The 144179-nt window shown below is 38.9% G+C and overlaps 3 protein-coding genes across 5 annotated transcripts in view; all 3 read left to right on the top strand.

Annotated features, from left to right (window-relative positions):
* Nucleotides 1–1750, top strand: part of smyd5 (SMYD family member 5) — a 10988-nt gene extending 9238 nt beyond the window's left edge. Inside the window, exon 13 of the mRNA XM_087851786.1 lies at nucleotides 1–1750. This exon is cut by the window's left edge and continues 166 nt beyond it. The gene's annotated coding sequence lies outside the window, so the exon portion shown is untranslated.
* A 24749-nt stretch (nucleotides 1751–26499) lies between these two features.
* gfra4b (GDNF family receptor alpha 4b) lies at nucleotides 26500–86588 on the top strand. Of its 3 annotated transcripts, XM_035913123.2 has the most exons (9): nucleotides 26500–26722; nucleotides 26803–26889; nucleotides 71217–71492; nucleotides 73504–73584; nucleotides 76559–76904; nucleotides 78111–78220; nucleotides 78989–79123; nucleotides 83157–83317; nucleotides 85276–86588. In XM_035913123.2, the coding sequence occupies exons 2-9, from the start codon at nucleotides 26847–26849 to the stop codon at nucleotides 85417–85419; spliced, it is 1296 nt and encodes a 431-aa protein (XP_035769016.2). In that variant the 5' UTR covers nucleotides 26500–26722; nucleotides 26803–26846; the 3' UTR covers nucleotides 85420–86588. The 3 variants fall into 3 exon arrangements, with proteins under 3 accessions (XP_035769016.2, XP_006803295.2, XP_087686059.1); XM_006803232.3 differs by having other exon boundaries at nucleotides 26500–26889; XM_087829933.1 differs by lacking the exons at nucleotides 26500–26722; nucleotides 26803–26889 and adding an exon at nucleotides 69220–69309 and having other exon boundaries at nucleotides 85276–86587.
* A 22051-nt stretch (nucleotides 86589–108639) lies between these two features.
* slc4a11 (solute carrier family 4 member 11) lies at nucleotides 108640–124941 on the top strand. The gene is made up of 16 exons (XM_087829919.1): nucleotides 108640–108847; nucleotides 108960–109041; nucleotides 109131–109254; nucleotides 114700–114909; nucleotides 116345–116429; nucleotides 116509–116634; nucleotides 116717–116830; nucleotides 117433–117565; nucleotides 117821–117894; nucleotides 119205–119478; nucleotides 121452–121558; nucleotides 121858–122023; nucleotides 122176–122349; nucleotides 122635–122830; nucleotides 124116–124285; nucleotides 124729–124941. The coding sequence occupies exons 1-16, from the start codon at nucleotides 108640–108642 to the stop codon at nucleotides 124793–124795; spliced, it is 2310 nt and encodes a 769-aa protein (XP_087686045.1). The 3' UTR covers nucleotides 124796–124941.
* The last annotated feature ends 19238 nt before the right edge of the window (nucleotides 124942–144179 follow it).

Here is a 144179-nt window from a genome sequence, read left to right as displayed (position 1 = left end):
TATTGTTCTCAGCCGCCTCCCATTCCTGCCACCACGCTCAGCACCCATAAAGCCCGGAAGAATTAAGAACCAGTCCAGACTAAGATCTGCATTTCACTGGTGTCTCGATGTGTGTCGAAAACGGCCTGTTGGCAACACATTTCACCCAGTGCTTATTTTAGAGACCAGTCACAGAAATTGTGTGCTGTACATGCCTGTGTGTGTTTCTTTGTGGCTCCACTTCAGCACATGGGTGGTTTACAGAACAAAGAAAACGCCATTTAAACCCACGGGGACTTAAAACTGTCAAATTGATGTTTCGGAGCTCCTTTTAAAATTATTTGAACTGCACGGTCTTGAGTGAATAATGCTTGGCTAATTGTGCAAGCAGCAGTCGTGTAGCATGAATATTACTTGGATTTCTGGTTGTCCACGGGTAGGCAGAGAGACAAGCCAGCGAGCTCTCTCAAGCTCTGCACTTTGTATGCTAACTATTTTATATGGACAACTTGTAAAAAATACTACTCAAGGATAACTAGACCCAAACCCAAATATTCGTTCTACTTTAAGAAAAACGGGTAAAGATTCAAACCTTTTAGTTTTCTGGCTTCACTCCAAATCAATGCAAAGTTTTTCTCGTCACCTTTGTCCTTGGATTGCAATCCTGAAGTAGGTGATCTATTCCAAGGTGAAAATTTACCATCCTCAGGATGCAAGAGGCACATATTGCTGCCCTCACAATCACCAGGTCTTCACACACACACACACACACACACACACACACACACACACACACACACACACACACACACACACACACACACACACACACACACACACACACACACACACAGGAGAGTTAGAGAGCACTTGTAAAACCATCATCAAAGCACCAAATGATGGGATGCCGTTTGGAAGAATGGCTGATTTTCCTCCAGCAGATTTCCAGGAAACTGGAGAATTGAACTGTTCTGGCAAACATTCATTATGATCTATTGTTGTCAGCAGCGCTGTCACAACAGAAGTTTCATTCGATGTATACAGTAAGAGGATAAGAGCAGCTTTAGCACAAGGTCAGGTCTATATCCTGTAGTGTAGTTCTGTCTGTAATCTGTTGTGTTGGGAGTAAAGAGCCAAAGAAAAACTGTTAAAATTGGCGTTTGCGACGTGTTTGACCTGTAAGTTCACTTAATGTAACTCATAACAATGTTTCCATTTTCTAAAGACTTAAAGAAAACAAAGCAGTTCAGCAGAAGTCGGTTGGTTCATAGGAGCTTCTGTTTTTCCTAATATATGTTTCTTACATGACTATGCATACAGTGTTGTTCAGGCTCTTTATTTATAGGCCTAATTACAGCCTTGTCATATGGGAGACATCCAGCCGGTGAATATATAGTTTGGTTTCCAGCTCGTGATCTATTGGGTTGAGTTAAACCTTACTTAATGCATTATGGAGACCTTGAGTGGAAAATTGCTTTGTCAGTAACTGTTTGCCCTTTGTTGAGAACTGTATTTCAGACCGCGGTTCCATAGGAGTGAAACTGCTGCTGCTGCTGCACGTGAATCAATATTACAACAATGACTGTAATCACAAATCGCAGTGTTTTCAGCTGCTCAAAAAGATTGGAAATATTGAACGACAATTTTCTCAGTTAGCAATCAGCGCAGCTGCACAGGAGAACATGGCTTTGTAAGTCGCATGTAAAATTTAAATATAACAGGAGCCCAGCAGTTGTCATTTTTACTGCTCTGGCATAAAGCATTGAAATTGGATGTCTGTTGAGTCATTTATTTGTTTTACACACCTCCTGCTGAAAATTGTACTGGTAAAATATTTGTTCTTTTGCATTAACTTAGTCAAATTGTCTTTCTCAAAGAGGTTAGGTCTTTTTTTATTTTTATTTTGGGCCCTTTTATCCTCCACAAATTCCATTAAAGGTCCAAAAGCGATGAATCGATCCTTCTGCAAAGTATCGGCGCTGTGTCTAACGCCACATTTATGTCATTTCACTGTGGTTAGAGTTCTATTCTTGTCTAAAAACTATTGAAAGCACATCAGTGAGCCACAGCAGCTCCTTAGACTAATAACAGCAATCACTTTTACTGCCACTTGGAGATTGTTTTAAAGGATTTTTTGACAGTGAGAGAAATATAGCAAATTATGTTCTCAAATTATCCTTCAATTAGTAGTAAAAACAAACCCCAGCAGTCAAGTTATGGTAATCTGCTGCTGACTGCCTGTCACTCCATCACTATGAATATGGCACTAAGAATCTAAGATCTAAATAACAATGAATTTATTTGAAGTGTGTAAAGTTGGCTATATTCCTGTGCTTTCCTCTGTTGATTGTACATGGTTGACATTTCTCCATCAACAGCCTGTTTACTCCAGTATCTGCTCTTTGCTACACTTACATCAAGCGCTTATTCACTACGGATGCACGTAAGAGAAATGGAAAATAATAGAAGGCATTATGTCTGTGAAACGATGCACACCTGGGACAAAGCACCGTATGAAGTCGGACCTCTGGTTGCATCCTCCAGTTGAAGCTCCCACACCATCAGCTGTCGCCCTGTGAAGCGATTCCAGAAACGCTGCAGGCGCTTTGTAGCTGTGAAACGTCGTCTTTGCTGTGGCCGCCCGCTGCAAGGGTCAGTCCCGCGCAGCCAGGCGTATAGTTGTAGGCCTCCACGCCACAGAGGCTGGCTGTTTCAAGTAAAGAAAGCAGAGAGGTCACAGAGTGTGCTGTGACAGAAGTTGGGCAGATAGAGGCTCATTTCAGGACTGAAGGAGTGGGAAGTGACAAAAGTGTTTGAGGAAAGGAAAAAAGGAAAAGCTTTATGAAAGGCAATTGTTACTATTCAGAGAATGAGTCTCTTATTCTGACAAGTACAAAAAACCCTTCAAACTAAAGACTACAAAGATATAAAAGCACATTTCTTTATGCTGCCTTTGCCATATTATGCAGATACAAGAGGGAGAGTACTTGACTTTATTTAAAGAGATAATAGATGGTGCATTTTACTGTTAATGTTAGGTGTCGGGAACATTCAGTGTTACTTGAAATGGCTCCACATTTGTACTGCAGAGGTTTCTTTTCTCTCAGCCTGAGAGGCCATGCAGCTTTAAAGTCTTACACAGAGGTGCATAAAATACAAATCTGGACAAAAGAATCCAGAATAACTCAAATGATTTTAACAGGTTTTGGAGATAAAGGTATACACCAATGGCACTTACTGTGATTTCCAGTTTGACCAAAGTTTAGATGTAACGTGTTGACTGTGACTGAGTTATTTGCTTTTCTATTAGCTGCAGTTTAAGTATCTTAATTCTTATTTAGCTCAGTCTGTTTCTGTAAAAACATCTGATTAAGTTTTATAATTTAATTTCTCTGCTTGCCTTATTTTGCTACTTGTGTTCCTTAAATCAATATTTTTATATTATGGCTGTCATAGTTTTATATTATTTTTCTTAATGTTTCTTAAAGCTTTGAAAGTAACGGGTTAGGTAGTTAAAACCTTAACATTGTGAAAGTTTTTAGCTACCTGCCCATGATTTATACGCTGAGGTCAAAGGTCGACTGTTTTGTTTATGACTGGTAGTGCGAAAGTTGTTTCACATCGCCTGCTTGAAGTGGTCGAACTATGAAACGAAGCTGGTTTTTAGACCCAGTCAAAGTGACTCTGTTTGAACTCATATGGAAACAATCTCCCACCCACATTAGCACTGTCCAGATTGGTTAACCCAATGGATCCCATTGCTGCCTTGGAGGGCTGCACCACAACCTGGCTGATGAATGACTGCTCCATGTGAAATCACCCGACCTGAAGTAAGGTTATAGCACTTTAGCTCACCCTCCATTAAAATAAACACGAGAGAAACACAGTTTAGCAACACAAACATGGCTGCTGAGTGAACTGTTGGATTTGATCAGTGTTTGAGATTTATGTGGTTGAGTTCAGCTGAAACCATTTCCTTGGTTAAAGTCAAAATAGTACAAATTGTCAGCAGTACCTCTGCCATGTAGTCATCTGGGAAACTTTTGAAACAGTGTGGGGGAGCCAGTAACCTCACATTCATCTTCAGGGAGAAACGTTAAAGACTCCACGGCATCGTATAAATCTTGCTGTGCAGCCTGAGCCTGTGGACTGGAACATGAAGAATTGAGTTATGAATCATCCAAACGGAGGTTTTATGAATCGCAAATGTTACAGTACGGCAAGACATACAGTGGAAATAAGACAGTGTTGTGACAGAAGAGTGAAGAGAAAGTCCACTTTATCAGCAGACTCTCTCTTTAGTATGAAACGAGCTTTACTGTGAGGTCATACGACTGCAGTAACACAAGTGAAGCACCAGCCATGGCTAATGTTTCTGAAACTCATTCATTTAAGCGTTCTTTGTGAATCCACTGTAAAGATCTGCAGTGGATTCAGCATTATGACGTCCCATATTGTCTATTTTATTTTTTACTGTTTGAGTGAAAAGGCCAATCGCACTGTTTGGGTTAAACATTTACTGCATATTTACTGCATGGTTAAGATATGCAGAAACACAACCATAAAAACTGAACAGTTTAAACATTGCACAGTTTTGTTTTGTTAACCTGTCCAGTCCAGCAGGAGCACGGAGACTTTTGGTCTGAATGCTTTGTTGTGCCAAACGAGGAGCACCGTAGACAATCTGCAGGCTCGTCTTGTTAATGTTTCTGTTTTATTTATTTACTTAATTTTATTATTTATATTATTGTCCTGTGGATGTTATCCTGATGGAGACAGGGGTTAAAGGTCAGAATGGTGAAAGATAAGAGAAGAAAGCAGGGGAGAAAAGAAGGGGGGGGGGGGGGGCTAACCAGAGGAAGGTGAACCAACAAATATGCAGTTTTGCTGTGTTTGTTTCTCTCTCTCACTCTCTCTGTGTGTTAGTGTTTAGCATAGACTGTACTTGAAAAATGAGGGTGAGAGTTTGCAATAATGCCATCCCCCCCCCAAGAGCTAGCGGCAGACATTGACAGACCCAGGAGACCCCGGCCATCTACGGCAGCCGAGAGAGCTAAAGATCTGAGGCCACGTATCCTGATGACAACCAAGTGTCCACCCGAGCCGTGGGAAGAGGGAGGCCCCGGACGGAGCTCTGACAGCCAAGGGAAGGGGTGTCAGGAGAGCAGAGGCAGCGGGCAGCTGACCCTGCTAGAGGCCAGCCACCCCCGATCTCTGAGAACCGCCCGAAACCCGGCAGAGTCCCCGCCACATGATGAAGAAGCCTAAGCCACCCCACCCCCAAGAGAGCAGGCCAGAGCACAGACTTAAACAGATATTTCAAAGAAACTGTAATAAGTCATTTTATTTATTTGTTAATATATTGTGTGGTAATTTTAGTTCTGTTTACTGTGCCCAAACTTGATGGTGTCAAGTACAGACACTAGCAGCAGTACGTGTCTGCCACTACAGTCTTATAAGCAGTGTTGGGAAGGTTACTTTTAAAATGTATTCCATTACAGATTACAGATTACATGCCCCAAAATGTATTCTGTAACGTATTACGTTACGTTACTCGATGAGAGTAACGTATTCTGAATACTTTGGATTACTTAATATATTATCATGCTGTTTACAACTACATGAATGTACTATTGCTGTGATTTATTACTGTTACTGAAGGTCCGCGGCTCAGAACCGTAGTAAAGGGACCTCTGGCTAATACGGTGGGTTCTGTGTCGGCTCGTAGCTGAAAACTAGCTTTACTTTGTTGTCTGGGTCAACTTTGCTAGCAGAGACAGAGAGAGGCGTTGAAAGGCTGCTCCAACAGAACTTATTGTTTCAGAGGAAAACACGAACACGGTGTACAGTCGAGTCTTAATAGCTTACTTACAGCTGGGCTCGTCAGGCTCTCTTCTTGGCTGCAGTGGTTATTATTATATTTACATGCTTCCAGCTCCCGTTTCTGCTCGATGACAGCTCGTACTTTTCCTTTTTCTCCCTCCCTCGCTCACAGACACATAACGGGTATGGCAGTCCATTCTCCCTGCAGCACGGACTACACTGCCCATGATGCTACATTCTTTAGAGCTATACCTGTAGCATTCTGCCTGTTAGCTTAGCACAACAACAACAAAAAGGCCTCTCTCACCCAGGAAACACGCAGAGAGAGAGCGTCACCCTGTAACCATGGCAACCGTAACGCTGCCTGGAACAACAGAACGTAGCTGTCAAACAAAACCCAAACAGTCCTGACCCGCCACAATATGAAACAGGGAAGTACCGCCGTGTAATCCATTTATTTCAACAAAGTAACTGTATTCTAAATACCACCTTTTTAAACGGTAACTGTAACGGAATACAGTTACTCATATTTTGTATTTTAAATACGTAACGGCGGTACATGTATTCTGTTACTCCCCAACACTGTTTATAGGGTTGCTAATGTGGGTGTCAGATTTTTGTATTTCTTCCTAACAGAAAACTACACCGCACATAGTTTGAGGTTGAATGACTGTTTCCTGGAGGTGTTTTATGGACGTCTAGTTGTGGTTGAGAAATAGCTCAAAAAAGGTTTGTGCTGAGGAATTAGACGTTTATTGATAAGAATCAAATGAAATCAGTAAAAACATCAAAAGACTCTGCGCTCCACGGGCGATCAAACCCCAGACCTCCCACTCTGGATCAGAAACTTTATACATGGAAACAATATCCATCCATTTACAGTTCAGTTCCTAACATCATGCAGAGATAACGTTGCTGTTTCAGCCGTGTTTGCAGGGTTGATGAAGTGGTGCGAAGACTTCATGTAATATTTTGTTCTGGATAATTTTCCAAGCACAGCAAACCATTGTTGTTTTGTTCTTTTTACTCTCCGGGTTTGAGGCTAATAGGAGGTGAATTTTATATTTATAGTTCCTGCAAGATTAAGACTTGGACAATTAAAAAAAGAAAGATCATTGTGCTATATGTGAAAGAGGTCAACTGTGAACGCCTGGGTGCATTCTTTCTCTAAGGTCAAGCCAGACGTTCCCACTGAGCCCAAACATGGTCTGACTCATGTAGTGCAAATGAGGCATTTGAAACACACTGGCTATTCAGCTTTATCTCATCTTATCTTATTTTCATATCTCTTGTAGGACATTCAACACATCGTTGCAGGATGAGGCTAATACTTTCTTTTGGCTGTGGCATTTCAAAGTCTGCGATGCAAAAGCAGCAACAAAATTCAATTATGTGCAGCTTATTCTCGCAAGTCAGAACCATAAGCATGGTAGTAAGATGGCTTGTCTAGATAAGACACTTCCCAATATCAAGGGCTTCTCTCACATCCTGTGGGCAGCTGGTTGATGGACTGTTCATCATGAAAAAGGTCACATTTGTGAACCAATTACAAGGGAAACTTTCATAGAAAATTGGACGTGAATGAGATCAGACAATTCTGTTATTCAGCCAGTTTCACTGAGTTTTACCAAAGATGATGGAGATAAACAGCAGCATTCACAACAAGCAGATACACCAGAATATCAAATTGTTATATAGGCTGAGATCTGTGTGAAAACCATTGATGTAAATATGTAACGGACACACAGTATACAGTATAGGTGAAATTATAATTTTTAAGAGCCTAAATTCTTTTGACCATCTGTACTTTTGTCTTTCCAAACATCTCAGATGAAAACGTCTGCAGAACCCTGTCAAAGTGAGTCTGTTAAGGTGCTTGATCTCCATGTTTCCACTTAAAGAAAATAGTACGTTAGTTATAAATTTAATGACTCTCTCCCAAATGAAATGGCCTGAAAAAGTGAAAGTGAGCCCACCCATCCTCCCTCCTTCATTACCATTGAGCCCGGGGACATGCTGTGACCAGCATATGGGTCAGGGGTGGGGGTCGTTATTTGAAGTCCTCACAATTTCCATTGATTACACATAAAAGAGCCCATAAGAGGCTTGGTCTTGTGAAGCCCCTTCATTATGATTTCAGGGTGAAATAATCCAGCAACTATTTTCTTCATACACGTGCTATATTCACAAATAATTGCATTTGTAATTTTAGAACGTACACAGACCGCATTTTGTATGCAAAACTACACTTTTGGATTTGTTTTTCAGGTGGATTTGACATTAAATATTCTTGATATCTTTCAAATTTATTTCACATCATAAGCCTTGTGCAAGACGGGGGAGACTTTTATTGGAGGAGTTATTCTTAGGCATCAATATCACCTCAGGACATAATCTAATTACTAAGCAACGCCACGTCTGGAACAAACAATAAGTTTTTATCTAGCACCAGTTTTCCATTACATCTAATGTTTGTTAATGAAATGAACGGATAAAAAAGAAAAACGACTAAGAGCATGTTCAAAGCTCAAAACGTGCACCGGTGTCCCCAAACCAGTCAGAGTTTCCCAGATGACTCAGTGTTCACATCACAATCTTGCACAAACAAGTCAAGCACAGATCAGTTGCTGCATCAGGTGTTTCTGTTTATACTAAGATGCCGTAAATGTCTTATTCTCCAGATGGAAATGCCTCTGAAAGCCTGTGTTTACTGGAAGCAGACTATTCCAAAAAGTTTCATGATTGAGCTTAAGGGTGCAAAATCCACCAGGATGGAAAGTTGGATCAGAGCGCAAGCTGGAAATGTGATTAAGGCCTGAAACTCCGTGGTAGGTGATCCACCCAACAAACCCCACACCCTACACTGTAATTCTGCTGTGGTTCCTCAGGAGGCATTTAGCATTTTGTTAACATAAACCTCTTTAGTGTGACATGGAAGGAAGGCCCCTGAAGTGACAGATGTTTCTCTTAAATGTGATGGGGAATCAATTTTAGGGGAGGATGTGGGGGTGGTGCCAGTGGGGCACACTGTGTGGTTGAGTAAGAGAAACTCAGATTGCTTCAGGCTTTCTGAACTCCAGCGTGGATCCACTCTTTCCTTTTTTCTTGGTGAAAGGTCTGCATGTTGATATGGACCTCTAGCCCAGGGCTAATAAAGTGCACCCTTTCTTTTTCTCTCTCCTCTAGTCCACAGGTTACAAAAACGGCTTGGTGTTATTTCAGATACTGGGGAGTTAAGGGCCATCGTAGATCCAGCCGAGGTGCTCTCAAACTCAAATTGTTTGACATATTCAGTAAGTTAAAGTAAGGGCTGCTTTCTGTCTTTTGAAAAAGGACACTAATATGCACCCTGAAATTGGTTTTAGGTTCATATAGGCAATTTCTGTTGAAACTTAATTGCTTGTGGGATTTGTGAAGACACTTTTTAGCCATTAAAATACCTCGGATGAAAATAGCCCTGCTCCATGTTTCAGATGATGGACCATCTTCATCTTCTAACTGAAGGAATTGTATCACAGATTTTTCAAACACTGCAGTGTTTGTTCAAATCTAATAGGACGGCTCGAGCATTGTAGAGGAAAAGAACAAAAACAAAGGCCTTTCTCATGAAGCTGGCGCTCTGTTTGTGTGGCTAGTAGAAGAGTCTTGAGACACCAGAGGGAAATCCACCAGACCTTCAAAGAGACAGCGCAGTGGGGAGTGTTGGCAGACTGCTGACTTGGACAGCTTGCACACCATGCAACACAACTTCAGTTAACAGACCAGCTCCCACAAACAAAACATCCCCCACTATTGTTGATGAGCAGGGTTAATGCATTTAAACTTCGAAAGCGAATATTAACAACAGGCCATGTTAGCAATCCATCTGCTCTGCAATGATGCACATGATCGCTGCAGAACAATACACCACTAGTAGTGGTTATTGTTAATACATGGCAAGTTCAGTTATCTATCTATCTATCTATCTATCTAGCTAACTATCTAGCTATCTATCTAGCTATCTATCTAGCTATCTATCTAGCTATCTATCTAGCCGTCTATCTATCTATCTATCTATCTATCTATCTAGCTATCTATCTAGCTATCTATCTAAATTAAAATTCTTGTAATTTTCCTATATGTAAGGTTTATTTCATCATCCGCCTGCAAATGTGATGTTACATTCTCTGTTTCTTTCATGTCACTTTAAACGTATGTCACCTGCATGTAACTCAACAGATAACATTTGTGTACTCTACAGAAGTCGCCACTAAATACATATATAAGAAATTCAAAAGGTATTGCAGGACGAACAAAAACTGCCTCTGGGGCAGCTTGTGGATAGTATCTAATGATAAAATATTTGGTACATGATGGCCGAAGGTGAAGGTGACAGGGCTGCAGGTAATCTCAGATTTACAGCATCAGAAATGCTGATATATATATCTCCAAAAGTTGATTCTGTTCATCTGGACGTAGCGTTTTCTGGGACGTCCAGATGAACAGAATCAACTTTTGGAGATTTATTTTCCTGGATGATTGAGAATGCATAAAGAGGCTGATATATATATACTTCTAATTCAGTTAAAGGTGGACACTGTGTCTCTATCTATAGATATATATGAAGCATATGTGAATTACTAAATGTGTTTTCATACAATAGCACTCTCTCTGACATACACAGGAAGCCACTGAATTATAGATGCAGAAACAGGAAATTCCTCCCTTTGCCCTCCGTCACTCAGGCTGCGACCTTGCACTAAATCAATTAGTAGTGCTGCAGGCAATCAGAAGACCTCCCTGGAGATGTTATGAATGTTCCCTTAATTCATGAGGGCCTCTTGGACCTCTCTCCACAGTGACTACCTGATGGGTGGCCGCGGCTCCTGTTCATACAAACAGGGCTGTGATTTCACGCTGCGCAAATCAAAGAGCAGCAGGGTGAGATTGTTTTGTTTCCTCTACAGTGCAGCATCCTGTCTTGTCCACAGAGGGTCCTCTCATGTGTGGTTACTGTTTCCACTGGATGACCACTGTGAAGGTTCCTCATTTTGTCCATAGCAATTTGCGGTATCTGCCTTCCGGTGGCTTTTGTCCTTTATAGCGATGGCTGAAGGTAAGTGCTGATATAAAAACAATTTATGGTGTGATTATCTTGGCTAAAAATGCCACGATACATAATGGTGATTACTTTTAGAGCCCAAGTAGAATTAAATACAAGATCTCAATCGTCTTTAGTGCTGAGACAATTAATCAATTAACTGATTGATATCAACAAGCAGTTAATTAATAGTTATTTATTTACACTGAAATTCAATTACGTATAAAATATCAAATTCTAACAGCTAGAATGGATCTTCTTGTTTTTGTTCTGTTAAATAATAGTGAAAAATCGAAAAATGTTACCCAACATTTTTCAAAAAAAGAAAAAAAAATTGCCTGCTTGTTATTATTGCTATTGCACAAAACCCTCAGGACACAGGACCACATGGTAAAAAAAAGAAAGAAAAATATGTAAAATATTGGCAAATAGCACACATTAGTTCTGCTAATTTCACATGCTCCAGGCTAATCTGCAAATTTTACATTCATAGCTCTGATCTTCCTCCCAGCCTAGCTTGGTGTTTCCGTTTGGGAAACCTGACACTTACTCAAGCTTCCAGCCATTCAGTGCTTTTCAGCAGGATCAATGCTGCATCTGTGTCTTTCTCCCCACGGGACCCTGTGGGATGTAGTCCTTCTCCAGCCCAGTGGATCCTGAATCTTCCCATTCACTCTGGCTCCCCTGAGGACACAAGGGCACATTTCCTATGGACTTGAATAACTCTGCATTTGTGCAGTGTATTGGAGAATGGTTGTATCATAAGAAATGCCTTAACACATATGGTTTTAATCACTATGTTTTATCATGAACAGGGCATGTATTTCTTTAGATAGTAGAGCAGTGTGGGGTGGGGGTAGCCTACACCCTGTAACTCATACTCGTATAGCACACAGTTAGGAAACAGATCCAGTCTCAGATCAAACAAAACGCTGGGGTTTTCTGTGATTAACTGGGACTTTGCATTGATTTCCCTCGGTGATCTATCTGTAACATCACTATGAATTTAAGATGAGAAAATCCTCAGGGGCTCACAAGCTGCACAGGAAAATAAAAACTTAAAGGGCTTTGCCTACACTCATACTCACTCAGGAGTTAAGAGTATGTAACTAACGAGGCTTGGAGAAATTGAACACGAAATTTAATAAAGCAAATGATTCAGATTTAGTTAAGCCTTTTTATTCATCACACAAGCTAATGAGCAACACTGTGGAAAAAGGAAGTTATTAATTTTTACAAGTGGAAAAAAGTGTGGTATGGATTTTTCCCCTTTCATTTTAAACTTTGCTGGGTTTTATATATAAAAAGTAAAATGCAGTAATTTCCTCATTTGGTTTGACCCATTGCAGTCACCAGCCTTCTTTCAGTTCTCAACAGCATAATGAGACCAGTTATTACTTCAGCTAATGGTTATTGCATAATTATCTCAATCAGCTTTGATTGTGCTGCTATTTTTCAGCACTTGTAACGAGCATCTCTGTGCTTCACTCTGTGAAGGTGAAAAGAAATTAATGAATGAATGAATGAATTTTTACAAGTTCTTAGCTTTTACGGGTGGCTGTAGCTCAGGTGGCAGAGCAGGTCAGCCACTAATCAGAAGGTCGGTGGTTCGATCCCCGGCTGCCTCCTGCCTCCAAATATCCTTGGGCAAGATACTAACCCCATGTTTGCCTACTGGTGGTGGTCAGAGGGCCCGGTGGCGCCAGTGTCCGGCAGTCTCGCCTCTGTCAGTGCGCCCCAGGGCAGCTGTGGCTACAATGTAGCTGCCATCACCAGTGTGTGAATGCGTGGATGACTGAATGTAGTGTGAAGCGCTTTGGGGTCCTTAGGGACTAGAAAAGCGCTATACAAATGCAGGCCATTTACCATTTTACTTACCAATTTTTCTAAAGTTGGAGATAATCATGGACAGAAAGTGTTTTCCCACCTAACTCACTCACCTTGGCTGCAATGTGCGAGTCCTTTAAGTCATACAGCCAGGGTTTAAAACATGCTTTTACCAAGTGTAACCACTGACTCATTAAAGGTTTCACATCTAAAATCTTCATGAAATTTGAAGTGTTTAAATAAATAAATGCCAGATCATAATTACTCTACCTTCATGGGAATCGATTTAAGAGCATGATGATGATGGTAAATGGTTAGAATCTGCTTATAGAGCGACAGCTGGAACCTGACTTCCTCAAACCTCAGATGTTGGTCGGTTGTTTTCTCTGTGGAAGCTTTTGGTATCATCAGGCCAACGCTGAAAGAGCTCTCTAAGACCAGGATCATATTTGGTTGCATACACTATAGATTAGCTGTCGTTCGAGCCCATTCTCACTTCCAGGGCATCCATTAGTGCAGTTCTGTCAAAATAGCTGGCGTCACTCATTTATGCACACGGTGTCTTTTGGTGTCTGTGTCTTGATGCACCGATGAGAAGGATCAGGCCCTCTCAGCCCTTCATTTGTCAACACGAGTGTGTTTTAAGTGAAACAACGTTTTGCTGTAGCTAATAATTTTTCAGTCCCTATACCTTACCAATGAAAGCATGAATAAAAGCATAAAATATAAAAGATTCCCAGAAAACAATAATTCCCTCCCTGAGCCTGGTTCTGCTGCAGGTTTCTTCCTGTTTAAAGGGAGTTTTTTCTTTCCATTGTCGCCTAAATGCTTGCTCATAGGAGGTCATATGATTGCAGGGTTTTCTCTGTTTTCTTTATGTTATTGTAGGGTCTTAACCTTAGAATATCAAACACCTTCAGGCAACTGTTGTTTCAATTTGGTGGCTATATAAACAATATTGAATTTAATGTTTCATTCAGGCTATTTTTTCTTCCATTTGACAGATAAGCAAATATGTGTGAAATGTAATAATCGCAAATGTAAAAAAGTTCTGTGACTCTTCTTATTAAAAAAATAATCTAAATCATACCTGATCTAACTTTAGCCGTTCTTGTACTTCAAGCATAGCTGCTCTTTTTAAATGTACAGTGAGTTCAGTTCAGTTTAATTCAATTTATTTACATAATCACAGCTGATGTCCCCGTGGACCTCAACCTTACACAGCTAGGAAACATGAACTGACCTGTCGAGTGTCTTTACTGTAGTGAGGGATATTCTGCTCAGAAGAGTCCACGGCGTACTCAAAACACGTTTCAGCTCAACAAGTATTCTGTATCAACTAGGCTGTATTAGACTGAAGTTCTCCAAGTAGATGACTAAACCCCACAACACTGCAAACTCTCTCTTGCTTCTTGTGCAGAAATAAACTTGAAAGCCACCAGAAGTTTGCTTTGTGTACACACTGTGCAATTTCTGATGAAAAGGTCAGAAGAGAAGGAAAAAGAATAGTTTTAGGGAGCCTATATAGCCTAGATAAGGAAGTGGAGGTGAGTGAACTTTGTAATACAAAAGTACTCTGAGGTTTGAGCTGTTCATTAATTGGTATGTCTGCCTCGGATGACAAAAGTGACGTCAGCAGCGGCAAATGTCAGCTGCAGTTATACACCTTTTTAAACAGGCTTTCTGATAATGAATAGTAGGAACTTGGTCTGGAAAAAATCCAAACTATATGAAGAAAAGAGTCAGTGAAAAGTATCAAGTGGTAACAGCTTGCATAGTTTGCCTGTTTGAACGGTTACAGATTTAGGTTAAACAGCTTTGACGTATGTTTTTGACACATCAGTTAATCTTTCTGCTCTTTCAGTGAAGAAACATTCATAACTTTCTGATCTTTGTCTGTATGCATAAATTGCAAAAATACCCGAATAAGCAGCTGTTTATTCTTTGCAGTATATCATACTGATGTGATGAACCACCAGAGAAAAATGTCTTAAGGGATACTGGAAGACAAAGAAGAGCTCAACAGTTCCTAATTTCTCATCTTTGCAAAAAATGAAACGTGTAAAGCATGTTATATTGCAGTGATTTCCAGTATAACTATGAAGTGAGATCTGGGGACCCATAGTTGCAACAGTTATTTATTAAAGCGGGAGGGGATGACACCTACAGCAGATTGCCTTATTATTTATAATGCTTGCTGCACATTATGTGAGCAGTTTTACAACGACAGCTTATGAGAGCACTGCTGTGAAGAGAGTTAAGCTAAAATCATGACATAACTTCTCTCGTGGTAGTCACTGACAGCTCGTTTATTTAAAGTTTCTAAACGATTTATGTAAGTTTTGCTGTGTATGCGGTAAATGTACTGAATTTTACATTGGAGCTTAATAACAAGCTTCACCACTTATAGCGTTCAGAGAATTTTATAATGAAAACGATAGCAAAAACAATAACTTACCTTCATAATAAAGATGTATATTAGACCGATATCATTGCTGTGCTGATTGCATCGAAGTAATTCTGAAAGCTTCACCACTTATAGTGTTGAGAAAATAATAACCCAAGATAATTGAATTATGAGTAACTTACTTACTTTTCATAAAAATGCTGCATATACTGAATAACCTTCAGTTGTCTTTTTTGTAGTTTTGCCTGCTGTTCTGATTAGACGGATCTGATGTAAATCTTTTCAAAGTTTAATAACCATAGTTAGGTCCACAATTTGTGGACAAAGACACACATTTTGCAGCTTTGCCACTCTGTCGCGTCAAAAATAAAACGTGACTGAAGTGGTGTAGACGTTTAGTTATAATTCAAGAGGTTAGAAGTAGTTTAGGAACACGAGCAGGTTTAAAGGGAGGCAGCCTGACTGGATCTGATTGTTACCTGTTGTAGTTCAGGGTCTGGCTGCTGGGGTCGGCACTCACTCAGCTTTCACTCTGGTTTCTTGGCTAGCTTAGCGTTAGCATGCTGTCTTGGCAGATGCTAGCAAAGAGCCGAACTTGTGTTAGCAGTATAATGATGTTTTTTCCTATCCTTTTCTCTTTACTATTTATCTTGTCCTTCTTAGCAGTAAAAATAAATGTACATGCTCTGGACTGCCTTGCTGTTTTCCTCTTTTGACACGCAAACTGAAATCAGATGATTGTAGTGTGAGTGCAAGAGCTAATCCTGGAGTACACGTCAGAAGTGGCTGCCAGACAGTGGTGAGGTGAGCGGTAAGAGTGGGTTGACATCAGGGATGGAGTCTGAGCCCTCTCTTGTTTTTGTTTTGGTGGTGATGGACACGTTGACAGATGTGGTCTGGCCAGACACTAGATGACATGAAGTTGACATTGTGATGGTTGCAGATAACATTGCAATTCATAATGAGGTGGAAGCGAGTCCCTCAAAGGAGGTTCATGCATGTTGTTAAGGAGGTTATGCAGAGGGTTAGTGTGACAGAGGAGCATGCTTTTAGAGGAAGTTGCTGCAAGAAGAACATGAAGAAGATGCTCTGCTTTACTGGAGTCGCCTTTAGCTTGTTTGTGAGCCTCTCTGCCTTCACTTTTGTCTTCAGTAAGTGTGGTGATTCACATGGTCATTCAGTGGTCAGCCCCTTGACACTTAGCCTCCTTGCAGTTTGCTTTGGGTCATTATCCAACTGGTTTTGCAGCATTTGCCTGAATCTGATCTGAAACGACAGCCCTGTACACTCCAGAAATCCTGCTGTTATCAATAGTCACATCATCAATAAACACTTCCTATTCAGCTCCACTAGCAGCCATACATGTCCATGTCATAACATTGTCTCCACCGTGTTTGAAAGACAATGTGATATGTTTTAGATCACAAGCTGCTTCACTTCTTTTCCAGACTTTTCTCTTCCAATCATTCTGGTAAAAGTTCTTCTTGGTTTCTGGTCCAAAGATTTTTTTCAGAACTGTGAATACTCTTTTGAATGTTTTACCAACTTTACACCAACAAGATTCCAAATTAAAAAATGGTAATAATAATAATGATAAATTTGAGCATGACATTTAAAGAACCTTTGCCTACCTGGTATTGCCTACCAACCAACATAGCCCTACTCTGTCTAAAGAATTCTGAGATCTTTGCCCATTATTGTCAACAGTACACTGTATACATAGTGCTAGATTTGAAGGCTGAACAAAAAACAATAAAGATGGAACAAGTTTTACTTAAGCAGTAAAAAAGTTTAAAATAAAAAAGAACAACTTAAAAACCAAACACAATTAAAAAGGCTCTTTATATGCGACTGTTGTTTTTGGAAAATATCTTTGTTTGACCTAAAATCAGCAATGGAGATCACACTAAATGTGAGGTATCCCTCTTCCATAACCCATATCTATAATTCATTAAGTAATGGGATACATGGCACACAACATGGACTTTACCATAGAGCATAGTACTATGCAATATTCATGTAAACCTCAGGCCAGTATGAGGAATGCAAGGTACTGAAAGTCATACAGAGCTGAATACTGCATGACTTGAAGGATAACATCGAGTTACCTTGGGGCCAAAAGATTGAATCACTGCTTGACGTAAGAGCTGTCATACTCCTTACATACACCACAGATGGTGAAAAAAATAAAAATTATTATCGCATATGTTGCCACAGCTTCCCAACAAACCCTCTCACAAGCAGCTGCTACATTCCTTGTTAATACAAATCAAGCAGCAGTATAACAACCACACAAAAACAGCTTGCAAACTGCTGTCTGGATTTTTAAAGTTGTACCCCCCTCTGCACAGCCAAACAGATAATTTCACGAATAACTACTTGCATAGATGCAGGGCTCATCAAAAATTGTAAATTCATTTTTTCCTGCTTGAAGACAGATACGTGGCTTCACTCCACAGCCTGTTAAATAAAGACACAGGTAAACTGTTACTTCAGCTTGTTTGAGGGGAATGAAAGCAGCGAGGACTTCAAAGGGTTTCTGAATACATTATGGAAATCATGTAAAATGTTCTATGAAGACAATTATAAACCGTGAGTTTGAAAGAGAGATTTGGGCACGTGAACATCCTGGTATGTGTTGATGTATATAGGTGTTTAGCGAGTGACGAATAAACAGAAAATAACAACCGATGTTTATATGTGAGGTTACTGTGCGATAACTGCAAAGGTAATTGAGCTAAGTTTGGCTAAGAACCACTATGGACAACAGCTTTGCCTCCCATTTTGACCTTTGCCCTCACCAGACGCTGCCTTCTAATTTGGCTAATTGTGTTTTTCCCAGAGGATCCATATACACGGCTGTCAAAGACTGGGTGTCAGGTCAGTGTTAAAACATAGGTCACAACACAGACATGTGGAAAAGAGTCTTTTACTGTCAGAGTAGCATTAAATGATTAAATCTGCATATTGATTACGATCTCCACTTTATGTTTTTTATGTAATTACTAAAACCCTTAAAAGGATTAGTAACTGTATGCATATCCTGTATGTTTCGATGGCTGTCCCCCACCAAGTATAGAAACCATTTAATTTTAACCAATGAGCTGCAAGAATTCATTCCAGTTTATTTGTATTCTCACAAACTGAAATCCATCCATCCACACGTTCATCTGTCTACTTTACAACTTATTCAATGGGGAATTGAGCATATCCAGCAGAAAGCCACGCAAGCATGAGGTGAGCATACAAACGCCAACTGACTTGGTGGTTAAACCTCTCACTATGAGGCCAAAGTGCTAACCGTTACACCACCACAAAGGGAAATGCCCAATGCTTTAATGTAGCATTAGTCATGTACCGTATATGCAGCTCATGTGATGTAGTCATTGTAAATAAACAATAATAATAATGATAAGGTCAGTTCCTTACAACCTAGTGAGCTCAAATAGTTTTGTGGGCTGTGAGAAGCATACAGCTGTTTCTCAGGTATTCAACGATCAGATGAACACGTCCATTGTTAAACTATATTCTCACTCTTGATTTGTTATGTTCTGGTAGTTGCTGAGGAATCCCTCTTCATCGTATTTTAATGAAACCCGTATTTTCTGACACACAGGGATACCATCTCTGTGCAGATGTTCAAACACGAGGAAGAATAAAAACCCATTAAAGCTCACATTATGAGGGCTGACAAATGGCACAATGAAACAAGCATTGTGGGGAGTTTTTCTTTTGCACACTTGTTGTTTTTTACTTTATCTTTTCTGTTAACACTTGGTCAGGTTTAGTTCGGGTTTAGGCACTAAATGTTAAATCTTGCGTGTGTTTACCTGCGTACCCCTGTGTGTTTGCGGGGGTTAAATACGCAAAAGCAACTGCTCTATGCAGATGTTCCAAACTAATGATCTGTTTTCAATCTAAACAAATTCCAAGAATCTACTAACGCACACTCACAAACTCTAACACGAACACAAGCTTGATCACTCTCGTCTCAGACTGACATGTAACTTCTTCTTTGTTTAAACTAAAGATCTATTGTGTGTAATTGCATTGCATCACATATAATGTTTGGTAGATTTTCTTCTCATTTGTGAAGAACTTTTTCTTCTATTCTCAGACTTTTAAAAATAGCATTTAAAGAAGTGCTAACTTGTGATTTGAATGATCAGCATGAAGCTATAGGTGATCCTTTAGTTTATAATTTAAGATGCACACATCGTTTAACTGTGATAGACATTAAGTGCAGGCTGAGCATAGATATTATAGATATTATCCCACAATAACACCTCTTTTTTGAAGAGTGTCATCATTATATTAACCAACTCCAACAAGGTGGAGATCTAAAAGTTTCTTGTGGGACTAAACTTTTGTAGCTCATTAACTTTTTAACTAAATTTGGGAAACTACTATATACTCTATAGAGAGACTGGGTGGAGCAGTTAACGCTTAACTGCTTACACAGTTACACAGGCTGTTGGTAGTCTACCTTAAACCACCAACCAGACTAAAACACACACACCTGTATACCAAGTTTTCAGGATAGATCCAAGTACAGACTGGGGTCAATTCAGGGAATTCAGAATGACACACTCACATTTTGTTGTCCTTGCCTGACTGGATGCTCGGTTTCTGTCGGTCCCGCGGGTGTTTATCCCAGCATGGGTAGATTATAGTTCAAAATAAATGAACTTTGACTGCAGTGTATGTGCGCTTTGCTCGGTGAAGCGGCAAAGTTTTGTAGCGGAAGCCACTGGAAATAATGGGCTTCATAGTGCAGTAGCACCATTGTTGCATCATGACTGAAAACCCTTTAACACAGCAAACGCAGCAGCTGAAAAACAGTGGAACAACACGTCATCCAGATGTGGTAGCATAAAGGAGTCAGTTAGAATAGAGGGTCCATGTACTACTAAACTGTAGCATCCTGCATGACTTTACCAGGTCAGAGCGTAGTTTTAACAAGAACGATGAACACGTGGATTAATAATGATATGTCAAATGAATCTGTTGATTCTAAAGCATCACAAATACACAAGTTATTCAAAATCTTACTGTTATTAGTACGCAGTGATTAGCTGTAGAAGATTATAATCACCTGAAACCTGTGAAGCTGGATGGAAAGAGGAAGTCTTTTACAATTCAGCATCCCAACAGTGAAATAAAACATCATGACTAACCTCTTTGTTCAACAGCAGCATCTCTTCCTACAAACATCTCAGAGATATCTGTGATAAAGACCAAAGAGACACATCTATGTACAAGCAGAAAACTTGGACTGGCCCACTTATTTTGGTGTGAATACTCACACATTTACAAAATCCTGGGAGACGAGTTGTGGAACTTAAAACACAGAGCTGTTGATCCAGGTGCCATCTGATTATTTTTGGCCACCGGGAGTGTCAGGAAATCAGTGATAGATGTTCTCGGATAACCTTATCACCCCTTTAAACCTACCCCACAGATAGATAGCCTGTACTGAGAAGCAAGAACTCATGAATCTGTCACTGCCAGTGTAACTTGATCTTTTTGCTCTACTAATCTTTGATTACATGAGTGATAATGGCTGAACTCCGAGGTGAAAAAGAGGGTTTAAAGTATGAGAAAAGACTCAGTAAGCATGCTGTATATTCTAAATAAAGTTGTCAGGGTAAATACTTCAGTCTTCACTGATGCATTAGAGAACCTTTGTATCACTTACTGATTAATGAATTCAATAGTGCCCTCTCTCTTCTGTCTCTGCAAGTGTGTGTGTTTGTGTCTGCACCTGTGTGGTCCACATGAAGTTTAAGACACAACTAGAGAGGAGTAACCTTCCACACACCATGCACGAGACACACCATCTGTTCTAGTGAGAGGTAACAAAGTCACCGTCTGTGCAAATGTTCGCCATGCAGTCTGGCACCAATTGAGCATCACTCTATTTGGCATGGTATTGGTGACACGCTTGCCAGATCGTTGTGAATACATACTCCTAAATTTCCTTGCATGTTTAACAGTACGATACAATTGTATGGTGCAAAGTTTAAGCTTTAATAAATCACATTACACTTCTTTAACAGAGAAACACAATTCTGTTATTTAACAGAAGACGGTCTCAGCTGTTTCAAATCTGTCCTTAGTTCATTAAGATGCAAAAAAAGAGTGAGAGAAAGCAAATGTCTCAAGCGTTCACAGAAAACAGCTACTGTTCTGTTTGCACTCAAGTACAGACATGATGTCACTATCCTGGGAGCTGCATGTATGGGATCCTTTTAAGTCAACGCTGTGAATGTTTGAAGGTGCAGAGAGTTGAAATACACGCCACCCCCATTATTGAACACTAAACATGAGCTTTTGCTTGCAGTTCTAACCCACCGTCCTCCTTAGAACAAGTGTTGTTATTTATTGTGTTTGTATGTTGTGGTTAACAGTTTGTTCGTCATGAACATAAATACCATGCTAACTGTTCTTTCTCCAGGGTGGAACGATTGCACAGTCTGCATCTTTACTGACTTTTAGAAAAGAAGACTTGGGTGCTGAAGTTTGAACTTATGTTTATGTGACAGGTGAGACCTGAGTCTGGGAACCGCCCCTGGTAGGCGGGGCTAGGTTGTTCCCTTTTATAAGCACAGGTGCAGGTAGTTAGTCCATCTGTTGTGTGAACCTGGAGCTGTGTGAATACCTGGTCTGAGCTATTTGGCCTTTTTAACTTTTCCATGATAGCTTGGTGTGGATTGCATAGCCATCTGTTCTGTAGGTCACAGAAACCGTTCTGCTTGAGTTCTGGTAGAGTTTGGTGGAGGTTTAAAGTTATTTGCACCCCTGTGGAAACTTGTAGTGGGCTCCCACCTCTTGGATGTTGATTACTGATACTTATTTTAGTTACCTGGACAGAGGTAACTATGATGTCCTGTTTTCATTTACAGCTTGCCAAGCTGCTGCTTTGCCGGGGTGGATCTCTGGCTGTGCCGAGGTCCTTGTACACTGCTGGCTATTGTAATTTGTTTTAAAACTGGTTTAACTTGGCAGCAAATAGCTGATGATAATTTTAATGGGTGTGGCTGTTTATTTGTTTATTGTTATTTCATTGTATCAGCAGGCACCAGTTAATGTATTGATTGTGGCTTAATCCTTTCCTATCATTGCAGACAGTGAAGGTGCTGCGTGGAAGCTGTAATGAGTAAGTAAACTTCTGATCACAACTGTAAATAACCCAAATATGTTAGAGATGAATACAAGAGAAAAGTAATGCTTAAGTTCTTGCTGAGCACATTTTGCTGCTGGGAAAAGTCAGACGATCGGCAGCAGAGGAGAACAAAAATCTTCAACTTGGGCAACAAAGTAACAAAATTAAATTGAAAGCATTGTTTGCTGTGGTGGACGATCCACCCTGGTACAGGTTCAAGTGAGTGTCATTTGTTTACAACAGCAGAGAACAAATGGCAGTTAAAGCTTCTTCTCAAGGACAGAAAGGTCTGATCTCATATTATGGTAAGAGGTATACAAGAGAAGTGATGAGTACAATATCAACATAACTGAAAACAAACTGGCAGTAATTAATAGCAAAGTCACTATTTAAACATTATTGCATTTTATATAATGTTTCAATTCAGTCGTTGTCTTGTGGCTATTCACTTAGCTGGCCTGGGGGGGGGGAGGGGTTAAAGGTTGCTGTTGTGGTGACTGCTTAGAGCGCACATGTGTAACTACTGTAAATGGCGTGCTAAGCTAATAAAGCTTGTGTGTAAGTTCAAGAAGGTAGATGTGTAATCGCTGATCTGCTTCCTGAGTGTTTGTCTGCTGCTCTTGTTTCAAAAAACACTTTCACATGTTGTCAATCTCAATACTGACATCTTTACTCTGTTCCCATCATCGTCTTGTCAGCCTTTTTCCTGGGTCATCCTCCACGATGCGTGCTCTGTCAGACTCTTGTGCAACGCTATCCACCCCCCACTCACCCCCTTTACCACATTCATGTGACTCAGATCTCCATCTTCACCTCCACCAGCATCTACACTCTGGTGGGTCCCGTTCTTAATCCAGTCACTGCTGGGATTCTGTTGTCACTGGAGTCTAAACACCAAATACAATGATTAATTCTTTATCTCAATAAATCACGTTAAGTCATTTCAAACGCTCTTTCCTTATTGGAGTATAGTGTTTGGGGAACTAACATTAATTAAGATAACAATATCCAACCAGCTGTATATGTTACAGAGACAGAGTACATACCCTCACATGAGAACAAATTCATGGCTCACCATTGACTTGTATAATATGATTGGGTATAATTGTCTGCTTGAAAAACTGATCCATCAATCATCCATCCTAATCCCCGGCAACCTCCTCCAACTCATCCAGGACAGACACCCAGACGTTCACGTGTCTGAGGTGCCCAGGAGACATCCTGATCAGATGCCTGAAGCAGATTAACTTGCACCCCGAATGATCAAGCTCTCCACCCCGCTCCAACACAGAAGTCAGACATCTCCAGAGGAAGTCTATGGCTGCTCTATGATTTACCCAAAAATCATTTTGTCAGGAGTCTTCCTCACCTGTTGTCTGCATCAATATACCACTAGACAAATCCATGCACCAATCTCTTGGTCTTCTATCCAAATTTTAGTTTTCGGCTACTAGAAAGCCCTGCGACAGACTGGTGATCTGTCCAGGATGTACTTCTTGCTCCATTGCACCTGGGATGGGCTCCAGCTACATCCCATCACCCTGAAATGAATAAGTGGAAGAGAATGGATGAATATGACATTTCTCTAAGCTAAACGAAAGCATTTTAATGTAGCTTTCTAAATTCTGAGTAGTGAAATAATTCTTTCACACTATAAAGTCTTTTTTTGTTTTGTTTTTTTGTGTATCAGCTGTAGGCCTTTCTTTACTTTTTGAACTCCTGGTTTCGCATTATGACAGTTTGGTGTATTCTTCCTTTGTTGTACATGCTGCCTCACTGTTGGACTGTCATCAGCAATAAAACCAAACTACAAACAGTGTCACAGAAAAACAATTAACTAAACAAATAAAAGTATCCATCAAACAGGACACTCTAGACTAAAGTGAAAGACGATGAGGATATAATGCTTTGATTTTTCAAGCAGAAATCAGCCTACAGTGACTATCGCTGCTAAATGGTTTCAAGAAATCTTTACAAAGCCTCTTTTCATCACCCAGTTTGGTGATTTTGACACCAGCGATTATGGGTACAATAACTAATCCCTCATTAATGTTGTCCTCACTGCTCTGTGTCACAAGGATAGGAAATCAATAAACCTTTGCCTGAAGCAAAAACTGAGAGCTGTCCGTCTCCCACCTTTAAATGGCACCTCCTCTCCAAACTGAAAGATCGTTATAGAAGTAAGAAATGCTGGATCTACTGGCAGTAACTTAGTCTCTAAAGGGCAACATAATCATGTTTACCAGGCAGGTCCATCTACGAGAGAACTCCTAGTGGAGGCGATTAGGATCACATTTGGTCAACATTCCCTAATTTGAGCATAAAACAGACCTTTCTGAATCCACGATGGACTTGGAAGGAGCCGGAGAATAATGGGTTATGAGAAAACAGACATTTTCTCTCTAATTCTTCCAAAAACATTTACTTGGCTTTTTCATTCTTCCAAATTTAATGTTAATTTGAATTACAAATGCCGATGCACATCGCAAATATGTATGAAGAAATCCCCATGGCACTGAGCTGCTCTTTAAAGAGTCAGAAATTAGTTTCAGAGCCCATCTTCCCATGTTTAAGGACTCCCAATGGGAAAGTTAATGTATTGTTCCAGATATCCTCACTGCAAACTTGTTAGGGAACTACAATCGTTGAGGCATAAAGACTTTTTACAGTTACAGTTTTTCCAATGTGAGACTTCAGCAAAAAATAAAAAGTTGAAACAACGAAGGCTCTGAAAATGTTTAAATTAATGTTGCTGGCTCATGTAAGTCCATTGAAGCACAGCAGCCACAGGCAGTAAAGAGAATACTAACAGGCAGAAATGGCCCTGCCGAGGTCTTCATCCTGTCTTTCATACACAGCTGGATCATCCTTTTGGACCCTTGGTTGCTTTACAGACACAAACACGTGCACAAGTATACAGTATAAGCATCCACACTGAGTCTGGCTGATCCAATACTGCGACTCTTTTGTTATCTGCTCCTCACCAGCTTTGTTTGCATGGATCATCTGGAAACTCTTTGTTGCTGCCGTTTTGGAGATGCACTAAAGTGGTCAGTCAACAAACTCTAAATGCACATCCTGGTCTACTGATGTTCTCCTCGAACAAAACGGGCCTCTGAACCATAAAATGAACAGATGGTGCCAAAGTTGAATTCTTAACACTGAAGAATCAATAACTGTCTGTTTCAAAACAGTGAACAGCTCTGAAAATTGAGCATTGTAGGTCTGGCTGTCAGTACTGACCGGGAGCTGCCTCCACCTCTCTGTAGGGGGCAAGCATGAAAGGTTCTTATCAAACTATAAAGAGAAAACTTTAGTTTGATAAGACTGCCGTGTATTAATATTGTTTGAAACATGTGACTTTCACGCTGGTATCCAGGTTTGTCCTGTGATTAGAAAAACGATTTTCTGTCTTCAGCCATCAGATGGTGTCTCGTATTTATCTTATGTGTCTATATTAGCTATCTCATCCATATCTTCTAATAATGACGTTAGGTTAGCATATTTCAACTGTTAGAGCTCGTACAAAGACGCCTAATCAAACAGACTTCTGGTTGAGAATGTCCCAAATGTGCCTTTTTTGAGAGTCGGTTTTGTTATTAACCTTTTGTTTGGCTTCTTTAACACCCCCCCCCCCCCACCCCCCCCCCCCCCCCCCCACCTCCAAGAAAATACATGCATTCAACATTTGGGGAGCTCAAACACTCTCTATTTCAGTTCAAAGTACCAATTTACTTTTTAAGTTTCTTTTTGTTAACTCTGGCTGCAAAATCTCATATTTTTCATTATATAAGCAATTTGAATGGCAGGTGTTAGACACTGAGGTGATGAGAAAGGACAGGGAGGTGAATAGTAGGATTTATAAAAAAGGCAGCTCTTTATCTCTTAATGTTTCATGGAATTCAGGTAGCGATTAAAGTTAAAAGTATAGAGTCAACTGCTTGAAATATTCTGCATTTTTTGGGTTAGAAAATCAGAAACTAAGGAAACACGAGATGCTCAATAGTATCACACAGTTAACTACTTTCGCCACACTGTAGCTCCTCTGAGTCATAACATTATAGTGTTTCTGTGAATTAACGTCTCGTTTTCACCGCTATGCACTGACCACGTAAGCATGCGGTTTAAAATGTCCCTTCCTACACAAACAGCCCCCCCTCCTCCCCACCCCCCCGTCTTTGGCAGTGGTTCTCCCCAGCACTCTGCATCTCTCCAGCAGCGGACTCGAGGACCTGTGTGACCACCTCGACGTGCAACAGAAGGCTCCCTGACAATACCGGACCGTACAACGCACAGGACAACTTCCCCTCACAATATTACGCATGGCTCTGCCTTTGCGCAAAAGCGCGACTCTAACAGCGACTTGGAAGTAACTGATGGGATTGTAAGACAAAAAAGACAGGGACAACTAGAAAAAGACGATTTGAGGATTTTTCAAGAGGTTGTTCTCTTTGCGCAAATAATGATCTCCAGATGCGTAAAGGGGCACTTCATTCTTACCGTGTAATTATCCTGCTGTAGGTGTAGCTCCGACGCATAACCAGAAATTCACATTTCAAACGGAGATGGATCTGTGGGGACTTTATCTCTTTCATCTTATAACTTTGGGTGAGTAAAAACTTGTCTTTTCTATTAGAGCACCGATTAACCAATGTCACCTGTCCTCGCCGGGAAACAAAGTAAAACAATCACGGTTCGGGGTTTGATCGCAAAAAGCTGATGAAATTAAGTTGGAAGGAGTTTATCGGTCGCCCCCTCCTCGAGCCTTTAGCTTGACTGTATGATCACAGCTGTATTTCAAATCTTCCCGTAAAATGGCATTTAATTAATCAACAATAACTCAAGGACGACAATGATAAATTAGCGGTGTTCCTCAGTCTGCGTGGTCGGCTGTGCAAAGCGGATATGCCTACGTGCACGTGCTTATTTGTGAGCGTCCGTGCATGGATGCTTTTAGTGTAGGTGCATTTTCCCACTACAGGTATCGATGTGTCTTAACTTCTGCATTTATACAAATACACCATGATGCATATCCACGTGACATGTGTTCATATACTGAAAAAACGTTAAATGGCTTCATCAGTCAAAATAAATATAATTTTCAAACTTTAAATAGCAGAATTTCTTCTTTCTCTTCTCAAGTAAAGCCTCTAAAAGTGACCATCAGCAGCAGTACATCAGTCATTGCTGTGAGTGTCACTGAGGTACCTGCTCTCTGTGTAATTGAATGGAGCTGGAATATTGATTTTTATTTATTTATTTATTTTTGTGGTAACAGTCCACTGTCTGCAAAGAGAAGAGCAGCTTGTTGTTGGGTCTAGTGTCTCTTTGTCATTATACACAAACGTCCTGCTGCCACAGTGTTAACTGTTATGATTATACCCACTGATGGCTGCAACACAAGGCAGCATCATGCCCATTTTAATTGGCACCAGGTTTCCTGCTTAACAAAGACAGTAAAAAGCACTGTATCCAACTCCTTTATTCATTATTAATATCCACATTGGATGTCTTCATTAGAGAGATGAAAGAAGATGCCAGTAAGAAATGCTGAATGGGAAAGCAGTTTGCTTTTTGAGTCAGCTTTTCTCTCCATATTGATGAAAGCACTTTACCAGCCAGATCATGCCAAAATAATGGATAACTGGATAAAGACAGATATGACCATATGCCTTGTAGCAACTCCCCATTTATATTTCATTTCACAAACCTGCATATTCATGTTAAGATTTGAATATTTTTCACAAAAAAGTCTTTATTCAAAAGAAAGTCTGTCTAAGTCTGCTTAGCCATCTGCTTAAATTAATCAGCCAAGATCCAAAAGGTCAGAAAATACAGCCTGGTTGGATGACTCAACTCATGTAGTCAGCCTTGTGGGCAGAAAAATAAAATCCAAGCTCTCCTAACTATTCCAGATACCTGCAAGTCAACACAGAGTGATCTCAAAATGACCACAATTTTGCAAGAAAGTGCTCTTAAACCGAACACCAGGAGACGCAGTTCTCAGCTGGGAATTGGGCCATTAGAGGTTGGCATTGTCAGATTATTCCTCTGGTTTTGTTGCCTCACTTTGCTGTGAAATCAAGTTAGAACGGTGAAAGACTTTCGTCCCAGCAAAGAACCACACAGATTTACACCATATTAGGATGTAGTAGGGCACTCTGAGGCGTATGTACTGGAGTGTGTGTGTGTGTGTGTGTGTGTGTGTGTGTGTGTCACTTTACTTTTATTGTTCCCTTGATAAGAACCAGATGTGTTTCCTTAGGGGCTGAACTAATGAGTCAATTAATTGGATAGACTTATTGACAGCTTTAAACTCTTAAGTCTCTTTTCCCTGGGAACATGCATGCTTTCAGGTTATCACAATCTAAGCGTTTCTCTCCTTTGTTTTTTTCCCCCCTTTTCCTTTCAAACACTTGGCAAAACAAATCTGACAAGCTGTTTGTTTTTTAGTACAAATAAGTGACATATTTTTCAACAATAATAACAAATTAGTTGCAGCTTTATAATGCTTGTTGGCTTGGTTAAAAGAGCTCTGGAAATGACTTAAAATAGTTCCATTGGTGCTTTTTCATTAATTAGCTGCACCTGGCGAAATCTGGTTGATTGGTCTGTGATGAGACACAAACAGTGACGATGTTCAGTCCAGACCTGCAGGTACTGAGGAAGACGTTCATCTAGGAGAGGGTCAGTTTATGCATTCAGAGGACTTGTGGAGTTCAGAGTCTTGCCTGCACCGTTATGGAAAGCTAAAATGAATCTGAGGCTAGTAGTTGACTGTCCGAGCTTTGATTTTATCGTGCGTGATGAATGTGCGCTGGTGTTCGCTGTGACGGGTCCACACCGAAGCTCAAAATTATATAGAATTAAGCACAATTGTGCTGTGCAAGTCTTTTTAAAGGTTAGATAAGCTTTTCTTTTACTATTAACTTGAAATGGAAAATTGTATGCCACAGTTACATCACAGTGATTTCATATCAAGGTGCAACTCCCAATTGCAGGACAAAGTGATTGCATTTAATATTAGGTCTAACTGAGTGAAAGCATCAGAAGTGATCTCTAGTGGCACTCAGACTAGCAATAGTTGCAGTGAAAACTCAATATCAGGTGACAAGAATGCAAATGTGTTTCTCTTCTAACATTTTTCCTGATTAAAGCCTGTTACAGCGTTTGAGTTCATCTTAAGAAGAAAGTGCACAGAATCTATCATTTAAAAGCACCTTCTTCAATCACAGCTGCTTCAGCTCCCAGTTTCCTACCATCATGCTATATTCTGTGATTTAATGGTTTTGACATTGTGGGATATGACCTGTGTCTTTAATGGAGATAGATAAGTACTGCCACGCATGCTATTACCTAGCATACTGGCCGGCCTCTCGTAGGGGGATTTGTCATGAATCTCATTTGAAGCAGGTAGCACCCACGGCGAAGACACAGCCCATCACAAGCTTTCTTCTATCCTACGTGATGAAAGCCCATGCTTCTTCTTAAAGCCACTTTAACAAAGAAATCCCATGTAGGACACAGGATGCATGTGAAGCCTAACATCAATGACACGTGAGGGCTAAAAAGCCTGTCTCCATTCCCATTCTGGCTAAAACACAGATTATATAACACTCTATGCAATTTAAAGGGACGTTGTTTCACTGCCGCTAGAAATTCAACAAATTTTATGTTATGTTTAGCAATTGTTTTATCACTCTATAAAGAATTAGCTCATTAACAGCTGAGCTTCCACAGACATTTATATGGACGTCTTTGAGACAAGAATAGTTTGTGTCAGAGAGCCTGAAATCTTCATAGCACGTCTCTTAGTGGCTCCTTGGTATCCAAATAACATCCAAGAGAGGAACAATTTCACCTTCTGTATTTCTTGGAACACAGAGTCTGTTTCACTGTGTAATTTAGGGCTGATTGTAGGGAAACTCCTGCCTGGTTCCAGAGCTCATCACCACCCACACCTCTGATTTGTTCAGTGAGTCAAATGAAGTGAAATAAAATGGCCGGGCAAGGGAAAATCAACTATTCAGATGGTATTAAGCTAAACACACATTATAAAGCCAAGTATCCATTCTAAACTCTATTTAAAGGGAATCAACAGAAACGAGTTTACATTTTCAGACTTTTCCACATTTCCAGCTCATAACAATAAAATAATAATAATAATAATGGATTGGATTTATATAGCGCTTTTCCTAACATCAATGACACGTAAAAATAGTAGTTAGTTTACGTAAAAATAAACTAATACGAAAAAATTACTTGCCAGCGTAATGTAATACAGCAACACTGTAAACTGCACTACGGATTTCAAGCTGACTATGAATCTTGAATCTTAAACTTTAGTTTTAGTTGGCGGTAATGTACTTAATGTTATATGTTTTGTATATTGTGTCTATGCCATAAAAACAATATTCAGTTTTTCTCTGTGAGTTTTGAGCATCCATCCATCTAGCCATACATATTCTTCCACTTTTCTTTCATGTCAGTGTCACAGTGGGGCTGGATCCCAGCTGTTCTAGGGTGAAAGCCAGGTCACAGGTACCAGTTTCTGACACAAGAGAGCCATTCACACTCAGTCAGGTTACTATTCCCAATTAACCTAGTGTGCATGTCGTTGGGCTATGGGAGGAAGCCAGAGCACCCTGGGAGAACCCACGCAAGCTTCTCCCTCCCAGCTAGCAGATTCAAGTCCAGGACAGTGAGGCAACAGTGCTGACTGCACTGTAAAGACCATTTAGGAAACTTAGTGGCAGCTGTTAGCTTTAAAATTATGTCCTCTTTTATTTCACTTTCTTCACTGCCTGACCGTTTAACCAAAACCACAAGACAGTTATAATTTCACTGTTACTGTTTATTTTTAAATGTTAATATTAAGCACTTGTCAGTGTTCTTTGGAGTAGTGAGGTGTACCAAAGCGATCATCATTTGGTTATCCAGTAGAAAAAGGACGTAAAATAAAGTAAAAGAGGAAATAAAGGAGAATAAAATTATGGAATTCGGCACAAGTGAAAGTTGCATTAATAACTTAATGCATCTGTCCTAAATGCACCTTTGCTGAGCTCTTGTTTATTAGACATCAAGAGCTAGTGGTGCATCTAGTGAACATCATAGTCTAGAGAATATAAAATGATAAAAGATACGAGTTTTCCATCTATCGATACATTTGAGCAGCGGTCACTTGCCGGCAGAGCAGGAAGCTAAAAGCTTCAGAGACAGAAAGGCTGTTACACGTTTCCTGTGGGCTGCTTCTCTTCTCCTGCTATTCTAGGAGCCCTTTAAATGCCTTTGTATTTAATTATTGAGGTTTTAGAATCTGCTGTTAAGCTGGCACATTGCCATTCATCTGATGTCAGTCAGCCTGATCGCTCCGACCTTTAACGGGGACATTATTTAATTTCTCACATCATCGTCTTCCTATAATATTAAACTATGATAACTTTAAACAGTACATAAAGTTTGAGAGTAAAAGAGCCACTCACCGCTGGAACGTCTAAAGTCTGAGACAAGCTGGGGGAGGGTTACTGCGAAAGACACGCCATTGATTAGGAGTGATGTATGTGGGGGAAAAATAAATGAGTCTGAGTTTAAAGCCCTAATCCATTATTATAGTCGGGTGCCCCGAGTTATATCACTGGTGCCTCATTACCGACTGTGTTTACACTTTAAGATTTATGTGATTGAAGACGCTCTATTAGAGGAAAATGACCAACAACAGGTAATTTGGAGACTCAGTATACGATGCCTGTCTAACATTAGCGCTCTCATTTTCCTGTTTTCACAAATCAGTCATGTCTCATTTGGTTATGTTTTCCCTGGTGCATTGAGATTTTATTAGGTGTTTCAAGCTGCTGCAAGCAGGATTTTTATATTAAGGTCAGAAACAAATCACTTTTGTATATGAAATGTTTTTCTTACTTTGTGATGAACACTCCGACAGCTCTACAGTCTCCTCCTGCAGTCCTACAGAGCATTTCAGCAAAGCATCATTAAATAGTTTAACAGTGCATTTAAAATACACATAAACAACACCCAGCTTTAACTCTTCATGTGTTATTTAAACTTATAAAAAGCTAAAAATGTAAGAACATGACACACCAAACATGCCTGAAGTAGCAGGATTTTACACGTAACACAACGATATTGCATTTGGGTTTCCAGCCAGCAACTAAACAACAAACAACATTAAGCTACGTGCTGCTGATCACAGAGGATTGCTAGTATTAGATATTTATTCTTTTGTGATGCTGGAGACCAGCGCACAGGAAAGAGGAGAACGAGCACTGGAATTAATTATGTTGGGGTTTGCAAATACATAAATCTGAATTTTGTAGGTGTAGTAAATTTAGTGAATGAGTAAATATCCTGACATTATATCCAAATAGAGGAAAAAAAAGTTTCAAGCTTTTAACGATGCTGTAAAACTCTTTAAGAGTTCTCTCCATAATGGGATGAAAGCCTTTTATACACCTCGGGGTAAATTCTGTGGTGCCACCTTCGTTTTTCTGCATTCTATGAAATAAATCTCGGACAAAATGTATTTTTCCAAAAGAGAATAAAAGAATATTCATCCAGGTGAACTGGTTTATAAATTAGCTGTAGAGGTGAATGTGAGCATGAATAACTCTCTCTTGTTTTTGTGAGCCCTGCGATAGACTGACAGCCTGTCATGGTTGCATCCTTCACCTCACCCAGTGCTAGAATCGGCTCAGACCCTGCCCCCCCGACCCTCGGTTCAACAGAGCTATGAAAACAGACATAATTAAAACATACTTGAATACAAGTCAAAGGTAAAAGAAAACTTCTCAAAGTCATGATTTTCCTTCTTTACAGTTGTGATATGAAACAGACGGGTACTTTTTCTAAATGATAAAACCTGATGAAACAGACCCCACACAGCGCTGGATTCAGCTGACAGGTTCAAAGTTCACACAGCCAGGTCTTTGTCTCTTTTCTTATGTAAGATTTAACACTTATTGGGAGGCTTTTATTGCACTTACAGTTGATTTAATTCATCTTCACTTTAACTGTCACTTATATGCTCCATTATATTTGTATGAAGAGAGACAAAGAGAGAGGGAGAGAAATACACACATATAAGCGTGTTTTTCTCTTTGTGTTACTTACAAATGAATACCAATTCTGTAAATTGTAAGTATATATACTAAATGCAGAGTGTCATGTTGCCTAATGAATGGTAAAAGTAAGAATGTAAGGATAAGAATAGAATAATCTTTTAATTGTCCCATAAGGGGAAATTTGGTTGTAACAGCAGCCAGAAAGACAAATATACAAACAAACAGTACACAGGACACAGAGCAGAAACATACACAATTTTTCTTACATATTTACATTAAGGACAATGGTTACTATAAACAGAGAGTACTGTACAGTTATTAAATTAAATAAAAATAACTAATAATAAGAAGAAATAAGAAGCTTTACGATCATAATCATATTAAAACTGTGAACATTTGCCCCCAAACGTGGATTTTGTTCATCTGGATGTTTTCAGTTCAGTTTGCTTATTAAAAAGATAACGTAGCATTAGCTTGTTTAGGCGAACTAGCCAGGAAGCTACTAGTCAAAACTAACCAGTGCTTTCTTCATGGCTTTGCTGTCTTACTGACTCAAGTTTAAAAAAACAAACAATCTAAACGTAAAATAGATGTTAATATTTTTATATCCTAGCCTATACCTAGTATAGGTAACTACCAATCAAGCAACACAGCACAAATGCTAGCTATTTGTTTTTCTTTGTTTCTGTCAGCATCGGCACCACAGCTTTCTGTGATTACAAACTGATTGGTTGAGGTAACTGTTGGGTTTGATACAAATGTTGATCACATAACAGCATCAAGTTGGGAGAATCAGGATCTGCATCAGTATCAGGTCTGAAAAATGAGGATAGATGGATGCCTATTTCTAACACTACATATACAGAGTTTATTTTAATTTTTAAACTGTTAATCTACCATCTGAGTCAGTCGGAGCTCTGCATGGAATCTTTATATATTTAAAGAAATCTGGTTGCAAAATGTTTTTAAAGTACAAATAAAATGTAGAAAAACAGAGCTATGCTCCTAGGTGCCAGAATAAGACTGGCTTTCCCTCCATACATAATTACAAACTGAGATGCAGCAGCTGCTTTATAACTGACTTTGTTATATCAGTCCAGCATCATGCATCGGCAGCCACTAACAAAGGTCTGGGCAGGAAAATCACTGCGGTTTAAGTTGGAAGAACATTCTAGCTCATGGATGAATGCTTTTGAAAATCAGTCTTACATTTTGTTTTGAGATATATATATATATATATATATATATATATATATATGATTTGTGAAGAACCAGTGAGGATTTAGTAAAATAACACTGTTTAAAACAGCTATAGAAGACTTTCCATCCATCTTTGGTTGTTTACCCGAGTCTGTGGATAGACCTCGCCCTCTCCAGCTCTGAAACCAGGATTTATGTCGATGGAGGCCATGTGTTCCTGGTAGGATTTCTTAAGAAAAACTGGCGCTGGGTGAAGAACTGACGTGCTTCACAAGAGCTCTGTGGCAAAAAACAACAGACCATGTTACCTCACTCAGATTGGGATTACTAAACCAACCCCCAGCATCACTCCTGGGGGGAGGGGCTCATAGGTGAGCCTCTGTGGTCAGATCTTAGCCCACGGGGTGCAGTCACGCACAGCCCACATGAGCCAACGCTCCTGCCGAACCAACACCTGCAACGGCTGTAGGGGTCCAGTCCAGTGTGGATCAGGTGGCAGCCAAAGGTGGAAGCCTTGGTGGTCTGGTTGCTGTAACCATGTGGAATTATATTTGTGGAAAAACTGGTGTGTGTTAAAACGTAATCACAAGCAAATAATTCCATCTTAGGGATGTAAGGATGTGTTGCCACTTTAGTTAAATTCCTCATGTGTAACTTAAAAAACCAACAAACTCGGAGCCAAGCCCACAAACTAGCCATCATGCATGTAAGAATATCTGCTTGGCAAGCACTGCAGCAGAGGCAGCTCTGCTCCTGAAGCTAAACTCTATGAAATCTGACTTTTGATAGTTTGAAGGGTGGAGCAAAGAAAGAAGGGCCCTAATCTGATTGGTCAGTTTCAAAGAAGTGGGACCACAAACTCTACGACTGGGAATGATTGACAGTGTGAGTGACGCTGTGGCAGCAGTATACGTGCTGTTTTACACCATTTTTGTTAACAATTTGAAAATAAAGGTCAGTGCAGCCTAGGCGGAGTAGTCGAACGCAGATTCAATGAGCGCAGGGCAAGCTAGCAAGACAGAAGCTAAGCTCTCTTGCAACAGGCCCAGACTAATCCTTGCAGTATCCCTCACTGCCAGCTACGAAGGAAAAAGAAACGAACACCAGACAATTGGTAGCTTGTTGCACCAAAACTGAAAAATAAGCCACTAGGCCAAGGCTCTTCCAGCAGCCACCAGGCCCAGGATCCTCCAGCAGCCACCAGGCCCAGGCTCTTCCAGCAGCCACCAGGCCCAGGCTCTTCCAGCAGCCACCAGGCCCAGGATCCTCCAGCAGCCACCAGGCCCAGGACCCTCCAGCAGCCACCAGGCCCAGGCTCTTCCAGCAGCCACCAGGCCCAGGACCCTCCAGCAGCCACCAGGCCCAGGACCCTCCTGCTCCACCAGGCCCAGGACCCTCCAGCAGCCACCAGGCCCAGGATCCTCCAGCAGCCACCAGGCCCAGGCTCTTCCAGCAGCCACCAGGCCCAGGACCCTCCAGCAGCCACCAGGCCCAGGACCCTCCTGCTCCACCAGGCCCAGGACCCTCCAGCAGCCACCAGGCCCAGGATCCTCCAGCAGCCACCAGGCCCAGGCTCTTCCAGCAGCCACCAGGCCCAGGACCCTCCTGCTCCACCAGGCCCAGGATCCTCCAGCAGCCACCAGGCCCAGGATCCTCCAGCAGCCACCAGGCCCAGGCTCTTCCAGCAGCCACCAGGCCCAGGACCCTCCAGCAGCCACCAGGCCCAGGACCCTCCAGCAGCCACCAGGCCCAGGACCCTCCAGCAGCCACCAGGCCCAGGACCCTCCTGCTCCACCAGGCCCAGGACCCTCCAGCAGCCACCAGGCCCAGGACCCTCCAGCAGCCACCAGGCCCAGGACCCTCCTGCTCCACCAGGCCCAGGACCCTCCAGCAGCCACCAGGCCCAGGACCCCCCTGCTCCACCAGGCCCAGGACCCTCCAGCAGCCACCAGGCCCAGGACCCTCCAGCAGCCACCAGGCCCAGGACCCTCCAGCAGCCACCAGGCCCAGGACCCTCCAGCAGCCACCAGGCCGAGGACCCTCCTGCTCCACCAGGCCCAGGACCCTCCAGCAGCCACCAGGCCCAGGACCCTCCAGCAGCCACCAGGCCCAGGACCCTCCAGCAGCCACCAGGCCCAGGACCCTCCAGCAGCCACCAGGCCCAGGCTCTTCCAGCAGCCACCAGGCCCAGGCTCCTCCAGCAGCCACCAGGCCCAGGATCCTCCAGCAGCCACCAGGCCCAGGCTCCTCCAGCAGCCACCAGGCCCAGGCTCCTCCAGCAGCCACCAGGCCCAGGCTCCTGCAGCAGCCACCAGGCCCAGGCTCTTCCAGCAGCCACCAGGCCCAGGCTCCTCCAGCAGCCACCAGGCCCAGGCTCCTCCAGCAGCCACCAGGCCCAGGCTCCTCCAGCAGCCACCAGGCCCAGGCTCTTCCAGCAGCCACCAGGCCCAGGATCCTCCAGCAGCCACTAGGCCCAGGCTCCTGCAGCAGCCACCAGGCCCAGGCTCCTGCAGCAGCCACCAGGCCCAGGATCCTCCAGCAGCCACTAGGCCCAGGCTCCTGCAGCAACCACTAGGCCAAGGCTCAACCAACAAGTTAATCAACAGTGACTTCAACGGGCCATCACAAGGAAATACAAATCTCATCATTTTCAAAATGCCGCCTAAAAAAGCAAACCCAGGAGTTGAAGAGGAGTTGGAGGAGATTAGGAAATCGCTTAATTTCATGTCTGATGAACTGAGCAAAGTGGCTAAACAACAAGGTATGCTACATGACCTAATGGATGAAATAAAACAACTAAAAAACCTCATAAAGGACAAGGACAAGAAAATAGACGACTTGGAACGGCGAATCGAGGACCTTGAACAATACACAAGAATGGATGATTTAGTCATAAGTGGACTGGAGACGCAACACCGAACCTACGCCAGAGTAACAGCTGGGGGAGGTAAAGATGGTGAAGATGCCCCGGTAGAGGAGCTGCAAACGCTTGAACAGCAAGTGATAAAATTCCTTCAAACGAAGAATGTAAGTATTCAGAGCCATCATATTGCAGCATGCCACACGCTCCCCAGGAAAGACAGTAAAACAAAGCCATCAATTATTCTTCGGTTTGTGAGTCGCAAAACAAAGATTGAGTTACTGAAACAGGGTAAGAAGCTTAAAGGGACTGGTGTGTATTTAAATGAACATTTAACGAAAAAGACTGCTGAAATTGCAAGACAGGCACGCAGCCTGAGAAAACAAAATAAGATACAAGCGACATGGACGAGGAACTGCAAAGTAATGATAAGACTAAATGGCAATCCCGAAGAAGCGAAAGTTGTGATGATAAGAGAACTCAAAGACTTAGAGCAATATAAATAATCAGGAATCTGCTCTGGAATCTATTGGAAAAGTGACGATTGGATAATGAACAATGGGTATGGAAAGTGTTTCTGGCCTTACGGCTCAAAAAACAAAAACAAAAACAAAAACACATAAATGACAAGTTTGGACACAGATTATAGGTTTCCATTCAGAGATATTGAAGAGGAAGAATTTGATTATGAAAAGGACTGTCAAGGTGGTTATTTTGCCACACACGCTGAGAAAACGAACTTCAAAACGTTTAACTATGCAGAGCACAACATGCATGACCCTGAAAGTAACATTGACCCAGATACCCACTTCTACAATAACACCAATAATACTTGTGAGTACTATACGGATGACCAATTCAATATGAATATTAAAATGGCAAATGCATTGTCGGTCATACATTTCAATAGTAGAAGCCTGTATAAAAATTTTTCTAAAATTACAGAATGTTTAAGTAAGTTAAAAAAGTTTAATATAATTGCAATATCAGAAACATGGCTCGATAATGAGAAAATTAGTGAAATGGGACTGGAAGGATACGAATTATTTACAATGAACAGGGTGAATAAAAAAGGAGGCGGTGTTGCCTTATATGTAGATAAAGTTTTGAAATGTAGTCTGATTGAATGTATGTCAAGCACCATAGATAACGTATTGGAATGTGTCACTATTGAAATCCATGTTGAAAAAGCTAACAATATAATTATAAGTTGCATCTATAGGACACCAGGTTCATGCCTTGAGACATTCAATGAAAAACTTGCTGCTATGTTTAGCAACCTAAATGATAAAAAAGTGCAAATAATTTGTGGTGATTTTAATATAGATTTGCTAAACCCAAATGGACATCAGAAAACAACAGATTTCATAAATACAATGTATAGTAACTCCCTTTTCCCTGTAATTATAAAACCAAGTAGAATAACAATTGATACAGCTACATTGATAGATAATATATTCACAAATAAAATTGACCATGAAATAGTAGGTGGACTTCTTATAACTGATATAAGCGATCATCTTCCTGTTTTTGCAATTTTTCAAAATTATTTTGGGATTAAAACTAAACAAAAGAATCAAATATTTGATATGATACGACTTAGAACAACAAGAGCCATTGCTGCCCTCCAGGTGGACTTAAAGGAACACAATTGGAATGAGGTTTTTGCAAATGAAGATTCAAATAGTGCATATGATGCATTCTTATCAACTGTAATTTCACTATATGAAAAACATTGTCCTTTAATGAAAATCACTAGAAAGCATCACAGATCAAATAAGCCATGGATCACAAAGGGGATAGAAGATGCATGTAAAAAGAAAAATAATCTATATAAGAGATTCATAAAACAGAGGACAAAAGATGCTGAAATAAAGTACAAGTTATATAAAAATAGATTAGTAAATATTATAAGAACAAGTAAGAAAGAATATTACCACAAATTATTGGAGCAAAGTAGAAGTAACACACAAGAAACATGGAGGATATTAAATAGTATAATCAAAAAGGGCTCAAAAAATAAGAATTATCCAGATTATTTTAAAAAAGATAAAGATATTGTGCTTGATAAAACTAAAGACATTGCAAATGAATTTAATGATTTCTTTGTAAATGTTGGCTTTAATTTAGCAAAAGAAATTCCAGAGTCAAGAAATAATAACGACCTAAATAAACATATTACTCAGAATGTGTCCTCCATGTTTATTGGTGCTGTAACTCATAGAGAAATAATTAACATTGTGAAGACATTTAAAAATAAAAAGTCCACTGACTGTTTTGGTATTGACATGATATTAGTTAAAAGTATTATAGAATATATAGTGCAACCTTTCGCATACATTTGTAATCTGTCCTTTCAAACTGGTGTATTTCCCTCACAAATGAAAATAGCAAAAGTTATTCCAATCCATAAAAACGGAGAGAGAAGTCAGTTTACCAATTATAGGCCAATATCACTGCTCCCACAGTTCTCAAAAATTTTAGAAAAGTTATTTGTTAATAGACTTGGTAAATATATTGAGAAGCATAATCTCCTAAGTGATAACCAATATGGCTTTAGAGTGAAAAGGTCCACTTCGATGGCAGTGATGGAACTTGTAGAAGGGATATCTAATGCTATAGATAATAAGGAATATACTGTTGGTGTTTTTATAGACTTAAAAAAGGCGTTTGATACGATTGATCATTCTATATTAATGAATAAACTAGAGAGATATGGCATAAGAGGGTTAGCATACAAGTGGATGAAAAGTTACCTGGATGACAGATATCAATATGTCGAATTCAATAATGTAAAATCTAAGCAGTTGAAGGTAACTTGTGGTGTTCCTCAGGGCTCTGTGCTGGGCCCTAAATTATTTATATTATACATAAATGACATATGTAGCATTTCCAAACTGTTAAAATGTGTATTGTTTGCTGATGATACCACTCTGTATTGCTCAGGTAAAAACCTAGAACAGCTTCTGACTACAGCGGAAAAGGAGTTAAATATATTAAAAAACTGGTTTGATGTAAATAAGTTATCATTAAATATAAAGAAAACAAAATTGATTATTTTTGGCACTAGACAAATGAAAAATGTATCTAAAATCAGGGTTAATGGAATTGAAATTGAAAGAGTGTACGAAAATAAATTTCTTGGAGTGATAATTGATGATAAGCTGAGTTGGAAGTCTCATATAAACCATGTGAAAACAAAAATGTCAAAAACCATTGCTATTCTCTATAAAACAAAGCATGTCCTGAACAAAAAATCATTATACACACTCTATTGTACTCTGTTGCTTCCATATATGACTTACTGTCTGGAGATATGGGGTAATGCATATAAAACGAACACTCTTCCTATTTTCAAGTTACAAAAAAGAGCTATAAGAATTATAAACCAATCAAACTATATAGAACCAACTAACATTTTGTTTATTAATCTGAATACCCTGAAATTTTATGATTTAGTTGAATATAAAATGGCACAGATAATGTATAAAGCACAAAATAACTTGCTTTGCCCCAGTACTCAGAAGCTGTTCAAAGTCAGAGAGTCAATATGACTTAAGGGGAACAGATTTCTTTAAAAAAAACAAGATAAGGACAAATATAAAGCAGAGATGTGTTTCTGTTAGAGGAGTTAACCTGTGGAATAGTTATGACAGTGATTTAAAAAGGTGTAGTTCATTTTCCTTGTTTAAAAATATGTTTAAAAATAGAGTATTAGAAAAATATATATATCAAGAATGAAAAGAGCAAAAAAAAAAAACAAAAACAAAAAACAGAAAACCTCTTGATTCTTTTGCTTTGATGTAGTTACTTACTAAGGTGGAAAGTTTTTTGTTTTTTTGTTTTTTTCTTGTTTGTTTGTTTGTTTGTTTTGTTTTTGCTTTGTTTTATTATTTGCTTCGAGCCCTGTGTACAGGAGCTGCATGCTAAAAGATCTTTTGTTAAAAGGGTTGGCGTAATAAGCAAATGCTTCAGCCAATACCTTTTGATTAGCCTTGTCTCATGCTTTCTTGCTTTGTGGTAATCTTTGTTCTGTCTTCACTGAGATATTTGAATGCTAATCAATAAAAAACATATCATATCTAAAGTTTGACAAATTAACCATCAAAAGTTAGTTTTTGCTGTTAACTGTCACTGGATTACTTTACTGCTGAAGACACTGGAGGGTTATGAAGCCGCTGCACTCCTGAGATAAAGATACAATAAATTCAACTGTCGTTTGAAGGCTTTATTTTCTTTGTACTCCTTTTAAAGCTTTAATTGCCGACTGTCATATTTAGCAGAATTAAATCAACTTGTAAATCATGGTGTGATTTTGCTTCAGTGAATCAGCAGCAGCATTAAAATGGTGCACTCTTTATTGACTTAATCATTTATAAAGTTTAAAGCATATTTTAATGCATATTTGTACTTTTACTTCAGTAAAATAATGTACATATACTGTAATATTGCAACTATTGAAGGGCAGGATTTAGGAGACTTCTTTCACAACTGTTAAGCGCCCTCAGTGGTCACTGGTAAATCAATGAGGGCTGATCCTTAGAGAAGATAAACTCTATTACACCTCTTTTCAAAAGAGGCTAAGAAGCACTAAAAACACTCAAATGAAAGAAAATATTACTTTTTAAATCGAGTAACAGTGATACAGCTGCAAAATGGATTTCTCCAATCTGCTTAATATGAACGCTGGAAACTGCTGAGGATTACAAAGTTTAGAGGCACAAAGTGAAAACGATACGTAGACCTGATCTGACTAAAAGGTGCATTAGACCCGTTAGAGCCATCTTCTGAATTTCCTGAGGTTATAGACATACAGTGGCCTCTGAGGGCCAAACAGAGGCTCATTAACTCAGAGTCTGTCAGCGGCTATCGAGAGAAAAAGGACTGTTCCACACAAGTAGGCATGGCCCCATTATGACACAGTTTCAAATGGAGGGCTTAAGCTCCATTTTTTGCTTTCCTCTTGTGTTTCTGGGCCACTGCTAGATCTATTTGGGGTGAGTGAAGTTTCACGAAGATATATGGAGGTGAATACTCAGGACGAAGACCCAAGACATACTTTTTGGTCTTCTGTAGTTGTTTTGTTTTATTTAAATGTTTGTAAGCTAGCTTTAAATACCTCTGAGTCATCAAAAAATACATTTTTATGAGATTCAGAGTGGTGTAATCCTCTTAAAAATTATAAGATTAGCTGATGTGGATTTCTTAATAACATTGATCTCTTATTTTGATTAAATAACCTTGAGTCTGCTTTGGAATTTATTTCTGAATAATATAGAGAGTTTTCTCTGTTTCTTCTTTGACTTGCTGGCATTAATAACGAAGAGTGTAGGCAGGAGTAATCTATCCAGTGTTTTTCCTCTCAACAGAAATGACAGCTGCTGAAATTCATTCCCTTATCCCCTTTCCAATTTTACTGTGGTAAAAGCTACTCTGTCATGCACTGGTCATGTTTTTTGAAAAGCCTGTATCCAGCAGTAATAGTAATTACTGCTTAAATCTATGAAAAGGCCAAGAGAAAGTGTCTTAGGTTTGATATGTATGTTCCCCTTTCTCTAAATTAACTTCTTTTCACAACTGTGGCCTATTATATTGGCCCAGAAGATTTAAAATATGTGGCAAAAAGTTTAGAAACCAAACTCTGAGCCAGAGAAGGAGCTCAGACAGCATCGCTCGCACATGATGGATGCAGCTTCCTTGTATCGTTGTTGCCTAAAAAACAGGTTTAGTGACAGGCAGGATGAACGAGCGCAGCAAAGCGACTATTTGATATCTGTAGCCGCGCATATGTATTGTAGGCTTATATGACTGCTATTATTCAATTAAAATAAGTGCAGCATCAGACTTTATAGTATTTAATTACCGTTTCATTGTTTGTTTACAGGCGCAGGCAAGTGAATTACACTACAGCTCAGCCAGCAAATGGAATTGTTTCTTATCAGCGTTCCCAGACTAGACCGTACAGCCGCTGAGTTACGACACCAAGCAGTAGAAATTAATTCAGCATCTTTTATGCCCAGGAGGATCTCTTCAGTTAATCAAATCAGTTTGTGCCCTTATTGTAACCACAATAAAAAGAAATGACTGGAAATTCTCGTTTGCACAGTATAAATTGAATTATTGTCTTGACCGAGAAACATGAAATAGAGAAAATGGCACTAAAGCGATTAAAATCAGAAGCTAGCAGCGATCTGCGGAGCCTGTCCTCCGTCTGATCCATGTGACTCAAGTTACAGGTGTAGTGAAAGTACTGATCCTACCAGATGAGCATCTGATTACAATGCAATACTAACAAAGACAATATTAAAGGTCACACAAAAAAATACTAAATTACGCAGCGATATAAATATGTATATGTGTTAGTTGGGATACAACAATACCAAATTTTTTCAAACTGATACGATACCGATACTTGGATCTGAGTACTTGCCGATACAGAGTACAAAAAACGATACTTCTACCACACACACACACACACACACACACACACACACACACACACACACACACACACACACACACACACACACACACACAAATTCAATGAATTGGAAGACAGGTTTTATTTTATTCTCTGCCGATAAAAAAATAAAATCTTAATAAAAATGACCACAAAAAAATTTCAAGTGAAAAATAAGCACTTCTGTTAAATTATTGCAGAGTCTCCACATTGTAATTTATCAAAATATCACTGAACTATTGGCACTGTCTCGAGCTTTCAGAATAATAAATAAACACTTCTGTTTGGAATAAAATAAATACAAATCAGGTTTGAGAATAAAATAAACTTTTACAATATGGACACTCTGCAATAATTGAAACAAACAAACAAAATAATAATTATTAAATAAATAATAAAATATAAAAAATTATAAAATAAATAATAAATAAAATAATAATTGGCCCCCTAGTGGCCAATCTAAAAAACTACAACAGAAATGACAAGCCACCCTCTGATTAATGAAATAAGTTGGTATTGGTTAACTTTTACGAGTATGAGTACACACACATTTTACAGTATCGGTATCGGTGCATCCCTAGTGTTAGCTATTAAGATTTACCTGAATTTCCAGGAGGAGGTGCACTCGTACGATAAGGGCAGTAAGTCTTAATTTATTAAAACAGACATGTATCAGTTTACCAATAATTTTCAGATGTCTGTTCTTGTGTGCATGAAACACCACTGGTGAAAAATACAGTAGTATACATTTACCTGCATGCAGGAGAAACCCTATCTATTTACTGAGGCTCCCCTGAAAGGTGCTGGTAATGATCGCACATTCATCCTTCAAAAACACACATTCACACTGACATTATAGTTCTCAACAGCTCAGGAGTACAAATAGTGGACAAAGTGTTTCTTTTCCTCATTTTGGTGTGAGCTTTTTCTATTTCCTTCCACAACCCCAAAACACCCAGGACAAGTGAACTGGAAACTACATTTCCCGTGGGTATAAATGCAAATACGCTTGCTCCAGCCCACCGTGACCCAGCACACAAGTAAGTGAACAGATGACAGCTTTGCCATGAATGTTCCACCCATAGCGTCACATTTCTAAATGCGATTAGACAAAGACCGACATAAGAGCTGAACATCTTGAACATATCTCAGATATAGAATCCTTGAAGTTTCAAAAACATCCTAAATTTGATGCATTTACTTTAAAAGGTTTTTCAGTGTGTGTCCTTGTAATACTCTGATGGCAGGACACAGTTACTATCCTCGGAGAGCCCCACTGGATTAACGGGAATTTATCCGACAAAATAGGGACTCTTGAGCAAACTGAGTCTGAATAATCAACGTATATCTCAGACGCAATGCGTTTCATCCCACAGAGCATACTCTTGAGGTGATTAGTCATCTCATGCTTTATTGCACAACCTTATAATAAGTAGATGATAGAGGTTAGATTGAGTGTTGTTCAATTTCTCCAGTGTTCCCGGAAAGGAAACAAACCATTACCAAAGCAGCAGACAGGAACCGGCTGGAGGGCACCTGTCCTCGTGAGCTGCATTGGATTTACAACATCTGCTCCGTGCAGCCGAGGATGCCACCTCCGTTTACCACTGCTTGATTAATTATTTCAGGCACTGGGTATGACGCAGCCAACAAATTGTAAATTGCATGCATAGAAAATCAGCATGTTAGCATATAAGCTCAATAAGTTATTAAATATTCTGTTAGGACTGTTTGGTTTCCTCCACATTAGTTTCAGCACAAACGTCTGAACATGAAATTATTCTATTTTATTAGTGAGACTGGTTTGCTTTTCTACGTGTTTATACGTCGACGGCTTCATATGTCTCATTAACAGCCACGCTGAGATGGATGGTGGCCTCATTTGAAGGCCTTTGATTCTGTCACCACCCTGTAGATCCAAATCCCTTTCCTCTCTATGGCTTATTAGGTCCTAATTAATTGGATCAAGTGAATGTCACTAAGCATTTGACAGCTCTCTGTGAGTGATAACTGTGAAAGCAGAGCCACATTCCCACGTGAATGCCCCCGGAGAAGAATCCCTCCACATTAGGTCCATTGACTCTCTGCCACGCTCTTCCTGAGGGATCCACCCCTGCTGCTGTGATGATAACACATAAGAGCCACGCTTTGAAGTTATGTAGTATAGTGTCATGATAAATATAGCTTCATAATAGTTGGTGAAGTTTATCAGCTTATAAACAAAAATAGTTTGATCAAACATAATGTTACATAGACATACATGTATGAAGTTAATATAAATTGAGCCATAAATTCCATGTATTCATTATATTTTTATAATAAAAAAATAAAAATCGAAACGCACTTTGCACTGTCTGTCAGTGTGAGTGCTATAAATGAATCATTAATCCTCTTTTTGGCACAGCACACTGAAACTTCAAATACCAATCTTAGTTTAATCTCCCGTACCGGTAGCCTCATTAAAAACATGCCTCTGCCTCAGACACCTTACATAAAATAATAATAAAATAAAAGAATATATTTTATGTATGTGGATTTTATGCATGCTGCTCGTCTTCCCAGTGTGGTCAGCAGAAGCAGAGTGCTGTGCATCCGCTCTCCATCAGGTGTTCGTGGTAGCCTTGGGGTGACTTAAAGCGCTCAGATCTTTACTGTTATCATTTTAATCCGAGTGGAAGGTATCCAATCCAATCCAAGCAAGATGGCAAAGAATTACCAAGGAATTCATATTATTAAAAAGCCATGGGTGAAAGGGATAAGAACAACATCACATTAAAAATTGTGCAGGCGGAGAGGCCCAGCGAGCTGCTACGGCTTTGAAACACAAACACGTTTTAGTGCCATCCAAAGCTGTCAAAGGGGAAATTAATGTATCGCTTTGCTGTTTACACTGTGAATAAACAGGAGATGCTTCTATCAACGTGATATGTAATGTAATGATGTACAGTGTTCTCACACTACTTTATCTGCACTCCAGATAAACCCCAGAAGCTGATTTCATTTGACAGCAGTGATTGCTGTGTGTTGTGGCCCGGGACACTCGAAGAGACGAGGCTAAGCGTCATTCAAGTGGATTCGGGCACAGTAATCATGTTGCATGATCTGCAAGCGTGGAATTCCAGTGTTTCATCAGCTGTTAAGTAATTACCAGATTTAAAAGGCGTGCGAGAGGGGAGGATTTCCAGAAACTGCCCCAAATAAGTCATGAACCTCATGGTTCTCTCCAAGAGAGCATCTCAGAAACAAGGAGAGGAGTCGAGATGCTGGAGCAAACTGAAGCATACTTGGGCGCGGATCATTAAGTGCAGTGGGATTGCAGGCCAATTTTGGCGTGAGGAGGGTGGGCACATGCACACTCAGAGTCAGATTGTTCAGAGGTAGATGCACGCTCTCTGGGCAGCGTAGGCTGTGTGCACAATGAAAAGAAGACGTTTTTAATGCTGGTAATATTTATGATGAGACAATAAAAAAGTAAGTTACAGGATACAGAGTGAGTTACAAAGTGCATACAGGCATCTGTACTGTAATGAATTCAAGGTGTCGACCCCACTCAGAGCCACAGCTGCGTGTCGTGGTCATGAGTACAAACCGCTGCTGCAGCAGGAGATGTGACACAATCAGTCTTCCTTTGTTGTTTTTGTAATGTTGAGCAGGTATTACTGCAGTTATTTAAAGTTACATTTGAGGGTATTTTATACAAATTGATGGCTAACTTTGAGAATAGCAATAAGACCACATATTTAAGCCCCTTTTCCACAGTAACTGACATTTGGAGCATTTTCATTTGCAGGTTTCTTTTTAAAGTGCAGTTTTAAATATATCAGCTTTATATTCTTTAACCTCCTAAGACCCAAACTCTTTCATGACATGCATTTTTAATTTATCTTTGCTATTTGGGCTGATTGGGACCTGAAGAATGTAAAAACTGATTTATTTATTTATTTTACCTGATTTTTGTTTCTGAGAAAAAATAGATCCACATATGAGAACATTTGTTTTAAATTTCAATAGAAATTTAAAGTGGGTATATAATGATATATATAATGTAAGTAGATATCAGGCTCTTGTCTACAGTCTACAGTGCAATGTCACTTCAGCACAATCTCTTCTAACTATAAAAACATAATATAATGTAAAAGGTTTTGTTGCTCTTAAAATCCTGAAGACACAAACCTGCCTTGTGGAAAAATAGTTTCAGGATTAAAATCCCATCTAAATATTGTTAAGCCAAGAATCACAGACACTAAACTTCTTTGACTAATTACAATCATAAGCACACGTGTAAGTCTCTTGTTAAAACTAATTCGGGCATGTTACTTTATGGCATTTCATATATTGAAATTACAACAGAGCAACCTTTTGGAAAATGACACTAAAGTCAGCGTGACATTTACAAGGAACATTTTGAATACAGTTTAAAAAAAGTAATTCCAAAACTTATGGTGTGATGTGCTTCATCTCTCCTGTGAATATTTTCAGGTCACGTTGTTTCCATTTTCATTCCAGTCTTTACAAATATTTATTTATCAGTGGGGATATTTTTTTTATTAAGGTGGAAAATCTCTTTAATGTGACTATACATACATTTTTGAACAAATTAACACCAGGAGACCTTGAACAAGCTGCTGGGAAGTGGCACACGTTGCATTCACTATGAGCTCGCCTTGACAGTCTTGGTATTCAGGGACAAAGGAAAGGCAGAAAAGCAATCTGTGTGATTATCATACAAATGGTAATGGAGCACACACACTATGACTGAACCATATAACCTAATGTTGGTGAATAGTTTTATATTCACAGAGAAGTCTTCATTTCTCTTTGTTCCCAACTGCTAATTCAGTTTCTTTGTCTCCTCTTCCATCAGTGTTCCTGCTTCAGCCACTGAAACTCCTTCATATTGCAAATGCATGTATGATGTGGGTCCTTTCAACGCGCACTCGACCTATTCAGAAAAGCTGTCATAACTTAATGTCTGGTTGTCACTGTTGGCTGAGACGTCTGTTACATGGTTCCATAGACTTCACGACTAAACTCTAAATTAGACTGAAATACGCTGAAACCACAAAGCAATGTCTCCGTTCTGTTGCACAGGGGGGAGGTTGATTCTGGAAGGATTTTTCTCCACATTTTTAAAAATTTTTTTGTCTTCATAGAAACATGGGAGCCTAATGAATAATGCAACCTTCATGTATGATTACTGCCACCAGCTGATTTAGTGCTTTGATTCAGTTTGGCATAAAAAAATATCTCCAATACTCGTGAGCTGTGATTAAGTGAAAGCAGCTCGATGCTGAATTAATACAATCTGAGAGATTTTATTTATGTTGTCAGTTTTCTAGCAATGAATCCTGCAAAAAGCAGAACATGTTGACATATTCATCTTTTTGTGTTACATTGTATGTATGAAGGCTTTGTTAGGACAACCAGATACTTCATACGATGACTACTCAATCTGTTATTTGATGTTGTATCTTCTTTTCAGGACCAGGGACATCTGAAAGGCTTTAAAAATAAGTATCTAAATAAAGTGTTGAGCCAGGTGCCAGTCTAAATGGGGTATGACACAGGAGTGCAAATGAAATGAACACGGCTCCAAAATGTATCAGTCAAGGATGATGCGGTAAAGCACTTATATGAAAGCTTACACTCTTACACTTACACTATTCAGCGTAAGCCTTATTTTCAATGTGATTGCCATGAAACTTTTGACAGCTGCTTGCTGTTAGATGCAGTTTGCTGGTTAATCTGACCACCAAATGCACTTTTTAACACCTTTGTAAATACGTAGTATTCAATGTTGTCTTTTTAAAACAGTTTTGTTGAGATGCTGGAGCTTTTTCATGAAGTCAGAGTAGAATTTTGATTTGTGGTCTGTATGCGGCTTGCTATAATCCACAGCCTGTTCGTCTGTTTCTCAACTTTTCTTAGTTTCTTTTTTGTTGCCTTTGCAGAAATACAGCAAACACAGTTAATGAAGCCACTTTTTCAATTATACTTCAGCCTCAGTCGTGTTTGGCCCTGCGAGCTATAATCCCGACAGTCTGTTTGACTAACTATGAATTTCAGAGCTGAAATTAATTAGGACATTGTTATGGTTTATTGCCACTGGAAGTTAAATTGAAGTGACTGGAAAAGGAAATTGTATTCATCTCATACAAAGTGCTTTTGTTCTATAAACTGTGACAGAAATGCCTAATGGGTTTTTTGTTAGAATAGGAGATAGCTGCTTCAGTCACTCAGTGTTCCTGTTTGCAGAAGAAATAAGAGGATAAATCTGTAGAAAAAACACAAAACAGTGTTGAGGATCTGAAGAGAAATTTACTTCAATATAATTTCATATTACACACAGAGTCGATCAAATCAAAAGCATGAAACGATACTGAAATCCCAAAGCACGCCCAATTAAAATGCACAGTAATGTTTAAATAACTACCTGGTTGATTAGCAGACTGAAAGCTTTCAGGACCATGCAAGGCTGCATGTCATGAATCACTCCTGTGACATGCTAATGAGGAGAGGAAAACGTTGAGGCTGTGCTGTCATCCTATCTGGACTTCAGCATCTGACTGTAAATCACACGTATCACTAACAGTGTTGTTAAGCATGATTGACAGCTCTGACGATGACAAATAGCTGCCGAGGTTTTAGATACTTGAGGAATGACTTTCACGCGTCCTTTACAATTCAACTCTGTCCATAGTCGAGCTGTGTAAGCAGCTCTATTTGAACACATGTTGAAGCACTAGTTAAAAAGGAAGTTTGTTGTTTAGCAGTGGGCATTGGCAGCCTTGTTGCATCTTTAAGCTAAAGTCTGTGTTGACTAAAGGCCTGTTGGTTTGTCTGATCCCTTTGTGTCCTGTCATTTGAAGCTTTAAACAGTGAATCACAAAGGAACTCAAAGACTCATGTAACTGAGATCCTGCAGATTAATGTTTCCACCTATGGGTCCTGCATGATTGACAGAGTCCTTTGCTCCAGACTCTCCTCTAATAGCTTAACATCTGCTCACACTGACCCACATTTCACTTTTTGTCATCATAATGTTGTCTCTAGGTGAATGATCATTTCCCAGTGCAGACTTCACAAAGAGGTTTTCATATGTGAAGATACCGATTACTCAGTTACTGAGGAGTTATTGTAACGATACACATTTAAATGATGCAGCTGAAAGAGACTGGATTATTGTTTTACATCACCAGTAGAGTCAAGACCAGTGTTGGTCAAGTTACTTAAAAAAAGTAATCAGTAACTAATTACTGATTACTTCCCCCAAAAAGTAATCCCGTTACTTTACTGATTACTTATTTTCAAAAGTAATTACTTACTTAGTTACTTAGTTACTTTTTAAAAACACGATTTACACCCTGAATAGGTGATAAAGTGATAGATCTTTCAGCCCAATTCTACTTTTTCTGCATAATCATCATACAAAATGTAATCAAATGGAAAAGTCTCTTTTTAAAACTTGTTTTATTAGTTTTAATATTTTAAGTTTATGCATCAAGCAAAAATTTAATTATCTGCAACATTCTCTGACTGGAAGAAATTAGTTTAACATTTAAACCTATTTTCTGCACATTCCAGCACATAAAATAAAATATTTTGTGTGTTTACACTCAGTCTTTCAAATAGATGCAAGTAAAACACAGCAGAAAATAAATAAAGTCAAAGACTAGCGGTCCTGTTGCTCTATTTTCACCTGTAAAGCAGGAGTGGGGTAGGCGGAGGGTTACCCTGGTGCAGGTGTGCAGCGGTCAGTGGAAGAATCCAAGAGTTTCTCTGTGAGTTTCCCATTACGTCGTAGCTACTCGGTGCTTGTTTGGAAGTTTAGGGTTTTTTTCGCTGTAAAAAGAAGTTTTCTTCCCACGCACAACGGACACTAATGTTTTTGTCACTTTTTATGGAATCAAACTCAAAGTAAGGTCAGTACTTCCACGCTTTAAACGCTGCACGCTCATACTCTCTCTGCACTCGATATATGATCCATTGTTGATCTGCACACAGCTGTTGTCACTAACGTCGCACTCGCTTACGTCACTGTCATGAGACTCGCAAAAAAAAATCACGGTTTTAGTAACGCAGTAACGCAGCGTTCCTACGGGAAAGTAACGGTAATCTAATTACCGTTTTTGCAATAGTAATCCCTTACTTTACTCGTTACTTGAAAAAAGTAATCGGATTACAGTAATGCGTTACAAGTAACACGTTACTGCCCATCTCTGGTCAAGACCCATGTGATTAAAACAGAATAAACCTGCAGGATTTCTATGCATCTTGAATCACATCATGCCACTGAAAATGTCCCACCCGTTTATGACGAAGCAGGTGAAGGCCGATCTTAAGATTCATGTATGACGTCCTGTCGGTGTGGCTGCTTCTGCTGCACTGCACAGTGCCAGACAGGTCTGAAGGACTGGAGGCATGCTGAGAGTCTGAGGAACGCAGACGACACAGAGCTGTTAAGGAGTCTCATCAGTAAAAGTGCTCATCAATCATTGTACTGGAATTCACGGCCCCTCGCATATCCTGTTATGACTCTTGAGTGACAACCACAGCTGCCAGGTATTATGGCCTTGCCACAACATCAGACCTGACAGTGTTAACACTTAATAACAGCATAAGTCATCCAGCTAGTGTTCTATAAATATCTTCTTATGACTTCCAGAGAAGATGCTCTTACTCGGCCCTGTCCTCTCATTTCACACAGCCCATTTCTCAAACAGTGGTGGTCCACTTACCAGCAGGAGCTCGGCATTCTGGGATTGCCTTAGGCTTATGTTAGTGCTGGTTGTTGGGCCTGCTTTTTGGGTCCTCCTTTTTAGGTCCTAATTAATGGCTCCTAATAAAGGAAATTACTTCACCTTCCTGGAAGCCTTCAGAAGGCTGTCATTCAGACAACCAACAGATTTCATTTGCTTTGGTTGCATTATATTGAAGTTATCTCTAGTATATCCAGATGTAGCTCATAGGTTAGCACCATTTTTGTTTTGTTCAGCTTTCTTTGAATTATTGACTTCGTGAAAATTGTTATTGTGTGGCTCTAACTTCTTAGTTACATCCTGAATTAGCTAACCATAGGAGGTAAGGGCACCTCCACTGATTCAATCTAGAAAAACGTTTATACCTGCAAAATAAGGTTTGGGAGACCCAGAGTGAAGATTTTTCTTTCTTTCTCTTTTTTGGGGGGAGTGAGATGTGTTTGGGTATCTTTATTTATTTATTGGTGTCTGACTAGAGCATTTTTGTATCCCCCAACAGTTATTTTGTTGTTTTCAAGCCTCTTTGTTATTTTTTGAGTTGTCCATGGGGTTGAAGAATTGGGAGCAGCTTGGACAATCTTCCCTAATACAGGTAATTTAGACATGCATCAATACCAGCTGCCAGTGTGCACATGACGACAGGAGGGTGCATAAATTGGGGGTTTAAACCAAAACGCTCCAGGTTATGGAGAATAATTGTGTGTTTAGTTCCTCACATTGTTTTCTTCTTCTGGGTTGATCCTCCTTCATTCTTTCTTTTGCCACATAGTCCAAGGTAACTGACAAATATGGATACTAACCACAGTAATGCTTTGAGCTTTGTGTATCTGAAAAGATTGTCTCTCAAAACGTTGGCTTAGGTTACAAATGCTGGTTTGGTTAATTCAGCAGTAGACTTGAACTGGTCAAAAAACTGAAAAAACTTCCCCAAAAAGGCGACTTAAGGAGTATTTTTGAGGTAAGTATCAACATAACTAAACAAAAAGCTAGCAGTCCTGCTAAATAAACGCTGGTTTATTTATTAAACCTTGATTTTCCAACGTGTGCAGTTTTCTGGTCCTAGCATTTAGCTCTGTCCTTAGTGCTGATACAGGTTTTTCTTTTTTGCATGTATGCATCAATTTATACAGTGGTGCAGAAATATGATGATTTATGTGACCTTACTGCCTTTGAAGAGTTTACTAGCACTCTGCCTTCTCACCTTGCTACTTAGATTAATGAGCAGAAGGTTAAGACGCCTTATTCTTATTAATATCAGTAGCATTATAAGTCTGCGCTCTTATGGTCGATGAGTAAGTTTTGAAAATTCCAGATTTAGGCCAGGTGTGTCTCATGAGGCTTCTCATAGCTGTGAGAGATGTTCCAGGTCCAAACAAAGTCTGCTACTCTTGTCAAAACAAGGGACACTAGAGAGAACTGTCCAATAAGCAGGCCTCCCTCCAAATGTACAGACTCCCCCTGTGTGTGGTCAGCTGGGCAAACAGTAAAAAGCTGAGACTTATCTGATAAAACGAATCTTCTTTCTTTAAAGAGCACACTGATGTAACTCATGCACTTTTTAGATGGTTTTGTATCTTTAGATGGAAGGGAAAAGGCACCACTTAGTGCTGTATTGTGGAGAGTGTTTTACCTTTCTCAGCCTGCACTTCAACTTAAATCTTCTGTGCTTGGCAAAGGTTTGGTTCCTCTGTGGATGTCCTTTGATACTTTCAATCTGATTTGAAGAGAGGCGGTACCTGTCCCAACACCTGTCCTTCTGGGTTAGAACATGCTGTAGGTATTACAGGTATTGCACTGCAGTGGTTTGTATCATATCTATCTAATAGACTCCAATTTGTGCATGTAAATGGAGAGTCCTCTTCACACACTGAGGTTAATTATGGAGTTCCACAGGGTTCAGTGCTAGGACCAATTCTGTTTACATTATACATGCTTCCCCTAGGCAGCATCATTAGAAGACATAGCATACATTTTCACTGCTATGCAGATGACACCCAGCTCTATCTGTCCATAAAGCCAGATAACACACACCAATTAGTTAAATTGCAGGAATGTCTTAAAGACATAAAGACTTGGATGGCCACTAACTTTCTGCTTCTTAACTCAGATAAAACTGAGGTTATTGTACTCGGCGCTGAAAAGCTTAGAAATATGGTATCTAACCAGATTCTTACTCTGGATGGCATTACCTTGGCCTCCAGTAACACTGTGAGGAACCTTGGAGTCATTTTTGACCAGGATATGTCCTTCAACGCACATATTAAACAAATATGTAAGACTGCGTTCTTCCATTTGCGCAACATCTCTAAAATTAGAAATATCCTGTCTCAGAGTGACGCTGAAAAACTAGTTCATGCATTTATTACATCCAGGCTGGACTACTGTAATTCATTATTATCAGGATGTCCAAAAAACTCACTGAAAAGCCTTCAGTTAATCCAAAATGCTGCAGCAAGAGTACTGACAGGGACTAGAAAGAGAGAGCAGATTTCTCCTGTTTTGGCTTCCTGTTAAATCCAGAATTGAATTCAAAATCCTGCTCTTCACATACAAGGTCTTAAATAATCAGGCCCCATCTTATCTTAATGACCTTGTAGTACCATATTACCCTATTAGAGCACTTCGCTCCCACTCTGCAGGCCTACTTGTTGTTCCTAGAGTATTTAAAAGTAGAATGGGAGGGAGAGCCTTCAGTTTTCAGGCCCCTCTTCTGTGGAACCAGCTTCCAGTTTGGATTCAGGAGACAGACACTATCTCTACTTTTAAGATTAGGCTTAAAACTTTCCTTTTTGCTAAAGCATATAGTTAGGGCTGGACCAGGTGACCCTGAATCCTCCCTTAGTTATGCTGCAATAGATGTAGGCTGCCGGGGATTCCCATGATGCATTGAGTTTTTCCTTTCCAGTCACCTTTCTCACTCACTATGTGTTAATAGACCTCTCTGTATTGAATCATATCTGTTATTAACCTCTGTCTCTCTTCCACAGCATGTCTTTATCCTGTCTTCCTTCTCTCACCCCAACCGGTCGCAGCAGATGGCCCCGCCCCTCCCTGAGCCTGGTTCTGCCGGAGGTTTCTTCCTGTTAAAAGGGAGTTTTTCCTTCCCACTGTCGCCAAAGTGCTTGCTCATAGGGGGTCATATGATTGTTGGGCTTTTCTCTGTATCTATGAAGCGCCTTGAGGCGACATTTGTTGTGATTTGGCGCTATATAAATAAAGTTGAATTGAATTGAATTGAATTGAATTGGGTAATGATTTAGCTTTGGAAGGTTTGGAAAGAGAGTTCATAAATCTTTTATTTCGGTCAACCCTCAGAAGAACCTTAGGAATCAAATAATGTCTTGGGCAGCATCCTCAACCAACCAACTGCTATGACACATGCAAAGTGAGAAATTTCAGTCCATCATGCTTTCACTCCATTTGAATGTCTAATCTTGTATTGTGTGGGTCCATTACCAAACATCAGTGCTAGGAATCACTATATGATGACTGTAATATGTAAAAGTTTTCCTTCATGTCAACTTTTTGTGGTCCAAACTGACCAAGAGGGCAATTTCACACGAATGATAAAACAGCTTGAGGCTTAAACACCAGGTGTCAGGTAGCCTCAAGGAGCCCTACAACATTTGGACGAGACTTTAAAGTCTATGTTATAAGATAAGATAAAACTTTATTAATCCCTCGGGTGGGTTCCTCTGGGAAATTCGGTTTCCAAAAAAGCACCGACAGAAGTTACAGAGTTACAATATTATATATATATACACACATATATAAATACAAAGACATATATAGATAAAATATACAAAGGGGATAAATAGGAATAAAAATAAAAATAAAAATACAAGTGAATTGCACATTTCAAGTATGGAGTCTATTGCACCGTTGACTATTAACAAAAAGTTTTGCACAGTGAAGTGAAGAGGCACTACAGCTTAGTTGTCCCCCCTCCCTCTCCCCTCCAGAGAGGAGTTAAACAGTCTGATGGCGTGTGGGACAAAGGAGTTGTTAAGTCTGTTGGTTCTTGTCTTTACTTTTACTTTTATACTTGCAATGAGGGAACAAGAAAGCACAAGCATCAATGCTAATGAAGTATTTGGGCACACAGCATGGGGATCGCTAACTGAGTTAGGTGATGAATTGAATGTTGTGCCATCTTATATTGCCTGTTGCCTGCTCCACTGCTCAGATGCTTAGTGATGGTCAAGACCAAAGAACATACAGCCTTTTGATAGGAAAGCTGAAGCCCACACTTTGAATCAGAAGATCAAGTTTTGTTGCTTTTGACAAACTCACTTTTTCAGACTGGGTTTAGCCGACTTTAAAAGCCGTGTCTCAGTCAGGCAATATTTGATATTCTAGAAAGGAAGAAAGTTCAGTCGTATGAAGTAAACTATTAAAGTCCTATCATGCTGCCACCTCACTCTGAAGTAAACAGTGATTGGTGGGCTAGGAAACTCCTAAGAGCTTAGTCTGCTGATTACTTAACATTTCCATCTGGACCCATTTTAGCAGAGTAACACGTTTAAACAACCAGTTGGGTTTTCTGTCAGATGTTCAGCAGTCAGACCTTGTGAAGCTGTTTCAATAACACTCATCTCTCTTAACACACTACACGCTAATTGAGCATGACATAAATGGGGGGGCTGCTCAAGCCATTAAGCCAGCATGTTTATGGGATGCCTATGGAAAAGTGCAAAGGGATGGAAAAAGAAGCTAAATACATTTGGAAAATGGGAACGCTGAACAAGCGAGCTCTATTTGTGCTTCCCCGTGTCTGCTGGCAGATAAGGCTGATGGATAGATTCTGACTTTAGAAAGGTTAATGCTGTCACTGAACCTGATTGTGCAGTGCTACACATGAAATACTTCATTGATTGGGTTGGAAGTGAAAAATTTGTCATGAGACTAGACCTTTAAAGGGATATTGGCAGATGTCAGTAACGGCCAGGACGAAGAAATCTCAGCTTTTATTACTGATTTCCTGCAACGTTTCAAAGCCTCATGAAGCCTTCGGCTAGTTTGACGGGCTGTGTTTCCATTTAGACGATGCTTTGGTTTATGGTGACATGTGGGACAATCATACTTAGTGTGAAGATTTATGTGGCACAGCTACATGGAAATCTAACTGAACCAAATGTGAGTTTGTTAAAGCAATAGTGACCTGTCAGAGTTATTTAACAGCGTGATGTCCATTCGGTGCAGAGATACACTGGAGACTACTTTAAAGATGCAGGTTGGTGCTGGGCTCGCCCTTTCCAGAACGGGAGGAGGATTTGAAGTTGTTCATTACATTCTTTTTAAAAACCAAAAATAAAATTTGAAAACACAGAAGAGCATGCAAGTTATGTAAGATAAATTAAAATTGTTAAGAGGATTATTTTTACTTTGTTCTTAAAACCACTACAAAAGAGACAGCCAAGTTGAAATCACTAATTAATCTAACATTCATATCTTTGGACTCACAACCAGGAGAAAATACACACATGCAACTCCACACAGAAAAACCTCTTATAAAAAAAAAAAATGAATGAAATGCGGCGTCTCCAAAAGACATCTTTTCTGCATCGTGTAACTTGCTCAGGCTGCTCTGTATCGTGTGAGGATTGTGAGGCGCTGAGGACGAGGACCAGACTAGAAATCTTGATAGACGAATTTTCAAGATATGTGAGCAACCCATCCACGAAGTTCTGGTTAGCCTTGTGCAATGTGTCGCTGTTATTCTTCTGTTCAATTGTAGGAGAGAAAACCTACAGAAATGAGCAGTGAAGTTAACGGGGATCATGTGATAGGAAGTTGCTTTGTTCAGATTCAAAATTCTCATAGTTTCTGATTCTATTGTGTGACAAGGACTCCTCTTAAACCTTAATTAACAGTTACTCTGTGCATTGTCGATTTGATACCCACCTCTCCATGCTTTTGGTGGCTCCTCATGCTGATCAAAACCAAACCAAATTTCTTATTTGGTTTGATGCCATCAAAATAAAGCTTCAGAACATTTTTATTTGTTTTTATATAATAAAATAATGCAACATGAAACAGGGAGTTAATTGGTGTTTAAAATCTAGAGTGAGTTGCACCACTCTTTTCTCCACCACATGCATTAAACATACTGTAAATGTTGCTCTATGAACACTTCTAGACCAGGTGTTTAATCTGCAAAGATAATCAAGTTGTGCTGACAGTGAGAAGATGATTCATAATGAAGCTTTCAAGGCTGGTGTTTGTTTATATACCAATCCAGACTGATTATGTAACAGAGAAAAATGCCAGCCGTCTTGTAGTATGCCCTCTGTATTTGAGAAGCTCATCATTTGTATGCTTTGGTTTCTTCTTCAGTGCAGACAGCCAACACTTTCACACCGGGAGAAAAACATGATGCGTCACGCTCTCGCCCTCTGCAAGCAAAGGACGATGTTCTGATAAGTTAATTGCAGCCATTACATACCAATGGTCGACACACTCATAATGTCACCATTTCCAAGTGGAGATAAAGCAGTCTTTGTTGTGTGACATTGAGACTGAACCCTGACAAGGCTTCACAGTGACACACAAATGGGCACACACCCACCTTCGCTCCTTAAGTCTCGCCACTAAATAACTGCAGATGAGAGAAAAATAATAGTTTATTTTTCTCACATCTGGGAAAAAGTATTAAATGTAAATGTTTCCAACTCAGTCTGATGGAAACTGCTCTGCATATCAAAAGAAAGCATTTCATAATTTCCTCTCTCGTTAAAAGTAACAAGTTGCATCTCCTCCTTCCAGGTAAATGCTCGAAGCTGCCTCTTGGGTTATGACTGGAATATATAGGCTCTGCAGCAAAGGAAGTGTGAATAAGTACTCTGAGCATTTATTGTAAAAACCCCAATAATATCTTTCACTATCACACAAGTACACGACGGCTCCTCAGACCATCTCAGCATCAAACCAGTTAATGTTAATGTTAATGTTAATGGATGTTAAGTGGATGGCCTTCACAAAAATCATTTTCACACACCCAAGTGAAAGTTTTAGACCAGTTGTGACTTCAGAGACTTTTTGAAATCAAATAATCACGTCACATGGTAAACGTGTCTCTATTACAGTATGTGTATAACTTTAATAACTGAGAACAATGAAAGTAAAGAAGGAGAACGTTTGTCATGGAGTGACCTCAGGCATCCAGGAGCTGTTGTTTTCTTCTTTTCTTCATTAAGACCTGATCCTTGTTGGACCAAAATGACTGCCATTATTTCCAGGTTACTTAATTAGGTCCCAGAACAACGAGCCAATCCCAGCCAAGTGTTTTGTGTCCTTCTTATGGTTTAATAAGAACATACCACGCTGTGGATTAGTAGTTGTGCTTGTGTGTATGTTTCAGCAGATGGGAGGTGTTGCACTGGTTTGCATGTTGGCATCTGGCCCAGGCTTCAGTCTGCTGCTGATACAAGCATCGGATGATTCAGATACTGTAGAAACTAGATGAGGAATAGCAGGTGAGGATTTTTGTGGTTCCTTCTGTGTCACTTCAGTAACAATAACAACTATTTGTATTGTGTTTTTTTAAAGATCAAATTTGAAGACAACTCTATTTGCTGGATTTGGCAAAAATCTTTCTTGTGTCAGTAGTAGCCAAGCAGACTGCGTGTATGCTGGTCTCCTCCTGCCACCTTTAAACCATTAAATAAGAAGACTGCTGAAGTAGGACCACAGCATCACAGTGATGAAATCCTCCATAAAAGACCAGAGCAAACTCTAGATTCTCAGCACCTGTTAACCATCAAGCAGTGATCAGATTTAGAAAGGTAATGATGATGATTCGATGATGATGATGGTGTAGTTTACAACTCTAGTCTCAAAAGAAGGATAGAAAGTACTTCACAGCAAACACGGGAGGAAAAAATGGAAGAATTTAACGAAGCACAGTTAGAAATCTGCATTCCTGGAGCATTTTAAAGACGAGACAATCTGAATGAATAATGGATTTAGATTCCACCTCTTTCATTTTTCACTTCTACTTCTTAGTCATGTGGTATTCACATTTATTCATTACATATAAAATCTGTTTAAATGGATCTACTGGATCTACTAGCAGCAATGCTTATTGTTCAGTTGATCAACTACTTTATCGAGTGTTTTTCATGAGGGGACAATAACTGGCCTGTTCATACAGTCGGTCTCAACAAGCCCGTCTTTAACAGTAAAGGTGAAATGTGAACACACAGGCTGGAGAGCAGGATCTGCTTCTCAGCCTCAACACCCCAATGCATCTTTTTTAAAAACCTTTATGTAACTGCAAAGTAAAACTCTTGATATTTAAAACCTTCCTTTATTTGTACTTGGCTGACATAATGACACGATGAGGTTGACATTTGTAGCTCTTTGCAAAACTTTTCAAAAACTCGCAAATAATATTTTCATTTGGTAGTGTTAAATATGAAGTAAATACATTCACATCAACACCCAGGTTAAGAAAGCCCGTCAGCGTCTCTTCTTCCTCAGAAGACTTAGAGACTTCCATCTGCCACTGAAGGTGCTCAAGAACTTCTACTGCTGCACCATCGAGAGCGTCCTGACGGCAAACATCTGCACCTGGTTTGGGAACAGCACCAAGCAGGACAGACGAGATCTGCAAAGAGTGGTGCGCTCAGCCGAACGCGTCATTCAATCAGAGCTCCCTGACCTGCTGTCCATCTACACCAAGCGGTGCAAGTCCAAAGCTAGGAAGATTATGATGGACCTCTCCCATCCCAACAATGGACTCTTCTCACTGTTGAGGTCTGGGAAGCGCTTCCGCTCCCTTAAGGCCAAAACAGAGAGAATGAGGAGGAGCTTCTTCCCCCAGGCTATTCGGGCCCTGAACCAGGTGTAGGACTGGACTCTCCCACACACATCACTATAAGACTGGACTCTCCCACACATCACATCACCACACTCTTCCTATAATCCTATAATTTATAATCTTGATAATCTCTTTCTGCTATTTGCACTTTTTTTTTTTTTTTTTACTGTAAATTCCTAAGTTAATTTGTAAATTTTGTAGTAAATTGTAAATACTGTAATACTGTAAAACTTTTTTCTGTCATTTAATGGTCGGGCATTGTACAGCTACAAGCATTTCACCCCCATGTCATACTGTGTATGGTTGTGTGTGTGTGACAAATAAAAATTTGAATTTGAATTTGAATCACAGAATTTTAGCGTGCTGACAGATACATTTAAAATCTCTGATCTTGGTATTTAAGCAACAGACAGTTTGCAATGTGAGCGAGATAACTCTTAGACTTTATCCAGACAGATCTCATGTGACTCAGGCTATATAATTCTTTTAGTGTCATAAGTTACTTAAGATATCTTTAAACCCCAAACACCTTAATCTCACATTTCACTTGATAACACATTTTCATCCAAGACCAAAGTTACAGCTTCTCAAAAGGACAGCAGTTCACATTTACAGAGCTAAACAAACATCAGTGCTAGGATACTTTTGTAGCTGTGCCAGTCGTAGCCTCAGATCAAACTGACACGGATGCTCAACTGAATCAGGAGTTCAAGCCTTGAATAACAAAAAGCCTCTTTCATGCATTCAAATATAATCTTTTGTTTAGGATTTGTTCCCTTCACACAGCAGCCCTTGTATTATAGGATCAATTTGTTTGTTTTTTTCTCTAACTGCCTAGTAGGGATGAAAAGTTCTAACGTATACAACAACAAAAAAGACGTAAGTACACACAGTTGAAAAGAAAACTTGTCTGGTAAGCATATCAATGCTGCTGCTTCCAGTAACAGTAATTTATAATTAGAATATTGAAAATAGGAGCTTTGCAAAGATGTAAGTACATGCAGCATCACAAAGAAGGATTAGTGTTTATTGATAATTATAGTTGATTCAGAGTAGCAGACACATGTAATTTTGATATTTTTAAGGATGAGTGTGGTATATAGTTGTTATTCACACAAGTGTTTCAGTGCAGTGTTTTTGTGAATCTTTGGATAAGTGAAAGGAAGAAGAGTCACTCCTTTTGGGCTGAAGCTCCTCTGAGGGAAAGCATTGATTAAAGACGGGTCGTTCATGTTGCTGGAGGAGAGAGATTGTTATCAGGGAACTAAATGGTTTCTATCCCAGACCTGATGCAATCTCAGGGACCTGAGACGTCATTTAGAGGAATACAGCTTTTTAGTGCTTGGTGTAACAGACTTCTGTCACTCTGTCTCAAATAAGATACTTGTGCAATTGCAGCTGCAATCTGATTTCGCTCTGCACGCTGCGTGAAACGTTTCCCACACGGCGTAAGGCACACTAAGGGGTTTGTTACCGTGCAGTTCAATCACTGCTCCTTCATGTTTCTCTAAAATGATCCATATGCAAAATTTAAAAGAACAATTTTGTTTGATAATAACACACGGTGAATGTTGATATTCCATTTATATCACAGCGCGATTTCTGTCACTATCAAAATAAGAGCCAACTCAGTCTTCCTGTTGACTGCTTTTAATGTGATGCAGCTGCAGCAGGAAATACTGTTATCTTAGCAGAGCTCTGATGCAGCTGGGAAGTGAACGGTAAACAGTGAGGCTGATAGCCACAAGTTAAATTACAAACTAAAATGCTGATTACATGCATGCGTTGTTTCAAATGAATCCCCTGTGAGTGTGAAGGTGATTTGAGCCCAGTGGGGGAATAGCAAGCTATTCTGCTACCAAGGAAAATTACCATACACAATGTAAATACTTTAAATGGCTGTTACAGAGAAAATCCACCCATCCATTCATTTTCTTAACTGCTTATCCAGTTTAAGGTTGTTGAGGGGTGGGGGCCATTTAAAGCCTGTCTATAGCTCACAGGGCTAGAGGCAGGGTGCACCCTGGGCAGGTCATAAGTCTATCACAGAGCTAACCAGTTCACATTCACACCTATGGCCAGTTTAGACTCACCGGTTCTCATTACTATCTGCAGTCATTTCTATTTGGCAGTGCTGGTTTATTCTAGGACCACTGTGGCCTTAAATCAATACTGCATATTTTTGTATTGATCCTATACTAAGTAAATACGGGCCAGTATCGCCTATAACGATATCGATACTTTTCAATAAATAAGGTGGATGCGTCATTTAATTGCTAAATTAATTTTCAAGACCTTGAGTGTTTTTTTTTGTTTCCTTTTTTATTATTAAATAGTTCAAAGCCAGGACATAATTAGGACAAAGTTTATAATTAAATCAAAAACGCTTTGTTATTGTGGCGGGCCATGGTCTGCGATGCTGCTGCAGGTGAGATGGACTCACCTGCAGCAGCATCAATCATGCCTGGCCGGCTTAAAACCTGCGCTCTGCTTGTTGTAGTTTTTGGTGGTGATGTGTACGGCTGCAGCTGTTGATGTAGTTTTACAGCAACCGAGTGATTATTGTGAGAGTCAATGATGCTGGGAAGCATGAAAATCCCATCGGGTCTGCTGTGATGGTTTAGTTATCAAGTGGAGGGGTTTTTGTTTTGTTTTAAAGTGCAAACCAGTAAACAAATTCAAACAAACAGGTACTGGTGAGAAACTATAATCAACAAAAACAACTGGTGAAAATATAATTAATATGTAAACAACTTAACAACCCCCAAAGCGTGTAAGTCACATGACAGCACAACACCTAAACACGAGGAGGAGGGGGGGCAAAATGTGCCTGCTCTTCGCTGACACAGGAGCGGCGAGTCCGGCGACCGGGCTGTTTCGTCTTTGCTGAAAGTACACCATTGCAAACAAGAGCAGAACATAAAGAATCGATCTCACCAGGCTAGTATCGATCAGATACCGATGCCGACTTGGTATCGATACAATCGATATTTGGATCGATCCGCCCACCACTACCTTACATGTACATGCGTGGAAATTTGTAGACAGACCACAAGCAAGATCTCACCACAGACGAGAAGTGGGTTTCAAAGTAGCTTGCAGAAGTGACGCAACTGGGGACAGTAAAGCAGCGTAAACAAAACATTCTGTGGTCTGCCTGAACAAATCCTAATATTTATATATTTATATCCTAATAATATAATATAAAGAATGAGAGTAGATTATTGGCTGACTGATTTAAACTAGTGAGACAGTCTTTGTATTATAATGAACCCTTTCACTGTAGCCCTTCATGCTACTCCTGCTGTCAGGCATTTATTTCATCTTTCATTGGTTGTCCTTTCATCACTGGTGTGTCCTATAATCCTGGTTCTTAAGGCCCAGTTTTGGTGGTGCTTTTTAACTGTGCTTTAAGTGCTATGAATCATATGTTTGGGCAAATGAGCTCACCTCAAAAAGAGCTCCTTCATGTGTCTTGGACTTGCTATTGTACCTGTTCCTGGTAATATGGTCGCATATTTGCACTGAAGCTCTCAGTAAACAATTTATATGATGCTAAACATTTTCGTTAGTAAAAGTGGGAAATATCTGTTGTTGGAATGGGATCAACTGAATGGATAATATTTCTAAACTGGAAAAAAATATGTGTGTAGCTCATAACCCGATGTATTCTGCTGAAAGTCAGACTGCTTTCAAAACTTTGAAGCTAAATTACCTATTTAGGTCTTCATGTGCTATTTGTTTGATGTCTAACATGAAGTATAAGTGCAGCTGACGTTGCTTTATTCTGAATGAAGATGCTATTTTGCGGCTTCATTTTTCCGAATTCAATCTACTCTGCTTTGATGTCTGAAGTTACTAATTTTGTGCTATGAGTGGAAATAATGTTGCCTTATGCAGAGCATCAGACAGCAATACGTTATAATGGAAAGGCACAGGCGACACCTCTGCTGAGAAGATTGATACACTGGAAGAACAATTTATGCTCACTAACAATTCATTTAAATCATAACCTCGTAGATGTCATCAGTGAAAAGGCAGCCAAATCTTACAGAACACTAAGACTTAGATAACATTCTCAGGAAGTTGAGGTTCACTTTTCTCTCAGAGGCCAAACTTAAGAAGTTCATTGTGACCATTTGTAGATCAAGAAAGAATGAGAGCAGATTTCATTTGAATGTTATTACATTATGTCATGTGGAACACTTAATATGTTAAGGACTTCTGATGTGTGAATTAAAGTGTTAAACACATTTGTAACAGTGTCTTTCTGGTTTCTGTACTCGTTGTCTAGATAAAATGATTGTAGGCCTGGCACCTGTATTGTTTCCTTCCCCATGTTCTTCTCTGTTGTCCTTTTATCTCTCTGGTCCCAGTGTCATGTGTCTTAATCAGGGTCTTTTTGTGTGTTACTTCTTGGTTTTTTTGGTCTAATGTGCTAGAAGCTACTTTCAGTTCCTTCCTTATTCAGAAGATGCTGTCACAGCAGGAAGCTCCACATCATGTTTGGAGGTGGATTTCTTTCTTCTTTTTGTGTTTTTATGCCAGATGGCCTTCTTGATGCAATCCCAAACACTGTTTAACTATTAGTAATTTATTAGTAATTACCCAGATTTAGACCTCTGTGTTGAATCTTTGCAGAGTTTACTATGTAACCTACGTAAGTGGCCGATGCCATTGCCAACATTCATGCTTGTGTGGTGTGTGGTGCATTATATGTTAATTACTTTGCTGTTGGGTTTTATATAATTGAGATAGAAACAAATGAAATCCTAGGACTTGTTTCCTTTCTGTGCCCCCACTGTTTGCACATTACCTGATTCCAATAGTTTCAGATATTTTCTGATATCTCTGATTTCTTATATTTAGGCCATTAGGTTATTCTTCCTTTTATGGACTTGATGGATCCGAATGATTGAAAAACTTTGGTTAAAAAGTAGCCAGACATGCTTTGGAAGATTTGTCAATACTAAACTGAGTCTCAATAGATTTGCGCTGTGGCAACATAAACTATATCTATATTACCAGGGAGGCACTAGTGAGGTATGATAAGCTTTAAATTATGTCATAGGTTACTAGGGATGGAATTGATAAGAATTTAGAGATTCTGGTTCTATTATCACTGTTACTCATTGATTCAGTTCCTTATCAATTCTCATCGGTTCTCATTGGCTCTGCTTTGAGAGTCACCACCATCTCTAAGCAACGTATTAAAGACATTGCATTCATGCAAATGATTGGATTAGGAATTAAAACATTGTGTCAGGTCAGGAGCTGCACAGCACCAATCATAAAACCTTGAAATATATATGCTTTTTGCTATTAAAAAAAATTAATATGTGTTACAAATATATGATAATCATGTTGACTTTATTTTGACACTATGTGAAAAAGCTTAAAATAGCACTGTCATTGTACACTGTACATATACTTATAAGTACATAAACTACAATACATTATAAATTATTTATTAATTTATTGTCATTTTTCCTTCCATGGTATTGAAAATGGCAATGGTTAGTGATTTTTTTCTGAGGTATCATATCAAGACTAAATTCTAGTATAATTAGAATCTTAATTTATAGGCTGGATCATTTTGTGGTGCTACAGGTACACCAGATTATTTATCATTATTTATCTTTAAATCCTGAACAATGGTAACACAGAGCCTTGTGAGTCAATCAAATTGCTGCGTTGCCACCCATGTGAATTAGTAGAGCCCCTCTCGCAAATCATATCATCTCTGCTGCTCTGTAATGACTACAGGTGTGTAATTAACTGCATAGACAGACTGCTCACTTATCAAACACAACGTCAGTATTGACATTTCTTTGTAACTGGATCACACTTTAGTGGATTGGATTATAGGCAAGAATCTTCATCAGTTGCAGAAATAAACTGTGTTTCAGTGCACACGCCACTCTGCAGTAGATGGAAAAAAACTCCATTTGTCTCAGTACAGGTTTAGCGCCTCAAAATAGAGCAAAAATAGAGCCATAACTGTGTTAAATGAGCAGTTACACTACAATGGCTTGTATCACGTTGGCTAACACCCTTGGCTAAGCAGTCGTATAATCACTTTAATGTGAGGCTGCTAGTTTTAATCCAGCTATCCAAGATAATTCACAAATTCTAAAAGCACCGGAAAAAAGACACTCATTACATGCACCAGTGTGTTTGCCCACAGCTTCACAGCTTTATAGATACATAGGAGTGACGGTAACATTCCAGCTGACTTCATTAAGTTTCATTTTCCATTTTATCTCTCTTGAAGTGGACCATTAAGCTGGCGCACGAGGGTAACTGATCAGCTAATCTGTTTGTGATTTATGTGGCAGGGAAACTGAGGACTTAACTGAGCCTTGGAACGCATTGATTACTGACATGGTTAATTGGCTAACCCTACTGGTACATTGAGACAGGCTTATTGGAAATGTCAAATCAAGTGGCTAATTTGCATTCATGATGTATGGTGTCTATTCCAGCTTCTGCCCAGGCAGCACAAACTGACAGACATAGCTGTAAAGAAAGGCTTGGGATAAATTTGCAACTGACCATCTGGCCTTCCAGGACGCTGGCATTGGCTGCAACTTTTCCCCAACCCAGCATCCACATGTCTGCACTGGATGCGCTTAGCTGGTATGTGATGAATAGAATATGAGCGTATGCATAACTCCTGATGTGAGTGAGGCGCAGTACACCTGTGGGGTTTGAGTAAAGCTCCAGCTTTGGAAGGAGATGTAATTGATAGCATAGTGCTGACTGAATGGAAAATTATTTGTTTTTTAATACGTTGTTCCTGAGTATGCATATATGTTTTAGAGATCAAAACAGTAGCTGAGACAATGTTGCCCCAGAAATACCCGCTGTGTAAGCAGATGAAAACAGCATGAAATGGAAAAATGTGGTTTTAGCTGAAATGGAGGTGGTATGATTTTTCACTGTTTGAATAAAAAGATACAATTGGTTTACTGCAGGCCATGCTAAGGAATATGTTTACAGAATTTCCCAAAGATACAAATGTTCACAAGGAGCATCCTTAGAAATGGCAGCACTTAAAGGGGTTTGTGACTTAAATAGACAAAAACATATTCTGAGAAATCTGACAAAAGTGGACAGAATGTAAAAACAAACAACAGAGAGCAGTTGGGCTGTAGAAGAAAGAAAAAAGCCTTTTGCTTGAAGGTTATTTCACTTTATTCTAAACCTTAATTAAAATTTTAATTAAGGCTTAAGCCTTTCTTCACCAAAGCAACAGATGAATGTGTGTGTGTTCCTCTTACTCATTAATGTTCTTAACATGTTCTGTAAACAGTGTTGGGGAGTATACAGAGAATACATGTAGCGCCGTTACTATTTAAAATACAAAATATTAGTAACTGTATTCCGTTACAGTTACCGTTTAAAAAGGTGGTATTTAGAATACAGTTACTTTGTTGAAATAAATGGATTACACGGCGGTACTTCCCTGTTTCATATTGTGGCGGGTCAGGACTGTTTGGGTTTTGTTTGACAGCTACGTTCTGTTGTTCCAGGCAGCGTTACGGTTGCCATGGTTATATGGTGCCGCTCTCTCTCTGCGCGTTCCCTGGGTGAGAGAGGCCTTTTTGTTGTTGTTGTGCTAAGCTAACAGGCAGAATGCTACAGGTATAGCTCTAAAGAATGTAGCATCATGGGCAGTGTAGTCCGTGCTGCAGGGAGAATGGACTGCCATACCCGTTATGTGTCTGTGAGCGAGGGAGGGAGAAAAAGGAAAAGTACGAGCTGTCATCGAGCAGAAACGGGAGCTGGAAGCATGTAAATATAATAATAACCACTGCAGCCAAGAAGAGAGCCTGACGAGCCCAGCTGTAAGTAAGCTATTAAGACTCGACTGTACACCGTGTTCGTGTTTTCCTCTGAAACAATAAGTTCTGTTGGAGCAGCCTTTCAACGCCTCTCTCTGTCTCTGCTAGCAAAGTTGACCCAGACAACAAAGTAAAGCTAGTTTTCAGCTACGAGCCGACACAAACCCACCGTATTAGCCAGAGGTCCCTTTACTACGGTTCGGAGCCGCGGACCTTCAGTAACAGTAATAAATCACAGCAATAGTACATTCATGTAGTTGTAAACAGCATGATAATATATTAAGTAATCCAGAGTATTCAGAATACGTTACTGCCATTGAGTAACGTAACGGAATACGTTACAGAATACATTTTGGGGCATGTAATCTGTAATCTGTAATGGAATACATTTTAAAAGTAACCTTCCCAACACTGTCTGTAAATGACACTCATTGGAGATTCAAGAACCCTGGAATGAGCTTGAGTCATGCAGTACAACTGTAGGAGCTGCTCGGGACAAGGTCTGGCAATGAATTGTTAAGGACATGAATTAGCATCTGTATAAGTCTGCCATTCAAGAGGTTTCCCACAGTAACTGAATAAAATACAGGCACATTTAATATGCAGAGACATTATTTTTCATATCTTTATCCTTGAAGCAGTTCTCTTCTCAATAAAGCAGCAAATGTTGTAGCCTGCAGGGCCATTTGCAAGGTACTGAATAGTCCAAATACGTGTCATCCAGTTATCCACTGAATTTGAACAAACCTATAAAGTAATATGAACATATAACAACAGTGTTTTCAGAGTAGGTGTGCTCAGTTCTTCAGACGTAAAGAGAAACTCTGTGTGAAAGAAATACTGAGCCTCAACAAAAAGAGCTGATATACTTTATGCAATACTCTATTTTCCCATTTCTGGACACAAAGACGTATTAATTCTGCATGCTTTTAACTATCAAGACTCCTTTTCTCCTCTTTGATGTGTCGACATATCATGTCCCTTTCTAGGTTTATATTAAATTATTATAACTCAAAGCTTAAAATCTTCATCTATTATAGGTAATTTAGTCAGGTGTGAAACATGCTGATTCATTAGTGATTTTAAGTTCAATATCAACCGACTGCTGTCTGGAAGTAATCTCTCATCAAACTTTAGTTGTTTTTTTACTGTTGTGTCTTCTGTTTTATCATGTGGTGAACTGCATATTGTCCAAAAATGTTCCGCTGCCCTCATAGACCCGACCATGAGAAGCAAAGCTCATTTTTCTTGGTTTTGGGAAAGTTTTACAAACAAGAAACCGCAATGGAATAAAATTTCATAATGGCAAGAGCAAAGAGTGACCTTGTTTGCACTTTTCCATCAACAGTTGCAGGGGATTTGTTCACTGTAATTTTGCAGTGGTCATTTCAGGCATTTCTGTTAAAATATTAATGGAAGCTATGGAAACAAACGGAGTGATGGTTATATTTCACTTGGTTTTAGAATGAAATGGTCAATATGTTACCACACAAGCATGAAATATACAAAACACAGAGTAAACTCGTTCATTGTCCTGCATCCTCAAAACAGTGGACTGTTCTCTTTGATGTCATCTTATCTCTCACTTGAGATGTATTATGCATTCCAACTTCTGAGTCAACAAAGTAAAGAAAAACTTCAAGTACAACAACTAAATTTTCAACAGGTAGTCTGAGAAGACGGGTATAATGATCTCACCTCAAACATTACACTGGCAGGATTTCACAATTACATCTCCGGCTGTTTTAAAACACTTTACAATTTATTCAAAGTGTCGATTTTTTTCTTCCCCTTTCTTCTTATGCACTAAGAAGCATTTTGAGCATGGGTCTTTTTTTCATCTCATGATCTTACACATTACCTGCTTCTTCCAATCCCCTCATGTTTCTACATTTCTCTCATTTTTTCAGCTCTGTTAGAGGTTGTACATGCCAGTAGAGACTGCTTGGTGGCCGGAGACTCGTGCTCGAGCGATGAGACTTGTAGTCCACGTCTTCGTACTTTGCGCCAGTGTGTGGCAGGCAATGGCAGCATGAAACTGGGCCCGGGCGCCAGGAGCCAGTGTGCCAGTGCAGTGTCTGCTCTGCTGTCCAGTCCTTTACACGGCTGCCAGTGTAAACGAGGAATGAAGAAGGAGAAGAACTGTCTAAGCATCTACTGGAGTCTGCACCAGTCTATCATACATGGTATCTATCACACACACACACACACACATATGTCATATGTTTTTAGCATACATTACCTATGTGGAGCAATGAAATCCATTTATGTTTGGAAGCCACCTAGGCTGTGTACATGCCCTGGTTTATAGACCTACGTATGGCCAGAATTTAGTTTCTGTGGCATGAAAGCATACTCTTACCACCTGCAGAAACAACTGGTTCTTGGCTTTTTAAAAACACAACATTATGCAAAGAAGCAAAGAAATAATTAAGAAAATTGTCAAGCATTCAAAGTCACATGTAATTTCTAGATAAATTAGCAGCCAGACCGGTTAGCTTAGCTTATATCACTTTCATTTTTTTTCTATATTTTTTAAAGTTTCTTTCTTTGCTGTTGTTTTTTCAGTTGTCTACCATTCTCAGGCAGAGACAGCGTCACCCAGGAGGTGGTGATCAGAAGTCACGACTAATGATAATAAACACTGTCAGCACTGATGTATACATGTACATGAGAGTGCTGACAGTCCATTGATAAATACAAAATAATGTTCAGAATAAAAGAACAGGTTTTGAACACGTTATTTTTGGCTAAAATGGATAGCAGGAACGTATATGTGGCCAGTGTGGACTGTGTCAGATTAGAGCCTGACCAATACTGTTTGTATGGGTGCATATGCAGATCCAGAGCGTTGACACCCTTTTGACACCCTATGCCCTCATATGGACCTTACATTTGGTTTTTCTGCACCTTATAATTCATTCTACTCAATAGTGTTTTATCATTTGTTGCATTGTTACTTAAAAAACAACAACAACAATTTACGTTAATGCTTAGTTTCAATACTTAACATATTTGGAATAGCATTTAAAATGCGTTGTGGAGCAGAGCTCGGGTCACAGGCTGTTGCACCGGATAAACACAGATCATGTTAAAGTTACATTGAAGTAAAGGGAAAATAATGAGATATTTATTAACTTTTGTTAATGTTTTCGCAACCTAATTGGCAACTTACTACAAAGACACTGCAGGACTTTTCACCATCGTCCGCTTTGCTGTGATAATATCGTATGTGGTGTGGGCAGTGCTGAAAGGTACAGCAAGCAATAAAGTCGAAGGCACTCTGCAGGGTAACCTATGAGAGAGAAATTTTAAATGAAATGCAATTTATCAACATTATATTCAGTAAAAAGAAAAAAACAGACATATTGGATAACACACCGATGCTTATTTATCTGTGAAAGGCCAATAGAGGCTCATATATCAGTTGCGCTGTTCATCAAACAACATGGCACAGCAGAAAATCAAAGCAAGAAGCAACAGACAGAGGAGCACTCTCCTACTGAAAGGCTGCTTCCAGTTTTCTCATGGCTCCCCAAGGAATACTTTTACTGATAATAGATAGAGTCCATAAATGTGTGAATAAAGTGAACTGTTCTCAGTGTCAACCTAAACAATTAATCAAGAATCAGTTATTTTGAGGCACCGTTAAGAATGCTACTAGTGTTCATATTTCATGAAAAGGTCTACAGGAAGTGTGTGGCGGAAAATTAAATTGTGGCCAGAGGCTGTAAGCAAGCCTATATAAGAGGACTGGATTACTGGGGGATTCCACATGCTCGCAATATGTGGTGTACAATAAAGTATATAATTTATGTTATTTATGTTCATAGAGGTTATTATACTTACCCCCATTCTATTCTCTGAAAACAAAGAGCACCATGAGTGTTTAAAAATACCGCAGTGTCGATGTAAATATAGATATGAAACACTTTTTAGGTTGAGAAATGTTTGGATTATACATGTGGCTACAGAAACGTAAATGCCAGCATCGGCGACTCGGTTGAAAATAACACAATAACCCTGACAAATGAATAATAAGCTGAGGGAATGTGTGTGTAATTTATGACTGAGTGAACTGGAGTCTCAGTGACTAAATAAAAATGACTACATGCCATTATTTGTGTTTCTTGAGATTTAGATAAACTGTAGTGCTACTGAAGCCTTTATTCCTAACTGTGTGCTGTTTTTCCCCAGGACTCAACCTGGTGGAGAGTTACCCTTATGAGACAGTGGAGAGGGATTACAACTATGTCCGCTTGGCCTCTATTTCTGCTGGCAAGTTCACCAACCTTCATTAACTTTCACCATATTGTAAACCCCTTTGAAGATGTTTGTGTTCTAATAAGTATACAACATTACGCCAAAGCCTTTTCACTGTAAACATGCCCAATATAAACATTCACATCTCAGACTCAGCTGAAATAACATAATCCATGAACGTCAAAGCATGCTAATGGAGGCATTTTTTGATACTACTGTCTTAAAATAAATGACTATTCCAAATCTGGCCTATGAAAAGAACACACTAGCTTAATATAACACTGAATGACAACAGACTGAACTAAATATCAAATGAGGCAAAGTTTTATTTAAGAACAGCTGAAATCAGGTTTTGGTACTGATGTGGTCATTGTTATCAAGAGGCAAAGCCACGTTTTGGCTCTACATTATATTAATCTGCTGGGAATGGGACTGCAACCAACACAACAAAACCAAATTCATATATAATGAACACAAGTAGCAAATGTTTATGTTAAAAATTGGGACCAAATATTTGGCATTTAGCCTAAAAAAAGAACTAAAAATAAATCAGTTATTAAAATATTACTGACTGATCTCCGTTCACATTTCATAAACTGCACCGCTGTCTTCATCTAGTTTGACCAGAGGACCTGCCAGCTTTAAATATATATATATATGTAAACATATCACTTATCTCTTAAGTACACAACTCACAGAGGTCAGCTCACTTCCTCATTTCCCAGGCAACATAAATCCCAAAGGCTCATTCACAAATTGTCACAAAGTAGCAAAAGCAGCAATCACTGTGCTGCTCATTTCAGTGGCAGATCTACACATAAATATTTGATATTTGATATATATTTATGAATTCAGTCGTCATATATAAATAACACTATTCAATAATAAGAATAGATCCTAATCGAACAATAAGATCCATATCTATAATACTAATAAATCACTGAACAGGCTCAGTAGTCCCTATATTTGTGCCCGGCCTATATTCTTATCATTAACGGTACCCTACCTTCCAAGTAGAAAAAAATAACATCAACAAACAGAATAATGAATTGCACATTTTTATGCACATATCAACATCGTTCCACAATTTAATCCCAACAACAGAAATAAATCTTTGTTGAATCTCTTTCTTTGCTTTATTATAATAAAATAGAAAAAAATCTCTCAAGTCAAACTTAATCTCCCACACTGAGAAAAACCTTCATACTCAGTTTGAGAGTACCTTAGATTTAGCTTGAACTTAATTTGCATTGTTTAAAAAAAACACAACAAATTTCATTTGTTTGCATTTAATTTAAACCAGTTTCATCATATGGAACCTGAGAAACAATGGCTCAGTGTGATCATGATATCCAGACTTGTTAATGACCCGTATTACTCTTTTTTGTAACATAACTATTGGATTTATTATTGTTTTGAGGGTCATGCCCCACAGTTCCACACAGTAAGAAAAAAGGAACTATAAGTGAACATTAAATTATATGCAGGGCATTATAATCCAACACATCCTTAGTTTAAAAAAACTCCTAATGATTTTGATATATTTTACCTATAATATAATGAAACTTGTTATTTTTCATGTTAATTTATAATTAGTCATGACATCTAAAATTTTACCTCCTAGACTCTTAATTTTAGATGTTGAAACCTTTAATTCAATATTACATTAGTATAACAATAGTTCTGATGCAAAAGATAACTTGTTACAATAAGTTTGTACCTGTGCTATTTGATGTTACCTACGACTGAAGATTTACAGTCACCATGAAATAAGAAATGGAAGACGAGATCTTGTAAAGTAAAAGATAAAAAGTAAGTAGTTAAAAGTCTGATAGTGAAGTATTTTAGCCGTTGACAAAGATTTCAGTCTTGTCTAAAGCAAAGGACATGGCAACTCAGAAATCACTTTGCATTTAATTCAGCACCAAATCAGTAAAACAATTACTCCAAGGCGCTTTGTCGTAAATTAAGGACTCTATAATAATACATTAAAATTCTTTACTGTTCTCTGGTAATACCTTATTTAACCTACTTTGTGGAGGTGTGGGTAAATACGTGTAAACATTCATGATAACTGGTGTACATTCTGCAGAAAAGTAACAAGAATTGCACGTCGTACTGGGTTTGGTGAAAACACAATTTTTCTTTTCTTACTGTCATGTTTAAATTCTGCGACCCTGTGGAATTCAAATCAGAAAAAAAGGAACAATTGAGTGTTCATAATTTTTCTGTTGGGCCGGGGGATGGGGTGCAATTTAAAAGGCAAATTAAATTCAAAGACTCACAATATTCAGATTAAAGGAGCCCATCTCAGTTATGAGGCAGGGTAGAGCCTGGACACTTCTCCAGTCTGTCACAGGCTAACAGAGTGACAGACAACCATTCACACTCTCATTCATATCTATGAGCAGTTTAGAATGAGCAGTTAACCTAACCCTAGTTAACCTAACCCTACTGGCTGCATGTCTTTGGACCGTGAGAGTACCTGAGGAGAATCCACACAAACACAGAGAGAACATTCAAACCTCACACAGAAAGGCCCTGGCTCGATTCGCACCTTCAGGACCTTCTGATGTGAGGCCATAGTGCTAACCACTGTGCTCTACCAAATATGAAACACTTTAAAAATATATATTTTTTCTCCAGTATAAGGTCATAGAGGGGTGTTAAATATGTTAAGAGTTGAAATAAAGCAACCAATCATTCAAAATTATGACATTGTTCAAAGCACTGAAGGCCAGCCTCTTCGTCTGATGCTTCTTCTGTTTTTCTGATAGTCAAAAACAAGTCCCCCAATTTTCATTTACACACACACTTCCTCCTTAAACCTGATGTTCAATTCCAAACTCCTGATGTTTTAACAACAGGAGGTTACATCTCATCAGGATAAATTGCTAAACTAGTTCACGCTTATGTTCTCATTCACTTACACACAAAACCTCTCGATTAGTTGTTGAAACCTCGTCACTAACCTTACTTCCGTCCACAGACTCTGATGTTGGCATGACAACTGTGAATCGCTGCCTGGATGCAGCCAAGGCTTGCAATGTGGACGACTTGTGCCAGAAGCTCCGCACAGAATATGTCTCGGCTTGTATCAAACCCACTGCCAAGTCAGGCCTGTGCAACCGGCCCAAATGCAACAAGGCCCTGCGCAGGTTCTTTGACCGTGTTCCTGCTGATTACACACATGAGCTGCTCTTCTGCCCATGTACGGACACGGCCTGTGCAGAGCGTCGAAGGCAGACCATTGTACCCAGCTGCTCGTATGAAACGGTGGATAAACCCAACTGCATTGCACAGATGAGGATCTGCAAAGCTGACTATGTGTGCAGGTAGGAACAGAAGTGAATACGTAATAATAGACTGATAACAGACTCCACTTGGCAAATGTATGCATCAAAACATAAAGGAGGTTCGCTTGCATCTGTAAATTATTTATATAATATCAGCATGTTATTGGTTTCTGCTTACAGATATTATTTTTCAACAGTTTTTTCAGTTTTTGGGAAATAAATAACCAGCAGATATAATGAGACACGTCTCCAGTGAGCTCACGGTTGTACTTCTTGTTCTGCTTTGGAGCCAAAACCAGTTTTTCACCTGCTACGTGTTCTGGCTAGAGGCTAATTCAAGCCTGAAGTAAATTTTCCAGGGCAGAACAAGACTAACATCAAGTTAGAGTTTCTCTGTGGAGGAGGTAGCTGGTGAGAAAGCAGGAAACGGAAAGGACTGAACAGCAAAAACGAATCTTTCACAGTAAGAGCGAGGGTATTACCAACGAGTTAATCAATTGCAGGTGGCATTTTCTCCCAGAAGGAGAAAAAAATAAACGTTTCTAAATGCAGCTTTCTTCAGCAACCTGCATAAGTAAAGCTTTTTGTTGGAAAGCATTTATCACTATGCATGTTATTTTGATACAGCAACACACGGCACTAAGATAATAGTTTACTCCAGCTTTGATATTGCTAAATACTCTAGTTTCTCTTGTTTCTCTTGGATATAGATTTTACTTGTATTCTCCACACATATTTAGGCCAGTGCTGTTCAATAGTATGGCTCTTTGAAACTAAATAAACAGCCACTCAATCAACCAAATGGCCTGCTGTTTTACCCTAAAGCTTTGTACCACCAGTGGTTAGAACACCCCAGAGAGCCTGTTGGAATAACACATTAAATATTTAGCACAGATAAAGAGCCAGATGGATCAGAGTTATCACTCATTGCTATCTCTGGTCATGGCCATTATTTTTCCACAGCCCCATTAGACTCAGAGGGCTTTACTAATGATCCCAGGTCTGGGGGATGAAATATATTACTCTTTATATCACTTTCACATTACAGCTCAGTGCTTTCACTCTTCACCGTGGCCTGCAATATTTCTTTAATGTTGGAGCAGCAAACTCTTAATTAAATGACTGAGTTATAACTTAAGTTACTTAGAGTAAGAAATTATATGTAAAAATGAAATCAGCAAACCTTTTAGATAAAAATATTGAGCTCTGTTCTTCCTAACTAGTATGCATTTTGTGTTTTTATAGGTCTCGTCTGGCACAGTTTCAGTATGACTGTGAACCGTCCAAAACATCTGCCAGTGGCTGCAAGCAAGACAACTATGGAGCCTGCCTCCTCGCCTACACAGGGCTTATAGGTAGGTGAACGTCTGAAATGTAACACGGAGAGCGAAAACACACAGTCGAAAAAATAAAATCAACACCTGTAGGAGGAAAAAGACAGTATGTGAGGCATATGTTGGGAGAGAGGAGGAAAGACAAAACTGTGCAGCCTTAAATGCACCGGAATGAGCGAAAGCTAGCTAGCAGCTAAATTAATAAATACAGAACAGGTTACGATTGAGTGGGAGAACGAAAAGACAAAGTTCAGCTTGGTATAAGATGGTATAAGTATAAATATCTCTCATTACAGAAAAAACGGAAGCTCTTTATACAGAGTGAGGTTTAATCTGTTTTATAACAGGTGGAAAAGAAAAAGAGCAGGTAGAGCAGACGTTTCTTTTCCATGCACTGGAAAGAGGAGCTAACCTGATGCATTTCAAGAATCTCAAATGGTGCCCCCCACTTGGCTTTTTCATTCTTGTCTTGTATTTATTAAAGTACTTGAAATCCCACCAACACTATGTTGGGGGGCGCGGGGCAAACAGAAAACAATCTCAATGCCAGAGACTTCTGTGACCTCAAAAAGAGAGGATTGGAGCATTTTTCAGCATCACTCTATTATATAATATGACTGCAGCTAATCTAACCTGTGGTGTTATAATATTACCATGCTTTTGCATCAGGTCAGTGTGTGGGGAATGCAGAGTGCATTAAGGCTTCAGAAAATAATGCATCATGATTACAGTGTAACAAGTCAAAAGCAATGCACATATTGATTGACGCCTGGCGCTGTCTCTCTGCAGGAAGTACAATAACTCCCAACTATGTTGACAACTCCACGTCCAGCGTAGCCCCGTGGTGCTCATGCTCAGCCAGTGGGAGCCAGAGAGATGAGTGTGAGAACTTCCTGGGATATTTCACAGACAACATCTGTCTCAGTGAGTGCTACTTTTTACTCTAATGTCAACAAAGTAGTGCACAGACTCAGGTTTTTGTTGTAGGATTGTGTTCATTTAGAGATATTTGGACTATGCTGTTGGCAGCCTGTTTAACTGGTGATATGTGGTTCAAAAGAAAGGGTTAATGCGTCTTTTTTGTTTATAGATTAACCCTTGCTAGTGTTAACCCTTGTGTAATGTCAATATTTTTGTTACTCTGCCAACATTTATTGTGTTATTAAATCAATACAACCATCCATCCATTCTCTTCCGCTTATCCATGTCAGGGACTTGCTGGTGCTGAAGCATTTCCCAGCCGCCGCAGGGCGAGACGCGGGGTACAACCATGACAGTTTATGGATCTTTACTTTTTCTCAATGGCAAGCATTGGAGACCACATGTATGGTTAATTTAGAATTTACCGCTGTTAAAACACATGTACAGAAGTGATACTCGTGACAAAATGTAATAAAAAAAAGAAAAATCAATCATAATCAAGATATACTGTAGGCAGAAAGAAATATGTTTATGTTGAACAAATATAAATGAAGGTTTTCTGACTGTTTACTTCTGTGAAACGGACCAGATTTATGCCACTGTGGAAAACAAATAGCCCATGTCTGCCGATCTATACGACACATGAGGGACTGTTTTGCATTTGTATTTCCTACACTTGATGAAAGTATACTGTGACCGCCTGCCCTTTTTGTTTTGTCACACATTGCAGCTCTTATATATTTGTTGTCACTGGATCTAGAACAGAATTTAGAACAGGGAACATTTCTGAATTTTAGTGGCATCTGGGATGAAAAGTTCTTAATCAGATTTGAGGTCCTGGTCATGGTTGCACCATGCTGGCAGTTCTGCGGGGTCGCTCAACAGTTTTCTCTTCTTGCTGGTGTTGGGCTTGTTCTTGGCATAAATTATGGTCAAGCTCATCCTTGTCATATGCGTTGCTATACCTTAAACGGTTGAGCACAGGGGTGTAATTTCCAGGGGGGTTAGGGGGGTTATGACCCCCCCCAATAATCAGACCCAACCAATATAACCCTCTCAATAAAATTATGAATTATCTTGCATAAATAGGCTGTTGATTTTCTTTCCTCATTTCAGGTATTACCAGCAAAATAGTTGCATGTTTAATCATCTGGGAATTTACCCACATTTATTTATTTATGTAGACAGAGAGTTTGACTCTGCCCCAGACCATTCCCTATGGGTTACCCCACACACACATACACTCCTTCCCCACCCTTCTAACTAGAGTTTACACTGTCCTATCCAATAAAAGCAAAAGGCCTTGCATTCATTATCTTACAAATTCGCCTCTCTTCTACAATGTCTGAGTTCAAAATCTTTTCACTGTCTTGATGATACACAGTAACAGGCGAAGTGCTGCGTTCCACCACTGACTCGCAGTCGATTTGAGTAGTTCCCAAAAAGGAGGGTAAAATGTGCAGGATGACAGGTGTAAGTGCTTGAAATGTAACACTGTTGGGAACTTGTGCAGGAAAATCAGGAGCAAAGATGGAAATGGGCATGCATGCAGGTACACATATAGAAACAAATACACCCTCCATCCACCCACTCAGTGTTTACAGAATGAAGTTAGGGGTTAAACTTCAGGGAGACTTACTGATATTTGATATTAACAATTTTGCTCATTTATATTTCATATTAAATTCACTATATAGCACATTACTTTATGTGAAATTGAACTGCATCTGGCACAGGTAAAAAGACAGAGCCTGCAACTGTAGAGCTGAAACAAATCCTGTTTTCGCTCTGATTTCTGTGGTTTCACATCCTTCCACTCAACTCCTGGTTGAGCAGCGTAATTTCATTTGTAAGATAAAACACAAAAATTGCATTTATTAATCAGTATAATTTTCACTGATAACCTGTAATACAGGACATTCAAGGGGCTTGATATGAAAACCAAATTAAGCTCCATGGCAGGCATAATGATAGGATGGAGCTGTTGGGATTCAGTGAGAAAATGTTTTCTACTTCATCACTGGCACAGAGAGAGATGTATTTAAATCAAGGGTCTCAATTCACAGTGCTCTTTCTCACTGCCTCTGGTTCATTCTTTCATTTATGAATGAAACAAAACACTTTTTTAAATTTTGCATGATCATTTTATGTGGTTTCCTTGGTAATCCCACCTGCGCTTTCAGACAGTCACTTCTAACTGAATTATATGTAAGCAACCCTGTAATTATTAGCCTATTTCAGGGGTCGGCAACCCGCGGCTCTTTAGTCCTTATACTGCGGCTCCGGGTGGTTTGGGAAAATAAATTAGAAGTATTATAGCTGAAGTGTATTTTATTTGTGTTTAGTTCTTTTTTAACTTGCAGTTCTAAATTGGAAGATTATTGTGATTTTGAAATATAAAAATAAAATTATATCTTATTATTTTTTCAGCGCTCAAAATAAGCGTCACACTCGCGGAAGCCAGTGTACCTGCCGAAATGCCGTGCATTTGTTAAAATTATTTGCGGCTCCCAGTGTTTTCTTTTGCGTGGAAACCGGGTCCAAATGGCTCTTTGGGTGTTAAAGGTTGCAGACCCCTGGTCTATTTAAAGAACTGATAGGAAATAAATGCTGTTGAAGATTTTGGAAAAGTTTTAATTCCCCAGGTGTGTTAAAGTGATCAAATGTGCAAAATAACGGTCTCCTCCTCAGTTCTCTGGAAAATAATCACACCATTCTTGGAAGATCCCTCAGACCTCGGTGGATAGGTAGAAAGAGGTTTTTACAAGTATCTAAAGCAGGAAAGGACAATTAATTTTCCCGAGGTTCCATATGAGACACTGGGACAGTCACAATTTCTCATGTGGCCCCTTGAAAAAATAATTACCCACTCCTTTTCTAAACTCTTTTTTTTTTGTTGTTCAGAGGTGAGCAAGAAATACAAATTCTTACACACAACATTTATCCATTTTTTTGTTTATCTTGGGCTACTAGAAATTTTAAAATGTTATTGTTCTTTAGACCTTGATATCTGATCATTAAAACAGAGCACCTATTTGTACTTATACTATCTATACTATCAAATTAGCAAGTATAGGCTGCATTTGAAATATGGTTTTATATTTATTATTTTAACTTACTCTTCATTGTTAAATTTAAAGGTATTTTACATCTGTACGTGCATTTACTGTAATCTGCCAGGTTCTCCTGTTATTTAATGAGGGAAACAATGCTGATACGGTTGTTGACATAGTGAGCATTTTGTTGTTTACCTTCATAAGATAACATAGGCCAGACTTTATTTTTATAGTGTTGCAAACCAAAGTGCTTGAAGTTAAACTTGCACTGACACACTCTTTAATTATCTGCAGCCATGTAACAAGGACGCTACAGATTTCCTTGCAGAACTTGCTGATATTTGTTGAAATGTCTCTCTATATATAATGCATATAATGCTTTTTTAAACTGTAATTTTCAGACATTCTCAGCTGACACAACATAAATTAGTCACCATTGCCATACATGTATTTGCATTATGTGTTTCTCTAGTCTCTTTGTTTTCCATGCAAACTTCCTCTCTTTCCTTCCTATTTTCATGACCTCTGCTCTGGAGTGTAAATAATGAATGTCCTTATTACTGACCCTAGCAAGCATATATCTATCACACAACCTGTACACATTGAGAATATCTTTGGTAACGAGGTGAATCTTTGGCCAGTCTTTGCTCGGCCCCCTGCCTAGAAAAGATACAGAGACGTCTCACAGTTATTTGGCCAGTGCAAACGGTCTAAGTGTTAATGAGGTCGATGTGGAGAGGCAGGTGCAGTTTGGATACTTGAAGAGAATACTGAGTATTTTCGCCTTTCTTTTTTCCTTTTCTCCTATGCTGTCCAAATGCAAACTGGCCTTGGCCTGGGAGAGCCTCTTATGCAAGATTTACAACGCAGAACAGGAGGCATCTGTCATGACTGAATAAGACATGAATGTAACTCAATGAAAACACCAAGGTGCTGCTGAGGAATGGTAACATGTTTTACTGCTATATCTAATGTTTCAGGTAATGCGTTCATGATGTTTGGAAGCGAATCAGACCAACAGCCGACTCACAGCCAGCACAGCACAACCAGCCAAGGCAGAGGAGAACACAGCAGCACCACCTCTCCACCCGGAACCATAGAAACTATGAGGAACATTCTGGATACAATAATACCAACACAGGTGTGCAGTTTTCCCGTCATTCTTTTCTCGCATCTACAAAATCCCACGTTTAGAAGTGAACCATTTCTGGCTAAAGCGTTTCTCAGATGTGCAACATTGTTGACATAAATCGTGCTAATATGACCATTTTTTAAGGTAGAAACATTTGAATTCACCTCCAAAAGTTGATTCTGTTCATCAGTATTCGTCACTCATCAGTCTGAAGACGTCACCTGGATGAGTGACGAAACGTTTCTCCCACTGAAAACGCTACGTCCAGATGAACAGGATCAACTTTTGGAGTTTTACTTACCTGCATGATTGAACATGCATCAAGACATTTGAATTCACTCTTATAAAGGACCATCATGGACACTTTTATAACTAATACTGCTGCTAATACTTGCATTAGGCAACACAATACTAGTCAGATAATAGCCTAACCAAGCTGACATGGGGGGCTGATTTGGAAGTCTCGAAATAAGGTTTACCTTGTTGTTAATTCCTTTCAGTGCAAATAAATATGTAGTGCATTTTAACTTCTGCATACACACACTACACAATAGCAAGTTCACTCTCTTTTTTCAGAATGAGAAGTATAAAAAAATACTGTTTTCATTGCCAAGTGATGATCTGTGGCGCCTCGGTTAAATGTTATTCATAAAAATGTAAGTTGCACACAGAAATATTCATTGGACCACTGCAGCTAGTCTTTGACACATCCATGTGCAGCAGGCTCTGCATGTTCAAGGTCCAATGTAGAATAGAATAGAATAGAATTCAACTTTATTGTCATTGCACATGTCACAAGTACAGGGCAATGAAATGCAGTAGCACTGCAGCCAGCCATTTTTCTTGGGGAGGACATTAAGTATAATATATTACAATATAATTAATATATTACATCTTTGACTATGATGACCTAATCTGACACAGAAACCATTTCAAAACACAATTGTGTGTGTGAGGGTCTCCTAACTACTCACTGCATCTCAGCAGCTCTGCTTCCACTTTAGCTTTACTTCAGTCCTTACGGTGAAGCAAAAGCAAAGCTAAATTGTCCTTTTTATTACTTTTGTGAATGTAGTCACATTACAAATCCCTAAACAGGTACAATAACAGATAGATTCTAGTTATAGAAAGATTTTTTTCACAACTTATGAACCATTAAGCTCTACATTTTTGCTCACTTGTCTTTAGGCTGAATCCTTTTCTCCCTTTCTCTCTGTAAAAGCAAAGTTTAAAGGTATCATTAAGTTTGTCCTCCACCACTGTCTGTAGGAGAGTCCCAGCTGATGGGGTTTTTCACGGTGCAGCTTTAAACACATTTTTCACCCAAGTTGCTGCCTGTATTTGCATTGGGAAGTGCAAATTTGGGCTCCATTGCTTCACTGCATAGCTTTTGTATACAATGATGATACTTAAAAACTTTACTTTGAGTGTCTTGTTGTGAAATAAGAAAATAAATATGTAAAGATTCAATGGGAGTGGAACAAGATAGATTTAAAGCAAACTGGTTACTGAATAGTTTATATATACTTTAGGTAGAGATATAGTGCAGAAGCTGCAGAAGCTGCATAATAGCAGGTTCCTATACAGACTAGATCAGGAGGTGGGGACAAAAATCAAATGAACACATCAGGTATGAACCACATTCTTTGAAATGTTTGTGTAGCTCCCACAAAGTCCAGGATGTATCCTGAACAAGTATTTTCATTTTACTGAAAATGAAGAGAGAAATTTGTATTTGACAAGAGATGACACAATTATTAATTCATATCTGTGTTTGGCACCTAATCACTAATCTGCTTTTATATGAGCAATTCAATTCAATTCAATTCAATTTTATTTATATAGCGCCAAATCACAGCAGCACTTTGGCGACAGTAATGACACATGAAACTCAAAGTGTTTACAACAATTAAAGAGATTAGAAGTAAAGAAAAGATGAAAAGACTAACTTTCCTGTCTCCTTCCAGGTCTTGGGAAATGAATTACTGGTGGGCCACTCCACCATGTCATCTAACAGCCTCCTAAACGCTGCCTCACCTCACAGTCTAATGCTTCAAGCTGCCTTCAGCCTTCTGTTGCTACTCCTTCAAATCCTTATCAACAAACGCTAAAGAGCACAGGGGGCATGCCAAGGATTCTCCTAGTACCAAGCAAATGGGAGGACCTGTGCAGTTCAGAGGAAGTGGACCGTGTGGCGTTATTCCTCCCTCTAAATTTGTACAGCGATTCTGTTCTTCTATTTTTCTGTCTAAATAGTTCCACCTGTCAGAGTCCTCATTCTGAGTGTGGGAGCCTTTGACAGACAGGTGTGTCTGTGCATTTGTATATTATTGCGATCAAGCTGAAATGAAGTCAAGGTGCTGCTTCTGTGGACTAGCTAAGTTTTCAGCTATCTCTGTGTATCTCTATTCAGTTATAATATAACAAATGTGTATGATATTTAGACATGAAGTATGTACTGTGAAGATTTGTATTATAAACAGAGGCTCTTGTTTAAATATGGTTCTGAAAAATGACTGGAGAAAACTTTGTATGTGCTCTGTGGATAAAGTGTTCAGAAAGCTGCTGTCTCTGCAATTGAGTGAAAGAGGAACATTATACCTGAGCAGTACTGTCGAGCGACCAGCAGCAGAGCTGCATTTCACTCAGACATCCTGGACTAATGCACTGATTCCAAAAATGTCTAGCACAACTATCAAGAAGAGATGTGGCGAATAAGAGAACATAAGAAAAACCTTGACATCATCATCTTGTCCATTGAAACTGTCCCTTTCTCAAACTCCCCAGCAACATTTCACTTTTTATCGCTAAAACCTCAGAAGCTGTTGATAGAAAATATAAGTCCTTGGTCTTTATCAGCGAAGGTGACTTCTGGGACTTGAAAGGAAATAACCAGAGAAGTTGAGACTCTTTACCTGTAGCTGCTGTGCTTTGTGTTTGTGAGTGCAATGGCCCTTTGTTTCTCATTGTGTAAGTGACCATTTCTATACAGAGCTCTGAATTTTTGTGCCAGAGAACAAAGGGAATGGTTTTACTTGTTGAGGTGTCACTAACACCAGTAGGGAGCCTGTTAGAGATTTGACAGTAATGAATGATTCAGTATTTCCTGTTCTGAGAACATGCCAACCAGAGGAGTAGCAAATAAAAGTTCTCCGATCATTATGAATACATTTTGCTATTATTCAACCTTTTCTAATCAAATTAGCAAAGTTTAGTGCTGTGGAAGTTAACACTATTAGGTTACAATTTCACTCCATATTTTTTACACTCACCAGAGTTTGAGAACCACTGACAGCTAAACTATAGTCATAAACCTATGAGGTGCTATCGAGTGATTATTTGAAGTAAGAATATAACAGGACATCATAATTCAGCCCTTTTGTCTTAAGCCGATAAATTGCTTCATATTGGAGATGCGCTCATAACTTGCTTCGAATTCCTTAACGGCTATTTGAAACTAATTTTAAAGGCATTCAATATATTAATTATACATACTTAAATAAGTTAATTATCTGAAAACTGTATTGATTTTTGCTGCACTTACTAGCTATTACCAACAGTAGATACAACTAGTGCTACATGTTACTGCCAAAGACTAAATAAGAAAATACAAAATTCACTAATTTAAACCATCATAGCTGAACATGTTGCAAAACATATTTTTTTAAAGGAAAGCCCTTATTCATAAGAGGCTCGACAGAGTAAACACACACACACACACACACACACACACACACACACACGAATTGCCGTGAAATGACTCATGAGTGATCCTTTTTTTTCTGAGAATCCTGTACAGCTTTGAAAACTGGAACCGCTGTAATGCAGTAAAAGTAAAATCTGGCTGATTTGCTGATTTCTGCAGACAGTCGCTATAAACATTCGTCCTTTACCAGTATTTACATTTTGCATTTGGTTTAAACAGAAAATTATTGGTATTCAGTAAATAAGCTGTGACATAAAATGCTGAATTATCTTGTTGTAAAAATTGCAAAATGAATTAAATTTGCATACATTTATGGAATAGAACAAATGCCAACACGTTTTGGGGTTTTGTTGATTTACTGCATACAGCCGGCTAAACGAATGCGTGTTTGCTCATAACTGTGTGCAAAATGAAACATTTCCAAACACTGCCATGATAAAGTTCAGTGTGCTTCTTACTAATAATCTTTGAATGGAAGTAAAGATCATTTACAACTAAATTAGAGACAAACTAATGTTTAAGACAGAAAGCAATGCCAATATTTCATGATGTTCTGATATAAATGAGTCAGACACATATAAATGCTGATAGATATTGGTTAAGCAAAACATCAACCAATAAACTGCTGTAGGCCTAATCCAGCTATTTATGTAAAAAAGAAAGAAATTAGCAAGATTAGAAATATTCATTGTGCCTGTTGCCAAACCTCTTCAAAAAATAAGGCAACTTCAAATATATAAATAACTATAAATTGAGTTCATTGTGATTCGACTGAACTTGCTATGGTGTAACTCTGCTTGCAGACAAAAATGGAGCTTGATGATCATTAGCTCAAGCTGATGATTATCAAGCGTCATGCACCATCTAACAAATTCAAAGTGTAGGTGTTGGAAATGCAAATATTATTTTTGCAGTTATATGTGGTAGTAAGTCCAAGACAGAGTCAAAGTTCATCCCCTGACTAGCTACTCGTTTTGTTAGCGAGGCTAAAAATAGCAATGGACTAAATTACCTTTGCAAACATTGCAATCAAGACTGGGTACACACACACACACACACACACGTAGGTAGTATGGTAGCTTTTATTAAACTGTATATGCCTCACATATGGTCTACTTATTATTTTGAGGATTTGTTACACTATGACTGGATAGTTCTGCTAATCAGAAGCTTGGTGGTTGGACCTTCGGCTCCCTTAGGCTACGTTCACTCTGCAGGTCTTGATGCTCAATTCCGATTTTTTGATCAAATCAGATTTTTTTGTCTGCTCGTTCACACTACAAATAAAATGCGACAGCAAACGCGCTCTAGTGTGAACCCTCAAAGCGGCGCATGCGCAAAAGAAGACGTCACACACTACACGCTCTGTTTAGACCCAGAGCAACAGTATTGTTTGACTGATGGCCCTTAATATAAAGACTTCGGACTTCACGTTTCCCAATTTTTGCTTCAGTTATTTTGTTATTGACATAATAATGTAAATAACCTAATAATGATCCTTATTGCTGTTTTAGAGGAGCGCTGCTTCAAAGGATAGTTGCAGATTTCTGTCAGAATCTGCAGATTATGCAGTACAAATAAAATGTTGTCTTCCCAACAGTTTCACTGGATGGACAGGAAGCGTTCGCGATGTCTTCTCGGGCGCTGATAATTGGCGTCTGTCTTGTGTCGGTGACGTAAAAGACAGATTTAATGCGACCTGACCATCAAACAGCAGTCACTTTCTAAAACATCAGATATGTATCGGATTCAGCACCACATACGAAAGTGACCCAGATCGGATTTGTGCCGTTCACACTGTCGCATAGGGTCAAAAAATCGGATTTGATGCGCTTTCGCCTGCAGTGTGAACGTAGCCTTAGTCTCGTTCTATCTTTGGGTGAGACAGATGATTGAGGAAAATGATTCAAGTGCTCAAAAGAAGTAGAAAAGTAATAGTTATATATAATATTAAAATCCCAGTCTATTGGCCATTTTGGCTCAAAAATATCCCTTTTTGTCTGATAATTTGAAAACATCTTAATGGCAACACATATTGTATTAAACAAATCTTTGGGAAAATTGTCAACACACAAAAATGAGACTAACTACTTATTTGACTGTTAAACTTTCTTTGTGTTGTTTTGAATAATAAATTATTATTACTCTTAAAATGATACAAAGTTACAAGTTTAGTTATCTCTAATGCGCTACTTTTTTCTAATTAATAACATTCCCAAAGATATTAAAGATTAACATTATGGTTTGCAAAACCTATATGTCAATATTGACCCAGAACACCATTTCAACAGAGATTCCTAATCTGAAGAATTTTACTCTCTGATTAAATACAATTTAAAAAACAGTCACACATAGTAGAACTGCTGTACAATGTCATGTTTGTTTTTTTCTACAGCTCTTTTGTCCTTTTCTATGTCTTCTTTGTCCGTGTTATTTTAAATAATTAAAAATAAACATAGCAGTTTTCACTTAAAGCAGAGATAAAAGAACGATAGGCTGGAAAGTTAACAAAGAGAAAAAAATAATTAGGTAAATCCAATTTGTACAAGACTCAGGGTTATGACTGCAGATGAGAGTCCCCACTTATGTTAAAAAAAATGAGCCTACAAAGCTCTTTATCAGAACTAAATGAAGGATACAACACTTGTTTGCATCATCGTGCAGTTACACCGTAGGAATGTATAATGAAGTCAGTGGAGTGACCTCCAACATAATGCATGGCAGTGAGGAACAATGCTCATTTTAAAGTTAATGTGGATGATAAACAGATTGCTGTGATTATATCAGAACTGCTCAGCTGATTTATACCACACTCATTACCCCATGAGTGATGCATTTTCATTTTCACTGTGCAGCGTCGTGGAAAAAACAAACCTAGTTTAGAATCATCTCTTATCCCTGATGACCCATAATGCAATTTGTCAAACTGGAACTTTACTTCTTGTAATATTGGTCCTTTAATATCTACAAGACAATTAAAAAAAAATCCTAAAGAAAGTTTAATGAAGCTCTGGAAATGTCACATGCACACCTCCACATGCATGTTTACTCTTGCTGAGTTTGTCACACAAGTTGCAGCATTTTTACAAACCAGTTCTGGTTCATCCGTTCAATCCACTTTCGCTCTTCTCATTCTGCGTCGCAGCCATGTGCGTATGTAAACAAAGGCACTGCGCATGCGCGTTTTACCCATATTCTATCGCGATATTTCATTTTCTTATCGTTGCCCAACATTACACCGGTATTACCGTGAACGGTATGAGCTGTCATTGAGCAGAAACGGGAGCTGGAAGCATGTAAATATAATAATAACCACTGCAGCCAAGAAGAGAGCCTGACGAGCCCAGCTGTAAGTAAGCTATTAAGACTCGACCGTGTTCGTGTTTTCCTCTGAAACAATAAGTTTAGTTGGAGCAGCCTTTCAACGCCTCTCTGTCTCAAACTTGACCCAGACAACAAAGTCAATTTTTTGGCTACAAGCCCGACATGAACCCCGCCGTATTAGCCAGAGGTCCCTTTACTACGGTTTGGAGCCGCGGACCTTCAGTAGTAGTCAGTGTTGGAGAGTAACGGAATACATGTACCGCCGTTACGTATTTAAAATACAAAATATGAGTAACTGTATTCCGTTACAGTTACCGTTTAAAAAGGTGGTATTTAGAATACAGTTACTTTGTTGAAATAAATGGATTACACGGCGGTACTTCCCTGTTTCATATTGTGGCGGGTCAGGACTGTTTGGGTTTTGTTTGACAGCTACGTTCTGTTGTTCCAGGCGGCAGCGTTACGGTTGCCATGGTTACAGGGTGACGCTCTCTCTCTGTGTGTTTCCTGGGTGAGAGAGGCCTTTTTGTTGTTGTTGTGCTAAGCTAACAGGCAGAATGCTACAGGTATAGCTCTAAAGAATGTAGCATCATGGGCAGTGTAGTCCGTGCTGCAGGGAGAATGGACTGCCATACCCGTTATGTGTCTGTGAGCGAGGGAGGGAGAAAAAGGAAAAGTACGAGCTGTCATCGAGCAGAAACGGGAGCTGGAAGCATGTAAATATAATAATAACCACTGCAGCCAAGAAGAGAGCCTGACGAGCCCAGTTGTAAGTAAGCTATTAAGACTCGACTGTACACCGTGTTCGTGTTTTCCTCTGAAACAATAAGTTCTGTTGGAGCAGCCTTTCAACGCCTCTCTCTGTCTCTGCTAGCAAAGTTGACCCAGACAACAAAGTAAAGCTAGTTTTCAGCTACGAGCCGACACAGAACCCACCGTATTAGCCAGAGGTCCCTTTACTGCGGTTCGGAGCCGCGGACCTTCAGTAACAGTAATAAATCACAGCAATAGTACATTCATGTAGTTGTAAACAGCATGATAATATATTAAGTAATCCAAAGTATTCAGAATACGTTACTCTTATTGAGTAACGTAACGGAATACGTTACAGAATACATTTTGGGGCATGTAATCTGTAATCTGTAATGGAATACATTTTAAAAGTAACCTTCCCAACACTGCTCTCACTGCCTGTGAAGACAATATATTTTGTTCACTATCCTGGTTTGAAGATTTATTTTCAGATTAAGTATGATTTAGCATTTGGGTCAGTAACCCAATTTGTGGTATTCAGGTTAGCTTCACTAGATCGAAAATCTGCCTTATAAATTGGGCAGGTAAAATGATCCTGAAGCACAAAACAAAAGAAGAAATATGATGTTTTTCCCTCTACATCTAACCTCATTCCTTTCTAATATATCTGTATTTTTCTGTAACTTTCATGTGTTTGGGACTATCACTTAGATTCATTCACCCCTTTTGCCCTTGCCCCTCCGTACACTGCAGTTTCCACCCAGTGGTGGCTCTGAATCGAACAGCAATCAATAACAACAATCAAATTCTGCCCCAGGGTGTTAAAACCTCTCGCCATTTACCAGTGGATCATTTTACCTGCATCAATTCAACACAAAGTTTCACTTGTAGTATTTTCAAACTCCATGATGTTACCGTGTTATTTTCTGGTGTTTGTCTTCTGTTTCCAAGCTAAAGTGAGAACCTGCAACTAACTGCTGTAAACACAGAAGAAAAATATATTAATAGCTCACGACATTATCATGACAATTGTTTCCATTTAGCCTTTCAAAGGTATAATGACTTGTTAGTTTCTGTAATTTTACTTCCACAGATAAATGTAACAAAATCACAACACTCACAAAATATACTCACTGTTCTTTCACAGAGGTATAAATGTAGCTGTATATCCACACCTGCTGCTAATTTATAACCAACATGCTTGTCTTTCATCTGTTTGAAAAAACTAGAGCACCTGAAGGAAACAGCAAATGTAAAAACACCAGACAAAAAAGCCTGAAGCAAGTACAACCCCAGAAACTCCTCACTGCGCCCCCCATGCCCCCTGAATATTGTGTTCAGAGTTTTAATGAGTTGGACTCAGTATTACAGTTTTACAATATTACGTCTGAAAAGCATCACTGCAAGAGTCACAACAAGAAAATCTAATGCAGGTTATTATTATAGTGGACCGTGACATTTGCCAGCCAGACTGTATGACAGTGAACAGACACGTTTATATTTTATTACCATGATATGAAAAATACTCAGATTTTCTTCCACCAGTCCAATTCAGGATTCAGTTTGTGCTGGAGCATCTGCCAGATGTCGTTCTATTCATAAAGATTTAGTTATTGTGATTGAGATGGTTTTATGAGGGACTGTGTCTTTATAAAAAATAAGTAAAACTTATAAAGTAAAAAAAAAAGAGTTTATCTATTCTTTTTGAGGGTGTTTCTTTTTAAAAAAATGTCTTTAGGCTGACTTTGGCGAGTCTGGGCAAAGAGTGCACAGATGAGGAAAAGTAGCTGCAGCATGAACTGTTTGACAGCAAGCTTTCACGTTCCAAACCAAAATTATAGGTCTTAAATCTCTCCAGACCATGAACACGTAACTACGGATACGTTTGTTATGCTGCATCATACAAACAGTACACAAAGTAGCATGTAGTCAAATGGCAATAGATGACGAGGCGAAGAACAACACAATGACAAATTCAGCTTTCGTCTACAGACCAATCAGTATCAAGTAAAAGGAGCCCTGAGCATCATTTGTGACGATAAGGCGTGGGCAGGCATCTTATATAATTGTGACATGAAACCAAAACTAACTGAATTATAATGTAAAATGTGAAAAACGTCTTCATAGGTTAAAAAACAGTGTTGCACAGCTCCTCCATGTGCATATTCACTTTCATCCACTCGCATCTGTGCTTCAGTACAAGCCTGCTTATTCATGGCTGTGTGTGTAAAGCCTGTAGGTGTACGTCTGCAGACATCTGCTTTTTGTGTCATTAAATGTGTCCATGTGAGAATGCATGGACAACTACAAAGAAGTCAAATGTAATTTTTGCTTTGATTTCTACCATGTTTTCTGATAGACGGGAATTCAGTGTAGATTTAGATGTATGGATATATCTTATGGGGTTATAGATGCATGTAAGCGTTTACACTTAAAGGTTCACTATGTTTTAACGTGTTACAGTTACCAGCAGCTGCACTGTATTAGCTGCATTCAGGTCCTGGAGCAGAACAGCATCAGAGGGAGAGCAGCTGGACAGTAATGACTGCCCACTATTCACCAATCCTTCAATGGCCTTTAATCCTATGGGTCCAACTGAGTTCTCATGGGAGCTCACTATTCCTACATACTTAATATTCTCCCTGTGGAGGCCAAATGCTCCTTCTCCTGAGGCAATTGTCTCAGTATTTCAGGTGAAGCTGGTTAAATTTCTCTTAACCTCTTGGTTTTATTAGTGAGTCTCAGCTAAATAACAGAAACAGATCTTTTCATTTACTTCTTTTTACTTCAAAATGATCATAGAATGAAATTAACATATTTAAAACACTTTAAAAAAAAGTGTTTTAAGTCGAATCTTTGTCCAGATGAGCTAAATATGGAAATGTTTGATTTTAACAATGATTACTTTTTTATGAAAAAAATAAATAAATCAGTGGCCCATGTGAAAGACAAATGTACACTGCTTCATTTGATCTTAGTTTCCTCCACCCCCACCTCACCAAAATTCTCCAACTTTTAGCCTCTTGGTTTTAATCTCTGGGGTCCAGCAACCCTCAAACATATTTGCTCCTCCCTGTCCTCTCTGTGCTACTGTGCTTTTAGAAATGGTTGAACCAGCAGTGAACCTTTCCTTTCCTGACTTGCCTCTCATGTGTTGTTGTGATCTTTAGATGGCAAATGTCTAGGGCTTATGGGAAATCGTGTTTGTTAAAAGCGAACGACTGAATGAAAACATGTTGTTTTTCTTTTGAAAACACACGTTTGCAAAAGGTTCCCGTTCCAGTTTCAGTGCAGCTCTTCATGTAAATGTAATAGGTACATTCAGAAAGGCCCTATAAATAGATAGCTCAAGTCAAGTTGAAGTGCAATAATTAAATGAAACTCTTCACCCATGGTTATTTCTATTCCTGTGGGATTTAATTGGAGGAAAGTGTGTTTTCGGTTTGAAAGGAGCAGGAGCAACAGAAGCATAGCCTCCAGTGCAATTAATTGGATGACCCAGAGGTAAAACAAAACCTCACTACATTTTCAACAAATGACTCTTGAATGGCAAAGCAAGAACTTCTAGAAAAAAGGTTTGAAATGAGATAAATGATCCCAAACATGAGATTTTCCAGAGCAAACATAAAGGTGTCATTACACACTATACTCACAAATGATTGTGCATATTATTGGTTAGTAAAAGTTGCAGATAGACACACATTCAAATTAGGCCAAAAACATTTTTTTTTTTTTATAAGTCTCGACGCTGAACCACTGACAGTAATCTCTCTGAGCATTTCTATCTGTATTTCTGCTCTGCTGCTAAATGAGACATTCTGAAGGCAACAGTGTGGTGGGCTGAGTGTACGAGGATGTCAGTTCTCATCCACGTCTGATACCAGCCATGCCCTCACTCAGTCACTATCATTGTTGTGAAGCCAGTCAGATTAAAGCGAGCAGCTATTTGGCCTGAAGAAAAGTCTCTGCATGGGCAACGATACGGGCTAGAGGCTGGCATGTTGTCTGCCTCTTCTTTTTCTGCAGATTTACACATATTGCTGGGAAACCTTTCAACATCTTTAGCTCCAGATGTAAGCCAAGTCAGCACCTGTCCATTGGTAGTTCATTGCCTGATCTAGTCAGCCTTTATAAAACCCAAGCGTGCATTCTCCATCTTTCCCTGTGAATGTTACAACGAGCCTTTTCTACACACAGAATCCAAAAGTTCAATCTCCAAGAGCCTTGTTAATATAAAAAACTGTTATCAGTTATCAAAATAGTAATTTTTGTTATGAATCTACTCGATAGTTGAGCCAGTAATCTCTGCAATCATTCTAATGTGACCCTTATTTGTTTTTTTAATCTCTCTTTTAAAGATACTCTATGATGAATACTGACCATAGCACAACTACAGTGTAAGTGTGGGTACGTAAAGAATAGAAACCACTAGGAAAGATGCAATTAACAATCAAAACACAAAAGCAATCAGTCCTGGAGCTGACGTGATCAACAACACTAAAAAGATTATGCTTTGTAAACCTCACAGGAATATTTAATCTCATCGCTGTTATTTTCTGTATAACATTAATTAATTCCTTATATCAAAACTGAAAAACAAGAAAATATTATCAGTGGTTTTTCATTTTTGAGAGACTCAGCTGGGTTTATACTGCCCTCTAATGGGTTTAAAGAGTAGTACAACTCCCGCTTCTCCAGACTGAAACACAAAGACTCCATCACTCTTAATGTTAAGATCACAGTCTCATCAGTGCTGGAGTCAATGAAATGAAGCCTGTTGTATATACTATCTGAGAGTGATATTCTCACACAGCTGCCTCTTTGTAGCTCTGATATTTCAGAGCATCTTAAAGCAATCTGCAATAATTAAGGCTTTGCAGTCATGGCAACCCCCGGAGAAACAGCCTGAGAGTCTACACAGGTGCTCAAACACACTTATATAGAAAAGTCAAGTTTCACACAGACCAGCGAGGAATGCCATTTGAAAATGGCAAATGCAAATGCTGTTTATTGAGCTTTCCTAACACACAGTTTAACATTTGTCACACTGAAAATAGAAGGAAACAGACACAGCAAAGGATTATGACAAAACAAAGTTACGTGATAATGGAAATACTTTTAAGCTGCTATTTAAATATGTATGCTTTCACACAATTATGCGAGTTGTGCTTTTCTGACAGAGACTTATTAACCGAGACCTTGATGCAAAGGTGTTATTGAAAAGCCGACAGGGAGATTATATATTTTCTTCTGTGTGTTATGTGCAAAAACACTCTTACGTTGCAAAGCTGGCAGAACTTCTTCACGTGTCCCTGTCACCTTATTAGCGCTGCCTCAATGCCAAAGTCTGTTGAGGCATTGAAGCAGAAAAATATGTTACCTATCTGTATTATCATGTCTCCTTTTTGTAAAGCTTGCAGTTCACTTCTCACCACGGTTATTATAGATAGCTAACACTTCTGCCAGGGTCAACAGAAAACAAGGTCACTAATTACTTAATTGTTTGCTCATTAACTCCAAAGCCCTGATGACCTCTTCATACCAGTCTTCCTTATCACATTTCAGGCATGAACCAAGCAACAATGAAAACAGATTTCGGGTAGCTATGTGAGTTTGCGCTTTGCATTTTAAAGCACTGCTAACTGATATTCATAGTGCATGCACTCTTTGTGGCTTCCAAAATAACTAATTTATGCTAGATCCAAGTTTTAGCTTTGTCACTGACGTTAATTGACGATTGATCTGAGAGCCATGGAAGCGCATTGTTTTATCAACCAACCAGCAGGATTATCCACACAAAATATTCACCAAAATATAAACACAAATAAGACTGATAACTGGCTTTATTGCTACTACAATTGTATTTCTAAAATATTTCTACATAAGGTAAGGTTATTTTTTTCGTTTTACAGTTTTACATGTATGTATGCATGTTGGCAGACATGCACTTTAGACTTCCTTGAACTTTGTTGTTGTTTTTTTATTCAGGCAGTTTTGATATAAATAGCACTATCCTGCTGCAATCAAATCATTCTGGATAATTTGTAATGTAGACTCAGCCATGAACAGCAGGCGAGTAATTGGATAACTTGCTGTGAAAATGCTTTCCTGAAGCAATTTGAATAGTGTTAGTAAGTTCAAGCAACTTTGGAAGAGATTTTTTTAAGTGTCCTCTTCATGCGCCTAAATCTTTGTCCCCCACACTGAGAGTGGTGATAATAATGTGGAAAACATTTAGTTAGTACTCTGTTTCATGGATCTGAGGTTTGTTTGAAGAAGCTCACACAATAAGTTACAAATTACACATGATGGTAGATGATTGCACTAAATTTAGCTCCGTTGGTTTAGGAGACGAGCTTGTAAGAGGTGAAGTCAAGGAGATTTGCTCATTTGGTCCTTTTGTTTGCAACTTTGGATTATTGTGCCTCGTCCGTCTCCACGGCTTAAACAGCTCCCAAAGTGTGGCCACGGAGAACTGCTGAAAACCTGGACTAGACTAGACGTACACTACTCTGAATTAGGATAATATGGGCTACGGAAACTATTTCCCTAGTAACTGCTTTCATTATTCACAACAGTGAGTAGTATTTGACACAAAATAATTTATATGTATACTTAACATATGCAATAACTTTTTTCTTGGATTACAAAAATTAGGAATAGAAAAGCATGAACGTACACATGCCGATATCTACAATAATAGCAACCTTTAAATAGTGCTGATGAATGCAGAATTAGAAATCCTTGGTTTGAATGCCTGTGATGTTGTATTGAATGATACATATAAACACTTCACTGGGGAAAAATAGTTTGAAGTCACTGTTTAACACAGCAGTAAAACTTTTACAAAGCAGTCATGTTAAGATGGCAAAGAGTCCCGGTTTGCATTAAAAGTAGTTTCATCAAATATTCCACCTTCCACATTATTTTATGCACTTAGAACCAACTCGTCTCTGATTGGCAGAGAGGGCATTAAGGGGCTATTTGTAGTGACCCAACTCTCTTCTACCTGTGGACCTGCTTGCAAGACCATTCAAGCTGCAGCTCTTAAAAAAACAGCAACATCTTCCAGTTCTCCTTAAGTTTTCTTTGCAACATCACGACCTTTTCCTGCATCACAAGAACTAAACGAAGAGCCAAAAGGAAGAACGGGAGATGTCAGGAGTCATCGTGAATCAGTTTGCAGAAGGTAATGATCATCAGAGTTTTATGTGTGTTTAGTACTACTACTCTTTGCTTCTGAAACCAGATGATAGGACATACTTGGTAAACCTTTTTATTTTCACGCATAATAATTTAACCTTAGCAGATATTCTGGCTGTCATAGTCATAATTTGATCAGTGAGAAATCTTGAAATTAGCATACCCAACATTTTAAACAGAATCCACTTATTTAGAAATATTATTTTTACCTGACATTTAGCAGAAAATAAAATCAGACAAGTATGTGATGAAACACCACTTTTTCATTTTGCCTGTTTGATGACGGCTTTTTGGTTCCAGACTCTCATTATTGTAAATATGTAAATGTTTGTATGACTTTGTTATGTCAGTGGTGACAATAAGCATGTGATAATAACACATTTTTATCTTTAAACCCATAAGTATTGATTAAAGGTCAACAGGAACAATACAACAAGACACTGCAAATAGTTCATACGTGTGGAGTTACAGAATCAGCACGAAGGAAGTTTTCCAAGACAGTTCAATATGCACAAACACTCCACATGTGTGTCCACTTGTGAGTCTATATTTAATGTTTGACTGTTGCTGCTACTTTCATGCCTTCAGTTATACATTTATAGCTTTAAGTCAGTAAAATATTGTCAACGCTCATAGGTCATCCATTATGAAACTGCTGCTCACAACAGGCATTTCTGCATATGCTGTTCAAATATTTATCATGATGAAGCATTGTGCTTATTTGTGTGTTTCACTGAACGATGCTTCTGTGTTTGTATTTGTGTGTTTCCCCACAGTTATTTCCCTCTGGGTGCTTGTGGGGTTTGAGTAATGGTTCACACTAAGCCAAACTCGTTTACTTGCGATGAACCCTTTGACCACAGAACATTAGTTTATTAATGCAGTATTTCATTGCTGTCCTGGGCGCTTTGTTAGTGACTGTTAATGTGGTGATGAAAGGTCCACTGTGCAGATCTTTCTTCCTTGAGCAGAAGTGTAAAGTGTTGAGGATCAGTTATTTAGGTAAGATGCAAAGAGTCTTCTGAGTAGACCTTATGAACTGGAAATAAGGATTTTCTGATGTGACGCTTATTTGAATTGATAAAATCTCAATAATATCACTTTATTTTGCATATTTTATTTTGCAAATATGGCATGCATGAAGTGCATAACTGATATAGATAATTGACAACTGATTGTTAAAGACGAGGCAATTTTATTTAGAAGCCTTGTTTCATACTCACACTACAGAGGCAGATTCATGCAGCACAGTTCAAAGTTCAAACAGCGCAGAACACAACAAAAGATTAAACATCTACTTATGATCAAGGTTTCAGGCCTTTGAGCTTAATAAAAAACAACAAGCAAACAATAATCATTTATTTCCACATAGAAATTCAAATTAATTAAAGGTAGTTTGTAAGTAGTTGCAAAATAGCTTGTAAAAAACAACAGTATGACTTTAGTGGTCAGGTTAGACATTAACACTTGAGAATGAATGAGGTGTACCCTCTTTTAGCCACTTCTGAGAGTCTCAGTCCTTTACAACATGCAAAACTCAGTTTGCTATTATGAAATCCCCCAAAGACTCCCAGCCTTGTTGCTGCCATGCTGCTTTAACACCAGACTCTGCTGCCATCTCAAGGCCAATGAGGGAATCACTTCTTCTTAAACTGAACATTAGTCTGAAGCCAAATTCAACCAAGAACACAACAAACAAGTGATAGATATTAGATATTCTCAGAAAACATCTAATCTTATATACAGCTCATTACAAAATATACATCTCAATATAAAATACATACTATAAGTGCAACTTATAAATATTAACTAAATATTCACTCTTATTATTCCAAATTCTGCATCTGTACAATGTCAGACAAAGGTATTCTATTCTATTTTATATTTTCAAATATTAAGTTAATTACAGAATTATATCTTTTGGTGTCAAGACGCTACGTTTGCATCATTAGATTTTATTTCTAAACTTGCCATCGAGTTTCTTTATTTCATAAGCAGCATGCAAATAAATAACTGTCACATCTCTCTGTGAGAATAAACATCATAAGTGGAGTAATTTTATACTGTAATAATATATAATATACTGTACTGTTATTTTATATCGTAAGTTTATAATATGGTTACTTAAACCTTAAAACTTTTTCACAGCTTTTATCAGGTCTGTTTGTAGCAGTTAAGAGGGCAGTATGCGCATATAGATAATTAAAATAAAGATGTAGATCCAGAATAAAGGCTAAACAATTAAACTTTCCCCTCAGAATCTACATTAAAATAATTAAAGTGATTCTTATAGTGTAACTAAAGAATCGTGAGCATATTTTTAATATTATGGATCAATAGTTTTAACACGGGTGATTTTTTTAGTATCTTGATGTTCTTGGATGTGCATCAGATTATAAGGAGTAATTTGAGCAGGTGTTGTGGAAAGAAATACGGTATGCCAGCGAGGAATAAAACAGTGTCCAGTTGGTAAACATGGCATTCAATAACAGATGTGCAGGACATGTATTTCATTACCTCGGCTGCAAATGCGATATTTATATTTTACTGGTCTCTTTAAATGTTTCAGCCTGTTATAATGAACATTTGTTCACTTTTTCCTTGTGTACAATCTAAATATTCCCATTGTTTTTTGTATTTATGTGACATTTACAAAAAGAGACATGATATTTGATGACTTTTGAATTGTTTATTGGTTTGAATGATTTAACCTTTTAAAGCTTACACACGATGCTGAAAGAGTTACCTATGAAAATAACATAAAAAATTGCCTTTTTAAAAGTTACTTGGAATATAGTCCATTTCATAGGCACAAGGACCCAGCAGAAACAACCCTCATGCTTTCCCTTTCTGCCCTCCCTCTCCCAAACTCGTGCGCTCCCAGAGGAGGTGCAGGGAGGTAACTTTACCTCAGTATGTGTGTATGGGCGTGTGTATAAAAGACGTGGAGGATGATTAGTAAATGCTGCCGAGCAGAGCAAAGATAAAAGATTATGGGCTGAGCTTTGGAAAACAAATGACCTAAAATTTAAAAAATCCCTGGAGAAACATGGACGACAAAAAGGTCCTTACTTTTGTGCCCTCTGGTAAGTTTTACAGGAGTGAGGAAGTGAAATGTGTCAAACATGTGGAGGAAGCCTTTTTAGAGTGCATGTGTGAGTGTTTCCTGATTCTTTTCACTTGTCGTTACATTTTTAATGTCTTCTTGTTGTTAACAGTAAAACTACAGAATAGGAGAAAGATGCTTTCATTGCCCAGAAAGTGAAAAGCAAAGCATATGGGTCAATATTTACAGTATGGCAATGAATGATACACTCATCTGCCACGCAGGGCTTTAATAACAGACCATAACTCAGGAACAGTTCAAGAAAATTATCCAAGTTATATTTTTTCTTACTGAAATTCGTCTTTTCTTTACAAAATAGTTTTTCTCTCTAATCTTGCAGAGTCTTTACATCATCAAGTGCCCTGAGATGACTATTACTATATAACAACATTTGAAAAGAAATCTACTGAATTGTATAGGCTCATGTTAATGGTAACACAATTCCACTGGCTGACCTGATTATTAGTGATTATTATTATTAGTAAGTGTTTATTACAAGCCAAAACATGTCTAACATTAAAGGTACCAATATCTAAAATGGGACAATTCTCTGTGACCTGGATCTTACTTCCATCATCACCATTAATGTGTTAATTCCTACTTGAATTTTCTCAGGTCGAGGATTAAGAAGATTATCTGGTAGAAAAATGTGTAATGTTCTGATCTGGCAAATCTCAAGGTTTTCCATTCTCAGCTCTTCGTTCTGTGGTTGGCGTTGGTGATAATTTCAATGTCAGAAAATCTACCAACCTCAATAACTCCTGATGCTTGACTTTAGATTATTACCTAAAGGCTTCCAGGTTTTCTATAATTCAGCAGAGCCTTCTTGTAATGAATCAATTTGCTCTTTTAAGATTAGCACCACATGGCAAATAAAATTATTTTGAAGTGAGCAAAACCTCCTTTCAGTCAGATACTTAGGTTGGTATAAATTATGTAACTGTAACTGTAACTGCTGGTTTCTAATCTTTGTATATCCAGCACATCACTGGGCTGGATATACAAACATCAGGTTATCCTTTGAGGTGTTGATGTGGAATGAGCGCTAGTTCCTCCTTCCTGTTATTTATATTATAACAAAGCACATGTCTGCATTGTGAACCACAGTGTACACACTGTTCCTGGTACAGCAGCGTGCACCCACCATGGTCAAATTAAGTCTCGATAAGATTTTGCTTTAGCGGCAGGTGTAGTAATTCAGTGTATTTTATTGGATGGTGCATAGGAGGATGTCATTAGCTGACCTTCTTATTTGATAGTCAAAGGAGCTTGCAAAGAAAAGCGTCTGGACTTCTTTAAGTTACTTGAAGACGTTTCACCTCTCATCCGAGAAGCTTCTTCAGTTCTAAGGTCAAATGGTGGAGAGTCCCAGATATAAACCTAGTGGGAGTTTCCCCCCACAGAGGGACAAAAGGACCCCCTGATGATCCTCTAATCGCCTGAGCCAAGGTGTGGAACTGGGTGTGGGTCCCAATCAGCCAGAGTTTCAGGTGAGTTCATTGTGAAACCTGGCCCCACCTTATCATGTGATGTCCTGAGGTCAGATGTCCCAGGGTGTGAGTGGGCGTTCAGGCGTCTGGGAAGGGATCTCAAAACTGGATTATAGATGGCAGAGAGTTGGTGTCGTAAACCACCGCCTCTGTTCAAAGATGGTCGCTCACAGTGGACATAGATGCTTCTTTCACTCCTCTTTCAAACCATCTGTCCTCTCTGTCCAAAATGTGAACATTGGCATCCTCGAAAGAGTGACCTTTGACCTTTAGATGCAGATGAACTGCTGAGTCTTGTCCTGTGGAGGTGGCTCTTCTGTGTTGTGCCATGCGCTTGTGAAGTGGCTGTTTGGTCTCTCCGATGTAGAGGTCTGGGCATTCCTCGCTGCACTGTACAGCATACACCACATTGTTGAGTCTGTGTTTTGGCGTTTTGTCTTTCGGGTGAACCAATTTTTGTCTGAGCGTGTTGCTGGGTCTGAAGTACACCGGGATGTCATGCTTGGAGAAAACCCTCCTGAGTTTCTCTGATACACCGGCTACATAGGGGATGACAATGTTGTTGCGCCTGTCCTTCTTATCCTCCCTCGCTGGTGTCTGATCTTCTTTTCTGTGCCTCTTTGCTGACTTTAAGAACGCCCATTTAGGATAGCCGCACGTTTTGAGTGCTTCCTTTACATGTGTGTGTTCCTTCTTTTTTCCTTCAGGCTTAGAGGGAACATGTTCTGCCCGGTGGTGTAGGGTCCTAATTACTCCAAGTTTGTGTTCCAGAGGGTGATGGGAGTCAAACAGGAGGTACTGGTCCGTGTGTGTGGGCTTCCGGTAAACTTCAATGTTGAGGTTGCCATTCTCTTCAATGTGCACAGCACAGTCCTGTTTGCCTTTCCTGGACTGCGCTGTGGAACTGGGACCCACACCCATATCTGGGACTCTCCATCATTTGACCTTAGAACTGAAGAAGCTTCTCGGATGAAGGTGAAACGTCTTCAAGTAACTTAAAGAAGTCCAGATGCTTTTCTTTGCAAGCTCCTTTGACTACGATGACCTGGATGACTGAGAACCTTCACAGACATATTCTTATTTGATAGACAAGCTATTATAAGTCCTTACATGTGAACACCGTGGTCCTCCTGCGTTCATAGTTTGACCTTCAGCACAGAGTTCTCAGATTTGTAGCTCAGCATACTTGTTTCCAGAGACCCAACAAGGATTCTCCTGTTTCCTTTTTCACAAGGACATAGGCTGCTAAAAGTCTACAGATGGCAGTGTGGCTGTCTGTAAGAATAAATCATATGTTGTGCTTTAAGACTTACAGATTTGGTTCATGAGATAGACCGATAACAGATAGCAAACAATGTGCAACAACAGAGGTGATTTGGCACGTCAGACTTCAAAAACTGTAAAATACAATTTTAGATTCAAACACAAAAAAATACTGAAAAAATTCAGATAAACCAGCGATTGATACCAAACCAGATGCATTAGCACTCTTAATTATACTTAAACACAATTTTATTTTGAGCCAAATGCCAACGCCAGCATCCTGATGGCAGTGCTATCCTGCTTATAAGGCATAATGGTCATTTTTTGGCTGATAGCCATAATAGATGATAAGCAAGAAGTAATAATAGACGAGCATTTCTGTCACTGACAATTCAGCCATTTCTTCCTTTATTTTTTTCCCAAATGTCATTTATGTCTCACCTCAGCTTTCAGTAGAGACTAATCAGAAAGTGATGCCATTACTCATTTGTTCACAATATTGATAAGGAACAGTTTAGCATATTTACAATAAACCTGACATTCGTGTTGTCATGAGGCAGTTTCAGGGGTCACATCCACACACTGCTGTGTAGTCTGTGTGGACTCCTGTGAAGAGGAGGAGGCCTGGGATTGTTCTATCTAATCTGCTTTGAGATATAGCCTTGCTCGCAAGCCCCTAGAGCCAAACAGTGCTTCAGGCAATGAAAACTCATCTGTACAGCTGCAGCCGTGTCTCACAGATACATGACCGCCAACACAAACATCAGACACAGCTGGCACTACATTTGTTCTGCAACCGAGACTTCACAGATCTCTTTTCAGATTCTCAGGTTCTTGTTTTCCTCTCTCTCCACAGCATTACCATAACTTGACATAAGCTCCTTAATTTTCATAACAGCATCACATTATTTTGGAAAATCTGGAAGTAATTGTGCTTAGACATGTGTGCTCGCTTTGTAATAGGAATTTGTAAAATGTGTATGCAGAATGCAAAAGCATGTGCAGAGAAACAAAAGATGAAATCTTGAGATGCATCCTGAAATGAAAGTGAAACTGATTGTTGGTGAAAAGCCACCAAAAAGCATGTTTGAGTCCAGTTTCACACAGTCACCATGGTAACTGAGTCAAACATGTCACTGAAAACAATTACAAAGCCTCCTTTCATTTATTATTATTGAAGATGTTGTGGTTTCAGACATGGTTTTGACTGAAGAAGGTTGATATCCTTAGAGGTCCTATTAACAACAATCTATGTTAGCCAGTAGCAGCTTCTGAAAATGTGCTTGATGTGTAAAAAAGAAACATATTAACACTAACACTATATATTAACACTGCAGTTATTGTGCACTTACATAAACTTCATTATCTGAAAAAATATTAGTGATTCAAAATAGTTTATTCTGTGCTTATAGTGATTCAATTCAATTCAGTTTTATTTATATAGCGCCAAATCACAACAAAAGTCGCCTCAAGGCGCTTCATAGATACAGAGAAAAACCCAACAATCATATGACCCCCTATGAGCAGCACTTTGGCGACAGTGGGAAGGAAAAACTCCCTTTTAACAGGAAGAAACCTCCAGCAGAACCAGGCTCAGGGAGGGGCGGGGCCATCTGCTGTGATTGGTTGGGGTGAGAGAAGGAAGACAGGATAAAGACATGCTGTGGAAGAGAGACAGAGATTAATAACAGATATGATTCAATACAGAGAGGTCTGTTAATACATAGTGAGTGAGAAAGGTGACTGGAAAGGAAAAACTCAATGCATCATGGGAATCCCCCGGCAGCCTACGTCTATTGCAGCATAACTAAGGGAGGATTCAGGGTCACCTGGTCCAGCCCTAACTATATGCTTTAGCAAAAAGGAAAGTTTTAAGCCTAATCTTAAAAGTAGAGATAGTGTCTGTCTCCCGAATCCAAACTGGAAGCTGGTTCCACAGAAGAGGGGCCTGAAAACTGAAGGCTCTGCCTCCCATTCTACTTTTAAATACTCTAGGAACATGGATATGATTCTAACTTTTAGACAATACAAACAGTGATGAATTAATATAAAAGACTGCGCTTGAAGCTGAGCAGGACATTTTGTAAACATCATATTTGTTCCTTCCACAGAGAGGCCTAAGAACGGCTACTTTTTCCAAGAGATGGGTGCGTATTGCTTCTTACTGCAGACTTTTGCTCTTTTATGAAGTTCAAGTGCTCTGCACAGTAACAAAGATTATTTTCCCCTCAGGGATCATACGCGTCTAAATTTATTGTATCACTATTATTTATGCAGATGTCTGTTCTTCTCCCTGCTCACTGATGACCCATTTCACATGCTGGTGGGCGCAGCCAGTCTGTTCGCTGTGTGTTAATTAATGAATAAATAACAAGACAGATGATCTCGGAGTCAATGATCGTAGCTCAAAGCTTTGCCCGTGAAGGGTTAATCGTCTAATTCTGAGGCCATTTTTTCTTCCCCCATAAAACGAGCAACCGAGAAGCCATATTTATCTTCTATACAATGAAGGAATTTACGAGAGGCTGCTGTTGTTATATTGCTGCATGTCTGGTTTAAGGGTTGTTTTTATTATTGGCAGTCTCTCTCTCTCTCTCCCTCTTGTCAACAGATGGTAGACTGGTGGGGGGCGAGATAAATTCTCCCTTACTGGAGGCATTGTTAATGCTAGCATAGCATCTTAACCTTGATCCAAAGAAGAGGTTTTATCTTAGTGAGATTTATCTCAATAAACAGGGGTGTATGATGACTAGGGATGCAACAATACCAATTTTTTTCAAACCGATACGATACCGATACTTGGATCTGAGTACTTGCCGATACAGAGTACAGAAACCGATACTTCTACCCCCCCCCCCCCCCACACACACACACACAAATACAATGAATTGGAAGACAGGTTTTATTTTATTCTCTGCCGATAAAAAATAAAATATTAATAAAAATGACCACAAAAAAATTTCAAGTGAAAAATAAGCACTTCTGTTAAATTATTGCAGAGTCTCCACATTGTAATTTTACAAAATATCACTGAACTATTGGCACTGTCTCTAGTTTTCAGAATAATAAATAAACACTTCTGTTTGGAATAAAATAAATACAAATTAGGTTTGAGAATAAAATAAACTTTTAAATTGTTGCAGAGTGTCCATATTGTAAACAAACAAACAAAATAACGAAAGTATTTGGCATTGACGAACTCCTCATCAGTCCACTGTGCCGTTAAACCGAGGACTGACATCGCGCACACACTGCCTCTCTTTACCTCTTCAGAAAGTTTTGGCACCATTATCTCCCTGATGTGTGGGCGGCTGGGAATTTCATATCGCAGCTCGAGTATGTTGAGAAGAATCCCATGTTTTACACGACTGGCACTGGCCCTTGACATTTTTCATCGCTTTTCCAAAACCTGAGTTAAAGTTGGCTGTTCCACACTGCTGACATTTTGTTTAGCCTAGCTACAGCAGCCTCCAGTTTCTCTTTTTTATCTGGAGCTGCCAGTCTCACTCGCCTAACCCTGTGCCTGTTTAGCGCGGGATGTCCCCCTAGTGGCCAATCTAAAAAACGACAACAGAAATGACAAGCCACCCTCTGATTAATGAAATAAGTTGGTATCGGTTCATGGTATCGGTTAACTTTTACGAGTATGAGCACACACACATTTTACAGTATCTGCCCCGATACCCGATACCAGTATCGGTATCGGTGCATGAAAATGTATGTATTGGATATTATTGGATTATGCTGTTTATGAGATATAACTCCTCAGTTATATGTAATGTGTGTACTCTGGGACTCATTTATGTTTTGTTCACAGAGCTGAGGGATGGGCAGCAGGACTATGTGGAGGATTCACCTACTACCGACAAGGACCACATTTATGACAATGAGATCCAGATTAGTCCTTCAGGTCGGCCTTTTTGAAATTTGCCTTCATTCTGTCCAATTCGATTTTATTTACATAGCGTCAAATCACAGCATTTTGTAATGTAAAGATACTACAGTAACACAGCACATGGAATTATTTAGTCTTCTCTTGTTTACTTGTCTAGGATTTGACTTCAGCCTCTACCGTTATCCAATCACGTGGCAGCTTTGATTCAAATAAAAAACATTGTTGAAAAATCCAGAGTGAAGGAAGGAAACCTTTAGAAATATGAAAGAAAAGACTGTATTAGAGCAACAGTTTGGTGACACTAAGACAGTCTTTGCATATAAACGTAATGTTTTGTGTTTCTTTTGCTGAAGATCCTGAAGCACCTGGATTTGGGCTTTTAAACACAACAAGAAAAGTAAGATTTACTTTTTTGTATGAATTTTTTATACCATTACTTACTTTTTCTTATTTAAACCACACGGCAGCAGCAAAAGCAAATTAAAATATTTTCTTTAATGTAACTGAGACAGCATCAGCATCACCCTCATTTCATTCATTTGCATCCATGATTTAAATAGCTTTTGTTCTTCCCACCAGTACGTTAAGCCCATGAACTTTGAAGAGGAAGTCCGCGCCCACAGAGACCTGGACGGCTTTCTGGCCCAGGCAAGCATCCTTCTGGATGAAAAAGCTGCCACTCTGGATGAGGTGCTAAGGCGAATGTTAACTCACGTTGTGGTCGAAGGCCGTGAGAGTTGGGATGTGGATGAGATCATGAACTCACTGTTCACAGACGCAGGAAGGAAAGAGATCAATGGTGAACGAGCATGTTACCAAAGAAGTCTAAATCACTTGATTACATTAAAGGCAACTAGAAAATGAGCATTTAGTCTGATGTTGCTGTTTATTGGGTTATTCTGCTTCCACAGTTCATCTTCTGTCAGAAACCATTCAGGGTGTGACGGCAACTTCTACTGGCATTCATTACCAGCAGTCCTGGCTTTGTATCCTGTGAGTTCGTCTCCAGTTAAAGCTGTCTGAGGTTCAGTTCATGGCTCTTATTGGTTAACTGATTTCAAAAATACATTTCTTGAATTCAGCTCGAATGTGAGGAATCTGCAGAGACGTCATGTCTGCATCACCCGCCTGGAGAGGCCACAAAACTGGGGCGTCAACTGTTGTGAAGCTCGCTACGTCGTCCTTATCCTCGCTCCACCTAGAACAGTAAGGTCAAATTCTCCACTCATCTGCTGAATATCATCTTATTTTGTCTTAATTTGTCGATAGCTTACTTGTTGCAAGCGATTACTGTTTGCTGATGACTGGCCATAATATTCAGTTGCATAGACTGCATGTAAAAGCCTGATGTAGCCACTGTTACGTCACATATTGGCTTACGGGCTGCTGTTTGGAAGCCTTGAGTTTGTTGTTTTGGCCTCTGTCCATCCTCTTATCTTATCCTATCAGGGTTGCAGTGGAGCTGCAGCCTATCCCAGCTACCATAAGAGAGGCAGGGTACACCCTGGATAGGTTGGCAGGCTGACGCAGGGTTAACACAGAGAGACAATATACCATATTTGGATGGGTTATGTCTCAATTCTAAGATGAAACTGAAAAGAGAATTTGTAACATGGTAAAATTTATTAAATGGTATTTATTAGATTTGACTTGTGATCCTATACATGAAGTTTTTAGGTAATATAGTAGATAATGCTTCAAAATTCAAAAACTTCCTAAACACGTGGCTTTTGCCCAGCAAGCTTGATTGCTAAAGTTCATCCATACTTTCACTCCATCAGTGCAGCACACACACAGATACGTGCAGTTATGCCCAATAAACAGCTTAGGAGGCCGAATTTGAGAGGTCCAGTTCATCAACACGAATCAGTTGATGTTATCTCTAGAACATCTGGGAAGTGACAGCTACAGTTGTGGACATTTGTCTGTCCCTCAAAGAGGCCACACCCCTAATAAAAGAAATATAAGATTTACTCTTGTATCATTTTCATTCTTAGTAATTAGTAATTACACACGCTTTAAAGCTGGTCATTCAACTTTAATTTTTTTGCCAACCTCAAAAGGCCATTTGAACTTTATATTCAGGCTTTGACATAAATCAGCTAAGTCCACATTTATAATAATAATTGATTATTTATTTTGACAGTCTGTTTATTGATGACTTTTTTGGTCAGTATTCACTGGCTTTCCATGACGTTTAACTTAACTCTTCACTTTTCCTGACTTATTACAAACCAAAAAGGGTCAAGTGAATAAACAACGCAATTCAATTTTAAAGGACTTTTAATGTAAAACAAAATCAACATGCTTCTAATGGAGAGATGTCAAACTGTGTTTCATTGTTCTTGTAACAGTGACAATAAAAATCTATTCTATTTTATTTATATATATTATATATAGAATATATATATATATATATATATATATATATATATACACACAGATAGAATATATATATATAGAATATATATATATATTCTATATATATATATATTATATATATATATACACACAGATAGAATATATATATATATAATATATATATATATATATATATATATATATATATATATATATATATATATAGCGCCAAATCACAACAATAGTCACCCGAGGTGCTTTATACTATAAGTTAGACCCTGCAATAGAGAAAACCCCAACAATCACATGACCCTGTATGAGCAAGCGATTTGGCAACAGTTGGAAGGAAAAGCTCCCTTTTAACACATAGTGGTCACTGCAGTGGACAGACATTCAAAGTATTTCTATTCTTGTACTTGTGTCAGTGTTGATGGTGTACTTGCACATAAACCACTATATTGGACACTGATGTGGCACTCCATACCAAATTCATAAGTCAAACTGTATGTTGTCCACCGAAGTGGACGTGTAACAAACTGTGTACATGTTTTTAAAAAATGAACTTTTTTCCATGCTAAAGATGAATAAAAATCCTGATTGACGTCGTCATAATTTATCCAAAGAGTTAACTGTAAGAAACCTCCAGCAGAACCAGGCTCAGGGAGGGCCCTAATAACCACAATCATGTGTCCCTAATCCCACTGTTTCTGAAACACTAAACAAAAATGAATATTTAATAAATGTGTAATACATTAATTAAATTTAAAAGAAGCCCTACTAAGTATTTCAGTGTTTTTGCTATATTATTAAATACAAAAATCACATGTGATAATTAACATAATAATACAAGATAATAACATCACCTAAATTATCATTTAAACTGTCAGAAACTAACAAAGCCAAACTTTGTTGTTTTTGTTTTGTTTTAACATTTATTTATTGGTTTTAACCGGTTTTACATGATACACCGTGGACATAAAAAATAAAAACAAAATAAAGTAAGTAAATAAAAAAAACCCTCAACAACAACAAAAACAACATAGTAATAGAAACAAAAACAAAGCAAACCATAACAGAAGGGAAGAGCAGATATACAAATCAAGTTAGTGCTTCAGGCCGTTAAGTCCACAGTGTGCACGCTGCAGTTCTCCAGAAAAGTTGTAGAATTTTGACCATGTAGCCCAAAACTTGTCCAGTTTATTTCTTAATGCATAAGTTATTTTCTCCATAGATCGTATAGATGTCCGTCCATTAAGCCACTGAGATAGTCCACATATTTTTTGATTTTTCCAGCACATACAGCGCTTGGCTTCCAAAAGTCCAGTCGTTAACAAGCTCTATTGTTTGCAGCAGGTACAAAATTATTCAGGTATATATTTAAAATACATATTTTAGGATGAAGTGGAATCACATCACCAATGATTTGACTCAACAGATTTATTACCTTTTCCCAAAAGATTTTCACACATGGACACTCCCATATACAGTGAAATAAAGCGCCTGTCCACTCCACACTTAATACAGGAGTCTGGGATGTTTGAGTTAAAATGATGCATTTTTGACGGAGTAAGATATTGTCTTGTTAACCATTTATATTGAAGTAGTTCAGATTGCACATTAATTGTCTGACTCTGGGCCAAGGAGCATGATTTATACCACTCATCATCAGATAGATCCATTTGTCTCTAAAATAAATGTGTTGATTCTTTGGAATTTTCCATAAATAATTTGTACAATGCAGAAACTTGGCCTCTCCCATTTAGATGCTTTATAACTGTGTTCTCTAGAGAGGAGGTGGGGATTTCTAAGCTGTTACCTTGTGTGGTTAAGATAAAATTTCTTAATTGAAGAAATTTAAAAAAATGTTTGACAGGAATAGAAACGTGCTTCTAAGTTGTTCAAAAGACATAAGAGTATTACTCCTAAATATATCAGACACTTTTCTTAAACCTTGATCGAACCAAAATGTAAAGCCTGCATCCGCCCTGAACGCTGTTGTTGTCACAGTTCTGGGTCAGTATTGACCCAGCATTCTGAGTTCTGGTCTTCGTTTTGTTTCTCTGGTGTTTTGTTGATGATGATGATGATTATTGTTTGAGTCCTATGTGTTATATTTGGTATGCTTGCTTATGAGTCTGTGTCTGTGTCTCTGTCTGTCGTGTGCTTCCTCTTTTATTTTGTAGGTCTGTGTCCTCTGTCAGTGCGTTCAGCTTTGTGCTCTCTCTGTCTCGTCAGTGTAATCAGCATCAGCCGTGTCTCCAGCTGTTTCCTCTTCGCTCCGTTCACCTCTTGTATTTAGTGTCTGTGTCTTCGCCTACTCGGTGTCGCGTCGTTGACGTCTTCTGCCCTCACTCCCTCTGTGTGTTCTGTTTGCCAGCCTGTCTAGTTATTCGGTACTCCCAGTGTAGTTAGTGTTTTTCTGTTCTGCTTCATCCCAGCAATGAAGCTGTGTGTTTTGAGTTTCTTCCGCCTCCTTGAGTCCTGCATTTTGGGTCTTCTCTTCCTGCCTGCCTACACACAGCCATGATAGTTATTTCCAAATATCAGAGTAAACCTACACAGCTGTAACATTTCTCCCAAGTACTTATGTGTTTCAAACCAGATCGTTATAGTGTTTTTTAAAAAGGGTTCTTAGTTTGCTTATTTAGTGTCTTCCTGTCGGCTGAGTAAAGATATAAGTTCGGGGGAATTTTGATTTCTGTAGAAACCCACACTGGAGTCTGCTCATTAACACAATAAAACATTGCTGCTCTGATTTGAGCAGCCCAGAAGTACCACTTTAAATTTGGAAGTTGTAAACCCGTCTTTCATAAGGAAGGTATAGTAATGTATACTATAATATAGTAAGGAGACTCTGAGTCTTGGTCTTCTGTTGTTCCAAATAAAGTTTCAGAATAGTTTTTACAAATCTAAAAAGAGTTTGGTGGAGAGAGAGGTATTGATTGAAAAAAGGTAAAGATATTTTGGCAAAATTGACATTTTTAGTATATTAATACGACCAATTAAAGATATAGATAGTTTCATCCATCTGTTTAGAAGTGCAGTAACTGACGTTAAGGAATTATAATTGGATGCCAGAATATTTTCAGTTGAAGGAGTTAATTTCACACCCAGATAAGTAAACCCATGTTCAGATAGCAGAAGGGGAGTGTTGATTGGAGGATTCATTTTAATTCAAAAATAATATTTCGGATTTATCAAAGTTTATTTTATAACCCGTAAATGTACTAAATGTATTAATGAGACTTAATATGGATGGTATTGATTTGTTGAAATTAGTGCAGAACAGGATCACATCATCTGCATTAGGGGTGGGGGAAAAATGGATACTGTGTAGCATGGTGATATTTTGTTTGCTAATAATGTATGGATACAGGGACAGCAGAAATCGATACTTTGTTACAAAAAGGTTTTTGTGCTCTGACTTCAGAGCATGTTGATCCTTTTTCTGAGCAAGAATCCTGACATTCCTTCACTGTCCAAATGTGTTTAACTTGTTTATGGCAGCAATAAACATGACAGTTTACTTATTTTAATTTAAGACATGTTTTATTTTAATTACGTTTAAAACTTTTTTATTTAATGTAAAATTATATTTTGTTTTAATTGACTTTCAAATTCTTCAGTTGCTGAAGGGGCTGCATAGTTTTCATAAACTGCATAGTTCAGAATAGCTATAATTGTACCAGATGGTTGATTCAGTTAAGTTGGACTAGACTGTAAAACAAACCGTTCAGTTTGTCAACAATAAAACTGAAATGAGAGAAAGACTGAGTGTGAGACTTTGATATTAGAGAAAATGAATATTGATAAAGTTTACCCTTATGTACAGAATCTGAATATCGCAAAATATTTTTAAAAATTGCAATAATATCGTATCGTGCGTTAAGTATTGTGATAATATCGTATCGTGGGATGTATGGTGATTCCCACCTCTAATCTGCATAGGGAAATACGGTGGTCAACATTTCCTACTTTAATTCCTGATATGTTTTTATGATATGATTCTGAATTGCCATCGCAAGAGGCTCAATTGCCAAGCTGAACAAGAGAGGAGACAAGGGGCACCCTCGTCTAGTTCCACGATATAATCTGAATGGTGCGGAAAAAAAGACCATTGGTTAAAATCTCTGCTTGAGGGTTGGAGTATATCAACTGAATCCATTTAAAAAATCTGTTTCCAATGCCAAACAAATAAGAACGGCCATTCGATCCTGTCGAAGGCTTCTTGCTGTGAATCAGAGAATGCAGAGAAGGACATAACATCAACTTTGTTGTTGTGTTTTTTAGAAAAGCACCAAGACAGCCACTGAGGTGGGTAGAACATTTGCAACAATGTTCTCTGACATTTCCTTCAGACAGAAGCTTCTGGAGACAAAGACCAAAGAGGAGTTCAAACAGGAGCTTGTCAACCACCGACAGCAGCTCTCTGTAATCAGTGAGAAACCGGTCACAGAGGAGGTGGAGGACGCAGATCCACGCAGGGGCAAACCACTCCAGGTAAAAATAAGTAACCAAGAGAAACATGTGTGTAAATCTAGCTAACTAGTCACTTTTATAAACACATTTCTCTACTGAGTGTCAGGTTGTTTTCAGATGTGGAGACCACCCCCGCGTTTCCCTGTTACTCAGGCTTATGTGCTGCAGTAATATAAAGTAGCTGAGCCCAATAAAGACTGAAAAAGCAGCCAAGTCTTTGATGGAAACGTCAGCTGAATGTGTGCACGTCCATGTAATGATAAAGCACGTCATTAAGTCCAGTTTCTAAATTAAGATGAAATGTTTGTTCAGCACGAGGTGGAGAAAGGAAACACCAAAGTACAGTTAAGTGAAAAAACATGTGATAGGTTGTAAAAGACTTAAGTTTACAGCAGGTTGTGGTTACACCTGATGTTCTGACTGCTTTCAAAACAGCATTTAAGTACAGGCTTGCTGCTGCCAGGCCAATCTTGAAGCCTATCCTACAATCCTGGAATAGTATAATATGAAAATAAACGTTATGGATGCCAGCACCTCCGTTTTATATCGTACATCAGCTAAATTCCTTCTGAAATGTTTCCACTTGGATCATTTTTAAATAAAAAGTCACAAAGATAAATTCAAAGCACAAATGTGAATTAATTATTTTTTTTAAAACACATTTTTGTGTTCTGTGATAGACGTTGGTAATGGAAGTTTATGTTTGTGATCGCTTTCGTGTCATTGTTTTTTTAAATTTGAATAAAGGGTCTTTTCTAAAACACCAAGAATATAAGAAGAGAAGAAGAGAAGAAATCCAGTTTTACTTCCAAAATGTCAAAATGTCTATTTAGGACTCTAGCTTCATGGAAGCAAATGCTATCAACAGTTGGTTTAATACACTTTTCCTCTTGTTGTTGTTTGTTTTTTAAGCGTGTGTTTTGGATTTGAGACACCACACTTGTATCCTCAGATTATTTTTAATAATCAGTGAATGTTGAAACAACTGCACCACATCCAGGGTCATTTTACATGAAGGCCAAAGCCTCTTCTAGCCAAATAAACATTTCACACATAAGTGCAAACTCCTGGTAGATTAGTTTTTGGTGTATTTATAATATTTACTGTAATGATAAAGTCACATAAAGTCCACTGGGTAGTTTTTTCCCTTCTAATAAGTCTTCAAACTGACAGATACGTTACTCACAATAGCTTTCCAGTGTCTTTGTTTCTCACTGATACCTAAAGCGACATGCTATGGATTTATGCTGCCGTACTTTTAATGATGTGTAAATCATGGCCACAGTGTACCAGCACAGTTCAGACTGTTGTACAGTAACTGACTGCATGTTTCTGGTTTAGTTCAAAAGCACAGTCACATTGATACATTATGCATTCTGTTGTAATATATAGCATTATATTATGTCATATTATATTGTCACAGCTTCAGTGGGCCTGACTTCTACCTTCTTCGCAGTGCACAGATTTCTTCAGATTCGGTAAGGGTGTTTATGAGGACGTCCGCCGCAGGCTGCCTTTGTACCCCTCAGACTTCACAGATGGTAACAAGTTCCTTCACATTTCTGTTTTGTGGATTTGTTACTGGTGTAGCTTTAGTAACATTTTGTATAATCCCAACAGGTATAACTGGAAGTGACCGCTCTCTCTTGAAGTACACCACCACTGCCATTTTCCTCTACATTGCAATTCTGCTGCCTGCCATCGCCTTTGGTTCACTGAATGATGAAAGCACAAGAGGAGAAATAGGTATGGGATTTTTCTTTACTCTTAATTTGGCACACAGTATGAAGCACTATGTTCAACAGCTTATCTGCTTCATTCATTTAAGATGTTCAGAAGACCATTGTTGGCCAGAGCATCGGAGGAGTGATCTACGCTTTGTTTGCTGGCTCGCCGCTTGTCATTCCGCTGACCACTGCACCACTGGCCATCTTCATCAGCGGTACCCATCGCTTGCCACGATTTGGATGTCAGACTATAGAAGTTAGATTTTTGAATAAGTAACTCTTATTTAATGACAAATAAGTCATGCAATTAGTTTGCTTTGAAGTTTACATGGTGGGATTCGGTGCAGCCTGATGGCTAACATGGCAGCATAAGCAATTAAATGAAGTCATTACTGGGCCACAGCAATAAAGGAATGAATGCAGTCTGAAATGACTCGGTGTGACTCATTATCACATCCTTTGGCTTAAATGTTGGTTTGCAAGGATCCACTCAGAGAGACTTGTGACTAATCTCTGCAGGAATCTCGTTTGAATAAAAGTTTTAGGTTTTTATTTCATGATTAGTTTTTTTAAACACACCTCCAGTCACCACAGACAGCTGTTGTTATATAAAAAAGACTCCTGATAATCTACTTCATACATCACCTGCCTCGCATATAATTAATACTACAAACAGTCAGATCTGAGAATTGACCATTAAGAATGAAGGAATTAATTTCAACAACTCGCTAAGCAACATGTTGACACTTAAATAGTGGAATGCTCTTGAAATTAATAAGCTTTTATGAGTTTGTGTGTGTTATTGTATAATTTGCAGTCATCAGGGGTATTTGTGATGACTACGACCTCGACTTTGATGCTTTCTACGCCTGCATCGGTTTATGGAACAGCTTGTTCCTCATCCTCGGAAGCTTATTCAATGTCAGCCTGCTGATGAAACTCTTCAAACGGTAAATACACACAAACAATATTTGTTACTAATAAATATCACAGACAGAAGGCCACTACTGAAGTGAACTGATATATGGTTAATCTGTTATTACTTGTTGTTTTCAGCTTTAATCAGTAATTTTCTTTCATTCTCTCGTCCCATTGTAGCCGTAATATTCCACTGAAGTTGATGTTTTGTCTGTGTTTGGAAAAAACCCACTTTTGATACAACATGAATGATCGCACCATGCTTCTGTTGCTTCTCTTTCTTCCAGCTCAACAGAAGAAGTGATTGCATTGTTCATCTCAATTGCATTTGTTGGAGATGCGGTGAAAGGCACAATCAAAAGTGAGTCCAGCTAATGTCAGACGACCACAATAAAACATTTTAGGAAAAACCAGCAAATAGTAGAAACAGAACAGTTTTCTATGAGGACATCCAGTATATAATATTAAAGGGTTTTTTTTTGTGAACTATTATTTTTGTGTTAAGTTTCTGTAACAAGTCAGGAAAAACTAAACATGCAGGATTCTTAAGAACTTTTCTTCTTGTAATTTTCTGCCAATCGACTCCAAATGGAGCAATGCTTGAATAACTGTAAATATGTAGAGAACGACTTACAGGTGATTACATTAACCATCTGTTACATTAGTAAAATACTAACTGTGTGTATGCTCTATATCAGCGGTCCCCAACCCCCGGGCCTTGGACCTGGTACCGGTCCGTGAGTCGTTTGGTACCGGGCCGCAAGAGTTGAGGCTCAGGTGTGAAATGTGTGGTTTTCAGGGTGTTTATCGGTTTTCAGCGTTATTTTGTTATCGTTTTTATCGTTTACTCGGTTTTCCTGGGTCTTTGCACGTGTGTTATGAATAAATCTTCTTTTTTTCGGTACCGGTACTAGTTTTATTTTGTTGTATTTATCCGCGACACCTTAAAGGCCGGTCCATGAAAATATTGTCGGCATAAACCGGTCCGTGGCACAAAAAAGGTTGGAGACCGCTGATATAGGGGATATATCTTTTGGCACATTTTGGCCTCACTGAGCATCATTAAATGTCACAGCCTACCTGAGTATTGTTGCTGAGCATGTTCATCCCTTAATGAAAACAGTGTAAACACCATGGTTGGTTGGTTTCTCCGTCTTATTCTAGGGTCTTTACATTACAATATAAAGCAATGTGAGGTGACTGTTGTTGTGATTTGGTGCTTTAGAGTCTATAGTTTGCACAGGCTCACTAAAATTGGACAAAAGAAAACAGGAAAAATATCTTGATTTCGACGATGACGTTTGAATGAGTCAGAATTTTGCACACACAGCATGAAAGCATTGATCCATCCTGGAGTCTTAGCTGGTGGTGCTATAGGGCAGCGGCCCCCAACCCCCGGGCCTCGGACCGGTACTAGTTTTTTTTTTGTTGTATTTATCCGCGACACCTTAAAGGCCGGTCCGTGAAAATATTGTCGGCATAAACCGGTCTGTGGCGGAAAAAAGGTTGGAGACCGCTGCTCTATATTACATTTCCTGCTACAGACTTTAATAAGTTCCTGTGACTGTGGGATGTGTTCCACTAAGATCACATGCAGCTTTATCTTGTCTTCTAGTTTGTCTTTAGTGACATATCTGTTTTCTTCTTCCATCTTTCTGCTCCACTTTCTAGTTTTTCACCGTTATTACCACGGACCCCTTCTCACGACCACAAACAAAACACTGGTGCTTCAGCAGATTAATGAGATTCTAGCAAAAAACAAGACAGACAGCGCACTGGAGCATCACAATGAGACCGGGGTGATGTCAGGACATGCAGAGGGGCACGAGTCGATCGTCCTGCCTGAGGCTTTGGTGTTATGCACCAGAGAAAGACCCGTCCTCTGTCTCCTGCTCATGTTGGGGACTCTGTGGCTGGGTTATACACTCTACCTCATCAAGAGGAGGTAATGTTCATTCACTTATTGTTTCACATTATGGACAACTGAACCATTTTATAGCTTATTTTATTGTATCAAAATATATGTAGTAAGCAGAGGCGCAACTCTAGTTTTGTTTCTCCTGGGAACGCATCTGTCATCTTCATGAAAGAACAATAAAGTGTCACCAGGTGGAAAAACCACATTAAAAGTACAAGTTCCACATTGAAGTTTGAGCGTATCTTGCACTCTGGGGCCTCTGGATGTCTGGGGCCTGGATCTCCTCCATGCCTGCTTCATGCCCTGGGGGACAGGGCTATGGCTCTCTACATCCTCTTGCAGACCATTACATGGGGAAACCATTTGAATACAAGCGCGCCGATCCACACAGGTGTGCACACAGGTGTTCACTGTTTGTAGACTTGAATCACACCTTTCTTGGCTGCTACTTCAAAGCACATTGTGCGCTGTCTGTCCTGCGTGCTGCACAACAACATTCAATATTTAGTATTTGCTGCTGTTTACACTTAGCTAGATTAATGCGATGGTGTTGTGTATAGTATGTTGCTTTGTTTTGTTTTGTTTTTTTGCTTGTTTTCTACTCTTTTTCTCTCAACAGGTGATCCCGGAGATATTTTTTTTCCCCCCTTTCTCACTGTCCCTCTCCCCTTCTGTTTTTCTTTTCCTTCCTCTTTCTTTCTCCCTTTCCTATCCCTCACTCATGTCTGTCCCGTCTGTAACAACTGAAAATAAAATAAAATAAATAATAAAAACAAAGGTTGATCAAATGGACCAATACGGCAATGCCATGATGACCCATTTGGCAAAATAAATCCATTGGGTATCCTTGTTGGTCTTCAGACAACAATTCTGACGACTAAAGAACCAAATGGGACAGGCAAAAAAAAAAAAAGAAAAAAAAGAAAAAAAAAAAAAAGAAATTTGAGCGTATTAAAAGCAAACTGTGCTTCAGTTCACTTTACACACAAGAGAAAACAATATTTCAAAACATACCAAATACATCAGGGCAAATACTCTTTTCCATCTGGAGTAGCGACGCCGTAAAAATGTCACGTCGTGAATATTTTAGTCAGCTGAACTGCAACAATAGAAAGATGGAACAATCAAATGTGAAAGATATATGATGTGATACAACCAGAGATGCTGTATGAGATATCAAATGGAAAGCGCTGCCACATTTTTAACACTTAGCATTTAAAGTCGTAGGATGTGCTGCAGTTTAACAAAGTTATTCTTTAACTAATAACATGAAAGCTGTTTTTAACCGTCGTCCGTTTTATATTCAGAATTTTAAAAATCTGCAGAACAAATTTAAACTCTGTTGTAAGCAATGAGAGAAAATGCATTTACTCATGTGCAGCACTTCTGTGTGCAACACTGAGATGAAATATTAAAGTTATCAGGAGCTTTACTGCATGTGTAACTCGACTATCTGCTGATTTTAAGCCTGGTTTAAATTGACAAAGGGAATTGTATAATGTAGTAGAGACATAGCTAGTTACCTTTATCCAATTCAAAAGAAGCCATGTAATTTATGGGAGTGGTTTGGGCATCTCTGCTTAGACTGCTGCCCCCCTGACCTTCACCCAAATAAGCTGAAGCAAATGAGAAGATTTGTGATAGTTACTTCCCCTCATGCTTGCTGCAAATAGGTTCACATAACCTCCAAAACAAGGGCAAAACGTGCATCCCAAGACTGGATAGCAAGGCTACAAATCATGTGCAATGAATTTCACCCTGCAGTGATATCACTGGAATACGTGAGTTAGATATATGCGACTCTGTTATCATGCATTTCTGTATCTGACTCCTGGGATTTCATTGTTCTTTTTCCCTCAGTGGCAGCTTTCAGCACTTGACATGAATTATTTTGCAAACACAAAGAGGAACTGCAGTAAATAGTGCTGTAAAACTACTTGTAGAAGTCATTACACCAGAGTTGCAAAACGCTGAAATATTTATTGCTATTTTCCCAACAGCCCGTACCTGAATGACAGAATCAGAGAGGTGGTGTCTGATTGTGCTTTGCCTGTGTCTGTGCTCATACTCTCCTTCACTGGCTCCTACCTTTTCATTGACATCCAGCGTGAGTATGGATCTTTCAAATGAAAGAAATGATAGAAGAGTACTCTTGAGGCTTAAAGTCAGAACCCTGGCACATAACGGTTTTCACTGTTCATAAATCCTCTGTTGAAAGGGGAAAACATTTGCTTCAAGTGAACTTTAAGCCCAGTCTGGGGATTGTGTGTGTGAGAGACACAGAATTTAAGCTTTGCTTTTAAAACAGAGGCTATTTGCACAAAGGTTAGTGTTCAAGCAATTATTTATTTTTGTTTTCATTGTTTGTTTGTAACGAGCTTTCTGTAAATTCTTTGCTTCTATCAGTTCCCGTGTTCGGTGTACACGATGGTCCGATCTTCAAGTTCCCTCCATTTGAAAAGCTGTCAGGAATGAATGCACTGAGTGCCGTTGGTCTGGGGTTTCTGCTTGCTTTGCTCATCTTTATTGACCAGAACATCGTCATTTCACTGACACATGTGCCGGAACACAAGTACGAATCCCACTTTATGTTCTAAGCTATGAGAAGAACGACACAGCAGAACCTGTGGTTTAAATGTTACCTTTACAGTATTTGGTCTTGATGCGTGAACCGCTGTGCCTTTACTGACAAACCACTTTAAGCTTATGTGTGTGATATCCCAGGTTGCTAAAAGGCACAGCATTCCACTGGGACTTAATGCTGACTGGCTTCATTAACATCCTCATGTCCTGTCTGGGGTTGCCATGGATGCACGCTGCTTTCCCACATTCCTCTCTGCACGCCCGTCAGCTCGCCAAAGTAGAACAGCAAGTAGAGAACGGACACCTCTGCACGACGTGAGTAAAGTTAAAACAAGGTGTGCTCTGCCCGCTCGGACAGCATCAGCTTTTATGAACGCTTTTAACACTCAGAGTGTAACAAAATGGTTACGTAGTTTAAAGAAACTGGCTTATCTCTGCAGCAGATGCAGTGTGCATAGTTGCCCATAAATTGTTTAATACGTCAGTGATCCATTTAATTTCCTTTCATGTTGGATTCAAAAGCTGATCTTATGCATTAAAAGATATAAAGATTGTTCTGGTTTTCTCAAATAACTCATCTCTCTCTTTTTCACCTAATAGCATTGTTAGTGTGAAGGAAACACGCCTGACCTCACTGGTGGCCAACATCTTGATCGGCCTGTCCGTGTTCATGCTGCCCATTCCTCTGCAGTGGATCCCCAAGCCTGTCCTCTACGGGCTCTTCCTTTACATCGCAGCCACTTCACTGGACGGAAATCAAATGGTGGACCGCATGACCCTCCTGCTAAAGGAACAGGTGGATATGAAGCAGATATGAAGAGGTTTGGTTTACTGATCTGGTTGCTAATAAGTGCCAATCATGTTCCTCATTCTATTTATTGCCTCTTTGTTTCCTTCGTATTGATGGAGCTTTACAAATGAGAACCAGCAGTGTAAAAAACAAAACGAATAACAAATAAAAAAAAAAAAATTTCATTTCATTTATTTATTTATTTCACACTTGGTACAAAAATCAAACAAACCAACCACACTTTCTATCAAAAGCACTACAACCATGTGTGAAAAGGAGCAGGAAGAAGAAAATATTAAAAGTGGGCACCAAAAATCAGGGAACAAACCAACATTAACATTTATCTGCGGTCCTAACCCAAACCAAACAACACATTTACAATCAGAATAAACCGCTCCACATAGTAACAAGGAGAAAAATTAAAATTTAAATAAATAAACATTTATTCATATTGAGTTATCGTTTTAAGCATGTAACACTTTTTAAAACAATGTAAATTTATACAATTCTTTAAATTATAATGAAGTGAGTTCCACAGTCGTATACTCCTAACCGTTGGACTCATTAATCTTTGTGTAGTCACAGCTAGCTGATGCTTAAATTAACATTTCCTTCTACTATCTTCTCCCCCTGAACACAATAAAAATACTCTTTGTAACTTAAAGGGCAAAATATTATTTTTAGCCTTAAACATAATTAATAGTGTCCGTAATTTCACTAAATCTCCTAATTTTAATAATTTGGATTTTATAAATAATTTATTTGTATTTTCTCTATATTTAACATTATGAATCATTCGTATCACTTTCTTCTGTAATAAGTTTAGAGGTTAGAACAAATAAAAAAGTCCAGCACCACTCTTCTGGGAGAAAAAAGGTGAAACAAACATCTCTTGTTATCACATGACTGGTCCACAACTTTCATATGATAAGTTACACACCATAACAAGAACAACTTGTTTTTAATGAGTTTTTGGAAAACAAAGTTATTTTTGTCATAAGAGTTTATCCTGGTCTGGTTTAAACAAAGTACAATAACATGGCACATTTTTGCATAGCAATGAGTTTAATTAAAACAACATTTCTGTAAAATACAAAGCAATGCACTTCTGAAAAAAATGCAAATGTTGCACGACAAGAGCTTACAGGAGTATTTAGCATTTTCTTCTCAAATGGTAATTTCTGCTGCAGCAACAGGTGTGCTATTATATACAAATCTTAGCTTGAGAGGGGTATTATAGTTAATCTCCCTTAAAACATAGTTAGTCATATCTTATTCTGTCTCTGTCTAGACCTCCTATCCTCCCACTCACTACATCCGCCGTGTGCCTCAGAGGAAGGTCCACTACTTCACGGGGCTGCAGATAATCCAGCTGATCGTTCTGTGTGCATTCGGGATGTATCCTCTGCCCTACATGAAGATGGTTTTCCCCTTGCTGATGATCCTGCTGGTCCCTGTCAGGTGAGATAACCCAGGCCAACAGGGGGCAGAGTGGGAACATGAACATCTGCACGCATCCTTATCTGCAGCTCGTTGGCACCTCAGGAAACAATTTTATGGTCCCATTTTTGCAATTAGTACCAGTTAGTGTTAGAACGAATTCAGTACAACACGACCTTCTTAAAAACAAAACAAAACAAAACAAAATTAAATGTTTTACATGGAAAAAGTAGAATTAAGTCTTTACTTTCTCACATTAAAAAAGAAAGAAAAAGGGGATCGCTGTGTCTGCAGTTATTTTTATTATATACAGGCTACGTGTAGACAGACACACTTCCCACTGAACCCCCCCACCACACACACACACACACACACACACACACACGATGTTCTTTCCCTACGTACTTGAAGATTTGTTGTGTCCTTGTAAATAATACAGGCATTTTTAATGTGTTTTCTCTCAGGACGAGTTTGCTTCCAAGAATGATTGAGGCCAAGTATCTGGACATCCTGGATTCACAATACATGTAGAACTTTAAAGCAATTTCACGACAAGATTCAGTTTCTCCAGGAATTAATTATCTGATGAAATAAAATTATTTGGACTGCAAGATTTCGCTATCATTCATAACCATCATTTTCTTTTTTATTGTTCAGTGCAAATGTAACTTAAATGTAGCTTTACTATGGAAAATCACTGCATATTTGTTGTATGTAACCCTTTAACTTTAACAGGTTTTCATGCACAGATGAGTGTTTCGACTTGACAATGAGTGTAAACCCTTTAGAATTAACTGGAATTTCACTTTCAGTTTTTATCTTAAATCACAGTGGTATTGTAGAATAAAATCATATAGAATAGTTTTGTTAAGGGGGTAATTTTTCACAATTATAGAGACAAGGAGGAATCATTATACAATAGGTAACTTTTAGTAGTGCATAATGTCTGGGTATTTTAGTGGAAAAGGAAACCATACATTTAAAATGTTAAACTGCTCAACTTTTATTGTTGAAAAACTGCAGTGCACTTTCCACTACTTTTAATTAGACAAAACAAAAACAAAACAGCAAAAAACTGCAGAAGCATCAGACTGGAAGACTAGAGAAGCTTCCACCTCCTCCTCAAATGAAAAATCAGGAAAAAAGAAAAGAAAGAACAAAAAGAAAGCAAAGAACTGAACTACAAATAAAAACATATGAATTAAATTATTCACAGGTAATAAGAATAGTTTATTGTTACTTCTGTTGTGTTCAGTTTTGGGTTTGCATATAAATAATAAAAACACATAATTCTATTGGACTCTCTGGTCATTCACATTGATTATTTTGTTTGTACTTTACTTAAAGTCCTTTTAAATGTTTGTGTAAGGAAAAAAAAAAGTTTGGCTTGGCTCCATGATTGTGGAGCTTTGCCCTGCAGTGTTTACTGTGTTTTTTCCCTTGTAACTAGAAAAGAGTAGTTCTTATCACATTTTTATGTCAAACATAAAAGAACAATTGAAACTTACAACATCTGCGATGCGAACCAATATAGTGCACAATAAATGTGTAAAAAAAACAAGGTTAGCTATATAATGTGGCCCATGCTACTAAGGCTAACGCATATTTACAATATAAAATGAGGAAATTTTAACTGTTATTTCCACAGAAATACCTGGAAATTGCAGACTAATTCAAACTAATTACATTATAATTTATGCCTCTTTTCTGTAAACCATCTGGCAGTTATGCACTACTTACAATTAATTACATACTACTAAAGATTATTTTTGAACTGCTTAAACACAACTTATAATTATTTATCTTTTTTTTTCCTGTAAAGTTACACGCTGCTAAATACTTAAAATTACTTACAGTGTAGTTTTTTTTCTTTACAGTAGTTTAGTGGATCACTTGTATGTACATGTTTGTTTTATTACATGGTATAACCAGGTAAATACATGGAAATTCTATTTAATTCTAGGGAAAATCACTCTTAGTTGCAGGCTGTATTATAAAGTGCTGGGGAACCTAAAATTGCCATGTTAGAGGCTTTCAGCACGTGTGCCCACAGACCAAAACAACACTTTATAGTTACTGGGAGGGAACCAGTATCGCCAAAGAAAGAAAGAATATTGGCGGAATTTTCTTCTTTTTTGAGTTCTCATTTGCAGACATTACAGACACAAGTGACACTGCACAGGTTTGGACCATCAGGTCATTGAAATTGACCAAAGCCAGTTTGTATATCGACTGTACAATATTCTTATGGATGAGTCCATCAACAGACCAACACATCATATTGTGAACTTTTATTGTTGTGGACAACCAGGATATTTCCCCAAATTAAAATGCCAATTTGGGGCTTTTAATTATTTTTTTGAACAGTCCCTTTTCTATACGCCCAATAATATTTGGTTAATGTAAAAAAGAGGCATTGTTTAACCTTGGTTGGTGAATTTATCTGAAACCTTTTTGAATATTCAGTTTATTTTGCGCCTACTGAACCGTAGTTTGATTCAAATGTTAGTTTGACACCACTCACCCCTCTCAGGACATCACAGTGTACATATTTGAAGCAGAACAAATAAACTATTTGTGTGAAATACAATCAGACTTTTAGTGCTTCTTGAATGACCATGTATGTACACTACATGTGTTCCTAAGCGTGTAAGAGCGGTGTAGTCAGCACAAATAGTAACATATTTTCAACAACTACATATATTTTAAAATCCAGTATCTCTCAAAGAGACAAACACTTTCCTTTCTGACAGTTTTAGCTATAGACATGGGTATGGAGAGTAATCCACTACATACTTTGGGTCTTGGAGAATGGCCCTATGAGCTGTTTCAATGGCAGGTAACATGTTACTCTTAGGATGTACAGAGTAGGTCCCTGTAAAAAGGTCCTTTTCATTATTTTCATCCATTGTGCTCTTCTCAAGAGCTCATCCCTCAACAGGAAGGAGGTGAGAAACAAAGTCATCAGGATGTTTAGATGCAGTTCAGAATGAAAGCCTTTGATAGTCTCAGTAGGCATCATGGTCTAGTCATCCTTTCATCCGAATCAGTCCAACTGTTTACCGTTAAGCCTCAAAAATCCAGCATCAGTTTTGAAACTTGGGTTCAGAAGGTCAAGTGAACAAGTTAACACAGTCTTTAATTAAAATATTTCATATTTTGTTAATCCTTTCATTTGAATTTATGTATAGAGTTGTGCAAAAAAAGACCTGCTTCAGTTTAAGATGTGATGCTGATGCTATGATAAGGGATGTGACAACTTCTGCGTAAGCTGAAAAAGCCTGCGTGAAAAAGAAGGTGTGAGTTCACAGTGAGTTTGTTCAAAAACACTGAAGCCAGATTTCACATGAGTGCAGTGCCGTCCTTCAGAGATGAGAACTGACAGTTATAAAGCCAAGAATAATACATTTATCCAACAGATGGCGGTAGAGGTTTGCCTTTTGGGAAGGTTTAAGCTCAGGCCTTGTAGATAGTAGATGTATACTCATCTGTATGTTACAGAAAATAAATTTATCAACCAGTAAAATCAATGTGGTAAACTCAAGAATGGACATAAAGAATAAGCAGGAGAATCACCACCTTTAGATGTTTTGTCAGGTTTTAGCTACGTTTGCTTCCCATGAAGCCACCTTTGGCTGCAAACACACTATTTTACTCATTTTAGACCCATTTTGCAGCTTATGCTGTTTATTGCACCGTTAAGACTTTGACTGCTTAATCGTGCCTGTTTTCTGTATTAGCCCTGTGTACTGAATGGTATGAATGGACATGTGCTTGCAGGGAAAAAGCTAAATAAACCAAAAGGCTCTTTTAAAATGGTGCAGCAATAAAGCAGCAAACAGCAAGCAAACAGCAAGCTATTGAAACAGCTGTTGAATTTGGGCTGAGAATATGAATATGGATGCAACAGAAAAGATAAGGGTTGTAGTTATGTTCTAAGTTATATTCCATCCATTCTCTTTGGTTTACCCTTATCAGAGTTGCAGGGGGCTGGAGCCTATCTCAGCTACCAGAGGGCGAGAGGTGGGTACAACCTGGACAGGTCGCCAGTCTGTTGTGGGGCTAAAACAGAGACAGGCAACCATTTGCACTTGTTTCCACAGCAAAATATGAAGGATTTGAAAATGTGTGAATTTTCCTTGTTTCAACAATAAGAAAATTCATAGTTTGATCCAATTCAAACGGACAGTCGACACATGTCCGCCTGAGTTTAATATGAGCAGCGTCAACATGATTCTTCTTTGCAATTCGTCCATTTGGGAAGAGACACTGCAGGAAAGAGATTCAAGAGAGAGTCAGAAATAACACAAATTGGCATTCATCTTATGTTCCCTTTTAAAAGCTCACAAAAACTAGAAGGAAATGTTAGAATTTTATTGTTATGAATGTACAACATGAAGACAATGGAAACCAGAGAACACAGAGGTTGAAAGGGGAACCTGATGACCTTCTTGTATCGTCCTTTAGTCCAGGTCGATCAATACAGTAAGCAAAAAACAAGTAAAAAAAAAAAATCCAATTATGCTGCTCGACTAAGATTGGCTCTTTGAAGAGATTTGATTCTCATGAGTAAATAATAAACAACAATAAAAGAGAGAGGGAAAGATCCACCGCTCCGTCGTCATAAAGAAGCTGCCAATAACTTCGCCCATTACAGAAACCTGTAGATTTGTCAGTGTGCCACTGCCAGGGCAGATCTCCCTTATTTGAGAGCTGCACTAAATAATTTGAGCCCTTGTCGAGGATAAGTCTGACTTTCCTTCATATTTCAAGTATTCTCCAAGTGTCTGTGCTGCTTTGTCTCCCTGTTGTCTCCTCTTCTTGATCCGGCAAAACCTTCAGAAATTCCAGTGTTTCACCAGACGGACGGACACCAAACAGCTTCTCGCTGAGAGGGCAAGAAAGAAGAGCCTCTTCCTCCCTGGGTTAATCTGTGCACGCATGCACATAACCAGTGGCATCTTGCTATTAATTACCAAGATGCAGGGCGTCTTTGAAACATCTAAATGCTGCTATAGTAACACAATGATCATTATTCTCATGAAGCTCGGTGCCACAGATTGAGAAAAATCACACCGGAAACATTATAAGAGACAAAAGAGTGAAAGAAGTAGACGTAACTTCCAGACTTGCTTCTTTCAAAACAGATTAAATGTAATAATATCATCTTAATCTGATTGTCAAGTAACACTTATCTGCTTCAGAGTTAAAACCAAAGTTGGGGCAAAATGTAAAGTAAAAGAAGTCTGTGCATGAAGCCATCTGTTACTATTCATATCTGCAAGAAGGGTTTTTACAAAAAAAGAACATATTAACTTTGCATTGGTGGTGATGCAAATCAAGTTTCAAGCTCCGTCTATAATGTTAAATATAATGGCGCCAAGTGACTTCCAGCACCTTTAAGCAGACTCCAAGCAGACTAGAGATGTATAATAGGATCCTAACAAGATTTTCTGTTGAACTTAGATAAAGGTAGTGGCTAACATTGTTTTAATGGAAAGGTGTGTCCTAAGAGTCTGTTGGAAAGGAAGGAAGGTGAATAAACTGCAAACTCAAAGTAGTGCAATATATTCCAGTGATACTTCTAGTTTAATCCTTTCACACGTGTCTAAAACAAAAATTTGAAATGTTTGTTCGTCTAAGAACAGACAGGCTTCCTTCTGTTAGGTCTGTTTCTAAACAATCACTCAACTCATTAGATGGAAACTGGATCAAGAGGAAGCTCGGGCATCCCAGTTTATGTGAGACTGTAAAACTTTGTTGTGCATCGTCTCAAGTTGAACATTGAGACGATGGCACGTTTGGTTGGCTCTAACAAACATATCACACATAAAATATGTGTCTCCATTAGAGATGTTCAGAATTGATGATTACAGGGCAGGAAAGTAGCAGAAATAACAGCGATCATGACATGAAAGGTTTCTCCACAAGCATCCAATTATTCTTGTCCCATACGATCACCCTGAAGAAATCTCAAACTGTAAGGTGAGCTCCTGTTGGAGATCCTCTACAGGTGGAGTATCGCAGCAAAAACAGAGGATGAAAATAGGTTTTAATAATTTATTTAGCCTGTTGACTCTGAGTTAAGCTTTGAGGGTGTGTGTGCGCCATATTTGTGCACCGTATTGATTGGCTGCTACTGAAAAATAAAACACAGATAGTAAAGATGCCACAAAAACTACTTTCACACACAAATCAGCAGCGACATTCTAACACATACTCCTCCATTTTCACACGTCTGCTCTTCATTTTCATTACGCTCACACTCGCTTCTCACACCTTCACTTAAATGTTGTGAACACAGCAAGCATCAAAACTACACGAGCTGCATGTCAGGATTTACACTCTGTGGGTCAGCGAGGATCAGAGCAGACACAGAATCCACTGCATGGACTGCTGCAGACAGCCTTATAGTGTCTTGCATTAATAACTAGGTTGTTCAAGCCTGGTGCAGATTCAGGATGCTTTAAGGTCCATCATGGAGCTGGAGTATCTTTACAGGCAGTAGAAGAAGAGTGTGTTTCTGTGTGTGGAGCTAGTCGGTTGGTAGAGCACCGGACGTGTTGTTAAGGCGTCCAGGCAGCCGGCAGCTTGATGCACTGAGTCATCGCCGTAGCAACATACACATGTGCAAACAGACTGTACCACAAACTCAGACGAGCAAACAGTCATCAGCAAACACAAACAAAACCCACATGTCACTCATAATTAAAACAATACTACTTTAAAACAACACATTAGAGAGGCGACAAAATCAACATCACTCTCTCGTCTGAATTTAAAACACGAAGCTTGAGAGCTCGACTTTCATCTTTCCTGGAAGGACGGTTATATAAAAGACCCAACCTGTCATTTTGGTTATAAACCAGAAATCAACTCAAACATGTCACTATTCAGAGAAATCAGGCTGACGAACAGCTTTAACTGGAAGCAGCAGGCAGCAGCAGACAGACGCTGAGCATGAATATATTTATCAATAAACTGTGCGAGAGTTGGATACGTGATAAAATCAGAAGGTGGTGACTGAAAACGACTGACACACAGAGGCAATACTGAAGGAAAGAAATAGATTAATTAATACATTTGGAGTCATACTTGATGCAAAAAGCAGGATGCTGACCGTTGCTTTAGGTTGCATCAGCATTAAAAAAGTAGATAAATAAAAAACATGTATGAAGCTTGTGGATGAACTTAACATAGTAAAGTAGTTTATTTCTCCAAACATCTTTTTTTAAGTGCAGAAAAAGATGAAATCATTTAAATGCCATTTAAACTATTTGACTTTGTTACATGTTCCATGCAGAACATTATCCAGTGATTGAAAGAACAGTTCATGTTCTACGCTGAGCCTAAAAACTGGCTCATGAGGAACTGATAAAAATGCCAGTTTTCTCAGATAAATGAAGGCTGTAAAAATCTTAGAGTAAATGATGGCTTTTATCAGTGCTTCAGGCTTGTTTGTGTGCCAGGAGTCTAAAGTGGCACAGCAGGACCTGGCATACAGCAAGCCCATATGTCAGCCCTGCAGGGAAATTGAATCTATGTCACTACGTCCAGGACATGTGCCTGTGTTACCTTGGTGTCCAAACATTGCAGGTAGGAACAGATGTATTCTATGCTGGACCCAAAATAGGTAGAGGTGCATGAAGGTTGAAATGATCCCTAAAGATAAACAAATTAGTCCTGCAAACATGTTAATTAAGCTGTCAAATGCAAAAGCATACAGTGGAAAACCGGTAGTCTTATGATTTCCATCAAACACGAGACGATTTGGAAATATTCAGGTTTGCATCATTCTTCCTCCTCTTCTCTGAGTGAAAAACATTTTCTCTGACTCCCGGCACTGTTAAGAGCCTCTTGTGTATTGAGCCTCCAGATTAGAGGCGGTTTTCAATGCCGGCATTGATGCTGTTGTCACTCATCAAAGCTGTGTGCTACAGACACTCTCCAAAAGCTCAACCAAACCATCTGTTCTTGGCAGGCTGACGGGACCTGCAGAGAGATAATCCTCCACCACTGCTCGAAGTTAAAGCACCGAAAATGCCGACTGAAGAAACACAAAACTCAGGAACACCCAGCTGAGATATTGATGTTAACGCTCATGATGATCCGACCTCAATGTGTTCACTAACTTGTGCTCCTGAAACAAAGCAGCTGAGAAGTTAAAGGTTATATAAGAGAAACTCTTTTAATTCAACTCTTTTTGCATAACTCAGCAGGAGCTGAAGCTGTGCAGCCAAAGTAGTTAAAGTGGAAAAGAAGAATACATTTAAGGAATAGATGCATTAATAGGGTGATATAGCCACGTCAAGGAAAACAGCATCAAAGTCCATTTAAATGAGCTCTGGTCATAGAAGATGGCTGGATGCTGTTCACATATGGCCTGTTCTCATGACATCGCTTTAACCTGCATTTGTGACCTTTCACTCCCAGAACCATCCCAGAGGGCCCCAACAATCATGGGCATCCAACATTTGTTTTTATCCTTGTCCTTTGGGCGCAGAGATGAAAAATCATAGCGATGATAAAACAAACGCACAAAGGGCTCACACAAACGCACTCTTTATTAGGACGCAAGCTATAAAATTCCAGGATCTGGTGAAGTTTAAAACAGTGCAAATAATATATAAGGCAGGGAAAGGGATGCTCCCAATCGAAATAAGTAAATGGTTCTTAGAAAGAGAAGGGAGGTATAATTTTAGAGGGAAGAGGAAAATTACAAAGAGTAAGAACAACATTGAAAAGGATGTTTATTTCAATAGCGGGAGTTAAATTCTGGAACGAGTTAGAAGAAGAAATAAAGGTCAGTAGTGATATAAACAAGTTTAAAATAAAACTCAAAAAAGAAATTTTAAATAAGTATAAGAATGCAGAAAATGCAATTAACCCAAGACAGCAGTCAAACTGTTTATTTTCTTCTGCAAATTAGGAAATCTAAATATAGTTTAGTTGAACAACTGCATGGAATGATTTTATGAAACGTTGGTGAATGTTTGAAATAAAAAAGAACTGAACTGAACATTGAAGTCTAGGCACAGGGAAATTATTGAGAGTGAGATTGTGGGATGACCAAAAACCTTGGCTGAGGACCTCATGTTACAACAATGTCAGAGGATCTGAGATATATTTTGATCTAAACCCAGAACGGTTTTAAAAGTCCTCAGAAAATTTAAATGAATTCTGAAATTAATGGCAAATGAGAAGAAGCTACAAGACGAAGAGTGTTGCATAATCAGCACAGTAGTAATATTACATGTTACTGTGTATTTCTCAAACACTAAGTTGGGGGAAGCATGTATGCTGAAAACAGAAGAAGTCCTGAAGTGCAATACTTTTGCAATTTCATACTTTGAGCGAAAAGCTTCTTTCTCTTAAATAAGAGTCAAAGCACTTCATCGCTGAGCTCTTAAGATCAGTTTCTTCCACTTGGTTTCTTATGAGGGTGTCACATCCAGTTGTGTTGAAAATCACACTGAGTTCTAGGAGGACTAAACTGCATATGAACTGAGTTGAGGAGGATATCATTACACATCATTACAAGAGCAGATTCTGTGCTTGCTGTAAAGGCATTCACGAGTAGAGCAGAAAAAGCTTCCTTCAAACATTGCACTGTTTGAAGGAAGAGAAGAGTTCATATGTGAGACCACCTCTGATAGTTGTGAGGATGTTTTAGGCTGGAGCTGCTTATGGTAATGGAAAGTTGAAGGATGAAGCTCTACAAACCCAGAAGCAGGGAGAGAGATGCTGTTATATTTTCTCAGGAAGCTCAGGAAATGCTCACATGATCACATGATGTACAGAGCAGGACCAGCACTGAATAAATCCACTTCAAGCAGATTTATAGCAAAGAACACTATTTTAGGTCTGTTGGCATCCACATTAATTAATCATTTCATTATTTAATAATCTCCCTTGGCGTTCGTCACACCTCCTCACAGTCACCTCTCTTGACACCTGGGCTTTGTCTTACTTCCATTTCCACTTAGCTCGTCTGTATGCTTGTCTTAGGGAGCAGGTGGAGTCTTTAACCAGGTGCTTTTCTTAAGTCTTTTTAATTTTAAGGGGGCTACATAGTCCCCAGTGCCATAGTAAGAGGCATTAACGAGTGTCAGCACAGGAAGAAGCGCAGCTGAGGTGTGAGTGAGTGTGAATGTGTCGGAGAAAAGTCTTCCTGGTTTATGCACTGAGCTAAGGAGTGAAGCTGGGATGGGGAGGAAGCAACAAGGATTTAAACATAATCATGATGATCAGAGACAGGAGATAAACCAACGTCTAGTTTTGTATTTGAATTTATAAGTATTTTTGCCACAGAGAGTTCCTGTCACATTATTTTGTGACTTGTGGTTGATTTTGTGCCAACAAGGTTGTTGGTGGTCTGGTCTGCAGAGCATTGCATTGTTGGGGGGTCGGATAGAGACTGTTGAGAAAAAAAACTTAAAGAATGCAGCAAGTTCATTATAAGATGGATTATAAGACATTATCTGCCATAAGTCTTATTTAGCCTTTTATGCAGGGTCATTCTGGCTCTAGTATCTATGTTTGAAACAAATGAACTTGAAGTAAAAAGCACTCCTGAGCACAAAGCATTATATCGAGCAACCTCCAGTTTGTTTAATCACTACATGTTTATCTAAATCCATTAACAAGCTCCAACGTGTCCAGAACTCTGCTGCCCGTATTATTACTGGGACTTCCTCTGCCCACCACATCTCCCCAATCCTGAAGCAGCTTCACTGGCTCCCGGTTCAATTTCGCATCCATTTTAAAATAATCCTTTATACATTTAAGGCTATTCTCTCTCTCCACCATACCTCTCATCCCGGTGCCTCAGATCTTCATCTTCTCTTTCTCTGTTCCTTCCTGTCTGATTACAATGGGGGGCGGGGCTTTTAGTTGCTCTGCCCCTCGACTAACCCCCTGACCTCAGAAACATTAGTTCATTCCCTCTTTTTAAGTCCACCCTCAAAACTCATCTGTTTAAAATTGCTTATGTTTAAACCTCTGTATGCTCTTAACTTTTATCTGTTATTCTTATTATTGTGTATATTTCCAGTTTGTGTTTTTATCTGTTGTACAGTGTCCTTGGGTGCTTTGAAAGGCACTATTTTTAAATAAAATGTATTATTATATTATTATTATCATCATCATCATCATCATCATCATCATCATCATCATCATCATCTAAACAATCATATCTGCAGACATGTTAAGCTTCTTTTCAGTAATAATCGTATTCCTGAACATGTTTGGGGTTTGATGACACGATGAAGCGTTAACATCACAGTTACACATCTGCTCAACACTTCTCTTAAACGCTGATTTTAATTGAGCTCAGTTTTGCCCTGAAAAGGCTTTTGCAGCTCAACAACTCAAACAAAGCTCTTTCATCTTGTATATTGTTGCTTCTCATTTTCTTGAAGGCATCAGTTCAAAGATTATGAAACTGTTCATCTACAGTCACTGTGTGAAGGGCATGAAAAGGCAAAGAGATTCAACCCTTTGTTTTCTGATGAAACATTTCCCGTCAGAGCTGAGCGTCCTGTTTTCCTCCAGTGTTCACTTTACCAAACAAGACGTAAAGAAGAGTGAATCTGACATAGAAAAGTGCCAGGATCTTTAACTGTGGCTCATCTGCGCCTCAGCAAACAGCCAGAGTGGGCTTGAACAGAGGACAAGCACCATTGGCTACCTAACTACCTGTAAGCCAATCACACAGTCACTTTACTATGACACAGTGGATGCACATAAGAGCAGTAAATCTGGCTCCAAACAGATACGACCCTCCAGCATCATTTGCATTTCCTTTTTCTTCCCCAACAAGACACAGCAAGCTTCATGTTTCATGCTCTGGGCCAGCGGATGTTGACAATTAACATGTGAAAATGGAGCACACCAGAAAACACCTCAAAATAGAACAAGGCTTTGTTTACTTCTATAAATAATTTGGTTTATTATTCACTCGGGAGACAAATGGGCATATTCCCCATTATCATAAAGTCACATTGTGCTGTGTAATCTAATGAGTAAATGGTCCTCTCTCTCTCTTCATCTCTTTCTCCTATATTGGTGTAATACTGTTGTAATTATGCATAGCCATTAGCTCAAACTGACCTAAGCAAATCTGGAAAATCCACCCGTGTTAGACGCAGTATTGTTAGTGCATGAAGTTGTTATGTGATGAATGAACAAAGGGAGCACGATGTAACGCCACAAAAGTAAAAATTGTTGAATCTAATCTAAACCATAAATTATAACCATCATTTTGAGGCTGTTTCCCTCTCTTGGCCCCACTCGTCAGTGATTTTTTCTTATTATGATCATCTCAGGCATAGAGCAAGATTTAATCTTCTGTCTTTGCTGGGTTCAGAAGACAGTCGTCTCAAAGGAAAGTGGCCTTTAAAGACTGAAAGATGTCATTTCAGACAATGAACTACAGGGTTGCACAATCACCTAATATAAGAGAAATGTATATTATCATTTTAGTGTCCCCAAACAACTTCAGGTTCACAAGGAAAGAACACATTTAGACGTTCACGTGTATAAACTGGAGAAAATATATGGAGTAAACAGTAAAAAATGAGCCCTTAACTCCAACTTTAGTTTTATGCACAAAATGAAACTGAAAACAGAAACAGCAGGTTTTGAACCAGTAATACATTTAAATAGAAATTAGGATTAAACAAGTAAAGCACAGGACCTACATTTGATTCAAATCGGTCTATACGATGTAATAGGGAATCGTAATTATAAGATCTTCAAAGAAATCATTTATTTGAGGTCCTGCTACCGTCTCATTTGTCTGTAATTAATGAACCAACAGATAAAGACGTTTGTAGAATTTGGTTTCAGTTGTGTGAGATGTAAACATTGTATGAATATCGGTAAGAAAACAATTAATTTAAATATAAATCATCAATATGTTTTAAAAGGTGGAAATCAACTTGCGTTGTTGTCAAAGATATGGAAGTATAACAATAGTTGATCACAGAGCAGTAAAGAACAGATCAAAATGTAATTTACTCAATAAAATGGTGAATATTGTTATTGTACAGGCCTCGTAGAAGCACTTTCTACTATCCAGGAGTTAAACACCTCCACACAAAAGTCACTGACGCCAGAGTGGGTTTAGACTTTGCTTTATATGGCAGGTGTGAAGCTGTAACAACAAAATACAGTGTATATGAGTGAAAAACGAAAATAATTACTTGAGGAGCTGCGTGACCGAGTGCTAATGCTAACACCAAACAACTGTCTACAAACCATAAATTAGCACGGGTAATACAGCATCTAAGCAACCGCTATTAATCAACATAAAGTGTCAAACAATAATGTATACTCACAGGGAACGCCCTTTTATCAGGCTTTCACAGCATAAATTACAGCATAGATCACATTCAGTAGATAGTCTGAGTCTTTCTTACACTTCCCCTGTCTGCACACTGACCACGCCTTTCTCTTAAAGGGCCAGTGCACTAACCAAACAAAACAAACACGTACAGATTTAACAACAGTCAGAACAGTTATAGAAACTAAGGTGGTGGAAATGAACAGCAGTCTTAAGCTAGTAGGTGGATTGTGAAGATCTTTAGATGCTTTCTTTTCTCAGTGGCAGGCAGCAAAAAACATGGAGAACAAGTCAAGTACAGCAAGTAGATTTATTCATGAGCTGAACAACAAAACAAAAGAAAGTTGTTCAAGGAGCAGTTTTAAAAAATGATGTTAATGTATAAAGAGCTGTAGTTCGAAAACTGATTCACAAGGAGTTTCCATCTCTGAGATTTTATATTTTCTGCCTTTGAAAGTTTGCTTACTTTGCCCAGGTCGAAAGGAGGTAAAATAATTGTGCTGATCCATTGGTTTTAAAGTGAACATATTCCACGTACTGCTGTTAATTCTTGCAGCCATATCAGGACTAAATGCGGCATTCAGAGAAATACCTCCTTGAGTTTATCTTTCATTATTCCATGTTTTTTTTTTTCAAATATTACCATGTAGACTATGGACACTGTGAGAACTGGGAAAAGTGGTGAAATTTTGACTTGATGGTGGGGCTGGAGGTAAAGTGGTTCAGGTGCAGTGTCGGGGAGATATGATGTATTCAACAATTCATGAATTCATTTTTCAGTAGTGAAATTCACTGACTGACTCACTGATGCTCGCATGAAGCCGTTAAAATTTCAGCACTTCAATTAAATACTCATGCTACTGAAAAATACAGCCTAGACAAAGCACCAGGTACTAACAGCCTCTCAGGCTGAAGTTCAGCTGCATCACAATGAAAACAAATGAATTCTTCCTGAAATAGACACGAGGCAGTAGAAGAATTAAGCCGGCATCTACAGTTGTGACAAAGGGGCAAAGCAAAACAACACAAAGTGCTAACGCTGCTACAGATCAAGCCGTGATCAGCCTTTGACAGCCTTGCATAAAGAACCGAGGATGGGAAAGAAAATCAAGGCGTTTGCTTGCATCACTGACGATGACATATTTTGATTGAACTGTCTAAAATGATTGCAAGTTCTGCTCTAATCAGGTCACAGTGGTCTGGACTCGTCTACCATGACAGTTTCTGCATGCATGTATTCGAGTATGCACATTTACTGTACATGCATCTTCTCATGCTGGGGCACAGGCCTCCTTTTCTAACCCAGTTGTGTCTGGATGATTCATTCAGTGACAAGTACAGTCCCTGTGAAGATTGGCCTGTAATGATATGTCATTTCTGTGGAGGAGTAAAGGGAGGAGACGAAAGGAGAAATACGTAGAAGAAAAAAGGGGCAAAACAAACATTTTGTCAGGGTAGGTTCTTTTTTTTCACCCCGTCTTATCCTGACTTGATTAGCACTCTGTTCACTCTTTCTGTCATTCCACTTTAGCGTCTCCAGCTAGGCTAAATTAGAAAAATAAGAGGAAACGTCAATGAAAAACAAGCCACACACTAATGCAATCAGACACACCAAAACTTCCTCTCCATCCCTCTCTGAGTCACACTGGCATACACACACACACACACACACACACACACACATACAGACATGCATACACACATACAGACATGCATACACACATACACACAGCAGAAAGTACAAGGTCCCATTTTAAATGGACTTTCCTTTTCAAGGTTCTGGCACAACGTCATCAAATAAAAAGTGAAATAGTTTCGTGAGTAATGTGAAAATATGAATGTCTCAGAATAGCCACAAAAATAATTAGCTGTTATATTGGTCTTCCACGCCACCTTCTGGGGAAAGTGACTTATTTAAGAAGTCCACTTTCATTTACAACACAAAACATAATCACTCCAAGAATATTTTCTTAATGCATTTAAGACAAATCTGATGTGGAAGATGAAACACTGACACTGTTTAAAATGATTAAAGTAAATTATGTTTCATTGCTGAAAGTGGTGACAACATGCCAACAAAGCTGACGGGTGTAAGATGATGGAAGATGATGGGGCTGATATTGTAACTACATCAATAAATAGATAAGCAGTATGTAAGAGAATAACTATGCAGTACAGTCCTGTATAAACACCCACACTGAATGAATACTTTCCCAGTTTAGGTGTAATTTACCATCGAATGCAAGCAACTGTGATGTTGCATTTTATGACGTGCAGAGCTGAACTTCGCTTGAGTAGTTATTTTTCTGACTACCTTTGACTTTTACTCCCTCCTTTTAAACAGAGATCGGTAGTTTCTACTCTTTACATTTTCAGAACAGGCTCGTTACTTTTGCTTTAACGGATTTAGAGGAGTTATTATTTCGTCATTGCGAGCCTCCAAACATCAAGCCTAACTACGCCTAAACAGGAACACATGAAGGGCAGTCCTGTTCGTTTATCACCCAAGGTGGGAAGGAGTGGTGTTGTTGTTGTTTTGTTTGCCACAACACCAGAACGACTGCAGATGTTCATAAGTGACGGTTGCGGTACTTCAGCATCTAGCCCTAAAGAGCATAAAGGCTTCTTTTTTTTCCTTTTTTTTTTTTAAAGTATGCAGCAGAATGAATGTTATATTTCAATAATCCGGGAACCAGCCAATCACATTAGTTTTTGTTTTTTTTTAATAGTAGCTGCCATCTGAGTGTCCCTGACTCGCTCACCTGTTGCCATGGCATCCGGCTTCGGTCACTTGACTTTCCTCGTGGTCCAGGTGGGAGTTGCGTTCACGCTGCCTGGCTACACTTTTGTTGGTTGGTGTTCTGTAGAGATCACCTGCCAATTATTTCCCAGAAGCCTCACCTCAATTGCTGGTATGCGTTTATTCTGTGCCAAACCTGTACACTAAGAAAATCTACTCTCAGTAGAAATTGTGACTTGTGATTCCTTACCCCACACTGAGTCATTACAACCAATTTTAGGGTTCCCCCACCTGCTGAATCCCATTTTAACCCTTTAAAGCAAAGTATTGTATTTGATACGTGTGTTTTTGAGACTTCTACATCATCAGTGTAACTTTTTTACCCTCAATGACTGATAGAAATTTCATGACACATTTGTAATGACTAAATTGCAAAAATATGGTTTATGTAGCAAATAAGTTACAAATGAAAACTAATTATATTTTTTATATATTTTGTAAAGGTTAAACAAACACTTCATTATCAAAAAATTAAAGATTTCTGGCAGTTATTTCATATTTCTGGTTTTAAAGGGCCGATCCCTGACTTTACACACGTTCCTGTTTAGAGACAAAGTCGCCCTCTACACTGTAGGCAACAGAAAACACATTTATTTCCTTCTTTTAATTCAGATTCAAGTTGATTATAATTAAAACAAGTTGGACCAAAGTTTGTATTCAATCTACTGATATTACTTTATCATTATATTAATATTGTACAAGGTTCAGTTAGCTTTGCACAAAGATAGAAACAACATGCAAAGACCTGTTTACTTTCTTACTTTGAATACATTTCAAAGCAGGTATTTTTTTTTTTTTTTTACTTTGAGCAAAGAAGTTGAATCAGTACTTCAATTTTTACTGGAGTATTTTTTAACTGTAGTATTTGTACTTCTACTTAAGTACAGAATGTGTATACTTTTGCCAACTCTGATAAAGGAGCTGATTTGATGCACACTGCTGGCATGAACCTTAATGTACTTTATGCATCCAATATTTCACAAGAATAAAATTAAAAAGAAATAATTGAATAAATTTCATTTATTCAATTATTATTTATTATTTCATTCAGAAAATCATCTTTAACATTTCAGTAGCACATGATCAATTTCATTCGTTGGTTACGTTCTCATACATTTGTTTTTGCAGTGTATGAGGACGTAAATGTTTTTTCTAAATAGAAATGGAGCATTATAATAATGAATATCCTGCTAAGTTATGTATTAAGTTTGATCAGGTTAAGCTGCTTGATCCAGTGCCATGACAGCAGAAATAGAGATCAGGAACTTTGAAGTAAGAGTTTAACAAGTTAATGGTTTGAAATGTATCCAGTGCAAAAGTGGTGATCTCTGAACCCTGAGGCAAACTCGAGAAACCCGTGATGTTAAAAAGCGGGTAAGAAAACTTCAATGTATGTAACATTGATATCCAGCATTCAGCCGGAGGAATATGTAGACTTTTAATAAAAAAAAAATACTGTATTTCGTTCTTGGCAGAGTTCTGATGAAGAGGCAGGTAAAGATCCATCGTCTTGCTGACAAGTAATTTTTTGTACAACACATTTCCATCACTTACTGGCTAGCAACTGTATATGTAGTACATTTATGATAAGCAGTAATATTGGCCTGGACAATTTCTCACTCAGCCTGTGATTACAAGTACTCGAACACTCGAACACAATGTAAATGTAATTTTAACTAATGATTATGGAAACTCAGCTTGAGGGGTATTTGCAATTCTATTTAAACATGCTGTTCACTGGCCGTTGGAGATGCTTAATTACTTGAAATATGTTAAGTAGGGACAGCTCTTCAACGTCATCATCCCTGTTCGAGCAGCTGTAACGTTTCCAATGGCTGAGACAGATCAGGAGGATGACAAGCACTTTAACTTCTTTAGAGGTGGAGGCTGAAACATATTTAAGGGGACAGTAAGGGAAAATGATTGATTGTTTGCTGTGAGAAAAATTGCTGGTGGAGGCTGATTGGAGTGTGATGCTTGTGTTGAACGCTCAGGTACTGCTGCAACACAGTTTCTCAAGGGCAGCGTTCCCAATGCACCAAAGAGGGCTGGGGGAGTGTGATGAAGCTGTGGCTTGACAAGTGCCATGTGAAACAACATATCTGGTGACACTGTTCATGTTGATACTTGTCAGTCACTGGAAAAATAGTCATGGAAAAGCAAGAGGGTCTATTTTCCCCTTCTTGACAGCATCTCCTAAACATGTATATCTTGCAGGTTTTGTCAATAGTGATGGGGTTGCAGCAACATGTCACTGGATTATTTAAAACAGGGCAGTGAGAGCAAATTATTCATAGCTTAAATTAACATTGTGCTTGCACCAGCTCAGTGAATGCAACTTTTATACCCTGCCATCACGATTACAGGTGAATGTACTTTCATGTTTCTTTTACATCTACTGGAGAGGCTCACAAAGGTCAGTCAAGGAAGAACACTGACCTGGAGAAGCATGATAAGAGAAGAAGAAACACTGCGCTGATATTTGCTCCAGTGACATTAAAAACTTGCAGCTGCTTCATGAAAGAGTCTGGAATAGCTGCCATTAAAGCCTGTTACCTGCTTGGAATCACTGAGAACAACACTGGAGAAACGCTTTTCTGAAGTTATTATACAGACTTGGTTCAGAAGACCAAAAAGCAGAAAGTACACACAAATCTATTATCTGCTGAGACGCAGTGTCACGAAAAGAGACATTTTGAGTATGTCTGTGTAATTAGCTGCAAAATAATCAGGCTAAATGACACATAGACAACAATGTTAGCTGCTTGTGTGGACATTTTTATGAATGAGTGAGAAGTATGTTTGGAAAAGGGAGGTGGGAATTAGCAGATTAAAAGTAAATGAGCAAAAAGAGCTTCTGTTTAAATATAGTAACATTAATTAATTACACTTATTGAATGGATTTTGCATTTTTTTTTATATTAACCTAGAGAAACATGGAATTCTAATAACTATATAGGAAAAAACACAGTCAGGCACTAATAAAATATAGCATTATATAATATAATATACGAGACACTTTGTTAGGTACACCTGTTTAAATGCTTGTTAATGCGAATTTAATAATCAGCCAATCATAGGCCAGAAACTCAATGAATTTCTGCACATCGATGGCCTGAAGTTCAAACAAAACATCAGAATGGGAAAGGAAGGTCATTTAGGTGACTCTGAAGATTTGTGCCAGACAGGCTGGCATGTGTTTCAGACACTGATAATCTACTGGTTATTCTCCCACATAACCATCTCTGGGGTTCACAGAGGCTTTAGAGAAAGAAAATATCCAGTAAGCGCCCGTTTGCTGGAAAAATATTCCTTGTTGATGCTCGAGGTCAGAGGAGAATGGCTACACTCTTTCAAGGTGATAGTAAGACAAAAGTAACTGAATAGAAATTTGTTATGGGGACTGGGTACACCGCCAAAGAATCTACAGCAACTACCACAGAAGTGTTTTTTAGCCGCTCGTTGAATCTGTGCCACAAAGAATTAATGCAGTTCTCAATGCAAAAATGCCCAACATGGTGCACGCAAGGTATCTAAAATCCTGCTGAGTGTACAGCTTGGAAGAAAAGGTAATGAAACATCTTATGAACAGTGGCGGGTGGGAGTCATGCTCTTAACCTCGGCAACTCAGGGGTACTAAGAAGAGCAACTATACAGATTTAGCAGCTCTGAAGTAGACATGGAAGTGAAAGAGTAGGCCACCAGGAGACATTTGTCAGCACTATGTTAGTATTATAATTAGCCGGGTACATAGCTGATTCAACTGCAAG

Source organism: Neolamprologus brichardi, chromosome 2 (assembly GCF_056152115.1).
Source record: "Neolamprologus brichardi isolate AB-2024 chromosome 2, ASM5615211v1, whole genome shotgun sequence".
Lineage (NCBI taxonomy): Eukaryota > Metazoa > Chordata > Actinopteri > Cichliformes > Cichlidae > Neolamprologus > Neolamprologus brichardi.
This window is presented reverse-complemented; position numbering and strand designations above follow the sequence as displayed.

Excerpts from the sequence above, each read along its gene's own strand:
- gfra4b (XM_035913123.2), top strand. The coding sequence starts at position 26,847 with ATGGATCTGTGGGGACTTTATCTCTTTCATCTTATAACTTTGG. Across the intron at positions 78,221-78,988 it reads CGCCTACACAGGGCTTATAG|GAAGTACAATAACTCCCAAC; the intron begins GTAGGTGAACGT and ends GTCTCTCTGCAG. Across the intron at positions 83,318-85,275 it reads ATACAATAATACCAACACAG|GTCTTGGGAAATGAATTACT; the intron begins GTGTGCAGTTTT and ends GTCTCCTTCCAG.
- slc4a11 (XM_087829919.1), top strand. The coding sequence starts at position 108,640 with ATGAACTTTGAAGAGGAAGTCCGCGCCCACAGAGACCTGGACGGCTTT. Across the intron at positions 109,042-109,130 it reads CAGTCCTGGCTTTGTATCCT|CTCGAATGTGAGGAATCTGC; the intron begins GTGAGTTCGTCT and ends TCTTGAATTCAG. Across the intron at positions 116,831-117,432 it reads ACTGGCCATCTTCATCAGCG|TCATCAGGGGTATTTGTGAT; the intron begins GTACCCATCGCT and ends TATAATTTGCAG.